Genomic DNA, 144,179 nt, shown 5'->3' on the forward strand with positions numbered 1-144,179 from the left:
TATTTTGGGGCTTAATTAAATATGCACCGATTCAGCGTGCGTCCCCTTTAAATGCTCGCGCTCCCCGCCTCCAAGCTCGCGACTCTGTAATACATTGCATAAACAAAGTTCACACAGCTAATATAACCCTCAAAATGGATCTTTACAAAATGTTTGTCATTCATGCTGCATGCATGTATCAGATCATGTAAGTATGGTATTTATTTGGATGTTTACATTTGATTCTGAATGAGTTTGATGGTGCTCCGTGGCTAACGGCTAATACTACACTGTTGGAGAGATTTATAAAGAATTAAGTTGTGTTTATGAATTATACAGACTGCATGTGTTTAATAATGAAAATAACGTCATGATCTCCGTGAATACAGTAAGAAACGATGGTAACTTTAACCACATTTAACAGTACATTAGCAACATGCTAATGAAACATTTAGAAAGACAATTTACAAATATCACAAAAAATATCATGATATCATGGATCATGTCAGTTATTATTGCTCCATCTGTTATTTTTCGCTATTGTCCTTGCTTGCTTACCTGCATAACGTCTGTGTGCAGCTCCAGACGTTAATACTGGCTTGTCTAATGCCTTGAACATGGGCTGGCATATGCAAAAGTTGGGGGCGTACATATTAATGATCCGACTGTTGCGTCACAGTCGGTGTTATGTTGAGATTCGCCTGTTCTTCGGAGGTCTTTTGCAAAAATAAAATTTACATAAGAAGGAGGAAACAATGGTGTTTGAGACTCACTGTATGTCATTTCCATGTACAGAACTCTAATTATTTAACTATGCCAAGATAAATTAAATTTTCAATTCTAGGGCACCTTTAAACAGTAGTTGGGTTATATAAAATTACCCAGCAGTTTGGGCAAACATTTAACCCAACTGCTGGGTTAAAACAACACAATCGCTGGATTTGTCCATTTTCAACCCAACTTGGGTTGTTTTTAACTCAGCATTTTTCTGGAGTGTAAGATTAAATAATGCTGTAGAAGTTTTGTTCATTGTTAGTTCATGTTGACTTATGTATTTAACTACTGTTAACAAATTAAACCTTATTGTAAAGAAATCTAAAGTCCATATGCTACATAAATAGAAAAATGGACATTCAAGGTCAAAAAACACATAATGTGAGGAAAGTTTTGATCCGTGATGCCCATAGTTAAAGGTTATCAAACCCATCTCCAGCTTTTGCTTTATTCCAACAGAGGCTAAAGTGTCATTTCATACTCCAGAAAGCATGAAGGATACAGTCACGGGCATGGAAGAGACTTTCCAGTCCTCGTCTGTGCCAAATACTTCACAGATGAACGACATCAAACAGTTTGTCTGCCCTTCATGGTTATGCTAAGATGCAAAAAACGATTAGTCAGCACAATCATCATCGCTTTTTTCTTTCACGTGGTGTCATATGTCACAGAGCTCCATGAATATCACGTCGAAATGTAACTTGTGTGGTTCAGTGGAGCGTGATCCTTGAAACGTGACATCTGACATCTCGTTTCACTGGCTGAGTAGACGATAGGATGTACTTGGCAGGAAATGGTCTTTGTGACACACTCAATAGTGTATTGCCTTTTTCCTGTTAAAGCTGAGTTGTGAAGGACAGTGAGACCAAAATGAAGAAATACTTTGGAAGTCCTGCCCTATTGTTCTGTTAATCTCTGAAGATTTAATGGAGTTCTCAGTTATGTTTTATTGGAAAAACTTTACAATAAAATCTCATTTGTTAACATTAGTTAATGCATTAACTAGCACATTAATGTTTAATGCTAGTTAATAAAAGTACATTTGTTCCTGTTAGTTCAGAGTGCATTAATGTTAACATAACTTTTGATTTTAAAAATATATGAGTAAATGTTGAAATGAAAATTAACTAAGATTAACAAACAGCTAACAGGGAATCTCAGAACTTTGGCTAATGTTCTAGCAATGTTCTGTTAAACTGCATTATTTTATTATTTTATAATGTTGCCTGGGATGCACTTATAATGTTAATATTATTTTTACATCAAAAAGTGTCATAATTTAGGAATGAAAGGCATTTTTCCTACCCTGATTTTAGCCCTCTTAACGCTCTGTTTTAAGCGGCGTGTCTGCTGTGAGACTTCAGTCTAAACGCCCACTGCTGTGATTGGCTAACATCCTTGCCTATGAAATAGCTAAGTATTCATGTGGAATATATATATACATGTGGAACTATCGAAAACATTTAGCACATTTTTACTATTACAGTTCTCAAGGTTTATTAATCATGAAAAATATTGATTATATTGAGATCATGGCATGAAACTGAAAGGTTGCAGTGATGAGCATGTAGCCGATCATAGACATGTTGAGTGCATGAATGGAGTGATCTCGGAGTTTCTGCAAACTAACAATTGCTTTCATCATAACTAACAGTGCAAACACAATGTAAATAAGAGATTTGTTGATTCTAATGGGCGTTTTGGAGAGAGTCCAGAACTCAGTCACTGATAACTTCGCACAGTTTGATTGACAGCTCTAGCGATTGTAAAGGGAACGTTCTTTGATTTAAATAACAATGTTAAATAAACAATGTGACAATAAACAATTTTGAGACAAGAACATGTGACTGTACATTAATCATTACATATCAGAAATCACTGGTCACTGGTGAGTTTGATTAGATGTACACATAATCCGTACATGTCAAATGATCTGTAACTTTGTAACTAATTTTTTTTTACTCACATAAGTGTGTTGCTCTGTTCCTGTCGAATCTAATATAGAGGCACAGCATTGTTTTTTTCACCTCAGGCTCTCTGCAAATCCAATGAGCTTCTGTGTTTTTCCATAACCTGGCACTGCACAACATTTTGCACTCTTCAAAGGCAAGTTTATCACTTAGTTGCTCGATCCAGTGTTAGCGTAGCATAGTATTACTTGTCATGCGTGAATCAGTGGGCGGGGCTGCAGTAGTAACGAAGTAAAAGTAGCGTTTTATCTTCTTCTGCAGAGGTGGTTTTTCTCTTATCTATACCATAATAAATAGGCACCTTCCACAACCAGTCGTAACCTGGGCTTGGTTTAAATAAAAGCTGTTTTTGGACTAATAAGGAAGCTTTCAGTTCTGAAACTTACAGTATATTCTTGTAGTATGATGACCTGTTATATGTCAAAAGCTCAAGGAAAATTTGATTTCTCAATTCATGACCCCTTTAAAGTTATGAAAAACATTCTTCCAGTAATGTTAATATAGCATTTATTTAAGGTCATCTGGTCTTTAATAATGTTTTCAAAATGTTTGTACAAAACATTATCTATACATCGTAAAAAAAAAAAAAAACAGAAAAAAATGTAGTTGCACTTTATTTGCAGTTCTAATTGTTTCAGAATATTCAGGAAACATCCAAAAGTAAAGTTTGTATAATGTTTGCGGAATGATAAAATAAAATGTCTCCTTATTGTTTGCATAACAATACAAAAGTTTTTTATTTATTTATTTTTTTAAAAATGGGTGTTTTGAACGTTCAAAGAACATTTAGAAATAATGTTTTCATAACTTAATCAGCAAAACGTACTTAGGACATATTATTGTTAGCTGGGTAGATGCTGTAGAAGTATTGTTCATTGTTAGTTCATGTTAACAAACGAAACCTTATTGTAAAGTGCTATCGTTTTACTTCAGTGTTTAACTTAGTTGTTGGCATGCATTAAGAGCTATAAAATGATCCAAGCTATCCAAAATTTCTTAAGGGTGAGAGTAATCGTTCAGCTGGCAACCAGCAGGACTTTTAAAGGGTGCCTTTTCACCTGTTGTTTTAGTACTGTATGTTTATACAGGTGGTGCCACTCATAAGGTCTAGAGAAAGAGTTTCTCGGCGCCTGGATGAATATGCAATTCATAACATTGTTTTTGTATTAAATTAATAATATAACTAATATAAAATTTCAATTTTTCCCATTAAGTAGACTGTGGAGTTTTTGCTACAGGGTGGATGGTATTTTTCCATTCCATTTTTATTCTCGTTGAGCAAAAAATGTATGATTTCTTTTTCTATAAAAAATTTAAAAAACCTCTAATGCAGAATATTTTTTGGTTGTTTGTCACTGAGTATTTCATTTATGAAGTAAATATTTAACTTGACTGCCAGAAGAATGTAGAAGCTCTCATTAGTGTTATATTTCTGCCTTTTTTCAGTGATATAAATTGAGAGAGAGAAAAAAAAAAGATATTTATGTCAAAATAATGTTATGGGCTTCTGTATGATTTAAAGATTATTCCGTTTGTTACCGCTATGAACATGAAATCACTATATTGTTCTAGGATGCTAATATCTGTGATTATTTACACATCATCATCGTCATATATATCTTTCTTTTTTGGCAATACAAAATTGAAAATCTTGAATACTGTACTGGTTGGTCTTTTCCATGCTATTAAAATGAATTGTTATTGGGGACTGATGCTTTGAAGCTTCAAAATAGACACAAAAGCAGAATAAATCTTGGTTACAATAAATATAATAAAACTGGTTAATATTGAATTCATATTGATAATTTTATGTCAAAAAAGTTTTTTTTTTTTTTTTTTCCCATACAGTGGAAGTCAATGAGCTCCGATGTTGTTTGGTTCCCAATAATCTTCAAAATGTCTTTTTATGTTTTGCATAAGAAAGAAATGCACATAGGTTTGGAACGACATGGCAGAAATGGCAGAACTCCAAACTGAATTTTGTATGGCTAAGAAAGTGACATAAAGATTTCCCTATTTATTTGAAGTACCTTTTTCAATTGCTTCCACATCCTTCCATCTCACTTAAAGAGGATAATAAGAGGGCTTTGCAGAGGATGCGGTCAACTTATCAGACTCACACCTGATTCCTGAGTGACATCTGAGCCTGAGTCTTTCCATTAATCAGCCCCTCTCACTCTCTCTCATACACATACAAAAACACACAGAAGGGTTGTTTGTCCATCGCATGTCATGTCTGGTCATTGAAAGTCGCCATCAACCACTTTATATAAGAGGTGTGGATGGGATACAGGCCTTTGCTTTTAAGCATACACATGCTGATAGTCAGAGATAATTGGCCATTGCGACTCTAGGAGACATACTATCACATCATTCACTCCCTAGCACACAACACCTACACACACTTAACGCTAATGTACTTAGCAATCACACACACACACACACACACACGCAGACAGGCTGTAAAAACTCAGTAAGTGAGAGTTATATGTTATTTTAAAGGTGCCCTCAAATGAAAAATTGAATTTATCTTGGCATAGTTAAATAACAAGAGTTCAGTACATGGAAATGACATACAGTGAGTCTCAAACTCCATTGTTTCCTCCTTCTTATATAAATCTCATTTGTTTAAAAGACCTCCGAAAAACAGGCGAATCTCAACATAACACCGACTGTTACGCAACAGTCGGGGTGTACACCCCCAATATTTGCATATGCCAGCCCATGTTCCCAACATTATGAGAGGCATTAGACAAGGGCAGGCAGTATTAACGTCTGGATGTGCACAACCAAATCATCAGACTAAGCAAGCAAGAACAATAGCGAAAAATGGCAGATGGAGCAATAATAACTGACATGATCCATGATAACATGATATTTTTAGTGATATTTGTAAATTGTCTTTCTAAATGTTTTGTTAGCATGTTGCTAATGTACTGTTAAATGTGGTTAAAGTTACCATCGTTTATTACTGTATTCAAGGAGACAAGAGCTGTCGTTATTTTCATTTTTAAACACTTGCAGTCTGTATAATTCATAAACACAACTTCATTCTTTATAAATCTCTCCAACAGTGTAGCATTAGCCGTTAGCCACCGAGCACAGCCTCAAATTCATTCAGAATCAATGTAAACAATATAACAGTATACAATACTCACATAATCCGCCGCATGCATGCCGCATGCATGAAGAACACTTTGTAAAGATCCATTTGAGGGTTATATTAGCAGTGTAAACTTTGTTTAGGCACTGTTTAAGGCAAGCGCGAGCTCCGTGGGCGGGGAGCGTGAGCATTTAAAGGGGCCGCACAGCATAAATCGGCTCATGCCCCAAAATAGGCAGTTAAAAAAATTAATAAAAAAAAATCTATGGGGTATTTTGAGCTGAAACTTCACAGACACATTCAGGGGACACCTTAGACTTATTTTACATTTTGTAAAAAAACGTTCGATGGCACCTTTAGTTATTTTTGGAGTCCTGAGAATGTATGTCACCTTTTCCCTAGTTCTATTTCATTGAACGAAAATGTTTATAATTTTAGAGTTAGTTAATTAATTGGTAAAAATACTGCTTAATGGACAGCGTTTTTGTTTGAAGTTACCTTTTAAGGACACTGGTTTCAACCAAGGCACCACAAAATGATCTAAAACAAATTCAAGTGCACTTTAGAATAATAAATAAGTATTATGAATAAATATGTAGTGCCTACTATGCTTATTTCCAATTATAAATGGATTCATAAATTGAAAACAATGAACATTTACTTTTTTATTGCTCCAGATGCCATTTTTATTTTTATATTTTTTTTGGGTTGTGGCATGTAATAAAACATGAAGAATACCTTTTAAAAACCAATCAGATTAAGATTCATAGACAGGAGATCAGTTATTGTGTTTTCAGACCCAGCCATTGTAGCTGTTCCAGTCGCTTTTCCTGCATCACATCCCTTTATTCTTCTGAAAACAATTGCAAACAAACAGAATTGCATTCTAGAGACTCCTAGAGATGACATTCTGCACGTGTCACTTTAAAAGTATATCAGCCCTGACTGTGGGAGGTGAAGTTTTAACCCTGTGCAGTGTGGATGTCACTTTAAGAATGTTGAGGAGAGACCTTGACCCGACTAATTAACCCGTCCATCTTCAGTGCCTCGCTCAGAGTCTGAGATAACTGACAAGAGCGCCAACCATACTGTTTACATCCACTAAAAATAAGAGGTCAGACATATACATGCTGACCTCCTGCGTGCCAGTGGAAACAGACACACTGGAAGACACAGGGACACCCGACATGAAGACGGCCAATCAGCAGTCAGTGTGATACTGTCGACACCGTCTTCCAACACAAGGCCTTTGGGGTAATGGAGGATCTTGTGTCTATGTGTTTGCATATTTATAGTGTTCTGTGCCTCATGGAAGTGATCAGGGTGTCTCTGGAGTTGATTTCAGAAGCTTTAGCACTTCCTGGTACATCTTAATTTGAGCTTTATTAATGGTTGTAATGTTATAACTATTCAAAGGCTGGGAAATATACTGTTTTCCCTTCTCTTTTACAGTGAGAACCAAGTTTGGTTTACAGTGTGGTTACCAACACAGTGTAGAATGAATTCTGTTTACATAATATATGAGTGCCATATTGGTTATTGGCCAATATTAAAGTTTTTTTTATTTATTTATTTTTTATTTTTTAAGAACATTAGATGATGGCAAATAGGTAATAAAAAAGAGGTAATGAGCTATTAAATGTATGTGAGAATACACTATACATACATATATATATATATATATATATATATATATATATACACATACATATACATAGACACACACACACACACACACACACACACACACACACACACACACACACACACTATATTGCCAAAAGTTTTGGGACTCCTGCCTTTAAGTGCACATGAACTTTAATGACATCCCATTCTTAATCCGTAGGGTTTAATATGGAGTTGGCCCACCCATTGCAGCTGTAACAGCCTCAACTCTTCTGGGAAGGCTTTCCACAAGGTTTAGGAGTGTGTTTATGGGAAATTTTGACCATTCTTCTAGAAGCTCATTTGTGAGGTCAGGCAATGATGTTGGCGAGAAGGCCTGGCTTGTAGTCTCCGCTCTAATTCATCCCAAAAGTGTTCTATCGGGTTGAGGTCAGGACTCTGTGCAGGCCAGTCAAGTTCCTCCACACCAAACTCGCTCATCCATGTCTTTATGGACCTTGCTTTGTGCACTGTGTGCAGTCATGTTGGAACAGGAAGGGGCCATCCCCAAACTGTTCTCACAAAGTTGGGAGCATGAAATTGTCCAAAATGTCTTGGTATGCTGAAGCATTAAGAGTTCCTTTCACTGGAACTAAGGGGCCAAGCCCAACCCCTGAAAACAACCCCACACCAAATTCCCCCCTCCACCAAACTTTACACTTGGCACAATGTAGTCAGGCAAGTACCGTTCTCCTCGTAACCGCCAAACCCAGACTCGTCCATCGGATTGCCAGACAGAGAAGTGTGATTCATCACTCCAGAGAACACGTCTCCACTGCTCTATAGTCCAGTGGCGGCGTGCTTTACACCACTGCATCCGACGCTTTGCATTGCATTGGGTGATGTAAGGCTTGGATGCAGCTGCTCGGCCATGGAAACCCATTCTATGAAGCTCTCTACGCACTGTTCTTGAGCTAATCTGAAAGCCACATGAAGTTTGGAGGTCTGTAGCTATTGACTCTGCAGAAAGTTGGTGACTTCTGCACACTGTGTGCCTCAGTATGCGCTGACCCTGCTCTGTGATTTTGCGTGGCCTACCACTTCGTGGCTGAGTTTCTTTTGTTCCCAAATGCTTCCACTTTATGATACCACTAACAGTTGACCGTGGAATATTTAGTAGGCTAGTGAGGAAATTTCATAAAAGGACTTATTGCACAGGTGGCAACCTATCATGGTACCACGCTTGAATTCACTGAGCTCCTGAGAGCGACCCATTCTTTCACAAATGTTTGTATAAGCAGTCTGCATGCCTAGGTGCTTGATTTTATACACCAGTGGCCATGGAAGTTATTGGAACACCTGAATTCAATGATTTGGAGGGGTGTCCCAATACTTTTGGCATATAAATATATTTATATATATATAAACACACACACACAATCAATGAATATCTATTTTTCATATTGTATATTATATTGTGATTCCTAAATTCTGTTGTCACATTTAAATGATTGATTAATCTTATTGTTTTATTTTGTATTGATTTAGAGAAAATAGCATTTTTTAGTAATTTATTTATTATTTTGTATTGTTGAGTAGTGGTGTAGTATTACTTTGTAGCATTTAAATTATTTGTTTTTAGTTTTATTGTTCTATTTTTAATTTATTTAGCCAAAATAGTAAATAATTTTAATATTGGCCATCAACTAACCAACCAACCTTAAATTTTGTGGATTGTTAAGCAGTGGTGCACTATTACTGGATAGCAAGCACTGGCAACCACCACTCACATTGTAAATCTAAAAAGGTATTATTAGTTGTTGCTGTTAAGTACATCTGCTGCTAATTTGACCACAGAACTATGTAGGAACTCTGTAACAGCTGTAGTAATAAATTAATGACAGATACGATCAAAGAGTCCTTTATAGTTATTCACGCAAGTGTACGTACTCACAGAACAAAAGCTGAATGAAAGTGCTGATCGGTCATTGGCTCCCTAAAGGAACGCAGTGTGTAGTATCAGTAGATCCATGTGAAACTGAGTCAGGCACGTATGACCGATACATGCTCATATAGTCTTACAGACCACACGGAGAGCAAGCGTCTCGCTAATGCCACACGCGCGTGTCTAACACATTGAGGCACTCTATGAAACTGGGCCAGGGCGAGACCCACAGCTTGTCCTGCACTTGTGTTCGTGCATGTGTTGGTTTTTAGATAGCATATAATGAATAACACACCAACTTGTTTGGACATCCACGATTCATTGGAGAAAAACAAAATCTTGGCAGATCGCTCCCGCTAGATGATAGAGGACGAGGAAAGCAACTAGGGGAAACTCCAGTTGTCTGGTGGCTCGCAGTGAAGGGCAATGAGGATATCCAATCCAAACACACCCCGGTTCGGGTAAACACTCAGAGCTTTTTTTGCTCTTGCCGCCAGAGTTTAACCAGGCCAAAATCAACGCAGCTATCTGAACCGCTCGCCTCTACTTGCACTTCAAACACGAGAATCCAAATCCAAGCCCTTCTGATCAACCACCATTTCTCGAACATCAAAACATGCAGGCATCTTACTTACTCCGCTGTCTAATGACCTGCGTTACGAGTGAAGACATGTCTTATTGCCTTGATGCTATGTGTCATTGGGGGTGAAGTCATTCAGCAGATGCTTTTATTCAAAGCGACTTGGAACACAATTATTATGGGGCCAATCTCTCTGGAAGAACCTTAAGTATCTTGTTCAAGGGTACTTTGGGCCACAGTCACCCCATGTGGGATTTGAACATTTAACCTTGCAATTTCCAGCCCTCATCTTTACTAAATTGCACTATATCACCCCATTCAAAAGAAAACTTTCATTGTTTCCTAAATACAGTTGGTGCAACGGAATAAAGCAATAAATTAAAGCAGAACTAAGTAACTTTTTTTACCTTCATAAATAGTTTTCTAAGTCCTTACGATGGTTAATTGACTTGTAGTGGTGTGTTTGAGTCATGCACTAACACCCTCTGGCACGTCTACGCCAAAAAACAGCACTTGCAAGTTGAGCTGCACCGACCCGAAACAATATCGCCTCATGTTCACGTTCACGCGAGAGTGACAAAATGCTTTACGGTAATTCAAAAACAATGTATAAATTATGACTTCATTAGACAATTTCGAAAATTACCCACCTCCACTTTCTTGTACTGTATTTGCAAAACTACTGCGCTGGTGAGCGTTGTAGTCGTTGTAGTCCAGAGCTGCGCTTGGAGTATTTACGACAGTGTGATTCACAGAAGGAACCTGTAGGGGGAGCTTCGCAAATCTTACTGAGTTCCGCTTTAAATCAATTCTTTTTTCTTTGTCCAAAACAAGCAAGAAGCCATTCATTCATTCATTCATTCAAAAGTGACCTGTCACAACAATAGTAAACAACAACGATCCAATCAATTCCTGATGGACAAAATCAAGTCCTGCCTGACATTTTTTTTTTTTTTTTTTTGTTCGAGAAGCCATTTCACTAGGATATACATAACAATGGAAGAAAGGACTATTACACCTATCGTAACTTTATAGTTTTTTTTACAATCGCTTGGATCCATTTCTCAATACTTGGGTCACTTTTTCAAAACTCTTTACACGGTGAGCACAAAAGAAATCTATTTGGGCTAAACTGTGGATCATTTATCATTGCTTTGGCAAAAAATGCATTCAATCACAACATATTTCAAATTACATTAATTATTTTCTCACTTCAACACAACAAACGCCAAAACTCAGTGACATAAGACAGAAATATGCTGCATTTCAGTAATATTGTAATGAAATATATTCCGAATCTAAAAAATCAAATACTATCAAAGCATTAGATGAAACTGAACATCTACACAAGTGTTAGTCTTTCAATTTCATTATCATCCATTCAAAGTGGAAAACTTCAGAATAATTTTGTACTGTTATGTAAACATGGTTCATGTAACATAAACTGCATGAATTATAAACAACAGAGAGTGTGATTCTTGTTTTGTTAAGAAATTTTACACAAGAAAGCATTGTATAATGCAACCTGATGTTAGTGTTTTTTAGGTCTGTATTTTATTACTGAAAAAGAGTGTTTGCTGGGTGAAAAAACTTTGCTAGTGTTCTGGAAGATTGAGTTGATTTGAGACATGAATGAAGTGTTTTGGTAGATTTAGTGCATTTTAAATGTGAAATTAACTGCTGTGCCAAGATGAAAGTTGGTTAGAAGAACTGTGTGAAGAAGTTTGAAAAAGTGACCCAAGTATTGAGAAATGGGTCCTAGAGATTGTAAAAAAAAATAAAAAAAAAAATAAATAAAATAAAAACAGTAATATCTTCATGCATTATAGTTGTAGTTGCATTCAGTATTTTAGTAGGGCTGAAGATTTTTCTAGTCAATTAGTACACAGCAAAATCTCCAGAGTTAAATCAACTCTGCTCAGAGTACATATGGTCCCTCTCTAAATAGTGTTAAAATAACACTGAAGCAGAGTAAAGTTAATGAGATAATTAAACAATTAATTGATGATTGGGCATTATTGATGAACACCTACTGTTAACAAACAGAATCACTGAAGAAAAGAGAAACGCAAGAACTATAACTGACTTCAGTCACAGCCTTATTAATTGCTTAATTTTCTCATTAACTTTAAATTCTGCTTCAGTGTTACTTTAACACTATTTAGAGAGGGACCATATGTACTCTGAGAAGAGTTGATTTAACTCTGGGGATTTTACTGTGTAGTCATTCATTTAAGAGATTAGTTGACTAATCACACGTGTATTAAGTAAAAAATGATACAGGGCTTGACACTAACACCCGCCAACCCGCCAAATGCGGGTGGATTTCAGCAGTTGCATGTAACACAGTCACTTCTACTAGCCACTTTGACGGGTAAATGTTATATTTATTTATATACAGTATTTATACATTTATAAGAAATTAGTTGCATCCCAAATGACACACTATGCACTTAACCACTATGTACTCAATAGTAGTGAACTTTTTAAGGTTATTTTGTCATTCAGCATCAAAGTCTGATAGCAGTCCCCTCCGAGTGCATGAAGTGTCAAACATTCCACACTTCATGTTTAATTAAGTGCATCATCCGGATATTTAAAGTGCACTTTTAAGTGTGAACACACTACTCACACTATTTATATTACAAAATGGCATAGAATAGTGCTGCAAATTGGGACACACTTATGTATTTATGCTAGCAAGTTTATTCATTTTGAGGATTATATTTTGTTAATTCAAGTGTGGAGGTGACTGTACTTATTTCTTGGATTTGTATTCGTGATGGTGTTGTTTTCTTTTCGTCCTCAAAGGGCTGGATCGGCCTGGCTCATTATTACCTTTAAACATGAACCTTTCTGTAATTTCTCTTGGAAGGCCTTGAGGAATAATAACATGTTTGTGGTTCTGGTATAAAGCTGCGTATTTGTCCTGGGATATGGCGCCGTTTTACTGCCTGGCCTCAGGATCACCAAGACCTGGTTAAAGTAGCTCGGTATCACGGTGGAAACTTGATTGCTTGACAACGTCAGTTCCATATTGGACGGATTCGCGTCTCCTTCACGGTTTGTATTTGGTTTTGTCGATTACTGTAGAGTTTTCCACGGTGGCTTGGTATAGGTTTGGTGTTTAGGTTAAAGGCTTTTGGATGAACTTATTTTGGTGTAGTATGCAAATGTAAACAGCCTGTGGTTTCCATTATGGTATTTTAGGAAAGGTCACGGAGTAATGGAAATGTTTGGCTTTTGGCCGCAGGGTGTGTGTGTGTATGGCCGACTGTTTCGTGATGAGAGATGAAGGTATTGAATAACAGAACTCAGGAGTCTGGCTGGTAATTAATATGGTTTTTAAGCCGACACATCCAGTGTGTCAGCTTGCCAAGAGCCATCTTCAGAAGGGGCATGTACCCATAGAGAGGGGTCAAATATGCCACAGATACCAGCATATATTACCTCAAGCAACAATAATGTGTAATATAAGATCCTGTGGTTATGACAAAGCAACAAAACAAATGCCAGAAAACCAAGAGAAGCAGTGCGCTTTTCATTTATCAAAACATCTCTAATGTTTTATTCACACAGAATTACAATTACAAGGATGTTTAGCGAGTGTTACTTGGCAAAAATCTACCGTTGAGCAAATGATCTTCCAAATGCAGCTTAAAGACCATTTTATGGACCATTTTATTATTATTATTATTTTTTATTACATGTAAGTGTAAAAACAATAATTTATTCTTACATTATATCTAAGTTTATTTTTCTGGCATAGTTTTTTCATTCAATTATTCATTCATTTAAAATGATATTTATTATAATATAATTCACCAAAAATAACTATGGTTAAAGTTAGTGCCTTTCTATATTTTTCTTTTATTCTTGTCTCCTTTTTAACATATTTTTTTCTGAAACCATATAACACAATATACATATAACAATACATATAACTCATGCAATATATAGAGTAATTTATCGTTATAAGTTCATGTCACTGACTATAACAATGGTACATATGTCCATCATTATCAGAGCTTATCTGTGTCAGATGTGGTATTGCTGGCTCTTATTACTAGGCAGACTGGTATTAGCACCAGTAACTTAAACTAGGTTGTATATTCTCACTAGTGTGACAGAGCTATTCCCATCCCACTAACTCTGAAGACGCACTGTCTGTATGCGAACATGAGCCGACTGGCAATAGTCTGCATGCATAATAATATTTGTGACTTTTGATTTCTTTTGATGCCTTCAGTAACTTGGTTGCCGTTTAAAGAGTTTTAAGGCTGTATATAGGTACACTGTAAACCCTAACACTCAAAATAATTCATTGGTTTGAGTAGGACAAACTAAAATGAAACAAATTAGTTCAGTCAAATTAACTTCTATGAGTATTTAGCACTTTTTTTTTCTTTTGAGTTCACAGAACTGACATAATTTAGGTAAACTGAACTTTTCATTGTTTCATTGTTTTGAGTTTTATGAACTCATTTAATTTAATTTAATTTAGGCGAACTTAAGTTTAACTGAAACTGGGCTAGGATTCCATTTCCCAGAATGCTTTGATAGCATGTTAAATGTTTTATATTGCTGTACTCTTTCAGGAAGTGCTATACCATGCTAACAAATTAGCATGTTAACAAATTAGCAAGTTTGCATTTTTGAATTAGCTTATTATAGCTAGTTAAAAACTTCCACTAATAAAAATGTTTACATTGAAATTAGATGATAATTTTAAGTTAAATGTATGAATTAGTTCACACAAATATTTCAATTTAATAACAATTATTAAATGGTTAGTTCTTGTCCTTGATTCTGATTGGTCAATGGCTGTGTTTTATTCAAACCGACGGTCGGCCGTCGAGGCAGTTTTTCTTCGTCAGCTGACTAAGTTTTCTCAGTGTGTTCTGCACCGTCGGCTGAAGTTGGTCCTCGTCGTTTTTTTTCAGGCCAATTCAAAATGTTGAATCGGCGTTGGAGCTCGTCGGTCCGTCGGGCCATCTGATCATTCTGACTGGCTGTTCAGCTACTGCCGCCAGCTGGTTCGGAAAGGCATTTCATCTCACGCAGGCACAGAACTGACGTGCTACTTGGCCGTCGGCTGTTTAGCGTCGGTTTGGTGTGTCAGGGCAACTTTGGACGTTTCAACGCTGCCGACATGAGCCAACCCCACAGTCTGCTTTCGTCGCCACTAGTTCGTCGGCGTTGGCTTGGTGTGTTCTGGCCTTTAGCAACAACTCTTAGCAACGTAAACTGTTTGTTCTCAATTTATATTGTTCATTGAAGCTTACTGTATTATGCAGAAGAGTATTGTGAGAAAGACATCAAGTGAGCGAGTTTATTACCTGCATTCAGATTTAGCATTTTCTTTCAGGTCAGTCATGTGTTCATAATAAAAAATCTGTTTAAATGTCTGATGTATTATCTTGTCCTTTTAACAGTTAAGGGGTTTTCCTATGACTGACAGCGCTAGTCAAAGTATTTATCAGTTGCATCTTGTTCTGTGTTCACAACAATTCAGTCTTTTCAATGTAAAAGTCTTCGCTACTGACTGACACACTCATAAAAACAGTCTTTGGCGCCATCTAATGGCGTAATAATGTAACTTCTGTTGCTGCTCCCGGTCAGGGACTATTTTTTTCCGGCAGAAGGAAGGCTTTCAGTGAAAGTTTACTTTATGAAAGTTGCATTGATACATATTTCTGGCTTTAATATTTGTATTGTGTGGTAACCGTTTCATAAAAGCAATAAGGTACTCGAGACTAGTGCTGTATCGTGAATAAGTCACGGCTGAAGGGGTTGCAGGCACTCCGCTTCATGTTGTACATAACAACGCCCTTCAGCCGTGACTTATTCACGATACAGCACAGCCTCGTTGCTTACTTAAAATGTATGAGTATAAAATACAAATCTGCCAGTTCTGCTTGCTTAAACTGTAATTCTTAACTTAAAAATTTTGATGTAACCGATTGCCTTAATTTATTTGAGTTTTGCCAATTTATTCGGGTTTACAGTGTACATATTTTGACCATTCATATCAGTGCAGCTCCTTGATCTTTTCCCCAGATTGCTTTGATCTGTGAAGTTTCTGGTCCACAGCTGGTTGGCTGCTGTGTTTTAAGATGTTTGCAAGTTGTACATTATCTTGCCTGTAGCTATTACAGCATTTCTATCTTTAGAATGGTGGTCTCCACTTCACTTGATATTTGTATATTTCTATTTACTGCTGTGGTTCTTAGTATGACTTTGGCATTGGTGTTCCTTAGTGTTTTTTTTTAAAAATCAATCATTCTAGATTATTATTAGTAGTATAGTAGTAGTAGTAGTTTTCAAGACTTCAAGTATAGTCAAAATTACCCCAAAATGAAGAATCACCCTATTCTGATCCACCATAGGCTGTTTTCCTTTCTCTTTCTCGAAAGGTTAAGTGCAGTTTTGAATGTTGACGTCTGGCTAAACCCCAGTGAAAAAAAAAAAAAGCGTCTCATGGGGAGGAAGGTGGAGGCTCTCTGTATTTCATCCACACTCAGATTGGGTTTCAGTGGCCGCGCTCAAGATTTCTCCTCAGGAAACTGGGTCTGATGGACAAAAGTGTAGCCTGTCTCCAGGGATCTGTGTTCCAAAAAGGTTTATATTGTGTTTGCAGCTCCCGCAGGACTGCAGATGTTGGTGGCAGGGCCCAGGCGTGACGGATGAAAACACGCATACGTGCAGGATGTGAGGAGAATGGTCAATGTCAGGGAAACGTTCTGTCCGAGCGCTTGTGGTTCAGGAGACAGGCACCATTGTGCTGGAGCTCATTTTGGGCTCCCTTAAATGACTGAAACGTATCCGACTGAGGAATCCAGATGCTGCAGGAGCAATGTTCTGGAATAGACTTTAACCTGTAGTGTTTATTTAACATGCGTCTGGTAGGAATGCAGACTAAGTGAGCAGCGTTACATCAACATTTAATATCAATGACTTCTTCTTGAAGGTTAATGGTCTGTAACATTTAATCATTAAAGAAATAGTTCAGCCAAAACTGACAATTCTGTCTTCATTTTATTGACCCTCATGTTGTTAGAAACCTGTATGCTGTTATTTTTCCATTGTATATGCATTTTTTATTATTATCATTATTAAGTCACAGTTTATAGTGACCAAGGCTGTCAGGCTCCAACAAGGAACACCATAAAGGTTTTTTTTTTTTTTTTTTAAAGGTATTGTTTTTTCTTTTCTTTTCTTTTCTTTTCTTTTCTTTTCTTTTCTTTTCTTTTCTTTTCTTTTCTTTTTTCTTTTCTTTTCTTTTCTTTTCTTTTCTTTTTCTTTTTCTTTTCTTTTCTTAGAAAAAGTTTATTTTATTTTATTATTTTATTTTATTCCACTGAAAGTGGCTCCTAATAAGATTTCTTTACTTTACTTTACTTTACTTTATTTTACTTATTTTACTGCACTTTACTGAAAGTAGTGGCTCCTTATAAAACATCAGAGATTTTATTTTATTTTATTTCATTCTACTGAAAGTGGCTCTTAATAAGATTTCAAAGATTTATTTTACTGTATTTTGTTTTATTGTTTTATTTTATTTTATTATTTTATTTTACTGAAAGCAGTTCCTAATAAGATTTCTTTACTTTACTTTAATTTATTTTACTTATTTTACTTTACTTTATTGTACTGTACTTTACTGAAAGTAGTGGCTCTTAAAACATCAGATATTTTTATTTTATTTTATTTCATTCTACTGAAAGTGGCTCTTAATAATATTTCAAAGATTTATTTTATTTTGTTTTATTTTATAATTTATATTTTGTTTTATTTTATTCTACTGAAAGTGGCTCTTAATAAGATTTCAAATATTTATTTTATTGTTTTATATTTTATTTTATTCTACTGAAAGTGGTTCTTAATAAGATTTCAAAGCTTTATTTTATTTTATTTTATTTATTTATTTTATTATTTTTTTTTATTATTATTATTTCATTCCACTGAAAGCGGCTCCTAATAAGATTTCTTTACTTTTTCTTGTATTCTGTTTATTTGGAGCATGCATGAAAAAATTATTTTATTCTACTGAAAGTGGCTCTTAATAAGATTTCAAATATTTATTTTATTGTTTTATATTTTATTTTATTTTATTTAATTCTACTGAAAGTGGCTCTTAATAAGATTTCAAAGCTTTATTTTATGTTATTCCACTGAAAGTGGCTCCTAATAAGGTTTTTTTTTTTTTTTTTTTTTACTTTTTCTTGTATTCTGTTTATTTGGAGCATGCATGGAAAAATTAGAGAAAAGATTTTTCTAAATTTCATCATGGGGAAAAAAACAGGTTTGGAATGACATGAGGGTGAGTTTGGATGAATTAAAATAATAACTATGATTTGCTAATCAACACCAGTTATTTATTTAGCACTTATTTTAAGTCTATTTTTCTTTCTTTCTTTTACCTACATTTAAACCCACAAACAGCTATAGGTCTCAACCCCAGAATGATGTATGTACATCTGTGTGTATCTGTCTTTTCCAGATGAGACATTCAAATGGAATCTCCATTCACTTTCACCAAAGCCTGACCTGTTCCCACACAGAGATCCATGGGCCACTGGTCAGATTGTCATCTCTGTATCTCACTGGATACGAGTTCAGGTGTCTGTGCTGAGGTTGGTCTTGTGAAACGCTCTCCTGCTGCTTTCCCCACAGAGTGCTAATGACCCGAGAGCTGTTAGAATAACGTTAGTCCTGCTTTACCCCTCTCAAACACACACTGACCTAATAGTTTTACCACTCCTGCCGCTGTGTTTAGTGCCACTGTTTTTTTCTGACGGACAGAGTGACCAGTGTTCCCCTGTCTGCAAATCATCACCACAACACCTGCTTGAAAGTCAATCGCCTACACAGTTGTCCAAACTAGTAGTTTTTTTTTCCTTTTCTCTTGTTACTTGATGATGGCGTACTGCATAACAAGAAACTAAGAACAACTAGACTCTGTCGGTTTGATTTTGAACAATGTTCTTAAGGATTTGCAATCCCCACTATGCATTTCAGTAAAAAGCTCAGATGATTAGAATGGAAATGTTTTAGTTGTTGCAACTCAACAATTTGTGATTCTCGTGTAGACGGAGTGAAAGGTAGAAAGACAAACAGAGAGAGTGTGTAAAAACAGATCAGCTCACTCCTGCTGTTAACTACTGCCACCTGTGAAATATACCACCACTTTCTCAAGAGAGGAAGAGGAAAAAAAGAGTCTTAACCCTCCCTCTTTAAACACCTCACTGATCTAAAAACAATAACAGTTTCTTTTGGTATCCAGGGACTGATTTTCCATCTCCCAATGGCTCATTTCACTAATTCTCCTCTCAGTTATGAGCACTGCATTTCCACTGAACTTTCCCCTTGTTCGTTTGAGACTTCTTTTGTTGTAATATATTGTACATTTAAAGGGTTAGTTCACCCAAAAATGAAAATTCTGTCAAATTACTCACCCTCATGTCGTTCCAAACTCGTAAGACCTTCTTCAGAACGCAAATGAAGATGTTTTTGATGAAATCTGAGAGCTTTCTGTCCTTCCATAGACAGCCTCGCAATTGAAATGTTGGTGCTTCAAAAAGTTAATAAAGAGATCGTAAAACTAATCCATATGAATTTGGATATATGGAATAATCAACTTTCTGAAGAGACTTGATCGCTTTCTATGATGAATAAATTTAATTTAGGCTTTTACTCACATGTAAACTTTGATCAGCGAACAAAAGCAGAAGGTCAACCGAACCTGAATGACGTGCGAGAACAAAGCTCAAATGTGTTGCGCAACCAATGAGGTTCGTTCTCGTGTGTTACGCAGCACGTTTGAGCTTCCGGAAGAGGTTTGTTCTCACGCGCCATTCAGGTTCGATTGAGCTTCTGCTCATGTTCGCTGGTTTTCCTGATTCTCTAGTCCAACTCAATCTTGTAAAAAATATAGTTACGACAGCTGGAAACGTATTATTCTTCAAAAACTATTTTAAACATTTAAGCAGAAACCTTTACATCAAATGTCTTTAAGATCATGAAAAATACAAATTCAGTCACGTGTCTAAACTTTTGAGTAGTACTGAACATGCCAGTGGCACATTTAAATGTATGTTATGTATGTGGTTACATGTTCATGGATGTATCAATGATCATAAAGTTTGGAGGAAGGCAAGGCTGTAATTATGAGAGACTAAACATGTATTTATGTGTTCTCAGAACTCATGATCTTCCATATTGTGAGATCAGAAACAGGGAGATGTTCTGTTGAGAGACACATCCTTCTGTTCTGATGTTCTAATGAGACTCATTTACGTCAAATGTCAAATGTACATACAGGGTTGATGGTTGTTCATGAACTGATCACATCAGACTTGTACACCCCTGCCTTCCTTTCCCGCAAAAGCTTTCATTTTAGTGCTGTCACAGCATCACATGTTCTCCTCCCTCATTTCCTTTTACTCATCACAGGACCTGACTTCCTCTTCCAGTCTGTCATCAAACTTTTTAACAATAAATTGTAATTTCCTTTGTTTTTGTAGTACACACTGTAAAATCACAAATACTAAGCAAATATATAATTACTGAATACATTCAGATGTCCACTCTGTGCTGACAGGAGGAACAAGAAAAGACTGCCCAAGCCATCGTGCTGTTCCGTAGATAAAAGGTCATCGACTGAAGCCTGATGGTCCGGTACAGGAAGTCCTCAGCAGGATACTACAGTAACCCTGGGTGATTCATGCTACTGTTGTCAAGGTAACATTTAGCCTTTTCCTGTGTTAGGATATCCTGTGACAGAGGTGGAGGGATGGGAGAGAACATATGACAGGTATTCTCTGCTGGGTCAGGATTTTTTTCTGTAAAGAGTACCTACTTTCAGTTTCCCATCAATAGAAATTTTTGTTTAAAGGGGTCCTTGGTTATGATTTCGCTTTTTTAAATGTAATGTTGTTGCTAGGGCATAAAAACATCTGCAAAGTTACGATGCTCAAGGTTCATTGCAAACAACGAGCTTCTTCCTGGGTTGGTGACATCATAAACCCTACCCCTGGGAACACGACGGAGGCAAAGATTAATGGGAAAAGATTAACATGACGGCACATGCTAGTTGATGAGTTGAATCAACTCCACAGAAACTACGTAAATGTATCCACTAACCATTCAGAAACGTCTAGATGCTTTCTATAAGCTGTAGCTTCTTCCTGAGTCTCTCCATCAGTGTCCGACTCCAGTTTGAACAATGTAAGGCTGAACATAATACTGACAATCGTCATTTTGGCTGCGTGAGATTCTCCAGTTTTGTTGTTGTTGAGCAACCAAAGCATGAGTTGTTAAAGCTTCGCCCTCTTCTGGAAAGGGGGCTGGGAGCAGCAGCTCATTTGCATTTAAAGTGATACACACAAAAACGGCGTGTTTTTGCTCACACCCAAATAGGGGCAAATTTGAAACACTATAATAAATGATCTGTGGGGTATTTTAGGCTGAAACTTCACAGACACATTCTGGGGACATCAGAGACTTATATTACATCTTGTAAAAGGAGCATAACAGGTCCCCTTTAATTTAGATGTGTAATTCACACAAAAGTGAAAATTCAGTCATTATTTACTCTCATGTTTGTCCGATTGGGCACATCCGTCCTAAGTTCCTACTGATTTTTGTCCATTTTAAAGCTTGATAGTCACTATGTACTTATTCAGGGTGATTGGGACACATTTTTGCCATTGAGATGACTTGGAAAAAACCCAATCAACCTGAATTCACCCCCATCCAACAAATATTCTCTTTTTGTGTTCCACAGAACATGTTACATACAGCTTTTGAACAACATGAAGGTTAGGAAACTAAATTTTCATTTTGGGGAGTTCCAATCAACAGCCAGAGTATATAAGCAGCTGCTTACCTCTCTTCAGTCTCAGCTGTTCCAGCATCCCTCCACCTCCCTAAACTCCACCTTCATCTCAGGTACCTTGCCCTATGTAATCATATTCTATATTTATTCACTGGAGGGGTTTATCAGAGCTTGAGTTGAAGCTGCTTCATTGAGCCCCTCCTCAGTGGACAGCAAGCCAAAATAGCTAACCTAATACCCTAAAGATCATATGGGCAAACGAACTCATTAATTGACATAAAAGTACCTGCCTTCGGATCATGAATAATGGGTCTTTTCAATCATGTGCTCACGGAAAAGTTAAGTTCATCAGATAATACAGTATATAGCCACAAGTACTCCTGGAAGTGCATTCAGTAAACACACATCACAATGACGGTTCTTTATTAGGCCTATATGTACTATGTTATTGGACAGTGCAGCCCTGAAGCAGCTCTTATTTCCCATCATTGATTGCCTGACTTCCTGCAATAATAAACAGAGCAATTGCTCCGGATGGAATATAGGAGGATATCAGGGTTTTTTGTTTTCCTTTTCACATGCTGTTTCTGTGTAATCACATATGGACAGATAAAATATCTAGTGTTCTTATTCCTTGAAAAATTTAAAGGACAACAAACTCTATAAATGATTAAAATGACAGTTCACCTAAATATATCTGTCATCTTTTACTCACCCTCATGTCATTACAAACCTTTATTACTTACCCTCTTCTGTGGAGCACAAAAAATATATTTTGAAAAATAGTTTTTTTTGGTGAACTTTCCCTTTTAAGTTATCAGTTGAGTCATGATAATTGGCATTTTCACCAAGGGCTGCTGGCTCAGTGAATCATGGGAAAAAATGCCATTGCATGCAAAACTTAAGTAAAGTTGAAACTAAATTTAAATTTCCAGGCATGTTGCATGTCTTTCATAAAGGTTAAAAGTTAAGGTGGAGAAGGACAAATATATTTTAGACTGCAGATATGATCCATTAAAAAAGGAAATGCATTTCCTCACAGGCTGACAGCTCTTTAAAGAAATCCAAATCGAATGACCCCGGGTTACGCTGCTTGTGCATAGAAATGCCCTTCAATGTAGAATCAGGACAGCTTTTAGTTGAAGAAAGCTTTTTTTTTTTTTTTTTTTGCCTGTTTGCAAGTCAAGGTTAAAGGGTCTACCACAGGAATGATGGATGTTTTTGGGTAGAAAAAAATTGCATATTCACGTTCATTTAGTGTTGCCGCACTAATTCATATTAATATTGCGAGGGTGGTAAAAAATTCCAAACATTATCAACCAGAAAAATAATTTCCTGCCCGTTTCGTCCTCGTTCATTAGGAGAGCCGCAGGAGAGGTCATGTCCTCGTGTGTGCAGCTTTAAATCGATACAGGAAATGACCCTGAGAGAATTCGGTGTGTGTGTTTGCATGTAGACCAAATGTGTGTTTGATTAAACTATACATAAAACTCTTTCAGTTTTACGTTTATAAATGGCATCAAGCCAGATGTCCTTTTCTTATTTCCAGGAGTAATCTGTTTAATAAAGCTTTAATGATATTCCATAGACCAGCTCTGCAATTTTTGCAATAGACTGCTCCACTGCTCCATAAAAATGGTGGGATAGATGATGATGTGTTTGTTTACTGTGGTTAAATATGGTAACTTCAGTATATTTTTCTCAGTAAACACCTTGAAGGAAATCGTTTCCCCCAGCTGCTGTAATGAAAAATGAACAAACTGTTATATGATTTTTTTTTTGATGCATATAAAAATTTTATAAAGTTCAAATGAGCTTGCATTGATTAAAAGGATCAGGTCCAAGGCTTGGATATTAATCAGCAGCTCAAACTTTTCCCACAAGCCTCTGAGGTGTCAGTAGCCATGCTAATGTAAATAGCTTGAAGTAAAAACTTTCAATCATTTTAAATAATAATAATTAAAAAAAACGAATATAATTGCGAAACCCATGTATGTGTTTTGATATACTGAACTAAAGGTTTTTGTCATTTCCTCATGTTGTTCATAATGCATAAGATATTTTATTCTTCTCTGAAACACAAAATGAGATGATTAACAGAATGTCTGGCTACTTTTAAAAGTTTTTGAGTATAAAGCTCTAAGTGCAAAAAAGTAGTCCATACTACGTGTGCTACCTTGCAATGGACTATAGTGTACAAGTGAAGAGTTCATCTGCAAAAACAGATAACTCCATTTTTATTAATTCTCACAAATCATGTTTTTTTTATTTGTGCATTCCAAGTAATATCAATCAAACTGCAGTTGCGTTGTTTTGATTAAGTAATAATAACTCCAAAAAATACAGGTAACTTACAAAATTAAAGTTCATTGAAAGTATGTTTTTTATATATATTAAAAGTTTGTTTCTTAGCAAAAGCAGCTAACTCCAACAGTCGTTTTTTTGGTAAAAGCAGATAACTCCACATTTCGTGCTTCAGAGTTAAACAAAATCAAGTAGCCTAATTGCATTTAAAACACACTCAAAGGCTGAATCCCAAATGGCACACTAAACCCTCACTAAGATTGAGGGTTTGAGAAAACTTAGTTGAGGGTTTCTCAGTGTGTTGCGCACCGTCGGCTGAAGTTGGTCCTCATCGGCTCTTTTTCGGTCGATTCGAAGGCTGCGTCCGAAAACCTAGGTAGCTGTCTTGCTGCCTCGCTGTCTTATAAGAGAATGACTGGCAGCGTTTGTTAATGAAGATACCTCACGAAATTGATTTCGGACAGACTTCTGAGGCAGCGTAACAGTTTAATGATCTACAGCAATATAGCGCGGGCTTTGGTGAGAACTAAACAAATAATTAATTACCACAGTAGTAATTTCTCGATAGAAATGATATCAAAATTGAAATATGTTGGTCAAAACCGTATATTTATACACAAAATGAGCAGCAAACGCAACTTTCGGATGCCATCTTTATGTTTCTAGCTCAACTGTCACAGAATGGAAAGCACAGGATTGTGGGATATCAAAGGCAGCTAAGGATACATCCATGCTTCCTTCAAAAATCGATCAGATGAAGGTATCTCATGAGACAGGAAGTGAAGCTAACATTGGATTCGGACGTACCTTGATGCCTTACTACCTTGAAATGTGTCCTCAGAAGGCAGCATTTTCCAGTTTTCGGACGCCGAAAACCGAAATGTTGATTCGGCTTCAGTCCGTCGGGCCATTTGATCATTCTGATTGGCTGTTTAACTACTGCCATCTGCTGGTACGGAAAGGCACTTCATCTTACGCAGGCGCAGAACGGACGTGCTACTTGGCCTTCGGCTGTCCAGCGTCGATTTGGTGTGTCAGGGCAACTTTGGACCCAGACGCTGTAGACCTGTGCCAACTCCGCAGTCTGCTTTCGTCGCCACTAGTTCGTCGGCGTCAGCTTGGTGTGTTCCTGCCGATGCGCGGACACGACTGCGCGCGAGACGCGTCCGGGCGCGGAAAGTGAAGTATACCTATGGAAGGCCATGAGGGCCAAATATACGTGAATTTTAACACGTCAACAACACGTTAAATACGTGTATTTCACGCGTATTTAACGCGTATTTCACGCGTATTTAACGCGTATTTCACTCGTTAAATACGCGTGAAAAATCAACGCGTTAAATACGTGTATTTTATGTGTATTTCACACGTAAAATACACGTTAAATACACGTATTTAACGCGTGAAATACGCGTGAAAAATCAACACGTTAAATACGTGTATTTGACGTGTACTTCACGCGTGAAATACACGTTAAATACGCGTTAAAAATCTTTTTGAACGGGTCATTGTCATTGGCTGCTGAGATCTTGGGTCAAACCATTTCTGTGAGCTTAAGGGGGTGTACCATTCATTTACTAAGATGCCACCATTTAACATGCTAGATCAGCTTATTCTGCTCTTTTATTTGGTCATTTTGTATAATGTAATATATTTAAACTGTTGTTTAATGAAAAAATAGATTTAATTTTTCCACTTATGCATTTTTTATTTTATTATTATTTTATTTATTTTACAACGCCCTTACTTTTACTGACAATAAAATGCAGCATTATAAGCTCACTGAATGCAAGTATGCTCTCATATGACCTGCAAAGTTTTTTCTCTTGTGTGTGTTGGGGTGGGACACTGAAGAAGATTGGTATATGACTTTAGTCGATAGACCTGCTGCAAAGTTTTGTTCTAAAGAAATAGTGCAGTTTAGTCATACACAAATATAATTTTAAACTGATAATAATGTAGATGCTCTCTTGTGTTTGTGTCAGAACATGGGTGCGGAGCGCAAGCTCAAACCTTTGTGACATACTGTATCAAAACTATGTGAAATAAATTATTTCTAGTCGACTAGTAGTAGTTCATTTAAGCCATTAGTGACTAATCACATTTAAATTCATATAATTTCTTAAATACTGGAGAGAATAAACCATATCTGTGGAGTCTTGGGTAGCCTACTATATAGATATAACCTTGCATTAAGCATAAACCTTGCATTAAGAACCGGCAAAAGTAATGATTATGAAAGTGGCAAAAAAAAACAAACAAAAAAAACAGCAAGGAGACATTTTAATTGTTTATTAATAAACTAATGTTTTCTGAATCAGTGTCGGCTGCAAAGATGTTGACATTGCTGACTCTCATCATCTCCGCAGAGATGCACATTTCATTCGATTAGGCCTACATAATCAGAGAGTAGCCTATTGAATTATTTCGTTTAAAAGTAGACATTTCACGCTTTCTGTATATTTCTCATGTCTGTGAGGCAAGCAGCCTATATGCTGAGTTTCGGTTCATTTAGCCTATAAGGCACGCTCCAGTTCACCTGCGAGTGATCGCGCCCGCGCCTCCATGTCAGGATTATATTGTCAGACATATTTGCTTCTTATTTATTAAATCCAGGCAATTGGTTGATGAAACATTGATTAAAGTTAAGATACAATTTTTACAAAACGAAATTCACTTAAGTTTTGTTTTGTAGAAAGCCTTTCTTTAAAGTGAATTTCGTTTTGTAAAAATTGTATCTTAATTTTAATCAATGTTTCATCAACCAATTGCCTGGATGTAATAAGTAAGAAGCAAATATAGTAGAAAATATAATCATGACGTGCCAGCGCGATCACTGGCGCGTGAACTGGAACACTTACATAAATGAACCGAAACTCAGCGTATAGGCTGCTTGCCTCACATACATGGGGAATTTCTCTATAGAAAGCATGAAATATCTACTTTAACGAAAACGAAATAATTCAAAACGAAAAGAAATAGGCTTCTCTGTTTATGTAGAATAAACCGAATGGAATGCTCATTCTCTCTCTAAGCGTGTCCATGAGGAGACGAGGAGAGTCAATGTCAACTTCATCTTTGCAGCCGACACCGATTCAGAAAACATTACTTTATTAATAAACAATTAAAATGTCTCCTTGCTGTTTTGGTCACATTCATAAGACCAATATCGATTCCCAGGCTATATGCCTTTTTCAGTTGACACCTCCCACTCAATAAATTGCAAAAGGCTTAAAGCTTTGTGTTGCTTTTGATATGGAACAAAGACTCAGATTTAAAATTCTGTCCATTTCATTAAGAAATTCAAGCAATAAATACCGTTTTGGCGCTCTTTAATGTGGCATAATAGATCGTTGTAGATTCTGGGTACTTGCATGTGCGTTATCAAACACATAGCAAAAGATTCGTGCCAGTTTCATTTTTGTTCTGGATCTTAACCTTAATATATAGGCTATATTTATGTAAATAACTGCAGAAAGGCCGCACTGCAGATAGATATGCATTTCATATGTCGGAAAATCAAATTAAATCGGCTGAATTGCCTGTGCGAGGAAGCTTTAACTAATCTACAGCGCAACATCGATGCACCAAAAAAAATTATTTACTAAAATTCAATAATTTTTTAATCAAATATTAATTTACCGAATTGAATTAGAACAGAATATAGCCTTTTAATATATGTCTTTTTTTAAAAGAAATAATTCAAAGCGAAAAGAAATAGGCTACTCGCGACCATAGTTCGCTTTGGGAAACGCACCCCTGGGTAGCGTTTCCCAAAAGCATCCTAAGCCTAAGTTGATCGTAGCTCCATTGGTTTCAATGGAACTACGATCAACTTAAGCTTACGATGCTTTTGGGAAACGCTGCCCTGCACTATTTCTTTAGAACAAAACTGTGCAGCAGGTCTATCATCTCTAGTCACACACTTCAGTTAGCCTATGTGTCTCACCCCAACACACACCTGAGAAAAAACTTTGCAGGTCATATGAGAGCATACTCATATTTAGTGAGCTTAATGCTGCATTTTATTGTCAGTAAAGGTAAGGGCGTTGTAAAAAGAAAAAAAGGCATAAGTGGGAAAATTAAATTATTTTTTCATTAAACTGCAATTTAAATATATTATTTCTAAAGATTATACAAAAATAACCAAATAAAAAGGCAGAATAAGCTGATCTAGCATGTGAAATGGTGGCATCTTAGTAAATGAATGGTAGACCCCCTTAAGCTCACAGAAATGGTTTGACCCAAGTTCTCAGCAGCCAATGAAAATGACCCGTTCAAACTGATTTTTAAGGCGTATTTCACGCGTGAAATACGCGTTAAATACGCGTGAAATACACGTATTTAACGTGTTGTTGACGTGTTAAAATTCACGTATATTTGGCCCTCATGGCCTTCCATATATACCCGAGGCGGACACGCGCACGCACCAGCCATTGTAAGTCCACAGGACCGAAAGTGCATAGAAGTGTGCCATTTGGGATTCAGCCAAACACAAACATAAACGCAAAAGGACAACAAACTTGGGTTCAGCATTTAACGTGTATGGTGTACAAGGACTTGCAGGAGTCTAAATTATATATCCTCGATCACTTCTAGTCAGCTTTGACGCAACTCTCCTCAGCTAACGCGTCTTTTTTAAGTGAATAAAACCCTTGTCACCTGACCTGAATACTGCACGCTAATTCGCTAAAACATACTTATCGGTTTCTGTACACAAACATCAAGGGCGTTTGTCGGTTTCTGCTGTAAAATGTGAACTGGTGATGCCTTGACAGTGGACAATACCGGCTTTTCTGACAAAACGTATTTAGAGTTCAGAACGTGCTATATGTGGAAAATAACGCACGGCAGTTTTTTCTTTCTTTTTTTTTTTTTTAAGTGCCGTTTATCGGTTTTTGCAAATGAACTTTTCAAGTCTTGAAGCTTTGTGTGACAAACAGGCCAGATTTTATGCAAAATCTTATTTTTCGGTGAACTAAAATGATCTCTTAAGTGCTAAGTGATGCTAAGTGTTCCCAAATAAGACATTTAAATAAATCAAAATTACGATGACTGACGATATTCGTTGCATTGGTTATACTGGAGCTCAGTGCATTTGTTATGGCTGACTGACAAGAAGAAGTGAGTGGTCATTTCATTTATATACTTTTGTTCTTCATCCAATGGCAGTTTTTAAAAAATATAATTTTTATTAAGAATGTATAAAGGTCATGTCATTTAAATATGCTCTCTCTTGTCCTGACCTTGCACAAGCAATAAAACACTTTTGTTTTCTATGTGATAGGAATACTTAACTTGGATGCGCCTCCGCTCAGCTCTTGGAACTGAACGCTTTTCTGTGTAACATTCCAGATGATGGACCCTGCGATCTTTGGAATATATTTATTGCAAATCTTTAAGGAAACAATGAAAATGGATAAAACACACTCAAGTCAACCGGTCCCACTCTGTCTGACTTTCATGCTAATCACTGCACATTTCCTTACGCCCCCCTTCAGCATGCAAACTGGCCTTTCAGACAAGCTCTCACCTGCAGAGTCTGGCTAACATCACCGGAATTGCTCTCTCCCATATGAAGCATCGTTACTGCAAATGAGATATATCACATTATACTGCTGGAACAAATGCACACATTTCTGCAGAGCTCAATTCGCACCTCCCCTTTACTCATGCACAGACACACTGAGGGTTTGATATTATTAATCCCAAGTTCAAGAGCATCTTGACGTCAGCGTGTACTCAGGTGGGGTTACACCATCATCAGCCCTTGAGACCTGCAGCCTTGTGCCCAATTTAGAGCTGTAACTAGGAGGGTCCCCTCATCTATTGTGTGTGATTGTGTGAAAGCGAGAAGGGGTGTGGCATACACAACTACCATTAGACACATAAATTCATGGGCTTTACTCTCATCCAGGTCCGTGTCTCATTCTCACAGGATATTGGATGGTGTATCTTGGGTCTCAAGACTCCTCTGCCAACATCCACTGTGAGTTAAAACCTTTCGATTGCTCCTATTTATAACGATTTTACTGTTTGCTTCAGGCTTGAATTACTTGTAATTCTTTTAGTTTTATTTGTCTTTGTCAGAGATTTATTGCCCTGGTAACAAGACTGTGACGGCTGCAGGTGTTGAATGCACAGAGAACATCAGAGATTTGGTGAATCCAGCTGTTATGAAGGTGGATGACGCAGGGATATCCAGACACAAGCCCTGCAGGCCGACCGAGAGTAGATGTGCACTGAGACTTGCAATAATAGTAAGTTAATGCCCATGTGTAATATCGTAGCTCAGGTGGAAAAGCAATACATTAGTGATAGTATTTATACTAAATAGACACCAGCGAGCAAGAGCGTTTACTATACATTGAGAGAACTTGTGATTTAGTATCCTATGAAAAAGGATAAATTCTGGATTTTACTGAGAAAGTCACATAGATGGCAAAATATGTGAACATAGCACATAAAAGCTGTTTTTTCTCATTCTAACTGAGCAGAATTTAGGGAAAGCTTTCATCAGAGTTGCTGGGAATATTTTTTGTTTCCATAATGCATAACTAAATCAGATAGTGTAACACTTTACAAAAATGTTTAGTGACAATTTAGTTTAGGGTCCAATTCTCACTATTAACTAGTTGCTTATTAGCATGCGTGTAACTGGGATATTGGCTGTTCATAAGTACTTAGAAAGCACATATTAATGCCTTATTATAAAACGAATAGTTCCGGCCCTTGGTTCTGATTGGTTGAGCCGTGTTCGAAGCCGTTGTAAAATTCCCAAAAACATACAGCTGACCGCATTACATAAGTATTGCTGCGCCACTGAATGTGTATATTGCTGCGTCAGTCTTAGCAACCACTCTTAGCAATGTAAACATATGTTTGTTCTCTACTGATTTTGTTCATTGCAGCTGCATTATGTAGAAGAGTATTGTGAGAGAGATATCGAGTGACCGTGTGTATTACCTGCATTCAGATTTAGCATTTTTCTTCAGGTCAGTCCTACGTTCATAATAAAAATCTGTTTGAATGTCCGCTGCGGTCTTGTCCTTTTAACATTTAATGGGTTTTCCTGTTCCCTGCTGACACTGACAGCGCTAGTCAAAGCATTTGCGTCTTGTTCCGTGTTCACAATAAGTTTCAATATAAAAGTCTTTGCGACTGAGTGCCTTGCTCATAAAGACCATCTTTGCTACCATCTAATGGTGTAATAATGTAACTTCTGTTGCTATTCACGGTCAGGGACATTTTTTTTCCAGCGGAAGGAAGCCTTTTAATGATTTTACTTCATGAAAGTTGCATTGATACATAATTTTTATTGTGTATTGTGTGGTAACCATTTTCTAAAAACAATAAGCCCCGTGAAGCCGTGGTTTACAGTGAATTTATAACAGCTAAGGGGGTTTTAGGCTCTCTGCTCCACGCCCTCTTGGGGCTTATTGCTTTATTCTGCATGACCATATTCTACATCCTTAATCCTATCCAACCTAAACTTAACAACTACCTTACTAACTAATAATAAGCAGTAATTAAGAGTTTGAGGCAAAAGTCATAGTTAATAGTGAGAATTGGAACCTAATCAAAAGTGTGACTAAATATTCAGTTTGTTAACATTAGTTAATGTATTTTTTTAAAACAGCATTTGTTAATTTATAAAATACTGTTTATTAATTCAAATTTGCTTATGATACATTAACAAATGTTTCATTTATTTATACAACTGAAGATTGTATAACTCATATACAACTCAAGTGATTTAAACACATTTTGTTTATCTAGAAGGTTAATGTTAATTTATAAAAGTACTATTGTTCATTGTTAATTCATATTAGCTTATGATACATTAAAGTTTTATTTATTTATAGCTACAACTTAAGATGTTTAAAATTATTAGTAGTATGTATTAGTATCTAATGTGAAAATTTGATTTATACTGCAGAATTATTTTTCATTGTTAGTTCAAGATACCTAATGCATTAACTAATATTAAAGGTGCCCTAGAATTAAATATTGAATTTATATTGGCATAGTTGATTAACAAGAGTTCATTACATGGAAAAGACATACACTGAGTTTCAAACTCACAGCTGAATCATCAGACTAGGTAAGCAAGCAAGAACAATAGCGAAAAATGGCAGATGGAGCAATAATAACTGACATGATCCATGATAACATGATATTTTTAGTGATATTTGTGAATTGTCTTTCTAAATGTTTCGTTAGCATGTTGCTAATGTACTGTTAAATGTGGTTAAAGTTACCATCGTTTATTACTGTATTCACGGAGACAAGAGAGCCGTCGCTGTTTTCATTTTTAAACACTTGCAGTCTGTATAATGCATAAACACAACTTCATTCTTTATAAATCTATCAAGCAGTGTAGCATTAGCCGTTAGCCACGGAGCATAGCCTCAAACTCATTCAGAACCAAATGTAATACATCCAAATAAATACAATACTCACATGATCCGATCCATGCAGGCAGCATGCATGACGAACATCTTGTAAAGATCCATTTTGAGGGTTATATTAGCTGTGTGAACTTTGTGTTTGCTGTTTAAGGCAAGTGCGAGCTCCGGGGGCGGGGGAGCACGAGATTTAAAGGGGCCGCAACCTATATATCGGTGCATAGTTAATGATGCCCCAAAATAGGCAGTTAAAAAAATTAATTAAAAAAAAAATCTATGGGGTATTTTGAGCTGAAACTTCACAGACACATTCAGGGGACACCTTAGACTTATATTACATCTTTTAAAAAGAAGTTTAACACCTTTAAAGAGCTGAACCATATTGTAATATCCATATTAAATCATGATTTTTGATAATTTTGTGTACTTTACCTCACAAAGTGTGTGAAAAATTGAAGAAGGTGAAAAATAAAATAAATGAACTGCTCTCCATGCATATTTATGAGACCATCTTTCTTAGATGCTTCTTGTTCAAGATAATTGTGCTATTTATATCAAATCATGTGACTGGAATAGAGTGGGACTTTGTTCAGCCATCACGCATATTGAATCGTAATGTAAATGCCATGGTGATTATCTCATTGAGAGATGGTTTTGCTGACAGACAGTAGGACGGTTCTATGTGATCATCTTATTCCAGAGGGACTAGTTAAGGGTGAGCATGCTCGCTTGTGCCTGCTGGCTAAATTCTGGGCCATTAGGCAGAAATACATATCTACCAGCTGTTCAGATGTTTGAATGTGCGTGTCACTGCAAGGTTTTAATGTTCGCCATTCCCTTTGTGCATTTCTTTTTAATTAAGAGCGAAAGATGGTTGTTAGTAGCGCTGTGGAGATATGTCTGACCTTGCTTTCTGAGGGCTTAATGTTGACAAATGTCCCATTCGCTTCTTTCAACACAGACTGTCTATAAAGCGCTGCTCTGGCAGATAGCTATCAGGGGATTTGACTGTACCGGTTTTCAAAGACTTCACAAAGACTTTATATACTTACTGTTCTTACAGAAGCGAGGCTACACAATGATTACTTTACAGAATAGCACAAATTCATCAAATGTTACGGTACAATTTTACACATTATATTTGTGTGTAAAATTGTTCTATAAAATTATACTAGATTTTGACTTTTTTTTTTGCTAAGGTTCTGCATATAGATTCTAGGGAGATGCTAGAGCATTGTGGGTGGTTGCTAAGGTTCTGGGTGGTTTCTGAGGAGTTATTAGAGGGTTGCTAGGTGGTTACTAATGGGTTCTGGGTGGTTTTTAGGGAGTTCTTAGAAAATGTCAGTGGTTGCTGGGGTTGATATGGTTCCTCTGTTGCTAGAGGGTTGCTAAGGTTTTGAGTGGTTTCTGAGGAGTTATTAGAGGGTTGCTAGGTGGTTACTAATATATTCTGAGTGGTTTCTGGAGAGTTGTTAGAACACTGTGGGTGGTTGCTAGGCAGTTGCTAATGTGTTTGGAGTGATTTCTATGGAGTTGCTAGAGCATTGATGGTAGTTGCTAAGGTTCTACATATTTTCTAGGGAGTTAACATTTTGGGTGGTTGCTAGGGAGTTACCAAGGTTCTGGGCTATTTCTAGGAAGTTACTAGAAAGTTGTGAGTGGTTTCTAGAGTTTTGCTAAGGTTACTTAAGTGTTCTGAATGATTTCTAAGGATTTTTTTTAGGTGGTTTTGTAGTCTCAAGGTTCTAAGAGGTTTCTAGGGAGTTGCTAGAGAATTGTAGATGTTGCTAGGGTGTTGATAAGATGCTCTGAGTGGTTTCTAGGGAGTTACTGAAAAGGTGAGTGTTTGATGGGCTGTTGCAAATGTGTTCTGTGGATGGTTGCTAGGAATATGCATAGTTTCTAGGGTGCAACTAAAGCATCAGGGGTGGTTGCTAGGGGCTTGCTAAGGTTATGTGTGGTTTCTAGGGAGTTGGTGGAACATTGTGGGTGTTTTTGGGATTGACAAGCATTGCTAACTAAATATTACTCAGATGAAACCTTTGAATAAAGAACATTATTAGACATCTGTTGATTTATTGTTTAGCATCAAAGTACAAACATTAACAGTGTACATAATAAGTGTTAAACAGACTTCAGATGGCCACATAATTCAGACTCTGTGCTTGTTTTTTCCATGTGTAGATTTATGATGCAACATTACACCTTTCATTAGCTGGAGCTGACCGCTAACATGTGGCGATGAGTGTCTTGCATTGGATACAGCTCCAAATGACTTCTTGTAAAACTCGATCGCTTTTGAGGAAGGAGGCAATCAAACCATAGTTTTAAAAACATGTTACACGTTGTCTTGTGCTTGGTTTCTGGTGTGGCTGACTGATTTCCACATGGCAATATGGATTCAAAAAATGTCAGATTAACTTCTTGGTAGTTTGTCTCTGTGTATGGGGCAACAGTCTATTTGATGTTACGTCACATAAGTATGAACTCTGAGAGCTAAGGGTGGCATTTGGGATGGGTCCTGAGAATAAGCCATTCAATCAGATTGTGACTGGCAATTTCCAAATGCTTTTGCCATTTTGTGTGTGATATACACCAGACGCTCTGTTGACAGTCTGAGACCACTGTGACGAACAGTTAAATCTGAGTAATCACTTTCTAACTTATTTTTCACTCTTTCTCCCCCCCCCCTTTATATTCCCAATTAACTGTATCAAAACATGGAGCAGGAGAAAGAGGAAGAATATGGCCATGTTGCATATTGTCTCTTCAAGTTGCTTCAGAATAATCTTATCTGTTAACATTGAATCAGATTAATAGTCTATAGGTATGACCGTGAAGAATAAGTTCAAACTGTCTTAAAAAGCATGTTGTATTTTTTTTTCTTTTGCCACTAATATTTTTCCAGAATGTTACCTTAAAAGAGGTAACATTTAGTCCCATGAAAGACATATTCATAGCAGTGAATTACAGCGGAATTCAGGGAGCCATTTACAAATGTGGCCTTTGCGAGGTTTATTAGTATTATTCATGGATGTTGTACGCATGGAGTCACTTAAACTATTCCATGTAATTGCTTCCACTTTTCTTAAATGGCATATGGGTAGTTGCACACATGGGTAATTGATTCGTGACAGGAAAAGACCTCTGGATTGTTGTAGAAAGTATGCTGCCTGTCTCCCTTTGCTGAGACTTCAGCGTTGTGTTACTGAACAGTAAGCTAATGACCACAGTGGTTTCTGTCAGGATGGAGGATTGCTTTGAAATGGTTACTGACAGCTGACCATTGCGTTCCATGTGGATGAAATTCAGTTCCTAATGAGCCTTTGCTTAAGCTACATCATTGTCTCACATGAAATAATTTCATTCTTCTAGTCTTCTTTTCATTTCTAATATTGCCTATTAACATTTCACTTACATTTATTGTTACTGTATTCTTTTTAAAGCATATTTTAAAGTGATTTGTGGTTATGCTATGGTCTCTTGCAATCACTTATAAATGGTTTTTAGACTTAAATGTACATTTATTACAGTTCTTGTAGGGCAGAACTGTATTGGCATTCCTCAAATAGGTTAGGATTTGTTTTACACTCTAAATGTTAAATTCTGCAATTAATTAAGTTTAAATGCTTAATGTGCTCCACCGAAGCTTGTTTTAATAGATAAAAAAGACAGCATTTTTATTTGTGCTATTTTTGTTTGTTTTTTCATTTTAAAGCTGGAGTTCATAAGTTTTGCCTCTTTGTCGCCATCTCTGTTTGAAACCTGCAATTGCAGTTATTTGCGGAATTGTCATCTTTACATGGGTTGTGCATCGGCACGGCTCCTCAGCGGTGATGAATCTAATGTTTGCTGTCAGTCACCGCACTGGTGTGGATTCTGTAGTTCGGAATCACAGATTGTAGTCTTGGAAGTATGACCAAAATAAGAATTTTCACCAGAAAATGTCATCTGACAACAAATTTTCCACTTTTGTTCTGACCAATTGAGAAAAAAAAAGCATTACAATAAATCGCGCTACCAGTGGTGATTAAATCTAATGATAGCTTAGCTCATTTCACATCAAACCGTGCAAATTATTGTTATACTTTGTTCTCAAATTGTTAATGTTAACATCAGCATTGCATGACTGTGTATTTAGTTTGTATTAGCGTTACCTGTTGATTTCAATTACTGTACAGTCTAATCTCTAACATTAATTTGTCATACCATACAATCCGCCATCAAAATAATAAGTTTAATTATTTCAGCTGCTGTGAGAAAAGTCTATAAATGAGCCGCCACTTGCAGCGTCTTCACATGCAATATAGCCTACTAGCTAGGACTCCTTCTTTATGTAAACAGGCGTGACGTAATGATGCAAATCATTCCTGTGGAAACCAACCAGTACCACTCCAATTAGAACACATTATTAGAAGCTTAACATTGTGAATTGGGCTAAGGTAAGGAGATAGTTTTGAGCAATGGCTGGTTATGTACTTGCTTAAAATATATATATATATATATATATATATATATATATATATATATATATATATATATATATATATTTTAATAAAAAAAGATTGACGTTCACCATGAATGTTCATAATGCAAAATAAAACAGTGATGATGATGTTGTCACAATATTTGCATACTTCATTCTAATTGGCCTTTTTTTTCTTCTTGCATCTATATAATATACACTATATAGATAGATAGATAGATATACTTGTTGAATTTGGAAGTTAAGAGTTGTTCCTTATAAAGCACCATTTTAAAACTTCTTTCAGTGTGAACTATTTCAGTGTATTTTTATATATTTCTGTGACAGTTTTGTGAGAGTTTTTCCCAAGCACAATAAAAGTATTTCCTTTGCACACGTGTGCCATTAAAAGCACAAGCTTTGCCATTGTAGAGCTTTTAGGTCTAGCTGTATCTATAAGGTCATCTTAAGAGAATGCTCAGGTTTCCATTCTTCCACATTTCCAGTCTGCCTGAACAAATGACTTCCTTTAAAACACTGCCTACCTGCTCGCCCCACGGCTCCTAAACAATCTACCAAACACAGCCGTACTGCTGGAATGCTTCTGGTGGGCACATATATCATATACATATATCTTACATGTGGAATCCTAATGATTTGAACCATGAAGCACATCAAACATCATAATTTTTTTTAAGGTCTTGTGATGGGATTAGCTACTTTTTAGCATTTTAATAAGGGTAACACTTAAAATACCAGTCCTAAAAGCTTTTAAATTACTATGAGATGACCTAGAAAGATTTTAATAATGGATATAAAGGTTAAGCTGAAATGAAAGGAGTCTCACAGCAGTCTTCTTTTGGCTTAATTGGATAATGCATTTTCATATGTTTCGACAATGTATTTTTACTAAAGTGCCATGTGTAATTACTGTGTGGCCTGTGTACATTGGCACATAACATAACTAGCAACATGGCAGTGACTTTTTCACAAGCAGGCATTCTAGAATGTCTTTCCTGTTGATAAATGTTATCTACAGAAAATGTTAAAAATTACTTGCATTTTAGATTGCGAATGAATGTACTTTAAAATAGTTTGAAATGTAATGAATTTTGTAATGCATATGTTTTCATAAATATTTGATATGCACAATATATCAGTACCATATTGTTATAAGCAGATGTTTTTTTATTGTTTTTTTTTTTTTTTTAGATTTTTTAGATGTTTTTTAGACACGGTGCAAATAGCGATAGATGCTATTTTCACTAAGTGAAATTAGCAATTTATTCTATTTAAACTAAGTGACAATAGCAGCATTTTCTTAGCGATGTGCTTTTTACACTAGGTGAAAATAGCAATAGATTCTATTTACGCCATGTAAAAGTATCAGTTCTTTGCAATAAGAGTAAATAGTAATTAGCTATTATCTATACTTTATATTGGCAGATACTATTTGCACCTCAGTATTTTTGTACAGTAACATGATGCAATAATATCATAGAGTTTAAATGATTATATTTATTAAAATTATTAAATGGATGCTGCCTTATTGGGAGAATAATAACCCTCCCTACACCTTCCCCTAACCCTACCCAATAAACACTTTTAATATTATTAAACACTCGTTCGCAGTTCATTTCCACTTTTAGAACATTATTTAATTTTTATTAAAAATAAATGCGAGCTTAGTAAAAGGCTGATTCGAACCCGCGTCGATCGTGTTAAAAGCCAGGTCTGTCTCTTTTTTAAAACTTGAGTGGCCCAACCAGACATTGGTGGGCGGAGCTAGTGTAAATAGCATTGAAGACGTTAAATTCCATGCGTCTTTTTTAAAACTTGAGTGGCCCAACCAGACACTGGTGGGCGGAGCTAGTGTAAATAGCATTTGCCAACAAAGGACGCTATTTGCACTTAGTGTAAATAGACACTCCGTTTTTTTAATTGATGAACTTTAATAACTCTAATGTAATAATTACCCCTTTTTTACTAAATATTTCATTACTAAAATTATATTTTAGTAATGCTGAAATTGTTGCATAGTGTTTAAAAATATTTTATTTTTATTTTTTGATCATCAATTTATTTAATCAAAATAATATATAATAATATATAATATTGATAATTTATCATATAATGTTAATATCAGTCTATCCCTATACTGAATCCATATATGATTGTATATGAACTGCTAATGTGTATATTGACAGTTAAGTGTATTTGGGGCAAATGTTATAAACTTGGTGTTATTTTCCTCAATTTTACATGTACACTGTTCAAAAGTTTGTAGTCATTAGATTATTATTTTTATTTTTTATTCAGCAAGGATTTAATTGATCAAAAGTGACAGTAAAGACATGTTTAAAGTTACAAAAGATTTCTATTTCAAATAATATTTTTTAACTTTCTATTCATCAAAGAATCCTCCAAAAAAAAAAACCTCTTTCACAGTTTCCTCAAAAATATGAAGCTGAAAATTTAGCTTTGCCATCACATGAATAAATAATATTTTAAAATATATTCACATACAACATTATTTTAAATACAAGTTATTTTAAATTGTAATAAAATTTCACAATATTACTGTTTTTTTCCCCCTGTATTTTTGATTATATAAATGCAGTCTTGGTCAGCATAAATACTTCTTTCAAAAACATGAACAAATCTTACCGACCCCAAACTTTTGAATAGTAGTGTAGATTGTAGTAAAATATAGCACATAGAATACCCCCAAACTCATTCCTTTAGTCATGCGTCTCTCTATCTCTCTATCTCTTCCTCCCCTCGTTTTTCATTCATTCTCCCCCTCTGTGTCTTGAGTGATATAGCACATGCATTGCACGGTTCTCTTGCTGCTATATCACCCTGCAGGTAGCCCCTGTTCCAACCCTGCTTTGTTTGCAAACTGTGTGTGAGTATCAGATTCCTCTTTGACAGGATGCAGTGAGCGTGGAGAGGCCGACTGGTTCCGGCGATGTGCGGCCCACCTTAGTGGGTCCTCGCGTCTGGACAGATAGGGTCAGTCGGGGGTGAATGCTTTCCAAAGCCTGTGTCAAAGCTGTGCCCTTGCTCTGTGTGTCTGCCATCACCCAGAATGACCTCCGGTCTCCTCCTTTTGGTCTCTGCACCTGATCCGGAGATGTTAGTTGAGCTACCACAAAACAGCTTGTCAGCATTTCTTCCTCCAGCTATGGCGGAATCGATCGCTTTTGCATCTGCTTAGCTCTTTTAGAACAAACTTTGCCCCCCCCCCAAAATAGCTCACTTAAAACTATATGTGAATAAATGATGATTGCATTTCATAACAGAATATCAAACCAGTGACATTTTTTTAAAAGACATAAGCATAATTTCAAGCTTTTTCACAATAATAGTTTTTAGGTTTGAAAAAAGAAAACCATCAATACTGAAGACTTTTTAAAAATATATTTATAAATTTTATTTGGGAACTTTCTGGTTGTCAGACATTGTTAAAAATAAAGGTTCCAAAATGGGGTTTTCGTAGTGATGCCATAGAAGAACCATTTTTTTGGTTCCCCAAAGAACCTTTCAGTGTACAGCTCTTAGAGGATTAGTTCACTTTAAAATGAAAATCACCCCAAGCTTTACTTACCCTCAAGCCATCCTAGGTGTATATGACTTTCCTCTTTCTGATGATGCATACGAGCTTTATAATGGCAGTGAGCGGGATCAATGGGTATGAGCTGAAGAAAGTGCTTCCATCCACATCCATCCATCATAAACCTACTCCACACGGCTCCGGGGGGTTAATAATGGCCTTCTGAAGAGAAGCGATGCGTTTGTGTATGAAAAATATCCATATTTAACAAGTTATGAGGTAAAATATCTAGCTTCCGCCAGACCGCCTTCCGTATTCAACTTACGGAAAAAAACGGAACTGGCGTCGTGTCAGTTAAGCTTTTTCTGTAAGTTGAAGGCGTAGGACGTACCGTAAGCTTTTTGAACTGCAAGAGTTTTACTGCCATTATAAAGCTTGGATGCGTCAGGATATTTATTAATATAATTCTGGTTGTGTTCATCAGAAAGAAGAAAGTCATGTATACCTAGGATGGCTTGAGGGTGAGTAAAGCTTGGGCTAATTTTCATTTTTAAAGTGAACTAAACTTTTAAAAGAACCATTTTTAATAATCTAAAAAAACATTTTTTCCACTATAAAGAACCTTTTGCGCAATGGAAAGTTTCTATGGATGTTAAAGGTTCTTCATGGAACCGTAGTTGCCAATAAAGACCTTTTATTTTTAAGAGAGAATATGATGAACTACTACTTTGTGAACTTGAGGGGAAGTGACTTCATACATCCACCCACTATTAAACTATAAAAATAATTGGCTAAAGTGTTTATTAAAACTGTGCAGTGTCCAGTGCAATGAAATCAGACATTTTAAATGTGGTTTAAATATCCCAAAAACTTTTTGGGGCCACCATATGCAGCACCTTTTGAAATTCAAAACACAGTTAACTGGATTCACTTAATTGTAAATTCAGATAAAATGTGGGGTTATCAGCACAGTAAAATTCTCTTAATAGAGTTGTCATTTTGTAGGAAGTGGTTACAGACATGCTCAAAATTTAAAGTTAGCTCAAGGTTTTTGAAAAACAAAAGGAAAGATATCTTAATTAAGCAAACCATGAGTTCATTATGAACACTTCATTACCTAAATGCAGAGTATGTTGGGCAGAGAAATTAAGATAACAGAGATGAATAGCCAATTAAGATAATGTTAATGAATGTAAAATTGAATTTAGATAAGAACAATTGAATCATCAAACACCCTCGTTAGAGTGCTACTGTCATCAAGAACTATTGTATCTTTTCTGTTCGGGTCTGCCACAGCTTCTCTCTCTCTCTCTCCCTCTGTGCTTATTTTATACTGAAGAAATAATTTTATTCCAAAATATTTCTAGTCTTCCCACTTCATTGCATTGCAACACAAAACTATGTGGTTTTCATATGCATTGCTATGTGACAGTCTCAAGTCTATGATGTTTTGGTCTTCATCGATCTAATTTGATGCACTTTTTCTTTCCTTACCTCATTTTTCAGGTGAAAATTGTCTAATTGTGTGGAAAAGTAACATATTAGACCTCAGAAGAGGATGCAGTTTGAGGTATCATAATGGTGCAGGACAAGTTGCTTGCCAAAGTTTAATACTTGGGGTTAGCAGTTTTTCAAAGTATGATTAATAATAATAAAAATATAGGTTCCAGGGTCCTCTCTGGTGCTTTGGACTATAGTTGCACTATAGGTCTCATCGCGTGAGCAGCGTTCCTACGGCTCTTCTTGTAACCAGCTTCAGTTTGAGACCTTGGGACAATAGAACAAGTGGCATGACCCACTTAATGTGAGCTAAAGACACTGTTCTTGGCAAAGTTCATGAGACTGGAGCAAGATGGAGCGCACAGTCTGGGGGCCAGCAGATACACAATCTTTCTGATGCATTATGCAACAGTATGTCAGACTTTATACTGCCAGTGACCATTTCTAAAGCTTTCATGCTTGTTTGTTTAATTGCTCTGAAAAATAGAAAAATTGGCAATCAGGTCAAAAGTGGTACTTTAAAAGATTAAAGCATGTGATCGCAATGTCATGCAAATGAGTCTACTTTAAACAAAAATGCTATTTTTGGTAACTGACTCTATCGTTATGCAACCTAATGAACAGCTTTCATGGTCTAACACTTCTCTCATTCTGTCTTTGTACTTATTTATTTATTGCCAAAAACTCCTCACTCTAGATAGATACATCAAACGACCCTGAGAACAATTTGCCCCTCTATCTGCCTCATTTCATTATTGAGTTGGGTGCATTCAGAGATTCAAGGGGTCAAGGGTGCTTTTGTTTTTGGGGGTGCGGGGATTTGTATGGCTTACCCTCTCTCAGAGACACTTAGAGAGCTCCTTCACTGCGCAAACACTCACACATTTTGGCTTAGAGCAGTGGTTCTCAGCAGTTTTGCTTTAGGACTCAGGTTTTATATTGGACATCAAGTGACAACACAACATGGTGCCAAAATAGTTTATCGCACTAAAGTGAATGTAAATGTTTTCAATGTTTCCAGCACTGTGTCTTTGCAGTGTCAAGTTCCCTTCTGTTCTTTCCCAATTAGCATTTGCCATATTACCAAGTGACATGAATTTGTGCCAAAATGACATCCAAAATTGTCATAAAGTTCATCCATCCATCCATCCATCCATAACTTCTGAGTAATATATTTAGGATCTCTTTAATCATTGTAATTATTATTATTATCCATCTCATTTGCTCTTCCTTTTGGCTTGCTTTTTTATTTTTTGTTACGCTTTTTGCTTTTAATCAAATGTTTTTACATTCAGGATTATGGATCACTATGTATATTATATATTACTATTATTTCATTTATGAGCATTTGGCTTCATATTTTCCCTGCTATCTGAAACCCAATTTTGGGTTACAACCCACCAGCTGAGAATCACTTGTGTAGGGGCCGACTGATCTTGCAACCAGCAATGTATAATATCCCAGCAGACTTCCTGTAAAGAGGGTGTGAGAATGCGGGAGACACGCAGAATGTGATATGTGCATGTGCGTTTGTGCGTATTTGGGGGGAGAGAGGAGGGGGGGTCGTTTGTAATTGCGGTAAACAGGTTACAGAACCAAGGGGCCCCTTCTTTGAATGGTAAATCAGCTTGGCTGTCACGCGATTACAACACAACCGTATGTAGAGTAGATGGGCAAAGAAGATCGAAGCTTCCGCTTTCTTTCTCTTTGCATTTCTTTATCCTTATCTTTCCCTTTCTCCTCACGAATGAGGCCTTTCTCAGGCTGGCACTGGGACACTTGGCTTGCCATTGACTACTAATGTGCTGTGAGTTTCTGGTCGGGCATTAAAGGGATGGCTCAATATGTTCAGGGTCCTGATGACTGGAGGTTGTGGAAACCATCTTTCAACATATTACACACATCAGTTGATCTGCCAGGTGAAAGTGTTTCTGCTTATCAGGGCTGTAATCGGATATCGGAGCTTTGTATGTGTGTGTGTTTATACTCTTTCTCCTCAGGGTAACAGGGTCTTTTGCAGTCAGGTATGGGTCAGAATGTATTGAGCGATGATTCCTTCTTTATTCTATGCATGTTATTGTTTCCTTCCATGCCAAATTCCAAAGCTTATACCTGTGTGTTACAGCGGTTGAGGGTTTGCTGGTAAAAATAACACTGTGCAAGTGGGTTCAGGGATTGGGGCTTACAGGGGTTAAGTGGCTTGGCAGATACGGTTTCCTTGAACGCAAGCTCAAGATTACCTGGAAATGCTCAAATTCCACTTAGATTTTTAGCAGGAGCATACTAAGTAGCTGCACTTTGAAACCAATTCAAGTCAAAATTACATTTAAAGAGATGGCTCTCTGAAAAAAATGAAAAAAACTCTCATCATTTACTCACCCTCATATAATTCCAAAACTGTATGACTTTCAGTAGAACAAAAAATGAAAAATTTTGAAAAATGTTTGAAATTTAATTGTTATTATCTTCGAATCTTTCACTTTTCTTTGTTTTTTACTTTTTTTCTGGTTCACATTTCATATTTTATAAAAGCAGGCAAAGGCATTTAAGCTTTTGAGTAATGTATTTTGGATGTCTTTATGCACTGTATTTATTATTATTATTTTGTCTTCTTTTTGGCTTGCTTTTTGTTTAGTTTAGTTTTTGTTGTTGTTTTTTCTCAGCAAAAAAGTAACATCCCTTTTTCAGGATACTGTAAAATCCAAAGAAGCTTTACAAATCTTTATTGGAAAAGTGTTTAAAGGGTACATAACACACACAGTTTCTGCCAATCTCATGTTAATCTTGAGTACCTATAGAGTAGTATAGCATCCTTCACATCTCCGAAGAGTCTTTAGTTTTATCAGATTTATAAAAGACAGATACGCTGTACCGAGTTTTTCCGAAAACAGCCGAGCTGCCAGAGGCGTGCCGTGGGCGAAGCCAAAGAGTGATGAGCACGCGCAGCTTTTGTGTGGCGATCATCTGCAAGCTATCAATGGTCAGCTAAACAAATGTATTTAAACACACAAAATACACCATCGCATTATCCCTGGATAACTTTTATGAATATAGCATATTGAATGATGAATAATGAATTTATGAATTCACTATGTTCGTGTTGATTACTTTATATGCACTTAAAAAAAATCCCAGTAAAATTTACGGTAAAAAAACCGGCAGCTGTGGTTGCCAGAACTTTACTGTAAAAAATACAGTAGCAACGTAAAAAAAAAATCTGTTAAATTACGGTAAAATAACGTATTTCATTAACTGATATATTGTTTATTTACCAACCTAATGAAGTACTAATATCTGTTTTGTACCTTTATAATACACTGACAGTCACCAAGCACAGTGGTGATAAGAGTCACATGATGAATCAAAGTTCATCACAAGCAGATTTTCCACAAGCTGAGAAGGACAATACTAATATATAGAAGGTGCACACAGTGTCATTCACACACAAACTAAACACCATCATGGTAACATGCATGAATTTTAAAAATGCAATAAACTTTAATTTAACAACATTAGATGTAACATAAAACCCTAATGTACATAACTGATTAGAAAAAAATGAGAAAAACTAAGAAGAAACGGAGTTATTTCAACGAAAATATATCAAATGTGAAGTGTCATGCAGGGAATTGTGGGAATGTCAATTTACGGTTTTTCACTGTAAATTTTACAATGAATTGTTATTTTTCACTTCCAAAAAATTTGAATTTAACGGTATTTTACCGTAAAATTAAATTAAATGCACCATTAGATCTATTACAGTTATTCACCGTATATAGTACAGAAACTACTTTTTTGTTTTTCACCGCAGCATTTTTACAGTCTTTTACTGTTAAAATCACGGTCATTTTTTACAGTGTGCCTATTGCCAGCAAAACAGACATTTGATGCAGTTTTACTCACCACCTGCAGTTCTGACTCATGACCAGGATCATTATCGCTGTGACCGCTCCATCTTTCAGTTTCAAACAATCTTTAAATCCAGCGTTAAACTGGGCCTTGTTTATAAAACCATAAGTGCTGATCCTGAGGGCTCGAGCAGCCACATCATTTTAACCCCAAAAAAATTATTGGAAACATGACTTTGTCCTTATTTTGATAGCTAATTTAAGGTGGTTTCTATTGTTATTTTAATGACAAATATTGAGAGCTCATCAATATAATACGTGAGCACAAATCTCTTTGGGTTCTTTGGGAAGCAAGATTAGCTTTCCCTCACAACCAAAAACACTTCTTTTTGTGACATTGTTGATTTCGTAGTCTAAAAACAAAGTGACACATTTTTCTCGAGCAAGTCCTGTGCAGTGCTGCCGACGCGTTGATGGGCATGCTCTTGCTCTCTCGTTCTGGTCGATGTGTGTGTACGCGCTCTTCCGGGAGAAGTGCCCATACAAGGAATTCCGACCTTTATTACATGATGCTCGAAAAAAACTGTCTGAAATCTGAAGAGTATTTTTGGCACAGAAATACTCTGTCATATGTTCAACTGTTTTTTTGAAACTTTGGCTATGTTTAGCATGAGAATCCAACTCTTAAACATTGTAAATAAGTCAGAATGCATGAAATAGCATTAGACCAAACAGTGTTTTTCATGCTTGTTCAATGAACCATAAACCATTTTTGCACATGCACCTGTGTAACAGTCCTTAAGACACTAACAGTTTACAGGCGAAAGAAAATTGTAACAGTTCCAATAACGTGTGCAAGAATTTGCCAGTGCCTTGGTGGTTGAGTGAAGCAACATTTTACAGCAAGAGCTAGCAAATCTTTCTCAGTCCATGAAGATGACATGCACTGTAGCACTGAAAGCAGCTGGTGGCCACACCACTTACTGACTGCTACTTTTAATACTTTTTTTATCACTTTGAGCTAAATTTTTTGTTTTGAATGTGCTACACAAATAACTTTTATTGTAATATTTTTATTATTCATTTGCATTTTTGCACTTCTGCATGCATAAACAAACTTTGCACATGAAGACGTAATGTGCCAGAGATGCCAAACAACATTGGTTCCCTTTCGAGGGAACTCAATGCTGCATCAGTTGCTGATGCATGTGTAAATTCACGGCAGTCTTATTAGCTAATGACAGTCCGATGACGTCACATGGAGCCCCTGAGCGTACAAAAGGGTGTCTGCATTACACGTCATCAGATTTGGGATGCATTCCCATAGTGCCAGCCAACTGACGCAGTGAACCGGGGTTATACACGTAACCCTAAGATGTTTTGTATGTCTCATATTCAGATATCTCATGACTACTTCTAAGATGGCAAAAATGTAAATTATTATATGACTTTGTTGGCTTTATTTTCCCTGTTACAATCATGGTAGAGAAGCTTGTTAATGGGCTACACTTTATGGTTAGGGTAGGTTTGAGTTGTAAGTTTTTATACAACCCAATTTTTACAATTTCACATCTCAAATATCACTGTATGAATTATCACGACTTCTCATGAGGACAGGTTGCTTGAATTTTGCACCAAGTTTGAATATAAAAATGAGCATAAACTGAATTTTTGAAACAATTTTGGTCTCTTCCTAACACTGTTCCTATCATTTAACTTGGATTATGAGTCTTGTGAGTTTTATGATACAATTTTAAGTAATTTTAGATCCTTTTTATGCCCTTATTATATGGATATATAATATTATATTATTATTTTATTATATTCTGTTTTTCACAGGGGAAAAAAAAACATAATTTGAAGAGACATGAGAGTGATTAAATGATTAACAGATTTTTCATTTTGGGGGGTGAACTGTCCCCTTTAAAGGGAAAAGGCAAAGGAAAAGTTTAAAATGAATATTAATACATTATAAGAAAAAACATAACTCATTATTTTGTTTGGTTTTGTCTGGATACAGAGGGAAAAGTGTTGCAATGCACCTGTTTGTACTGCAATCCTAGAAAGTGGGCATATGCACATCATTACAGCCTGGACTTGAAAGACAAGCTCTCTCTCTCTCTCTCTCTCTCTCTGTTTATATTTCTTTATGGCTGTCTGTCCATCTTTTTCTCTCACTCTCTTTTTCTTCTCCCTCAACACCTGGATAGATGTGGCATATGGGTGTGTTGTGTCAAATATCGGCTGCTGTCGAGCAGTAAATTAAAACGAGGTGCAATTTCCTCCAGTCTAATTAGCAGTAACTTGGCATTGTCTGTTTAGCCAATCTGCCCAAGGGGACAGAGAGAGACTGACATGTCATTACACGAGTGATGGAATACCTGATACTTATCCTAAAATTATATTTTATGTCTTTTCTATTATTGTTTACATCAGTTTATATTTACACTATGTGATCATCATCAATTTAACAAGTTAATTCTAAATTTAATACAATTAACTGGTAAAAAGTCATATAACCGTGTTATTTAACCAATACAAACAATATATTGACCGATTGCTGACGGCTCCAAATTACTGTTACATTCACTGCACGCTATACCAAGATATTCCTTTTCAGTCCTGACAAATGTGTATCATTAGAGGGATTTGGGACTCTAGCTTTGATGTTTGATCACCGTTTATGATAAAAACGTCACAGTGACAGTAATTTCATAATTTAGAAGATTCACTGCTATTTATTTATTCAATAATTCAGCATGTTATGTATTGAATTGCATTTTTACTTGACTGACATCCCTAAACTATAAGATATTAATGTAAGTTAAACATTTATGAAATCCTATTAACAGAGCAGCTAGGTTTTTAAGGGCAGTAATTCTGATCATGCATATGTATTCAGTGCATTTGCTTGTGTGTGTGTGTGGTCCTGGTCAACCATATGTTGTGGCGACCAAATGTTACCTTGTGGGAACATTTTTTTTTTTTTTAAATAAATCATATAGAATTATTTTATTGTTTTATTTTTTTTTTTTTGTTTTGTTTTTGTTTTTTTGAAAATATAAAAATGCAGAATTATTTGGTGATTGGGTAGGGTTAGGGTATAGAATATACAGTTTGTACAGTATAAAAATCATTATGTCTATAGAAAGTCCCCATATAACATGGATACCCAATGTGTGTGTGTGTGTGTGCTCACATGGTAAAACACTATGCGCTTTGGTCAGGTCCATGAATGGAAAGCATCTGTCATTCGTTGAGCTGTAAAAGCTGTGCAATGTTCCTTGACTGTTTTCATTCTTGAAAAGCAAGAATAAAAAGGAGAATGAAAACACAGAACAGCATCATGGAGCAGAACCCTTTTCTCTCTGTCTGTCTTTTTCATTTGGACTGGTGTATGTTGGTGACCATATTATCAGAGGTGAATGATTCCTTTAAAATTTTGTCAATGAAATAATCAGGGTGATTTTTGTGAGTTTCTTGAGATTTTACCAATCCTTCTCTTCATCCTTCTGTCTGCTCTCTCCCACTCTTTCCTGCATTTGAGTAAGTCCAAAGCCATCTATCTTCTGCCATGTCTTTTTTCATTTGTGTGGCCCGGCAGCACAAAACTCAGAGGTGATTATTGGACTGCATTGTTGTCCAGGATCTCCTGAAAAAGGAGAGGTGAATTCAGCATCGCATTCACTGTGACCTCAAGCTCACTCATCACAGTCCGTGTAGAACACTTCGCTGATCAATACACCTCCTTATCAATGTCAGTGAGACCATGTAAAGATGTAATCACACCACTAACCCGACAGAAACCTGAACTGTAGCCCTACCAGCAGCAAAGAAAACTTTTAGAAGGGTGCATCCTCACATTTTACATAGTATTCTGTAAACATTTAATGGTAACACTTTACAATAAGGTTCATTTGTTAACATTAGTTAATGTATTAACTTACCATGAGCAATACATTTGTTACTGTATTTACTTATCTTTGTTAAGGTTAGTTAATAAAAATACAGTTGTTCATTGTTTGTTCATGTTAGTTCACAGTGCATTAACTAACGTTAACAAGATTTTAATGTTGTATTAGTAAATGTTGAAATTAACATTAACAAAGATTAATAACTTCTGTATAAGTGCAGTTCATATTAACTAATGTAGTTAACTAATGATAACTAATGAACCTTATTGTAAAGTGTTACCCATTTCATTAATACCTTCAAATATTTTCTTGTAAACAGTTTAATCAAGTAGTTGTAACCAGAAATTATCAGTTATAAGTCATCTTATGTGAAAGGGAATAGTAATGTTAAAACTTTTTTTTTTTTTTTTAAATAAATGAATATTTTCATTCAGCAAGGACTGTCTTAAATTGATCAAAATTGACAAAGACAGTTATAATATTACAAAAGATTCTATTTTACATAAATGCTGATCTTTTGATCTTTCTAGTCATCAAAAAAATATGTAAAAAAAAAAAAAGTATCATGATTTCCACAAAAATATTAAGCAGCACAACTGTTTTCAACATTGATAATAATAAGAAATGTTTCTTAAGCAGCAAATTAGCATATTAGAATGATTTCTGAAGGATCACATGACACTGAAGATTAAGCTTTGAAAGAATAAATTACATTTTTAAATATATTAAAATTAAATATTTCATAATTTTACAGTTTTTACAAAAAAAAATCTTACCGACCACAAATTTTTCAATAGTAAAATTTTTCAAATTTTTTCAATAGTGTTTTTGGTCATACTGGTTGACCTAGAACAATAATTATCATAACCAGTTTGTGGCAGTAACAGACCTGAAATGGCCATCTAAAACCAGACTATATTGAAATTTAAACTGGTCTGAGCTGGAAAGTATAGTCACTAAAATGCAATCCTCAAACTCTTAAATGGCAGCACTCTTTTCTAGGCATAAGTGGCAATGTCTCAGGGTCATTACTACTTTCCTCCTGTTGGGTGGCTGATAAGATGGCTGATTTTTTTTTACAGCTCAACCTGCTATAAATCTCCAACAGTGAAGATGTTTTTTTCTCCATTGATCTGGCTTCTGAACAATACACATGCACTGGCTTTCATTCATGCAACCTCAACTTTTGAATTTGTCTACAAAGCAATTAAAAGTGTGAAATTCAGTCAGTTTAAGCCACAGGAGAGAAATTATCCCAAATACATTGAGCATTGAGCAGTATTTGACTTTTAGCTTCACCATGGGTCACAAAAAAAGCACATTCAGACATTTTACAACAATATCAATCTCTGTCGCTGTGGCTTTTACTCAAATGACTCATTAGGAAATAATTGCTTTGGAACAATACAGGCCGTATTGACAGCGTGCCATGATTTATGACGCAGAGAGAAAGCGTGCACAGGTGAAATCAATCTACTGTAACGAGAGAGTCCAGCGGAAGCACTCTCACCGGGATGAACCCGCACAACCTTTTCCAGTCACACTTATTCTCTATTAGTGTTTACAGTCCACCGTTCTTCTGGGTTTATGAAGGGGGCATTCACACCTAATGCCGTGTGGCACATGTCTGCAAGCATTGAGCTTCTCACTGCTGATCAAAGATACCTGAAGGGCTTCCCCCCATTCAATCTTAATGAGGTTTTAATGGATCCATCCTACCTTCTGCTGCTGCCCACTTGGAGATGATCTGCTTAAACTCTCATGTAAGGTTCTCTTTGAGTTTTAGATGGTTGGTGTCACCAGTAATTTACCTACTTTTGAGCTCCAGAATCTTACAATATTTTCATGAGGTCATGGAGTTTTTGAGGATTATTGGATGGGGAAGTGTTTGAGCAGTTGACCCAATTTGAGCTCTAAGTTCTCCTTCCCAGACTTAATTAACAATAGAAATAGGAAAATAGAAGAGGTGGCGTGTGGGTGGAAGGTTGCTGGAAGAATTGTTTCAGGAGTGAAGTAGCCAGATGTTTATATTCCTTGGGTTGTGATCAGTAGGATTAGATGGACGTGTTCCTTCTGAACTTTCTTTTTGAACTCATTTTAAGTGTTTTACCACCTTTCTATTGTCTAGTTTGCCTTAGTGGAAAGGCTGGATGCTTACTTAGTAAAATTATCCCTTGTGAACACTGCTAGATATTGCTGGAGAGATTCACCAAACAGCAGTGCATTGATCTGTTAAGTGGAAGCGATTGACGAAATCCTACGTTGATGTTTCAAATCCATTACTAACGAAACGTGTACAATAAGTTTGAAATTTCCATTACTTTGTTTTCTTGTGATTGTCAGAATGTATGACGTTATTTGGCAGGCATTTGTATGCAAAGTATAGTTTTAGCATGCATATATTTTCACATTATGTACATACTGTATTTACAGTATTTAAAATGTAAGCATTTTATGTATTAACAACTTTAGAGGCATACTAATGTTCACAAATCCTTGTAGGTTCATTGAATATTGTGTTAATGGAATTAATAGATTGATTTTAGTGTATTTTATAAATAAGATTCATTAAATATGTTAAATGCCATTACATTCAAATGTATTTACTTAATTTGACATTTTATGGTTAAGTCTCTTATGCTCACTAAAAATAGTTATCTGATTAAAAATACAGTAAAAGCAGTAATATTGTGAACTATTATCACAATATAAAATAGCTGTTTTCTATTTTAATATATTTTAAAATGTACTGTGTTTATTATTCTATTGGTATTCAAGAACATTTCTTATCAATGTTGAAAAATTTTTTGTGGAAAATGTAATACTTTTTTTTTTCAGGATTCTTTGAATATAATGTTCCTGAATACAAGTATAAATTTCTTTTAAAAAATCTTACAGATCCCAAACTTTTGAATAATTTTGTATCTTTATTATATTATATTATATTATATTATATTATATTATATTATATTAACTACAATTATTGTGACTACATTTATCTGCCTATTCGTCTTATATTGTCGATAAGTGATTAGGTTTAAGGTAGATGTGGGTTCAAAATATCTATATCAAAGTGAAATGTAAGTATACAAATATATTTTTGTTAATTTTTACATTTCTAAATCTGTGGACATAAACACTTTTATGTTTTAGATGCTGTCAATCCATCCACATACATTTCAGTGTATATCCAAACATAAAAGAAAATGTATGTGTAAAACTGACAGCAGTAATAGCTGTAATAGTAATAGCTACAAATACTGATGTGATCAAACTAAATAAATGATGGAATATGATGTTTTACAGTGTCTTGTACAGAAGTGTTCAACTGACTTTGTGCTGAACTCTTCAATAAATGACTCTTGGAGGTTTTTGTGACACATGTCAAATGTGTGGGCGCTGTTATAGGGGAAAATGGAAGCCAGAGGTACCGGCTTTATGGATTGGGTGAAGTTTTTTTGTTATGACTACTCTGTGGAGGTGTAACCTTACATGCAGGCCACTCACTTTCTGTCCACCCCCTTTCTCCTCCTTTTCAGACGTTCTCCCTGTATTTTGTTAAATGATCTCAGCTAGCCTTGACAAGCCCTTCTGGAGTCTTTTCCACAGAAAGTCTTAAGACAGTGGTGTCAGGGTAGCCACAATTCGTGATGTCAATTTGCGACTCTGTGGTCTCATGATAACAGTATACCAACATGTTCAGTGGAGCTTGTTTAATATGAGATTAAATTAATTGAATTGTTAATTGTGATTATTGTTATTAATACATTCACTTAACAATTACCATTGGTATCTTTTGTCATAGTCCTCTTGGAATTATGGTAACACTTTACATTAAGGTTCAATTCATTAACATTAGTTAAAGAGATAGTTGACCCAATCATGAAAACCATGTCTTCTTTTACTCACCCTCATGTCAATCCAAACCTGTATAAATTAGTTAAACACAAATTAAGACATTTTAAAAGGGATAGTTCACCCCAAAATTACATTTTTGTCATCACTTACTCACCCCCCAAGTTGTTTCAAACATGTATGAGTTTCTTTCTTCTGTTGAACACAAAAGAAGATATTTTAAATAATGTTGATAGTCAAACAGCTGACGGTATCCATTGACTGACTTCCATAGAAGAAGAAAAAAATACCATAGAAGTCAATGGTTACCGTCAACTGTCTGGTCACCAACATAATTTAAAATATCTTCTTTTCTGTTCAACAGTTACCTAAATCAGTAAATACTTGAAAGTATCATTCATGTTAGATGTTAAAGGATTAGTCCACTTTTAAATACACTTTTCCTGATAAATTTACTCACCCCCATGTCATCCAAGATGTTCATGTCTTTCTTTTTTTAGTCAGTCGAAAAGAAATGAAGGTTTTTGAGGAAAACATTCCAGGATTTTTCTCCTTACAGTTGATTTCAATGGCTACCAACAGGTTGAAGGTCAAAATTACAGTTTCAGTGCAGCTTCAAGGGCTTTAAACGATACCAGATGAGTAATAAGGGTCTTATCTAGCGAATCGATCGGTCATTTTAGAAAAAAATACAACCGTTTATGCTTTATAAACAAAATATCGCCTTGAACGTACTTTCCGCTTCCGCATTCTTCATAACGCTTACGCTGGATGTCCTACGCCTTCCCTATTCAAGTTACGGAAAAAAACGAAACTGGCGCTGCGTTCGTTCCGTAAGTAGATATTCTGTTTATAAAGCATAAACGGTTGTATTTTTTTCGAAAATGACCGATCGATTCGCTAGATAAGACCCTTAAAGGGTCTTGAAGCTGCACTGAAACTGTAATTTTGACCTTCAATCTGTTGGTAGCCATTGAAATCCACTGTAAGGAGAAAAATCCTGGAATGTTTTCCTCAAAAACCTTCATTTCTTTTAGACTGATGAAAGAAAGACATGAACATCTTGGATGACATGGGGGTGAGTAAATTTATCAGGAAAAGTGTATTTAAAAGTGGACTAATCCTTTAACTAATGTTAACAAATAAACCATTATAGTAAAGTGTTACTAGAATTAATTAATTATTTGGTTGGTTTTGTTGTTATTGTTTACAGCTGTAATGGCGTTCACAGATGTGTGCAAAAATGTGCTTGTGAACTAGTTCAAGAACAGCTTCTCTGAAGGGTTGAGTATTCATGACTATTTTGGGTTTTGACATCAAGGTGGCCCTGCATATGTTGACTAGATGATGGATGGTTTTCAGGGGCTGGTGGTTGCATATGGACAGAAAACTCAAAGTGCTTATGTATCCAGTTTATATAAGTACAAACTGGAAATTTGCTGCCATTTCTCCTCCCCATACCAAGACCAAGTGTTGGTGAGGGAAATGGGATGGATGCCAAAGTAGTGTGACTGTTCCAAGATCCTTCGGCAAGAGCTTATATTGTTCATATAACAGTGCAATAATACTGTACTATACTTGTATTTTAGATGTTCATATTGTGTTTGAAGTAGAAAACTAACCATACTCTTGTCTTCACTTCCTAATGTAATCATTAATTTTTTAAATACAGTATACATTACTGTATAAAAAATCTGTCGTATGCTTTTAAAGGAGTCATTTCTGAGTCTGAAATGAGTAAAATAGTGACATCTCTTTCAGCTCTGGTGCTTTTCAGTTGAGCTTTGCATAGTTTAAAACATAGACGCTGCTGTGATCCCTTCATCTCCTCAAACTCTCTCACATCCCCTTTTCCGTCTGCTTGTCGTCGTATTTCCCTCATGTTCTTGAGGTTGGCACGGGCCACCGCATATGTGTGTTAGGAAAATGATTAGCGTCAAGAGTAGTGCTTTAAAAACCTGCTTTTGTCTACAGCTGAAAGATTTGAATGAACTGCTTTAATCCTTCTTAGCAGACCTGAGGCTGCAGGGTAAAATCTTCTTCAAGGCCGTGGCTGCCTTAAGCTACAGGTAGGAGTTTCTCAGTCTCTGGGAATTTGCATCGTAATTGGGTTTAGCTCTCATAAATGAGGTTAATTGCAGCAGTGTGGATTTAGTTTTAGACTCAAACATATTTAGGTTTGAAAGTGACGGTTTATGGGCTCATTGAGATGGAGGCACATACAAACATTGCATTACTACTTTGGTCAGATAAATTCTAGCTCATGTTTGCTCATGACAGTTCTAGGTGGTTCTATTATAATTCTAAGTAGAATGGGTCTGAAAAATGCATTAGTGATAATAAATTTATGTAGGCAGTGGTGCATGTCCCAGAACGCACCTCTTCAGCAGGTTGCTTGAATGTAGAGGGATGTTACATGCTGTAGAGATAATTAATGTCCGTGGAATATATTTATGTATACGATCATTAGAAATCTTTATTTATTTACCGCATAACTTGTCTCCTTAATGTGTTTCTGTGTTTTAATAGCTCAGCTAACCAAATGATTCATAGATATAACTACAGTTACCGTTCAAAAGTTTGGGGTCTGTGCGAATTTTTTTGGAAGGAAATGCATATTTATTTGCATGAATGCATTAATGCATTAGTAACGATGCATTAAATTGATCAAAAGTGCCAGTAAAGACATTTATAATGTTACAAAAGATTTCTATTTCAAATAAATGCTGTTCTTTTGAACTTTCTATTTATTAAAGGATCCTGAAAAAAAAAGTATCATGATTTCCACAAAAAAATGCATAACTGATTCAAACATTGATATTAATAAGAAACGTTTCCTGAGCAGCAAATCAGCATATTAGAATGATTTCTGATCATGTGACACTGAAGACTGGAATAATGATGCTGAAAATTCAGATTTGCCATCATAGGAATAAATTACATTTTAAAATAAAATAGAGAAGACTTCACAAGACTATTTCACAATTTTTACTGTATTTTTGATCAAATAAATGCAACATTGGTAAACATAAGAGACTTTGAAATATATTACAAAATGTTAACGACCCCAAATTTTTGAACAGTAGTGTATATGTATTTAAATTTGGCAAAAATTAAAATGTTTGAGTTCAAAGGTTATTCAGCATGCATACGTACTCACACACCTACCTTTATGTGTAAAACGAAGCAAAATGGCTGAAAGAAATGTTACCTGATTTGAACCACATGTGCGGCTTCTGTGCAACTTAACAGTTGTGTTAAAGGTCAATACCATGAAGTCCCAGTTTTACCATGTGCCCGGTGGCACTTAAGGGAAGGGTGGGTCGACCTCTGCACGGTGGGAAGGCGAACACATTGCGCAAAGTAATTTATTCATGGCTTTGTGGTTTTTCATGTTATTTTGCCATCCATTTTTTATTGAGAGAGAGAAACTGACTCACACGGCATGGTGTTCTTGTCCATTAATACTGCATGCCGGTCTCAGCCAGGATTCTACCATGAAATGTTTATAGAGTAAATAATTGCTCCTGGTTAGGGCATGTTGACGACACCCAGAAGGCGACGGCCTGTGTTTGGATCAAAAGGGTACATTCTGAATTTAGGCCACTCCCCTTTACCCCACTTTCTGATGTCTCTCTCTCTCCCTGCTCCTGTGTATCTGTCCAGCTTTTTGAATTGAAAATATTGTAGATTCTATGATAGTAGATCATTTCAGATTAATGCATTACATTTTTAGAGGCTTTTGTGCATTCTGACAACACCATAGATATATACCATATATATTAAATATATGAAATATAACATATTGAGTATCAAAATGTACCTTGATATTACAATTGTTTAGATGTGGCACATTGGCATTCTCACAAAAAACGCAGTCATCTAACAGCTGGTATTTTGATATATACTACTGTAAATGGCATGGAATTTACATTGCATTCAATGTTTTTTTTAAGGAATATCTTCCATTGTTTAAAAAAAAACAAACAAAAAAACATGGTAGTATTATAATGCATTTTGCTACTTTTTTGTGTGACTACTGTATTCATACACCATAGAATTTAGATCACTTATAAACGTACTGTGGTACTATCATGGTGCTATGGCAACATCATATACTGTATATAGTATGGTAAATTAAATCCAGTACCATATTTAATAGTTTGTCATCACTGGACTGTATCATGGTACTGCAAAGGTGTTTTTGTAAGTGATTATACAAAAAGAAAAAGATTATTTTTCTGACCCCTTTGGCAGGTTTTAAGAAAAAAATTAATTTTGATACTTACGACATTTATTGTACCATGTCTAAAATATCATAGTAATACCATTGTACTTTTTGTAGGCCTAAGTAATATGTAATTTACCATTATATCATGTCTAGAATACCATAGTGTGTGTGGTGGGCGTTCTGGCACAATATGGCTGCCATCGCATCATCCAGGTGGATGCTGCATATTGGTGGTGGTTGAGGAGATGCACCCTTCCATAAAGCACTTTGACCCAGAAAAGCACTATATAAATAAAACAAATTATTATTATTATTATTATTATTATAGTAGTTCCACAGTACTTAAGTGATATGACATTGATTATTGTACTATGTCCAAAATACCTTAGTAATACCATGATATGTAAGTTATATGACTTTTACCATTGTACCATATCTAAAATACCATTGTAGTACCATATTACATTTTGTAAGTGATATGACTTTTATCATTGTACTATGTCCAAAATACCTTACTAATACGATATGTAAGTGATATGACTTTTACCATTGTACCATATCCAAAATGCCACCCTGGTACTTTTTATAAGTGATGTGACATGTCTAAAATACCATAGTAGTACCATAGCACATTTTGTAATTGATATGACCATTATTATTGTACTATGTCCAAAATACCATATTAGTAAATTATGCATAATTACATGCAACTAAATTATGCATAATTACATGCAACTAACCCTCAACCAAACCCTTATCCCACCCTAACCCAATAGTGTTTATGAGGATTTAGAAACACTTAAGCTACCGTTATTAGAGTAGGTAAAGCATAATTCCTCACTACTTCTTTCATCATGACTCACACTGCCTCCCTTTGCATCTTCTCACACCTGTCACAAGGTCCCAGAGTCCCCGGGACAGACTCTGCGTGGGCTTTTGGACAAATGGCTGAGCTAAATAGCCTCATTTACGGGATTACTTTCCCAGAGTCTTTAAACAGATGAGGCTTGAACACTCCACCCAAGTGGTCAGTAGTGGGTGGAGGTCGAGAGGGGGCCAGGAAGGGTGGATGGAGCCTGAAAGGGCATAGAGAGGATCATGGAGGTGTAGTAGAGGTGTGGGCATCAGAGTGGGTGTGGGCATGTCTTTTTGTCTTTGGGTCTGTATGGACGGAGGGGTTTCTGTGTGGGCTGATGGGAGGGTTTGTATTGTATTAATAAGTGCTGAGTATAGGATCTTCATATTCCCTGTGGTTTTACTTTGTGTGTTAATAGATCATTAAAAAATCAAGAAGAATATTTAATTTTGTGTATAACTCCATGAATAAACTCACCCCATCAGTGTTTTTGAACAGTTAGTTTCAAACTTTTTAAAAGTTAACTAAAGAACTGGTCCAAATGTTTAGATCACTTTGTAAATAGTTCATTTAGTCAGTAATCCTTTAGGGCAGGGGTCATCAACTATATTTGTCCAAGGGCCAGAATTTTTCTCTGCAGACACTGTAAGGGCCAGATACTCGTAATATAAAATAAAATTCGAATTGTATCCTAATATGTTATTATTTGATATACTAATTCTGATTCCAAATTTATTTTATTTTTTACATATTACCTGTACTGCAGCAAGCCACCAGGGGGCGATAGCGATATTTTAGGCTTCATATTTGTGAGGCTGTCAAGCTGTCCATCACTGTCAAGCAATTGTGCGCTAATCCCAGGCAAGGAAAATTTTGACATTTGTGAAAAAATGAGCACGTGAAACAATAAAAGATGTTCAATGAGAGAACGCGTTTATCGTCATTCTTGACTGAAGGCAGGCTATGGCACAAGCTACTTTTCAGAAGGGTTTTTTTTTCCGTTAGATTTAAAAATAAACAAATATGGAACGGACCCGAATATTCAAATATTCGTTCGGTGGGTTGGTATTCGATTTGAAAATTTGACATTCGAATATTTTTTTATTTTTATTTTTTGCACACCTGGGATCCCCCGCGAAACGATTCTCATTCCCCCTTGAATAAGGCCGGCGACACACTGGCTGCGTGAGCGTCTCAGCTGCGTGGCGTGTCCGTTTTTATTTCGGCTCCCATATTTAACAGGTTGGAGTTTGCACACTGAGACACGCGTCTCAGGCGCGCTCGAGCCACGCGGAAAACGCGTGCATGCTAGAAATAGAACCGACGCGTGTTCCAGCAACGGGAGTGTTCAGAACAGCGGAGTTTGTATGGACCGAAGTGCATGTCTGAGCTTGTGTTTTGTTGCTTTGACACTGTGGAAAATACAATAATAGAAACAAAATGTATTAGCATTTTTACCCGTTATTATCAATCTAAATTAATCTCGTTTTTAATTTAACTTAATTTCGTTTTTCTTTATTTAAATTTCATTTTTCTTTATTTAAATTTCGTTTTTTCTTTATTTAAATTTCGTTTTTGTTTATATAAATTTCGTTTTTTCTTTATTTAAATTTCGTTTTTTCTTTATTTAAATTTCGTTTTTCTTTATTTAAATCTACCCTTACTGTGCCAATTTGTTAGTCAGAAGAATATTAGACTACCTTAAAAGTATTGCTTAATTTAACAGACCTGTGTGTGTGCGTTTTATATCACTAGTGCAGTGACCGTTCTCGGAGCATAAGCCCTGCCCGCGTGAGGTGCGCCGCTTCCCGCTCGCGCTGTTCTGACTGTAGTTTACTAAAAGTTTATTAATTCTGAATGTGTCGCGTCTCGCGTGTCCATCTATATTGCACCAAATGCGACACTGCACTGCCTTGTGAAGTCGATTGGATGAACGGTTCTCGAAATAATAAAAATGCAAACGGACATACAGACACAGATTCCTGCCTTTATTAGAGAGAAAAATATGTTCAGCCCCTCTCTCCGAAGAGTCGATGTTCATTACTACCGAAGCTTCGAAGCTCAAAAAATGGTATTCGGACCAGCCCTAAACTTTTTTCCTCTTACAAGGCTATTCCTGAATTCAGTATTATTCTGGGGGCCGGATGGAAATCTCTGGCGGGCCGGATTTGGCCCGCGGGCCGCCAGTTGACGTTGCATGCTTTAGGGAATGCTAATGGAATTTCTATCACAATAATTTTGCAGCCGGTCCAAAGAAGATTATACACAAATCTGCTGAGAATCAAATAAGATCCTATTGGATAAACTGAAACTACAATTTCCAGTTTATTTTTTCTGCTTATCTAGTTGGATTGCTTATCTGCTTATCTTGTTTGACCCCTTTAGAATTGCTTCCAAATAATTCAAGTCGTTTTATTAGCGTTTCTTATAACTTGTTGATATGTGTTCAGTGTAAGAGTATTTTATTTTGCTTTTTAGCTTTGGTTTAATGTAAAATGAAGTATTAATGCAAAGCTTGGATATTATTACATTGTTTGAAGTAATATACACCACCGTTCAAAAGTCTGGGGTCGGTGAGAATTTTTAATGTTTTTGAAAAAAGTCTCTTATGTTCACCAAGGCTGCATTTATTTGATAAAAAATTGCAGAAAAAAAGTAATATTGCAAAATATTATTACAATTTTAAAGAACAAGTTTTCTATTTTAATATATTTTAAAATGCAGTTAATTCCTGTGATGGCAAAGCTGAATTTTCAACAGCCTTTACTCCAGTCACATTTCTTATTATCAATTTTGAAAACAAGTGTGCTACTTAATATTTTTGTGGAAAAAATCTTTTAGGATTTTTTAATGAATAGAAAGTTCAAAAGAACATAATTTATTTGAAATCCATTTAATGCATCCTTGCTGAATAAAATGATTAATTTCTTTAAAAAAAAGTTAGAATAAATGGCTTCATGAATTGGTCCTTAGTCCATGATGTGGCCCTTAGTTAGCTCGACACGTGGATTGGGAGGGTTTATAGAATCAGACTGGGTTACTTTGCAAAGACAATAAGCAATAACCAAACGCTCTTCCAGATGAAGGTTTTTCTTCCAGCCTGAATATACAAACTCTCAGGAGCTTCAGTTTTCATATCATTGAGTGTGTTTGAAAGAGAATTAGTTCTGAATCTTTTATGCTTCTCCAAAGGACTTTATTTATTTTATGCCTATAGCAATAAGACACAAACTTTCCTATTCGGTCTGTCATGCCAATCATTTTTCTTGGGCCTATGCAGTTTATAGGGTCTAGTAATATAGAATTAACATTATAAACTTTGCATCTAATGCAAAATCAGGTTTGAGAACCATTGAGATTAATTATGACTTTTATTATTTGTTCTGTATACTGCTGACTTTTGCTTCTTGGTGAGATCTTTCACAACTTTAAATACTTTCTTGCTGTTGTTGTTGCTGATGCAACCTTTGGTCTCTTTGCATTGATCTTCAATTCACTTTTCTTTGGCTTCTTTCATGCTCTTCTTGATGTTCCTGTTGTCCTCTTTGTATTTATTTGAGCCATCAATCCCATTTCTTTCTTTCTTGAGCTGACGCCTTGTGTCACAATGCTGAAGTATCTTATCAGTGACCCAGAGCAATATTTTGCCAGTGTTGCAGTTGCTTCCCACCAATGAAGGCTTGGAAACTCTGTGCGACTTCTAGATCATTAAGTCATTCAAGGTCAAACTTATTTCAGGGATTTTGCTGCCTCTTGGTTTTCTTGAGACATGCGCAGAAGTTCATCGTGACTAAGTCATGGTTGCTTCCAATGTCTGCCCCTGAAAAGGTGTGGGTGCTTTCTTGCTTTATTCTGCTCTTGAAACATTGTGGGATCATGATGTAACCAATCTGATTGTGGTAGATTACATTAGGTGCATGCCATGTCCTTTTACATGAGTTCTTTCGGTTTCCCAGTGTGTTTGCCAGTATAAGGTTGTCATAGGTGGCAAACTCCAATAGCTTTTCTCCCCTGGGGTTGCAAGCTGGTGCCTTTTCAGTCTGACTGTGCATCAATGCCCACCTTGGTACCCCAGTCATCTTGAATGATTATAATTTCTTTCTCTGGAGTCTTGTCGATGGTATTTTGCACCTGGTTGTAGAACTCTTCTATGTCTTCCTCGCTGTAATCCGAGATGGGTCTATAGGCTTAGATGATCGTAATGTTGAAAGGTGTTGCACTGAGATGGATGGTAATAAGCCTTCCTGAGATTGGTTGACAGCCTACAGTTTTCTTGCTGTCCTTATGTACAAGGAAACCAACATGGTTCATGTGTCTGTCAGATTCTCCACTGGTGGCCTTCATCTGTTGGCATTTCTCTGAAGTCTTTCCATCTAGTTTCGCAGAGAACTAAGATATGCCAGAAGTACTGTTCTATCTCATGAATAAGTTCTGCATAAGTTCTCTTGCAACGTAAGGACATTTCATGTGGCTATGGTGAAGATGTTTCTACCATAAAGACTTGTACTTTGGTCACCAGTAGGAGCAATAGCATGGTCCTTGTTTTCCTGGGGCAATGACCGATCCGATATGGCATTTGGAGAGCTGTTTATCATCATTTGTGTGTCTTGGGCTAAGAGTAAAACCTGGCATTGCCTATCCTTCTACAGACCCTGTGGATGGCTGTGACTCCTTAGGAGCCTTACCACGCCCTTCACTTACCACAAGTGTTGCAACATTGGCTTCATGACCATTGGGTTCATATTGACCTCTTGCACTCCCTATGCTGATGTTGTCTTCACGTGCTGGGATAGGCTAATCCCAAACTCACAGAGGGTTTTCAACCCGTTGGCTACCCTCACAAGGTATAGCCTGTCTACTGAGATGGTTAACCAGCCACTACACATGCTATAGCTTCTTGGAGCCACAAGGATTCGGCAAGCCCCCCCACCACAGGTACTATCTCAACTTTGACATCCCATACACCCCAAACTTGATTTTTTGCATTAAACACCAAGTTTCACATTTTAATATTTTATATGTGACACAGTTAATACTTATTTGTCCAAATTATGCCTATTTACTGGTGCTGCATTTGTCGGACATGAAAGGCAGAAATATTCAATGAAAGTCCCTTTTTCTTGAAAAAGAATTACACTGTTTGCCTTCCGTAGACATTCACCCTTCCCATCTGATATTAAGACTATGTACCTCAGGCCCTTGGTCATCTGATTCCAATGTGAGATTTGCTAGAAAAGACCACGAACACTGTATGACGCGACACTAGCCTTGTGTGAGTAAGTGGCATTGAATTACGTTATGTAATAGTTGGACCCTGGAGTCATGCAGGAATATGGTTCAGAAGATGAACAGTTGAACTTCACACCTAAATTTACACATCTGATTCTACTACTGAACTAAATAGGCTTAAGTTGTTGTAATATATATCATATATACTGTATATATATATATATATATACAGGGAGTGCAGAATTATTAGGCAAGTTGATTTTCTGATCATATTTTTTTTCCAAGCACATTTTACCAATTCCAATCCACATCAATCTTAATAACTACTATTAATATTGTTTTTAATCATTTATAAGTGATATATAATTGTTCATGAAGGCTGGAAATGAAAAATGCCTTATATTCAGGTGTGCAGAATTATTAGGCAGGTTTTCTTTTACAGGCAAAATGAGCCAAAAAAGAGATTTAACTCTGACTGAAAAGTCAAAAATTATTAAATATTCATGAGAAGGACGCAATACTAATGCAATACTAGAAATTGCAAAGTTAAAGCATGACCAAGGGAAAGCAAAATGCTCATTGGGTCAGCGGGGTCATACAAAAACAAGTGGAGAAGAAAAGACACATGTTAACTGCAAAATAATTAAGAATTAAGTGTGAAACCATCAGGAACCCTTTAGTCTCCAGCGCCACCATTTTCACCAACTGCAGCCTACCTGGAGTCTCCAGAAGTGCAAGGTGTCAGGATCTCAGAGACTTGGGTTAGGTAAAGAAACCTAATAAATGACCCGCTCTTAATAAGAATCACAAGCTGAAGTGTTATAAAATACATGAAGACTGAGTTTTTATAGGCCTTATAGACAGACGGCTTGAGAATGACTCCTGAAGGACCAGCACCACATCCTCTTGTACCACTGTTTGAAGAATTTATCTTCCAGAATCTGGCAGTAAGTTTTGGAAGATCATTTTTAGTCCATCTCTGCAAGACAGACATTTCAGGAAATAGATAGACTAAAAGTGAACTCCCACATCTTACTGCCAGATTTTGGAAGATAAATTCTTCAAACAGTGGTACAAGAGGATGTGGTGCTGGTCCTTCAGGAGTCATTCTCAAGCAGTCTGTCTATAAGGCCTATAAAAACTTAGTCTTCATGTATTTTATAACACCAGCTTGTGATTCTTATTAAGAGCGGGTCATTTTTAGGTTTCTTTACCTAACACAAGTCTCTGAGATCCTGACACCTTGCACTTCTGGAGACTCCAGGTAGGTTGCAGTTCTGGAAAATGGTGGCGCTGGAGACTAAAGGGTTCCTGATGGTTTCACACTTAATTCTTCACCTTAATTCTTAATTATTTTGCAGTTAACACGTCTTTTCTTTTCCACTTGTTTTTGTATGACCCCGCTGACCCAATGAGCATTTTGCTGTCCCTTGGTCATGCTTTAACTTTGCAATTTCTAGTATTGCATTAGTATTGCGTCCTTCTCATAAGCATTTAATAATTTTTGACTTTTCAGTCTTGAGTTAAATCTTTATTTTTGGCTCATTTTGCCTGTAAAAGAAAACCTGCCTAATAATTCTGCACACCTGAATATGAGGCATTTTTCATTTCCATCCTTCATGAACAATTATATATCACTTATAAATGATTAAAAACAATATTAATAGTAGTTATTAAGATTGATGTGGATTGGAATTGGTAAAATGTGCTTGGAAAAAAAATATGATCAGAAAATCAACTTGCCTAATAATTCTGCACTCCCTGTATATATATATATATATATAACAACAATTTAGTTCAGTAGTAGAATCTGATGTGTACATTTAGGTGTGAAGTTCAATTGCTTGAGTTTGCGTCTCTCACTGGAAGCAGACATCAATTAGATAGGGAGCCAGTGGGGAGCTCACTGTAGTAGGAGGCAACTTTAATGAAAATTGAACACCACTTGAACTAACTTGGCAGACTGCCGCTCTCGCTCTGCATGCCGGCCTCATTATTTACCCATTAGCAAACTCTCTGTCCAAACCTTTATATAGCAGGCAAACACTTGCTACTTTATCATGACTCCACATCAATTTGAATAAACAGAGTTTAGTCTTCTCAGCCTATCTTTACAGCTGGCATTTCTCATTATGACAAAATGACATTTAAATTCACGCAGGAAGCAAAACATTGTGTTGTCAATTAACAAAAAGTTAGGACTAAAAGCCCATTCACATTAAAGACCCATTCACACCAAGGACGATAACTATAATGATAATGATAAAGACATAGTTCTAAAAATCATTTTACATAGCCTTGGTAAGTATGAGACTTTCAAAAACAATATAAAATGTATATAAATAATGTTTTATGGTCCTGACTTTTTGACTGTCGCTTATCTATATTATGTAATTTACAGAGAAGTAATTGTATCATGTCATGCGAGATATTCCCAGTGTCTTTTTTTTTTGTTTTTGCTATCATATGGCATCAGTTGCTGAAAGTCCTGACAATCGCAAGCTCGTTTGTCAAAACCTATTAAATCCCAATTACTGAAGTATTCATGCCCTGTGTGGTTTGTGCCAAACAGAAATATGAAGAGAAGTCTGGTGGCCTGTAGTTCAACATTATCGTGTTACAATAGGCAGCATCATGGCTATGGGATATTAAAAAGAGATCAGGCTGAAAGGACTGCTCCATTGTCTTCTAGAAGAGGTATGTTTTGTGGGGGAGGAATCACAGATAATGAGGTCAATGGTTTTGGGTTGGAGTGGGTGGAGTCACAGCAACTGGTGCCAATCAAACATGCACATCATTTACTCGCCCACATGTCATCCTATCCCTGTTATTTTCTTCTCTTTTTTTTGAGATTTGAAAAGAGAAGGAATGTCCAAGGCACTTGTTTCAAATAAAACACAAGTAAAAATGTGATTTTTTTTAAATTTTTATATATTCAAAAATTTGGGGTTGGTAAGATTTTATGTATTTGAAGTTTTTTTTCTCTCTCTCTCACTCTCTCTCTCTTCTTAAACATTTATAACTATTTTCAGTTTTGAAAACAGTTGTGCTGCTTAACATTTTTTGTGGAAACCGTGTTACTTTTTTCCAGGATTCTTTGATGAATAGAACATTTTTTGCAACATTATAAATGTCACTTTTGATCAATTTAATACGTCCTTGTTGAATAAAAGTATTTGTTCTGCAAACGTTTATATCTACATTTATATTTATATTGTGTGGGATGATTAAATGCATTTAAAAAAATAAATAAATAAAAAAAGTGTGATTAGTCAGCCCCATCAAAGGAGAAGATTATCAGTGAATAATGTCTTAAAATTCAGTTTGTTCTTCACACAAAGTGCATTCTTAAAAATATTGCACACAAGTTATATGGTTTGACTTTGTATGATACGATACTTTTATGCAGTTCTTTTGGAGTTCAACAATATAAATGACCGATATGAAATATGAAAGTGAGTAAATGATGAACTATCCCTTTAACTCCACAAGTTCCCCCAGCCTCTCTTTAAACATGGAATATCATCCTTTCTGCCACACGCCTATACCTCACAAGGGGAGACATGCTAAAAATAAACGTCTGGTGTGAGGGTGGAGTTCAGCGAGTGTTTTTTGACTCCTGGGCGGCAGAGAACATTGTGAGACATGGACAGGAAGAGACAACTTCCTAATGTTTCAAGTAGGACGTAAAGTTTGTTCTTGCATTAGATGTAGAGGGAAAAAACAGTGTGAAACTGTGACAGTGAGGTTAGGAAATATCTACCACACCACACATGCCCTCCAATGTCAGAATGATTCATGTAGAGCGAGTACAACATTGACTCTGTGTGTCTGTGGTTTATGAGGACACACATTTGTGTAATGACATGGGTATTACACTGTTATTACAATGTAAAAGTGGTTTATGATGACATTTCCTGAGTCTTCGTAATTAAAATGGCTTTAAAACATACTAAACAATGTTTTATTAAAAATATAAAAATGCAGAATGTTTTCTGCCATGGAATACAAAAATAAAAAAGTAATTGTGACTTTATCTCACACTTGCGAGTTTATATCTCGCCACTCTGACTTTGGAATTGTGAGTTATAAACTTGCAATACTGAAATTAAATCTTACAATTTTTACTTTGTTTCTTGGAATTCTGAGTTTACATCTCACAATTTTGTTTTATTGTTTCTGTCATAGAATAAAAAAAGTTTAAATCTCAGTGATGATAGGACATTTCTACCCCACCACATGCCCTTTAATGTCAGAATGATTCTTGCAGAGTGAGTGCAAGAAAGTATGTGTTTGTGTATGAAATTCTAACTTTTTTTTCTCAAAATTGTGAGTTTATTCCTTCTTTTTTATTCCCCCCCCTGGGGGAAATACGCTTCTATAATGTGTGGGATGTGGAAGTAGGAAAAAAAAAAAACATCTACCTAGAGGATCCTCTGCTGGAAGCACAGCCCTCCCCTTCTCTCTCTCTTTCTCTCTCTCTCTCTCTCTCTCTCACAGTCTTTCTCAGCTGGCTCTGCTCTCTCTCAGTCTTGCGCTGTGACTGTGTGCGCTGAGCTTTACAGAGAGACACAGAGAGAGAGAGAGAGAGAGCAACAGAAGTGTGCCTAGGGCTTCACCAAGCTTTAGTTGAGTTTAGTCTCAGCCAAGTTTCTATTTAAAAGTCAGAGAGGAAGAGCGCACAACATCTAGGAGATAAACAACCACAGGAACAGAACAAGCACACTTTGAAAGTGAAACAGTGAGTGGAGTGGACACTCATGGTCATCACCTAACGCTGTGGCTGCTTCACCAGGAGAGATGTGATCTTTGTGTGGTTCACATGCGCTGACTTATTCAACACACAGACACACCTGCTCCATCCTCAGGTGACGTTCCGAAGGACTGGATTGCTGAAACAACACAGTGTTTACCAGAGGCCACTGGACTGCACACAGCCAGGGAAGAACATGGACTACCTGTGGGGGATTGTACTGCTGCTGTGGGCTCTCGGGGTGCCGGAGAGAGGAACCGACGCACAGAGGAGCAAGAACAACATACCCCGGCTCAAACTCTCGTATAAAGGTCAGTCACCTCCAGCTGTTGGGATTCTGGAAAGGAGAGATATCAAAAATCAGTCAGAATGATTAAGTAGAGCAGATCTTATAGGCTTGTTAAAGTTTGATAGGTTCAGTCTGTGTTGTAGATGCTTTCTTGTCTAGAGTTGGCATACGGTTCTGGATGCTTCTGGTGGATATTTCATTGATATGATTCACATGGTTTAATTATGCATGGTGGGTAATTTAGAAAGATGAAAACGAGCTGGATTTCAAACTGACAGTATACATATGGATTTTTATGGTTAAGTTTTGCATTCATATTTAATAGCTAAAATATTAGATTTGTGGTATTGAAAGTAATATGGTGTTTTGTGTTTGGCTGGTGCTAAAGGGATGAAATTATAGATTGAATTAGCGCAACCAGATGATTCATTATGATACTTTTTTTTTTTTTTTAATGATTAAAGTGGTAAAAAAGTAGTATTTAAGAAACATTGGCATTTGCTTTTCTTTTCTTTTTTTTATTTTGTAACATTTAACCTTAAGTGCATCTGCACAATAGTTATTTAAGGTAATACATCTACCTGGTCTGACCCTTAAATATTATTTTTGTTGGTATAACCTAAATCAGTAATATTAAAAAATATATTTGACTTGATCAAATCCAGTTATCTTAGCTGTTCCTACATAAATTACATTTTCTAGGTTACCGGAAAAACCTTTTTTAATCTATAGATTATATTATATATATATCCATATATAGCAGTATGTTAGAAGGAAGGGTTTAACTATAGTATGTAAGCATTTAGGATTAATTCTGCAAGACGCATATTATGTATGGCACGATATTCTGCTATTAATTTGAGTTTCATGCACAGATTAAATCAGGGCTTGTGTAGTTGAGTGTGTGTGTTTGCAGAGCCTGTGGGCTGAATGCGTTTGTCTGGATGCACAGGTGGGAATGTTTAAACTGCTGGCATTCATTGTTTCTCTGAAACACCTACAATTCATATGCCAAAAATACAAGAGCCCAAACTCTTTTTAAAATTTATATCCGGCACATTTTGAATCTAACTTATTAATATTAGTCAATCGTAAATGATCTATCACAGTGGCTTTGCTTCAGTACCCAACACAATACCATAATTGTAATTCATAATTTATTATTTGAACCTTGCTTAGTTTTGTTCACAGTTCATTTGTTCATTCAGACTATCTATGCTGGCATCTAATGTGATTAGCTTCAAGTGATACCAAATTTGTACCATAATATCGTAGAAATTAATTGGATATGCAGTTTTTAATGTCAACAACAGATATAGGAAATGTATCTCCTCTTTTAGAAGCCTATTTATTTTGCTATGAGAACTATTTATGATGTTGCATTTTATTATTTCAATGCAGTTTTGTTTGACAGTGTGTCCCTATCAGAACAGACTTGCCCATTTTTGGGTCGTGACCCACTGCTTGAGAACCACTGATCATTCATATTCTTCTCTACGTGTAAATGTACTGTACTTTCCTTCACTTTTTGTTGCTCAGTTAGAGTAAATTGTTTATAAGATTCTCAGTGTTTTGAGGGAGTGTGTTATTATAATTGCAGACATAATACGCAAGGTGTTTTTAACGGTGCGGTTTTGTTAAAACATTACAACTCTTCCCGTCCGATTGGTGTTCATGATGAAGTGAGCTGTCATGAGTGAATTCACAGTAAGAGTGTTTAAATGAAAGAGCTCGTTCCACCCTCCCTCTGTAATTAGAAAGAGACACAGAGAGAGAGAGAGGTTTAACAGTCAGGGCAGATGGCTGTATGAAAGTGAGCCATTTCTCTCTCTGCCAGCTTTCTAATTGCACTGACAGCTCCTCATTAGCTGGCTGGTGGAAGCTGAGCTCTATATGAACCTCGGTGTGTGACTGTCAGGCGACAGATCGAGCACGCACACAGGCACAAACACACAGGGGGGCTTCTTAAGTACCCAGAGCTCTCATCTGCCCGAACACAGATGCACACACACGTCTGGAACTGTTCGCCGTATCAAACACTGACACCTACAGGCATGCACACACTGTTTGTGTGGAAAACGATGAAGAAAGAGACAAAGAGAGATGGAGAGAGGGAATGTGTATGTGTTTGTGCTTTTGCACTCAGTGTGCGCGTGCGTTTGCGATGTATGCAGGCTGATCTGAGCAAACACGACTTGGTGAAATGCCAAGATTGATTCTGATATCCACCAGCACCGGAGCAAGCTTGCACACCTGTGAACATTTGTCAGCACAGTCTGGCTGATTCATCTTTTGCTGATTTCTCATCAATTAAAATGCATGTGGGTTTGTGGAAGTAATTGCCTTTACTTAATTTAGAGACTGCACATTCTGCAGTTTTTTGTATTTTTTTTTGAATTAGTTATTAAAACAAAACAAGAATGTATTGTTTTTGTATTTTTTAAAGATGAGTTGTGTAATTTCACAATTGGCACTATTGTCACCAAGTGGAATTGTAAAAATATTATTTTATTTTATTTATTTTATTTGTGACCCTGTCATGAGTCGCACGGGTATATTTGTAGCAATAGCCAGCAATACAATGTATGGGTCAAAATTATCGGATTTTTCTTTTATGCCAAAAATCATTAGGATATAAAGTAAAGATCATGTTCCATGAAGATATTTTGTAAATTTCCTACCATAAAAATATCAAAAATGTATTTTTGTGAGTGGATATGCAGTGCTAAGGACTTCATTTGGACAACTTTAAAGGAGATTTTCTCAATATTTAGATTTTTTTGCACCCTCAGATACCAGATTTTCCAAATATTGTTCTATCCTAACAAACCATACATCAATGGAAAGCTTATTTATTCATCTTTCAGATGATGTATAAATCACAATTTCAAAAAATTGACCCTTATGACTGGTTTTGTGGTCCAGGGCCACATTTTATTTTTTTATTTTTTTTTTATTTTATTTTATTTTTTTTATTTTTTTTTATTTTATTTTATTTTATTTTATTTTATTTTATTTTATTTTATTTTATTTTATTTTATTTTATTTTATTTTATTTTATTTTATTTTATTTTATTTTATTTTATTTTATTTTATTTTATTTTATTTTATTTTATTTTATTTTATTTTATTTTGCTTTATTTGTATAAAGACATACTGGTTTTCATACTATGATTTACTATACTCTAACCTTCACAGAAAGTTGTTTACATTATCAGATTATGCTAAACATGATTACATGATTTACTGAATTAAATGCATTTTAGATATTGATATTTTTTTATGCGTTTTAATATATTTGTGAGAATATTTTCAAAAAGTAACCATCACACATAAGTACAATCAAACCTGTACACAAACGTGTGTGTGTGTGTGTGTGTGTGTGTGTGTGTGTGTGGGGTGGGGGGTGGGGGGTGGGGGGGAAGCCACCAATGAGGAAGTCCTGACTGAGCTCTGGTGTTCCTCACAAGGGTGGTATCAGCGTCCCTTCTGAGCCGAAAGTTCCCAGAGCAGGTTAACAATAACACCTTCACATAAAAGTGAAGTGGTGTGGAAAGACATAAAGAACACGAGAATATATGTGGCTGCATGTTGTCTCGAATAAGTGGTGCAGCTTGTACAAAAACAAGAGATTGGCTACTTTAGTTTGAGCATGTGTGTATGTGCAAATTTGTGTGATGGAATAATGTTTTTGGTGTAAAGCTATCCCATTCCAAAGTGAATTTTTTAAGACGGCTATAATCTCATGAAGGAATGAGAGAAGTTTTATTTCACTTTAATTAAGCTTTTAATTCACAAACACGTCCAAGAATCTGGTGTTGGGTTGCGTTTGCAGCATGTGAACTCTGTATCCTCTTCAGAAATAAAGCCACAGCATTAGAGCGCACACACCTAAAACAATACTCCGCCAAATTCCTGTGAAATGGAAAACATTTATGCCGTAATACAGTTTTTCCCCTTGGAAAGCAAAAAGACATGATGCAAATTGGATTAGATTTGATTTTAGGCATTTGATTGCTTCGAAATGATCTTTGGACCCTGTGGAAAGGGTTCAAATGATCACATACACAAATAATCAGAACTCCAGATTTGATTAGAAGGACATGCATGCTGTGATGAATGGAAAAAGGTGAGTGTGGATAGCACTCATGTTTCATTTGCCCACATACAAACACACACACACACACACACATATGTGCCCTGCAGAGCAGAGAGTGCAGGCAGTATGTAGGGTAGGGAAGTTTATTTTTATCAGCCTCAGATGGGACCGTTCCTCTGCCTCCACCTGCCCTCCCCTCATTGCTCGTGCTCTCAGATGTTTTTCCACAACAATAGATGGAGGGAAAGAGACAGAGAGATGGTCTCAGTGATTTGATAGAGGATGAGACTAGCACTTCTCCTGTTTGTGTGCTGTTTAAACTGGTGAGGTTCAGATTAGCAGCATGTCTAAAGCCACTTCCTCCTGTGTGACTGCGTGCTGGTGCTGTAGATTACCCACAATGCCAGGCAGGGGCACCGTATGTTCTGGAATCTCAAACACAAAACATGGCCTGTTTTTGTCCTGACTCAGCTAAGTTATGATAAACTACCATTGAAAAATTTGCAGTTGGTAAGATTTTTAAAATGTTTTTTGAAAGAAAACTCACATGCTCACCAAGGCTACATTTATTTGATAAATGTGTAAATTAATAGTGTTAAAAAACAGTAACATTATGACATATTATTACAATTTTAAATAGCTGTTTTCTATTTGAATATATTTTAAAATGTAATTTATTCCTGTGATGACAAAGCTGAATTTTCAGCATCATTACTCCAGTCTTCAGTGTCACATGATCCTTCAGAAATCATTCTAAACACAGTTGTGCTGGTTAGTATTGTTGTTGAATATTTTTGTGGTATTTTTTCAGGATTATTTTGATTAATAGAAAGTTCAAAAGAACCGCATTTTTTAAATCTTATGCAACATTATAATGTCTTTAATGTCACCTTTTAACCTTTTAATCAAGGTTATTGATTATCAATATATATTGATACACAAATTACTCAATACTATATCTGCAGAGTCCTTATAGACTTTACCATTTATTAGTTCATGAACAAACCTACACTTTATTTTCTGAAATGTTTCCATAGCATCAATAGTCTAGTGATTCCAGTGATTTGATTCCTAAAGTTTTACATTTGATCCCCACAATCTTGAATATTTGGTTACATCCTTGTAGACTGAAACTGTTTGAATTTCCTTGTCTTTGTCTCTGTCAGCTCAAAGCCTTGATTCTGAGAACCTGTTCCTCAGGGTGTTCTCAGGTAATCTTTAATAGATAAATAACTCTGGGCTAAATGATGATTACAGCTCATGCGGTATTAATTCACACAGCAACTGTCACTGTAGCTGAATCTGAGCAAAAACCTGCTAAAAATAAAAAACTCAGGCTCATTGCCTCTACCTACCAACTTTTAATCCTTTTCACACAAATTATGTTTGCAGGGACAGATTATCGATTAATAAAGATTTATTTTTGTGCTATATTATGACCACAAACATTTTACCATAGTGCATGATTTGTAAACTAAAACATTTTGACATTTGCATTGTCATGTTCATGTTCTATTTCTGTTGGGTATTTTCCCGTTTGCCTGCATGTTTGAGTTCTCATTATTCTCCTTGGTTACTGATTGATTGGTTATTCTGTTCAGCTGTGCCTGATTAGCTCCCTTTGTTTTCCTCTCTTGTATTTATTCCCTGAGTTTCAGTCTGTTTCTTTGACTGTTCTCATTTATACAAATGGCTGTATATACAGATTCTCCAGAGTTTTCCTTTAGCCGCGTTTCCACCACAGGAACTAGGAACTAGGAACTTTGGGGTGGTACTTGGTGTGTTTCAACCACAGGAACCAGGGTCTAAATGAAGTTCCGGGTAAAAAATTCCCTCTCAGAAAGTCCCTGCTCACGAGGTAGTACTTTTTCAAAGTTCCAGAATTTTCAGGGGTGGGACTTGGGCACTGAACATGCTGATTTGTTGAGTTCACGCAGCATTTTGATTGGTTGACTCCATGCAGCATTTTTTTTTCAACCATCGCTTTTAAAAGTCTGTTGCGGTGTGTGCTGTAAGAGTTGTTTGCTATTCGAATCAACAATGGAGTTGGACTGACGATGAGGTTCAGGCTTTATTAAGCTTATATGCGGAGGACGAAATCCAGCGAGAACTGGAAATTCACGCGCAGTCCTATGTCACCAGACTATCTTCACAGTACTTTAGACCCGTATGGAAATGCAGCTAGCAATAGGTCTGGGGGAAAAAAGTTCCAAGGACAAATTGTTCTAGGTAATTTCGGCGGAAACGCGGCTTTTGTGTTATATTAAAATACTGTTGTCATCGCATTCCTGTCGTTGTGCGATCGAAAGCACAATGGGCACGCGAGCATTGGAACTGACCTTGGAGCAGTGTAAGAAGGTCACTGTAACACAGATCGTAAGTATGGGAAGGAGGAGGCGGGAACCGGCGAACGTTCAACAAAACTTTAATTCAAAATAAATACAAAATGAAAGTAATGCCGGCAGACCCTCGCGGACGTCTGCCGGCCACACAAACATAATAAAACATAAAATAAAGTCCAGGCCTGGTCCTTTCTCGTCCTTCACTGTCGTCGCTCCTCCTTTTATGCTCCTGGAGCTCCTCCGTGAGAGACTCAAGGCCGGCTCTCGCCCGCCCTGCTCGCCACAGTCACTTGGTCTGATGAGTCCCATTTTCATTTACATAACGTTGATGGCGTGGATGGATACCTGTGCGCCGTTCACCAGAGGAAGTTATGCCGCCAGGATGGGCAATGTTCTGCTGGGAAACCCTGGGTCTGGCCATTCATGCTGAATGTAAATTTGACACGTGCCACCTACCTAAACATTGTTCCAGACCAGGTACACCCCCTTCATGACAATGGTGTTTCCTGGTGGAAGTGGCCTCTTTCAGTCGTATAATACACCCTGCCACACTACACACATTGTTCTGGAATGGTTTGAGGAACATGATGAGTTCATGGTGTTCACAAATTCCCCAGATTCCCAAGGTAATGAACCTCCAAATTCCCCAGATCTAAATCCAATCCATCTGTGGGATGTTCTGGACCAACAAGTTCGGTCCACGGTGACTCTACCTCACGACCTAAAGGACTTGAAGGATATGCTGCTACGTCTTGGTGCCAGATATCACAGGACACCTCAGGGGTCTTGTTGAATCCATGCCTCGGTCAGCGCTGTTTTGGCAGCACGTGGAGGACAAACAACATATTAGGCAGACGGTCATAATGTTTTAGCTCTTCTTCTTCTTTCGTAGTTAACTTGCTCACACAAAGCACTCTGGTGCGAGTCACGATAAAGGAGCTCAAAGACTTGTAGAAGCGAGTTAAAATGGCATGGTTGCTTCAGAAAATGAAGCAAGTTTATCTCAAGTTTGCTTTTGTAACACTATTGGTTAGTGTATGGTTTAGCATAGGTGCTATGTTATTTTCAAACAGGATAGAGCAGTAACCTTTTTAGCACCACTTGCCAAACATTTCATTTCAACATTTCAAGTCTTTGCCATCTCTCTCTCTCTCACTCGCTCTCTCTGTATGTGCGTGTAATGTACATTACTGATTAAAAAAAGACTTTTTCACGTTTTTACTAGGCAGTTAGATAATAAATCTCATGTTCACATTTTGCGCAAGATCAGGTTTTATTACTTGGTTGGAAACTTCATGTTCTCAGATGGCATTTGATTACCAAGCCCAAGTAAATGCACTTCTCACACCTTGACCTGATCACACGCTCACAAAGACATGCACACTGAGCAGAATGATGTACTAATTACATGATGTTCTACCTTTGGAATCTGATTTATGTGTTTGTTAATGCCCTGGCAACTGTCTGGATCATAGCAAAGGTGCCAATAAATAAACATTACATCATGCTTTGTTTTCCCCTGTTTGCCTGATTAAAAACTTGTGTGAAGATGATTGATTTATTGTTTCGATAATGACACGGAAAGAACACAAAGCCATGCTGTTTCAAAACGATCACACAAACACAGTTTTGTACACACACACTTTTTGTTCAAATGTAATGCTTTTCAAAAGCTTCCCATTTACAATAATCAAGTGCACAGTTAATTTCCTCTTCAAAAGTGAATGTTTGCGATTGTTGATGTAGCCATTTTGAGTTTTTAGAGAATATTTGTGTGTTCTTGCTGAATGTGTATGTGTGTCTGTTTTAATTAGACCTCTTCCCTGCATAAGTGCATTACGCAAGAAGACACTTGACAATCCGATGAGACTGCCAGTGCCAGTTGATGTTCCACACTCATGTGAAACAACCAAATGCACACAGTCACTCGTTTACACCTGCGGAAGAAGTGATCGTAAAACACAATAGAAGAGGAAGGAGAGAGTATGACGGCAACATAATTCAACAGGTGTTTCATACAGCTCAAAGGAAATGCTCATTGAACTTTATGCTCTTTATTTCCTCACAGTAAGAGAAATAAAAGGGTCCTAATTTGGTTGCAAAATGCATTGCTTTGAACTGTAGAGGCTTATCTTCAATTATATGGAAATAAAATAATAAATATATATATATATAAAATATTGACTTATAATAAGCCGATATATTGTAATGTTACAATCTATTGATTTCATTTTTTTTTTTTTTTTTTTTTAAAGAGCAAAACCATGCGTTTCACTTTGTTTATTGGTTTTGCCAATTTGCTAATGCTTTCACCTATGAATTATAGTGCTCTGTTTAACACATTTTACCATGTTTAAAGGAATAGTTCACCCCAAAATGAAAATTCTGTCATCAGTTGCTCACCCTCATGTTGTTCCAAATCCGTAAGTCTTTCATTCATCAAGTGAAGATATTTTTAATGGAATCTGAGAGATTTCTGTCCTTCCATTGAAAGTTTATTCACCCAAAACATCTTTATTTGTATTCTGAAGATGTCCGAAAGTCTTGTGGGTTTGGAACGACATGAGCGTGAGTAACTGATGAAAGAGTTTTCATTTTTTTTGGATGAATTAACCCTGAACACAGAGACAGTGAAAAAAGTGTCAGATTTTATGTCAGAGTTTTCGGTTAATGGAAGCATTATAGCTTTATGAACAATTTGTATTTTAAGAGATGCTGTTTTGTCTTAGAAAAAGCCTGTGTATGTGCATGAATGCACATTGAAGTGATGGTGAGATGAATTCCTGGTGTTTCAAGTGTGTCTGAGTGTGTAAAAGGCATTCTGAGTGTTTTTTAGTCATGGTGCCAAATGGAAACACCACAGGCCCTCCAAAATGAGTTCTCCAAACCCAAGTGAGAGTTTCACTGTCATTCTCTCTTTCTCCTCTTGTCTTGCTGACCTCTTTTAAGTCATCTCAATCCTAATTTTAACCTCTCATCAACCTGTTCTTCTCTTCTCCTCTGTGGCACTCCACAGGTCTTGTCTTTCCATTCTCACACTCTCCTCTTTCACTCTTTCCTCTCTCCTGTTACTCCTGTTTTTCCCCTTTGGCCCTTTGAAAAACTCTCTGTCACACTGAATTCTGAAAAACGTTTTTCGCTTTCCTTAATTATTTCATTCACTCGTTTATTGAGCGCATAACGGTTAAATAGTGTGTGTGTGTGTGTGTGTGTGTGTGTGTGTCTCTGGCAAACCCTACATTTTAGATAAACCCAAAAAATGTTCTTTTTTTGGTCCCCATGAGGAAAACGGCTTATATCTCTAGCCCCTTACCCTAACCCTTCCCATCAAAACTACAGTAAGTGCTTAACCTGAACCCTTACCCTAAACCTACCCTTTACCCAATTATAACCTTATCTCTAAAACCAAGTCTTGACCCTCAAACAGGCCTTTAAAGGGAAAAATGTCCTCACTTTACTCTCTTGGTCCTCACTCCGATGCTGTCACTCCGACACTGCCATATTTCTCAGCTGCTATTAATGTCTCTCCGGAGAGCAATTTAAATGTGACGGCAGGGAAAATCTTACTTCCCTTAAGGACAAATACTATAATTATAGCTTGCTGTTCATTAAAGAAACAGTTCTCCCACCAATAGAAATTCTGCCATCATTTACTCACCCTCATGTCATGGTATGACTTTCTTCTGTGGAATATATAAGGCGATGTTAGGCAGCGTGTTCACAGTGGGTTTTTTTTTTTCGTACAGTGCACATATAGCATGACAAAAGTGCTCTCAAGTCCTCCATAAAGGATGTAAAAATACCATAAAAGTGTTCCATACAACTCATGCACTAAATTATCATGTTAATTCTGTTCTGTATAGTCTTACACTTTTACTGCTTGATTGTTCATGGTGTTTATTAAATATTATTTGATCATCTTTCTGCACCACATATCTTTGTTGGACTCTTCACAGCTACCCGTGACAATGTTCCCAGATTTCTGAGGCAATATGATAGATTTGTTTGAGGAACAGGCCAAAATTGTCAGTCATTATTCACTGAACTCACAGTACCCCACTGTACCCCACAGTTATCATCTCTGCATGCACATTTTCAAATGAATGAATGTAAAGATAACAATTTTTATTCTGTCTCTCACACAAAGCTCTATTGCATGTCTTCAGAAGACTTGATACTTTAGTGTGGTATTTTTATTGTGCTTTCTTTTGGCTTGACAGCCAATGAGTGAAGTTTGGAACACAATGGTGAGTAAATGAAGACAAAATTGTCATTTTTGGATGAACTATTCCTATAATAAAGAAAGAAATGAAATAAGAAATCCCTATCAAATGTGTCCCATCAATATTTTGAAGCTACTTGAAACTAATTTTTACAGATTGCTCATGTTTTTTATGGCTTGGCTTCATTCAGTTACTTGCTCTGTAGAGAAAAATCTACATGAAGAACAAAAGCAAAATCTACAAGCAAATATCTATGTGTATCCATGAGCACCGCCAGCTTTCCCAGCTGTATTTTAGCCAAAACCACAAGTCACACGTCTCACACACACTAGAGCAGAGCTGCCATCCCTGCTGAGCTGTTCGCTGTCAGTGCCAATGTCCGTCTTTTAGTCTTCCCATCAGCCTTATAACTCTCAAATGAAGATTACAAACATCAGGTTTTTGCATATTATTGACCATATTTTAAAGCTCCGCATATGTGTGGTCATTTTTCTTTCAGCGTTTGCTTTTGAAGTTTGTTGGAGACCATTTCTCATATGTACAGTAAATCTTATTTACTATGTTCACTTTTTCCCTACAGAAATGTTGGAATCCAACAACCTGCTTACTTTCAATGGACTGGCCAACAGCTCTGCCTATCACACCTTTTTATTGGATGAGGAGAGAGGTCGGCTTTTTGTGGGGGCAAAAGACCATGTGCTGTCCTTCAACTTGGTGGACATCAATATGGACCAGCAACTGGTAAGAAGATGGGAATTGCTATTAAACCAATTTTGGTGATCAGCATTGCACATGGGACATCGTTCAAATTAAACTAATGTAGATTTGCTAGTTGTAGGGATGTGCAAAGCATACTTCAAACTTGACTGCCTGGTAAGTTGTCTAAACTAATTTGTTACTTGGTCTTAGGGAAGCCATGCATAATTAGTCTGGTTTAGGGTCACATCCATAAGGGACTAGTCAAACAGAGACTGAAAACCAAAACATTGCTCACACAAAGTTTTGAAGTCTGAGAGTTATTGTCTTGTGGGTTATTATTAGAGATGGTGAATTTGTTACAGAAACTGTGTTTTGACAGAATTTAGAGTTTACGCAATTTTGCTGTAAGTTGCTGATTGTGTAACGGTTAGTATGTTAAAGCTGTCAGCACTCTAAACCCTCTCAAGGATGTTGTATCTCTCAAAATCCATCTGTTTTAAACCACCACTGCTAATAAATTAAAGCTAAAATACTTCATATAAAGTTCAAGTTTTATGTAAAATAGCTGTACTAGTCTCTCTGTCTCTCTGTCTTCCTCTTGTTCTCTCTCTCTCTGCCTTATACATACAAATGAACACATCAGCACACAGGGGGATCTGTTTCTAGTGAAAAGAGTATGAATATTTCAGAGTAAAGCTGTCATACTGATCACATAGAGTCTGGCTGAGAGCTGCTATCCATTCACCTGGATAAATAATAAACATAGCGAAGTACAGACGAACGGTGCCAGGGCAAAACCGCAGCCCACTTTAGCTTATATGTAACTTTATAAACATAACCTTCACAGAATAAAGGTAATATAAATGTTGCCATATGAGGAAATACAGGATATGTAAGTTGTCCTGAAAAAAATTACTTTAGTTAGATGGCTTAGTTATATTGTAAGGAACAGTTCACACAAGACATGTTGTTGCATTAAAGGATTAGTTCACTTCAGAATTAAAATTTCCTGATAATTTACTCACCCCCATGTCATTCAAGATGTTCATGTCTTTCTTTCTTAAAACATTCCAGGATTTTTCTCCATATAGTGGATTTCAGTGGGGTACAATGGTTTGAAGGTCCAAATTGCAGTTTCAGTGCAGCTTCAAAGGGCTCTACACCATCCCAGCTGAGGAATAAGGGTCTTGTCTAGCAAAATGCCCTGTCATTTTCTAAAAGAATAAAAATGTATATACTTTTTAACCACAAATGCTTGTCTTAGATGCGCTGCTCTGCGATCCACCACACATAATGTAATCATGTTGGAAAGGTCACATGTGATGTAGGCGAAAGTGCAAAGTGAATGTACAAAGATTAAGTCAAACTCCCTTTACAAAAAAAAAAAAAGGTAAAACAAAGATGTTGGATGATTTTGAAGTTGGAGGAAAAAATTAGATGGAGTTTTTCACCCTATTGCCATACGTGTGACCTTTCCAACATAATTACGTAATGCGTGGCGCATCGCAGAGCAGTGCAAGATGGGAATTTGTGGTTAAAAATTATTTATTTACATTCTGAGTTATTTACACTGTTAAAGAGTTGGATTTTCATGCTAAACATGGCCAAAGTTTCAAAACACGAGTTGGACGTATGACCATCTGTGCCAAAAATACTCTTCCGATTCCTCACAAACTTTGCTCGAGAAAGATTTGTCACTTTGTTTTTAGACCACGAAATCAACAATGTCACCAAAGAAGTGTGTTTTTGGTTGTGAGGGAAAGATAACCTTGCTTCCCAAAGAACCCAGCGTTAAGTGGAGCTGAGAGATTTGTGCTCATGCATTAAATTGATGCTATAACTATCAAAATAAGGATACTATAACTATCAAAATAAGGATAAAGTCATGTCTGATAGTTGCAATCACTTTTTTATTGGTGAAGATGAATGGAGAATATCTCGTGTTTTTCTGTGGCTGCTCGAGCTCACAGGATCGGCGCTTATGCCCAGTTCAACACTGGATTTACAGATCGTTTGAAACTGAAAGATGGAACTGTGTGAACCCCCCCTAATTTCTTTTTTACTGAAGAAAGACATAAACATCTTGGGAAATTATTGGGAAATTTTACTTCTGAAGTCAACTAAGTAATACCAGAAATCTTTGACCTTGTGGGAACTATTTTTTTTCTTTATATAAGGATAACAGCTTATAAATCAAGTAAATTATGTTTTTTGAAAAATGTGTGAGAAAAATGTTTTGTGTGAGGGCTGTGTTTAGGGGTTGGGGTAGGATAGGTATAAGGGAAAGAATATACAGTGTGTACAGTATAAAAATCCTTATGTCCATGGAAAATCCCCATAAAACATGTAAACACAACGTGTGTGTGTGTGCGTGCTTGTTTATGTGATTTATGAGGACATAAATTTGTATAATGACATGGGTATAAGACTTGTATTACAACGTAAACATGGTTCATGCGGACACTTCCTGAGTCATTAAAATGGCTTAAAAACATACTAAACAGTGTTTTATTGTAAAAATGTAAAATGCAGAAAATGTTTTGTTACTGGCAGGTTTTGTGGTTGGGCTAGTGTAGGGCGATAGAATATATAGTTTGTACAGCATAAAAATCGTTATGTCTATGGAATGTCCTCATAATTATAGGTGCACCAATATGAGTGTGTGTGTAAATTGAATATCAGACTGTATGATGGAGAAAAATTTCCATGACCACTGAAAGAGGATCTGAATGTGGTTACCATAATAGAGATGTTCCCATTTGGTTATTTGTCCCACTCTAAAACAAAAAAGTGGGTCGAAAAATTCAGTTATTGTCAGGAACAGTGACATCGGGGTCTAATGAGGGCAACATGTACCGCTACCAAAGAAAACTTTCTTCCTCCAGACAAACTTCCAAATCGTGAATATTCAGTATTGTACAGTACTCTCTCTCTCTTTGTCTCCCTTAGAAACACAGACACACAATTTCACTCAGAGCTTATCTGATCAGGATGCAGTTTCACACGTTCACAGCCATCAGACAGGAGCTATATTACAGCACACTCAACTCTCTCCCACAGGGAGAATGTACAGTAACGCGCTGTGACAGCAGTCCCAAAGAAACCTTGTTTTTCCCACTCATGCTATTCCATTACTCTTTTCACTGAAGGCCTCTCACACCATTCCTTGGATTTACACATCTGGATTTTTTTTTTTTTTTTGAATTTTATTCATAAGGATGCATTAAATTGATCAAAAGTGACAGTAAATACTTACGTCTGTTATGAATACATTCTATTTCAAATAAATGCTGTTCTTTTGAACTTTCTGTTCATCAAAGAGTCCTGAAAAAAAATCACATTTTTTATTGAGCAGCACAACTGTTTTCAACATTGATAATAATAATGTATCTTCAGCACCAAATCAGCTTATTAGGGTACGTTTACACAACAACGATATGCTTAAAACTGAGAAGTTTTTCCTTTGAGTTTTCTGCGTACAGACGACACCATTGTCAAAACAATCCCCATTCACACGGATCTGCGAAAATGACTAAAATGTTGTATTCTTCTGCCAGGACAGATGGTGATGAAGCACTACAGATACAGATGCATATGTAATGCGCATGTGCATGACATCATCGTTTCAACGGATTCGCGTTTTTGTTGTTTACACAGAGACCGTTTTCAAAAACTTGCACTTTGAAACCCGTTTTCAAAAGCTTGCGTTTTCAGGCACCCAAAACACCGTTGTAGTGTTAATGAACAGACAAACGCATAAAAGTTTTATGTTTTAAGTTTAAAACGGTGTCGTGTAAAAACGGCATATTAGAATGATTTCTGTAGGATCATGTGACACTGAAGACTGGAGTAATGATGCTGAAAATTCAGCTTTGCCATCACAGGAATAAATTATATTTTAAAATATTTTCACATAGAAATCAATTATTTCAATTTCTATTAATTTTCCACAATATTACTATTTTTACTGTATTTTTTGATCAAATAAATGCAGCCTTGATAAGCATAAGAGATTTAAAAAAAAAAACTAAATAAAAAATTACCAAACCCAAACTTTTGATAATACGGAAGAGGATTAGGGCCAAGCAATAATAAAAAAAAATAATCTCGAGATTAAAGTTGTTAAATTTCGAGAAAAAAGTCGAAATAAAATGTTGAGAATAAACTTGTTAAATTACGAGAAAAAGGTCGAGATAAAATGTTGAGAATAAACTCGTTAAATTACGAGAAAAAACTCATTAATTTCAAGAAAAAAGTCGAGATAAAATGTTGAGAATAAACTCGTTAAATTACGAGAAAAATAGTTGTTAAATTTCGAGAAAAAAGTCAAGATAAAATGTTAAGAATAAACTCATTAAATTACGAGAAAAAATTTGTTAAATTACGAATTTGTTCTCATAATTTAGCGACTTTTTCACGTAATTTAATGACTTTATTCTCAACATTTTATCTCGACTTTTTTCTCGAAATTTAACGAGTTTTTTTCTCATAATTTAACGAATTTGTTCTCATAATCTAACGACTTTTTTCTCGTAATTTAATGACTTTATTCTCAACATTTTATCTCGACTTTTTTCTCGAAATTTAACGAGTTTTTTCTCGTAATTTAATGAGTTTATTTTCAACATTTTATCTCGACTTTTTCTTGAAATTTAACGAGTTTTTTCTCATAATTTAATGAGTTTATTCTCAACATTTTATTTCGAAATTTAACGAGTTTTTTCTCGAAATTTAACAACTTTAATCTCGAGATGGTTTTATTTTTTTATTATTGCTTGGCCCTAATCCTCTTCCGTATGATAGTGTATGTTCATCTGAAGGCATTTCTCTTCATCAGCCCTGTAATATTCCTGGCCCTCCAGTAAAGTAGGTGAAACTGCATATTTAGAGGCCTACAGTGTAATTGCTTTGATATAAAAGTATTCTCAGTAAAGGTTGAATCTCATTGCCATCTTCTGAGATGCTCTGAAGTTTCCTGTGTTGAAAATCATGTGGAATATTTTTGTATGATCTACTGAATAATAGCCTCTCATATATGAGTAACAATAATAATTGTTGACCACTGTTGCATTTAATAATATATTTTTTGTAATGTCCCCTTTTTTAATTACGATACATGTTGAGAAATAAAGTGTGAAATAAATTATGTTATATAATTATATAAACATATATAATTGCATTTCAAATACTTTGTGAAGATTGCTAAATTTGATCCAAAATGGTGGCATCAGTAAACAGTGACTTTGATGTGAAGTGTATGACTTTGGCATGCTGGAGGATTCAAATTGTAAATATTTTCCTGCTAAACTTGTTGCTATGCTACATTTCAGTGAGTGAACTGCTGCTGTATGTAATTTTAACCCATTTTTAGTGGATGTAGTATTTATTAGCTTTAAACGAGTAGGTTGCTACTGTAGGTCTCTGAGGTTTAATAGACAACCAGAGCATAGAAAAAGAAGAAAAAAGAGATAGAATATGAGTATACAACCAGTATTTCCTAAATAAATCAAAATAAAATATTCTTTCCCCTTTAACTTTCTGTCTCTTTCTCTCTCTGTCTGACTGGTAGATATCTTGGCCTTCTTCACCTTCTCGACGAGATGAATGCAAGTGGGCTGGGAAGGACGTCCAGGTAAGTGCTTTTCGCTTTATTTTTTTTTCCCATCCTCTTTCTTCTGTCCTCTCTGCAACTCTGAGATCTGTCGGATAGACTTCACCAATGCACTGAATTGCTTGTTTGTCTGTACCATTCCACTTCTCTCTGGTTCATCTCTCATATATCTCACTTTGTAGTAAATTTTTTACTGTATGTGTGATATATAAACTCAACAAGATGAGACTAAATGATTACATAAAACTCTAGTTTTGAATAAAACTATTATCTGTCATAATGTTTTAAAAGGGCCGTATTATGTACAAGAATTTTTCACTTTAATCTTTGTCAATGCTTCTTTTACCAAAAACAGTAGTAATGATAATTTCCCACCCTCCCTCTGACCTTTAGAATGAAATAGCCTGTTTTTGCTTATGTCCTTTTTTCTGTCATGTTTGTAAATTACCGCTTTTATCATTAGGGCCATCTGAATAATAGACGATATGTAAATGTGGGCAGTCATATTTTAATTTATATTTAATTCAATTTATGAACAACTCGCTTTCAATGGAGCGTTGTATTGTGAACATTATAGTACATTTACTATTTAAAAGTTTGGGATCAGTAAGACCCCCAGCAAGTACTTTTTTAAAGAAATTAATACTTTTATTCAGCAAGAATGCATTAAATTGATCAAAAGTGACAGTAAAGATTTATATTTCAAATAAATGCTGTTCATTTGAACTTTCTATTCATCAAGGAATCCTAAATATATATATATATATATATATATATATATATATATATATATATATATATATATATATATATATATATATATATATATATATATATCAGTGTTTCCACAAAAATAATAAGCAGCACAACTGTTTTCAAAATTCATAATAATATGAAATGTTTCTTGAGCACCAAATCAACATACTGCGTTAGAATGATTTCTGAAGGATCATGTGACACTGAAGACTGGAGTAATGATGCAGAAAATTCAGCTTTGCTATCACAGGAATAAATTACATTTTTTTTTTTACTGTATTTTTAGTGAAATAAATACAACCTTGGTGAGAATAAGAGACTTACCAACCCCATCCCTATTATACATTATGTCTACATATTGTACATCACATTTCAAAAGAGTAAAATAACATTTTCCATTATGTTTTTTATTGAAAGTAAATGAAATTGAGATAGATCCAAAAACAAGACATGATAGGTTTGCTTTTGACAGGAACTGCTTGTTCTGAAAAGGTAAAGCTGAGCTTGTCTGTCATCCGTCTTTTTCCTTCACAAACACAGTTAAAAGTTTCTCCCACAAGATCAGCTCAGCAGATGTCAATGAAATAATGAATAAAAAAAACAAATCACTGAATTGTGGGACAACGGTGTGTAAACACTTTCCAGGCATAGCTGCCATTTGCTCTCATAAATTCCAATACAGATCCTGCCCGAGGCTCTTTCCTTTAACATATAGAGCCATAGAAAGCGTCCCTCGGCCCGGTTAGCATCATAAAGAAACCATAAGGTTGGTTGGTTCTCAATGGCTCTTATTTGAATTGCAATAACATGCATTGTGTGAGATTTTGATGTAAACATGGTCTTGATGAATAGCGGGGTACTCACTGAAAGATGGCTTTTATGTGAAGAGAGGGGTGCCGGTGAAAAGAGACAGATTGACTGAGACTTGGTCTTCTCAAAGAGAGGTTGACTCAAGCTTGTTTGAAGTGAAGTGGGACAATGTCAATTTAGGGTCCTTTTGAGGGACGATGAAGGCAGAAAACTGCTGGTTATGTTGAAGGATCTCAAACGCAATTTGTAAGAAACAAAAAAAAGAGTGAGATCAATGCCCATGAGACACAGTCTTCACAAAAACACCCATTTATGCTGACAGCGGTGCTGCATGTTAGGTTAAATTGTTAGTTTTAAATGCATCTGTGGACTCTGAAATAAATAATTTATTTATTTTATTTCCATTACTTTAGATTACAGATAGGGTTTGGTCGAAACCATGTTCATGGACAAAGCAACCTTTTAAAGTCTTTTTTTTTTTTTTCAGTAGCAAGATCACAAACTGATTTCCCATTGGTTATTGTGCAATTTCACTATCAAACAGGGTGCATGGAAATAACAAACCACTATAAAAAAGGTAAACCAGCAACATTTTGATAGAAGAACTTAAATTTGAATTAAAACCATGTGTTTTTGTCCTGATGAAGGCCTGTGTGCTGAAACATGTCAGTTTAAAAAAGTTTTTAATTAAGTTTTTTTTTTTTTTTTCGGAAATTAGCCTACAAATGAGCAGTGTTGGGGGGTAACACATTACAGGTAATGTGAGTTACGTAAATAGATTACTTTTAAGTAACTAGTAAAGTAACTTACAAAATATCTGAGTTACTTTTTCAAATAAGTAATTCAAGTTACTTTGTTTTTCCCATTTATTGACTGACACCTCTCCTGTCCCCATGTTGAGGGAAATCGTAAGTGCCGAGGCGTTGTGTGCGCTCTGTGAATATGGTTATTGTAGTTCTTGTGAACATATATTTACTCATTTTCTTCTTCTCCTGCGTCCTATTCTTCTGTATTCCAGAATGGCTTGTTAATAGCCTTGTTTGAGCTGCGCCCTCTACTGTACAGTCATGAAATTGTATTTCCTTCAGCCTGAGGCTTATTCATTTCACTTTTGGTGTGAAAGGGTCTTTACATTTGCCAAAAATAGAACTTTTTGGTTGTTATAAAAACAAACAACCCAGCCCAGATGAGAAAAAGTAACGCAAAAGTAATGTAATTCTTTACTTTCCATAAAAAGTAACTAAAGCAATTAGTTACTTTTTTAGGCAGTAACGCAATATTATAATGCTTTTTTAATTTCCCCAACACTGCAAATGAGTTTGGTTAGGAGATTGTAGAATTACTTTTTTGTTTGTTTCATTTATATACAGATTTAGTTTCAGCTATTACAAAAGCCAGATCTTTGAGTCAAGTATTATATGTTGTCATACATTTCTGTAAACCTTTTCCACATCAGATGAGTCACTTCAGTCCGTTCCAGATGAGGCTTGCTCAGACACGTGGCTTTAACACAACTGAGGAGCTTCTGAACACACGCACACACATTTCCATAGGCAAAATCCCAGCTCAGATGCTACAGTGAATCTGACAAACACAAACACATACGTACACACACACTATCCCTGAGAGTATAGGCCACTGGGGAGCTCTGGACGCCCATAACAGGATTTCCCTGCAAATGCACTAAACACCCTGCTGAAAAACAACTCCAGCTGTTGTAATATTTTCCTTTTAATAAAGCGCTTTGTGGGAGTGTGATGGTCAGCTGTGCCGCTGTGTGTGGAATTCTGCTGCATGTGTGAGAGAGCAGGATTTTGACGCATACAGAAATGACATTTGACACAATCAATAGAGGAATTATGCAGTATTATAGAACTACAAATTATTGGGTCATTCCACAGATGACAGTGTAATAAACTCATATGGTCATGCAACATAAACTTATGCGTGGGCCATATAAAAAAGGTGATAATTTGAAGGTAATTATTAGTGGATGTAAGTCAGTTCCCCTCAAGTTCACACAGGTGTCATAGCAGAATAATGACAGGTTTAGGTCACCTCATTAACTATGTTCCACTAACTATGTTGAAAACCAGAAAGTACACAAATACTCTATCCATTTTCATTACTGTTAAAAAGTTTTTTTTATATATATGTTTTGAAGTCTTAATTTCACAAAGGTTGTTGATTAAAAAAAAATACTGCAAAAAAAGGTAATATTATGAATTTATGAAATATAACTGCTGCTTAGTAAAAAAAAAAAAAAAAACGAAAAAAAAACTTGATATTTCAGGATTTTTCAAAAGAATTTATTTGAAAAATATGTATTTTTTGTAAAAATATGAGTGTCACTTTTGATTAATTTAACAAATAAAAGTATTGATTTGTTTTGTTGTTGTTGATATTGTTTTTTTAATTACTGACCCCAATCTTTTGAATGTAGTCAAACTTATTTGCTATTTTGCACTTTGTTCAGACGTTAAGTGTACCCTTAAGTGTCCAAATACTTTCTAGTGTGTGTGGGGGTGTGTGTGTGTGTGTGTGTGTGTGTTGGGCAGTTGTGTGGTCCTGGTAATCCCTATATTATGGGGACCAAATGTCCCCACAAGTAATACCAGTAAATTTTTGGTCCCCACAAGCTTATAAATCATACAGAATTATCTTTTTTTGAAAATCTAAAATAGCAGACAGTTTTCTGTGATGGGGTAGTAGGGTTAGTTTAGGGCGGAGGTCGGCAACCCGCGGCTCTTTAGCGCCCCCCTAGTGGCTCCCTGGAGCTTTTTCAAAAATGTATTAAAATGGAAAAAATATATATTTTTTGTTTTCATATGGTTTATGTAGGAGGACAAACATGACACAAACATTCTTAACGTTTTTCAATGCTGTAAAAATGTGTATAATAAATATTAAATTTCAACATTTCTGTCAACGAAGATTTGCGTCATAGCCATCGACGTCACTTTCCCGCCGAAAGCGCGCTCCCTCAGCTGGACCGATTGGCAAAAGAACCTGCTGCGTGACTGGATTTAATAGAGGAAACTGCGAAAACGCGAGTAAAAACAAACGAATTACACTAAAGGTTGGACTCGAAAGTGTTTCTTACAACTTGTCAAATAAACCTAATCCATGGATATTGACATGTAGCCAGGAGTCGTGTTTCCTGACATTTATATGTGCCTGATTTGACGCCGAGGAAATACATAAAGCAAATCTGCCTGTGAATATTTTATATAACTACAATATAGGTAACTTAGGTTTAAATCCGCGTAATTACTTAACGTTATATCAATGTTATATATATCGTCATATTGTCCATCCCTAAAACATATAGTTTTATAGTATAGTTTTTGTCAGTGTTTATTTTAAAACGCACAATTATGCAGAATATAAGATGGAAAATATTTAATAGATGATTTGTCAACATAATATATAACAATACAATATATATGGAATGATTTTACCTCAAAATCCAACAATTTGACACAAAATGATAACTGCAAATCCATGTTTCTCTGCTGGAGTCCAGCTCTTTCTGTGAATTGCACCGATCCATTTGCTTCTTTTTTCTGTAGCTTTCAGCAGTTTTTAAATATATACCTCGGGAATACCTCATTATGTATTTGTAGCCTACTTAGTCATTTTGATAGTAGGCTAATATAGCTAATATACACTTACAGCCTGTGTTGCCTTCATATAAGGCTTATATAAGGCTTTTAATTTTTTGCGGCTCCAGACAGATTTGTTTTTTGTTTTTTTGGTCCAATATGGCTCTTTGAACATTTTGGGTTGCCGACCCCTGGTTTAGGGGGATAGAATATACAGTTTGTACAATATAAAAACCATTATGTCTATGGAAAGTTCCCATAAAACATGGAAACCCAACGTGTGTGTGTCCGTGTGTGTGTAGGTGATAAGCTGTCTGTGTCTGTTGCCATTTGTTGACACAGATGGGATGCGTTTATTTATCTGAGAACGCAGTGACGACTGTGAATCAAGACATGCCGATACACCATGGGTTTAGTTTGCTTTTCTCTCTGTCAAGTTCAAGGTGTTGTTTTGGAAGTTCCTGTTGGTCAAACATTGGCTTGTTTTCTGATCATAAATTCAGTAAATGTTGACTCGTTCTCTCTCTCTGCAGAAGGAGTGCTCTAACTTCATAAAGGTTCTGCAGCCGTTTAATCAGACGCACTTGTATGTGTGTGGAACAGGAGCCTTCCATCCCGTCTGTGCTTATGTGGAAGTGGGCAAACGCCCGGAGGTGAACACATCACATCAGTTATTCTTTCAGTTTTTTGGCTATTCTATTCTGTCACATTATTATCTCATTTTTGATTATTTAGAGGTCACAGATCATAAAATGAATCATAAAGTTTCTCCTCCCTGTTACCGAGTCACCGAGTAGCCTTCTTCAAGAAGTGTTTAAGGGTGAAATGTAAGGGACATTTGATGAATGTTTCATTGTGGATTTGCATGAGATTGATTATGTGCTTGTTTCTACCCAGGACAACATCTTTCGGCTAGGGTCATCAAACTTTGAAAATGGCCGTGGAAAGAGTCCCTATGACCCCAAACTGCTGACTGCTTCCATGCTGATCGGTGAGTGTGTGAGGAAATGTGATGCTGAAGTGACAGATGCTGAAAATGAACAATTGATAATATAAATTTAGTGTAATTCAGCCGGTCACATCTGTGACCAAAATTTAATATGAAAGGTCTTAAAAGGGTTGTTGATGTATTTTATTTAAACTATAAATTGGAATCATACGTTTTCTTGACTTTTAACATGGGTGGTGTACTAAATAGTCACATGACTAGGTCCATTGCCCCTCTGAAAGATGTTTGTGTCAGATATCCATAAAATGAAGCAAGTAATAGGTTATTACATAAATATATCAATGGTCAAATTTAAGACCAGTGGAAAAACACTGAAACACTGATGTTGGTATCTGACTCATTCAATAATATAATTATTTATTTTACTATATTTCTTCACTCTGAACTTATTTCATCATTTTGTGTTCATTTGTATTATTTCTAAAAAATAATAATACATATTTTTATAAATTCCTCTAAATTATATATAAAGTCAATATCACTATATATTATTAGAATATTATAACAATATATTAAAAAAAATATTTTTATATAAATTATTATTTTATTTTAGCGGGGTCCATGTATTAAACCACACTGGAAAATCTGGGATTCAAAATCTAATTTAAATCTGGAAATAGTTTCATGACTGAAAAAAAAGTAAATAATAATACCTATAATAACTGAAATTCATATATCATTTTCATCTCAACCTGTCACTCAAATTATGTTGATAATATAATTATTTGGAGAGAAAGAGAGAACATGTTTTTCTTCTCAATAGCAGTTTTGTTATGCTTCAATGAGCTGGTTTATTTAGCACTCTGAGAAATTAATTAAACTATAAACAGAACATAAAGAAGATTTGGTTAGTTAGTGAAAATGATTATAGGTCTCTTTCTGTCTCTTTCTCTCTCTCTGTGTGTGTGCGTATTTGGTGTGTGGCAGTGCATAATCCAGCGCATGTTTTGCTCTGGTTCATGTGTTCTGGATGGAAACTCAACACCCTTGATTAATGGTCTCTCTTCAAGATGACCGGTGCAGACTGTTCCTCTGGTTTTGTGCTCTACCTGCAGAGCGTTTTACTGTTAAATCTCTCGTCTCAGATTAAAGGTCACTTATGATACAGACACACACAAACAGTCCCATTCTCTCATGCCATCCCTGTGCGTGAAATTGCCTGCGAGTGTTGACTGTCACACCTCTTTGAATCCTCACCTGAGCCGTTATTAAAGTTTACAAAAACTGAGATTGAACTAGATCCTCTCTTCCCCTGATATATATTTTTTCCATCCTCGTTGAACTCACATTAACCATCCTGAATATGAGTTTTAATTTGCGTGTTTGATCATCAGATGGGGAACTGTATGCTGGGACATCAGCGGACTTCATGGGCCGGGACTTTGCCATTTTCCGAACTTTAGGCAAGCACCATCCAATCAGAACAGAGCAGCACGACTCCAGATGGCTCAACGGTGAGACATTTAAAAAACAACAATACATTAACACACAGTACTCATGGCTTTTTTTATATATTTAAAATTAATGCAAGTAAATCAGTATACTTGATACTCATGCACTACTGTTCAAAATTTTTTAAAATATTTTTGAAATGTTTCCTATGCTCACCAAGGTTACATTTATTTGAAAAATACAGAAAAAATAGCAATATTACAATTTAAACTGTTTTCTCTTTTAATATATTTTCAAATGTCATTTACTCCTGTGATATCAAAGCTGAATCAGCATCATTACTCCAGACTTCAGTATCATATGATACTTCGGAAATCATTCTAATATGCTGATTTGCTGCTCAAGAAGCATTTTTTGTTATTATCAATGTTGAAAACAGTTGTGCTGCTTAATATTTTTGTGGAAACCATAAAGCAATTTTTTTCAGGATTCTTTGATTAATAGAAAGTTCAAAAGAACAGCATCTGTTTGAAATAGAAATCTTTTGTAACATTATACATGTCTATACTGTCACTTTTGATCAATTTAATGCATCTTTGCTGAATAAAAGCATTAATTTATTTCAGTTAAAAAAAATCGTACTATTTTGAACAGCATTTTTATATGTATAATGTAATTGTACATTAGACATATAAAACCTGTATTATATATATATATATATATATATATATATATATATATATATATGCTATACATATAAAAATATATATAAATATACAGTGTGTATATATATATATATATATATATATATATATATATATATATATGTATACACACACAGTGTTATATTTTGTATATATATGTCTGTGTGTGTGTGTGTTTGTTTTGACCTTAATTGAAAGCAAAAAAGTGTGAAAGTCTTAAAGTAAAAAAAAAAAAAATAATAAAAATAAAAAATAAAATAAGGCAGTAAAGAGGTAATTGTGTTTGTATGTATGTATGTCTCATAATTGTGACTTTATATCTCATCTCCAGCTTCCATGAAATTGAATTACATAAAAACATAAACATACAAACTTTAAAGGCATAAACATAAAAACTTTAAAGGAATGGTTACTAGGAAATATAAACTTTATACAGGACATATAATTTTGTTGCAACATCTTGATAAAAATAATATTTTATGGTCATGTTTTGCATGAACTACCCACACAAATGTGCAGTTATATGTGTGAGAGAGAAAGAGAGAATTCTTTAACCAAAAAATCTGGATTTTTAATCTGAAAAAACAAAAACAAAGTTATCAATGTCATCACCTCACAGCTTGTGTGCTAACATGTATGTGTGAATTAGGATTATATACTAAATAGCCTAATTTCCTCATACTTCTTTTTGTCAACTACTGAATTAAAGAGTAAACAAATGCCTTTGCCTCCAGTGAACATGTTTTGCATCATACTGTGTGGCATATGTGTGGCAGAACCTGATTTCACCAAGTGCAGCATGTTCCAGGATCAACATCTGTGTTGATCCTGGAACAACATTCCAATCAACCAGTCAGATTTGAGTGACAAGTTTACATTTTATGTCAAGTTTAGGCTTACAACAAGGGTTAGGTGCTTCTCTTCCTTATTGGTCCACGCTAGTTTTGGGTAAATTATTTGTTTGTTGTCCATCCAGATCCTAGGTTTGTCAGCGTGCATCTCATCCCAGAGAGTGACAACCCTGAAGATGACAAGATCTATCTGTTCTTTAGAGAGAACGCCATTGATGGGGAGCAAATCAGCAAAGCCACACATGCCAGAATCGGACAGCTATGCAAGGTACAAAGACTCCTCGCACACCCCATATACATGACTCCACTGGCTGATCCGCACACATCTAAACTCATTTTATAGCTCAGAAGACTGGAATTATCAGTTATGTTTCAACTTTATCCCAGATGCAACCTAGGCTCATTGGAAAATCGTGCCTCTTCCTAAATTTTTTTTTGCAAAACTCCAAAAAGATTCCTTTACATACAAGTGACAATTGAAATATTAACAAGATTTCATATCATGAGATTTCTCTTTGCTAAGCTGCATACACACAAACCTTTGCTCCATTCCTCTCCTTCTCATGGTGGCGAGACAGGTAGGAGAATGGCCAGAGCCAGTGTTTTTGCATTAGGCTTCACCTCTGCTGTTTTGCGGCCTTGCTCTCACCCCCCACCGTGAAACTTAAGAGATGCCTAAAATGTCACAGGAGCCATCAGGCAAGAGAACAAAGACTCCTCTGTGGAGAAAATGTGAGACTTTGGCAGACTCGTTCAGCTCAAGTGCGAGTCTACAGCTTGAAGCGGTAGAAAGGTGTTCTCAATTACAGCTTGCTCGGTATTCCGGTATGACTGGAATCCTCCCTTCACTGGTGCAGACAATTGTCTCATTATGCAGAGTGTATGTTTAGTTTATGCAATGCATTTTCCAGCCCTGCTAATTAGAGCTGATCAATCCAGACTGTTTATATTGCTCATGCGTTTCACATGCCGACTGCCAGGTTTTGGTGTAAAATGTGTGAGTAAATACACATGCTCACACCTCTTTCAAATGATCAGTATCAATAATAATCTGTGCAATGGATGATTTTTTTGAGAGTTATGTTGAATTGCATCTACTTTAAATCGGTCATAGATTAAGAAATCTAATTTTTCTTGATATTATGACATATAAGATGTCATGGCACAATAAAAACACTGCAAGTTTCTGAGCTCAAAATTTCCTTGTCGGTTTAATAGCAGCTTTTTTTTTTTCAACAAAGTTGCCAAAATGACTCTATTATGTAATAGAAATTAATACATCAGCACAAGGCTGGCTGTTTTTTTTAATTATCTGAATGTCTCAGTAGAATGCTGTAATCAACACTTTCCACAATTAGTTGATCTCGGCAGCTGTAATAGTAAAATGTTGTAAAAAGTGTTGAAAAGTGTTGAAAAGTATCTTAAATGAGACACTAAATTTCTAAATGATGACAGTTTTTGATGTAAAAATCTTGCATTATAAGTGCATTATAAGTGCACCTCAAGAAACATGATAAAATATGAAATAAATGATAGGTTACATTTTATTTCGACAGTCCACTTTAGACATTCTACTATATAACTATAGTAACTTTTCAAAAACATGTCAACTAGGTCTCATTAATTTGCTACTACATGTCCTCTAACTCTCTTTTAGTATTAGTAGACTGGTGGAGCATAAATACACTAAAGACTGGTAGTTGACATGTAGTTGCAAAGTTACTAATAGTTAGTAGAATGTCAAAGTGGACTATCAAAAAAGGTGTTACCAAATGATACCTCACATTGAATTATCTCTAAACACAAGTAGTAAGTTTCAACTTCAGTTGAAATTTGAATTAAATTGGCATTGCCCCACAAGAATTTACAGAATTTTAGTTCAAAGAAATTTAACAGGTAATGGTATTCTAAGAAATCTACACTAGTTTATAAATCTTTAAAGGTGCCCTCGAATGAAAAATTGAATTTATCTTGGCATAGTTAAATAACAAGAGTTCAGTACACGGAAATGACATACAGTGAGTCTCAAACTCCATTGTTTCCTCCTTCTTATATAAATCTCATTTGTTTAAAAGACCTCCGAAGAACAGGCGAATCTCAACATAACACCGACTGTTACGTAACAGTCGGGGTGTACGCCCCCAATATTTGCATATGCCAGCCCACGTTTCCAATATTATAAAAGGCATTACACAAGGGCAGCCAGTATTAACGTCTGGATGTGCACAACCAAATCATCAGACTAGGTAAGCAAGCAAGAACAATAGCGAAAAATGGCAGATGGAGCAATAATAACTGACATGATCCATGATAACATGATATTTTTAGTGATATTTGTAAACTGTCTTTCTAAATGTTTCATTAGCATGTTGCTAATGTACTGTTAAATGTGGTTAAAGTTACCATCGGTTATTACTGTATTCACGGAGACAAGAGGGCCGTCGCTATTTTCATTTTTAAACACTTGCAGTCTGTATAATGCATAAACACAAATTCATTCTTTATAAATCTCTCCAACAGAGTAGCATTAGCTGTTAGCCACGGAGCACTATCAAACTCATTCAAAATCAGAAGTAAACAATATAACAGTATACAATACTCACATAATCCGACGCATGCATGCCGCATGCATGACGAACACTTTGTAAGATCCATTTTGAGGGTTATATTAGCTGTGTAAACTTTGTTAAGCTCTGTGGGTGGAGAGCACGGGATTTAAAGGGGCCGCAGCATAAAATCGGCGCGTTTATAATGATGCCCCAAAATAGGCAGTTAAAAAAATTAATTAAAAAAAAATCTATGGGGTATTTTGAGCTGAAACTTCACAGACACATTCATGGGACACCTTAGACTTATATTACATCTTTTAAAAACATAATCTAGGGCACCTTTAAGGCTTAAATGTTCAAATGCAGTTGTCAAGTTATAATTCAGAGTTTGTATTAACAAACTTTATTTTTTATTGGTAAAACTTACACTTATTGGGATTATAGGAATTTCTTTGAATTTTCTTTAAATTTGAATTTCAGAACTAGTTCAGTTTTGCATGGACAAGCAACACTCAACATATAACTCTGAAAATGTAAAAAAAAAAAAAAAAAAAAAAGTAGTGTTAAAGGATTAGTTCACTTTCAAATGAAAATTAGCCCAAACTTTACTCACACTCAAGCCATCCTAGGTGTATTTGACTTTCTTCTTTCTAATGAACACTCTCTGAGATATTTTAATAAATATCCTGTTGCATCCTTCCATCCATCATAAACATATACTCCACACTGCCCCGGAGGGTTAATAAAGGCCTTCTGAAGGGATGCGTTTGTGTAAAAAAAAAAAAAAACATATTTAACTAGTTATGAAGTCAAATATCTAACTTCCACCAGACCGCCTTCTGTATTCATCGTATGAAGAAAGTGTAAAACTTTTGCAGTTCACTTTTTGCAGCCTTCCCTATTCAACTTATGGAAAATTGTAACTGACATGACGCCAGTTTATACTTTCTTCGTAATTTGAATACAGAAGGCGGTCTGGCGGAAGCTAGATATTTTATTTCATAATTTGTTAAATATGGATTTTTTTTTTACACAAATGCATCGCTTTGCTTCAGAAGGCCTTTTTTTAACCCCCTGGAGCCATGTGGAGTACAGTTATGATGGATGGAAGCACTTTCTTCAGTGCATACTCATTGGTCCTGTTCATTGCCATTATAAATCTCGGATGCATCAGAATATTTATTAAAATATCTCAGAGAGTGTTTATCAGAAAGAAGAAAGTCATATACACCTAGGATGACTTGAGGGTGAGTAAAGCTTGGGCTAATTATCTTTTGAATGTGAACTAAACCTTTAATGATATTCTTTCACACATTGGCTTCTCTGAAGTAAATGTGAAGTAAGATGATACAAGTAGGTTTTAATTTGTTTTTGACAGAACGACTTTGGAGGCCACAGGAGTTTGGTGAACAAATGGACCACCTTCCTAAAGGCTCGTTTAATCTGTTCCGTTCCTGGCCTGAACGGCATCGACACACACTTTGATGAACTACGTAAGTGACCCTATTACAGTACCTTCAAATTTTGCTCTTGTGCTCTACTTTGAAGTATTTAGTTGGCCACTCACAGTTGCCTGTGACTGAAATTGTATTTGATTGTTTCCAGAGGATGTTTTTCTCATGAGCTCCAAGGATCCTAAAAACCCTATTATCTATGCTGTATTTACAACATCCAGGTATTAATACATCCAATTTACACCAAATTCCCAGTCAAAAGCCTGCCTGCCTATTGTCTTTTTGCATTCAAAGCATGATAATTGTGTCTTAAGTCCCTAAAGGTGAACCTGTGAAAACTTTTTTCTTTACTTTTTTTTCTCTGGTTTACAGTAATATCTTTAAGGGCTCAGCGGTATGCATGTACAGTATGGCAGATATCAGGAGGGTGTTTCTGGGCCCGTATGCCCACCGAGATGGACCCAACTACCAATGGGTACCATTTTTGGGTAGAGTTCCATACCCAAGACCTGGCACGGTAAGACGGCCAATCAGTGCCGATACCAATGTACAATTTACTTTTCAAATGAAAGTGAATTGCCTGCTTTGATTTTAACACACGTTCTCCTGAATGCTTACAGTGCCCCAGCAAAACGTTTGATGGTTTTGAATCAACAAAGGACTTTCCTGACGACGTTATCACATTTGCCAGAAGCCATCCGGCCATGTACAACCCAGTGTTCCCCATCAACAACCGTCCAATCATAATCAAAACTGATGTTGACTACCAGTTCACTCAGATAGTGGTGGACAGGGTAGAGGCAGAGGACGGCCAGTATGATGTCATGTTTATTGGCACTGGTGTGTAGAATAATAATCAGTAGAATTAAATCATGTGATTTATATGATTTTTTTAGCATGTTTTTTTATGCAAAACACAAGTTAATCATGTTATTTTTCTACCATAGACATGGGCACAGTTCTAAAGGTGGTTTCAATCCCTAGAGGAACATGGCATGACCTTGAGGAAGTCCTGTTGGAAGAGATGACTGTGTTCAGAGTGCGTTTATAGAGTCTTTTATACTGATTTATTCCTAATAGCTTTATTAGTAGTATTTTTTTCCCATTAGAAAACAATTTACTGTACATTCTGCGATGTAGCGTTTTTCCACAAAAACACTCCAAAGGCACTATTTATAGACTTTTATCAATTTCACCCTTTTTCATACTGAGATATATTTTGTAATATTTTGGTGATAAACAATATGTAAGTATATATATCTTTTTACAGGAACCAACAGCCATTACTGCCATGGAGCTCTCCACAAAGCAGGTATGTATTATTAGAGCTGCAAACAACTGATCCCTTAATGCAATAAAGGTGGTGAAAGCAGCTCTTTATATGTGGCGGCATTGAACATGATTCCATTAGGCAAGACTGAGCAACATAATTGGTTTGATAGGTGAAGTGCAGGGAACAGAGTGAATCTAAAATAGCGAAACAGGCCTAATACTTTACAGAACACAGGTGCATATGTACATACATTTGTTCTTACCCTTGTTCTAACACTGATGAATCAAGTATTCCAAAGTTTGGGGTCGGTAAGATTTTGTGATGTTTTTGAAAGAAGTCTTTTATGCTACCCAAAGCTGCATTTATTTGATCATAAATGCAGTTAAACAGTAATATTGTGAAATATCATTACAATTTAAAATAACTAGTTTCTATTTCAATGTATTATTATTATTATTGTGTGAAGGCAAAGCTGAATTTTCAGCATCATTACTCCAGTCTTCAGTGTCACATGATCCTTCAGAAATCATTCTAATATGCTGATTTACTGCTCAAATACCATTTTTATCTTATTATTTTATTATTTACACAGTTGAGAATGGTTTTGCTGCTTAATATTTTTGAGGAAATTGTGGTCTATTTATTTGAAATAGCAATGTTTTGTAGCAAAGTATTAAAAGAATGGATGGATGGATGGGGATGGATGGATGGATGGTTGGTTTGGTTGGTTGGTTGGTTGGTTGGTTGGTTGATTGGTTGGTTGATTTTTAAGGCCAGGAATCTGTGATTTTTGCATACTTGTGGTTTTAAGTTGGTTAAATGTACAAAATGTACAAACTGCTTGATAGATCATGATTTGTGCATGGATACCATTCACTCACAATAAGACCAAATAAGTCAGGTGACCACCCAAGGGCAGAACTAGCCTAGCATGTGAGACTTTTGAAAAAGAGTCAACTGATCAGCTAAGATAGTTTTGTAGGGAACTTTCCATGCCACACTGCATTTTGTTGACAGAGGTGATATTGACCAGCCAGATTTATCATGTACCAAAAACCCCAACACACGCACACACGTTGCTTGACCTCAGTCTACATTACGCAGAGCAGGGGCTGCTGTCACAGTCACTCACACAACACGGCAACACAAGGTACTGCCATTAGAGGCCACACATACACACACAGTGTCACACACACCAGCTGGTTTTACACTCAGGACTGCAGCGTGAGCTCTCCTTTAGACGGTGTGAATAATCAAACAGACACTGAGAGGTTATCTGAAGCGATATATAATTAAACAGCTGCGTACAAGCCCCGAGAAAGTTCCCGTATCCTCAGTGAAACAGTCATTAACTCAGCTATCACACCACAACAGACCATAAAAAGTTTGCTTTCATTGTTTCAAGGAAGTCTCAATCTCTCTGCTCTATCTTTACAGCAACAACTCTATCTTGGATCCACCATTGGGGTTTCTCAGATGCCACTGCATCGCTGTGACGTGTACGGAAAGGCCTGCGCTGAGTGCTGTCTGGCACGTGATCCTTACTGTGCCTGGGATGGCTCACAATGTTCCCGATACTTCCCAACTGCTAAGAGGTACAGTGAGGAATGCTGTTTCATGTTGACCTAAAATGAAAAAGATGGTTCTTTCCACTGAATTTTGTGTTTTTCCCACAATGAGCTTATGAATTCCTTTCTGATGGCTAATATGTATCAAAAGCTACTGCTACATATTTCATATTTGACTTCTTGAACTTTTTTGAAGTGTCCATCAAAACCTCATTGGACTTCCCAGCTGTCCATTGTAGAAACTCATCTCCTTTGGGCTGTCAAAAGCAAGCACACCCCTACTTAATACTTCATCTTCAATTTCCCAAACAAGAACAAAACGGGTCTCTCATTCACAGTCCATGTCATGTTGCGGTAGCAAGTAATAATATGTTTGTGGACGAGGTTCTCAGAAGGTTCTTTGTGCACTACTGTTGCTGAAAATGCCTCACATATTGCCAGCATTACCGAGTTGCCTCAAAGGTACATTCAGGACAAGACGTCTCAGGACATATACTGCATGATATGTCTTTTCATAAAAGTTAGAGACTAAACAGCCCAGAGCTAAAACAGGTTCCATTTCAGACACACTTATATGCTCATGAAGAGCTGTATTTGATTTACTTCGAGCATAACAAAGTGAGAGCTTTTCTGCGAGACAGATGTGTGTAGGAGTGGATATGTGAGTTTCAGTGTGCTCACACTCACCTGCCCTCTCTAATTCTCTGCTGTGTGATGTACGCTTGCAGGAGAACGAGGCGTCAGGATATCAGGAACGGAGACCCTCTGACACAATGTTCAGATCTGCAACATCACGGTAAACACCAGCGAATCTCAGATCATGTTTATAATATGTCCCACAACACAGTGTTACTGTAGGTTAACAATCACAAATCTAAACCTTTATAATCTAGAGCTTTCTTCTAAGTTTTTATTTGATAATTAGATTAACATACAGTATCGTTTAAAAGTTTGGGACCAGTAAGATGAATGAAAATAATACTTTTAAAGTGATAGTTCACCCAAAAATGAAAATTTGATGTTTATCTGCTTACCCCCAGGGCATCCAAGATGTTGATGTACTTTGTTTCTTCAGTAGAACACAAATGATGATTTTTAACTCCAACCGTTGCCGTCTGTCAGTCATATAATGCATGGCAATGGGAACTCCATCTATAAGGGAAAAAAAAAAAAAAACATGCACAGACACATCCAAATTAAACCCTGCGGCTCGTGACGACACATTGATGTCCTAAGACACAAAACGATCGGTTTGTGTGAGAAACCAAACAATATTTATATAATTTTTTACCTCTAATACACCACTATGTCCAACTGCCTTGAGCATCCAGTGTGTGAGGTCTGAATGCACTCTGATGCCGGAAGTGATCGCTCGAACTCATTGAAGTATACGTGCGAGAGATCACTTCTGTCATCAGAGCGCGTTTTCAGACCTCACACACCGGATGCTCAAGGCAGCTGGACATAGTGGTATATTAGAGGTAAAAAATGATATAAATACTGTTCGGTTTCTCGCATAAACCGATCGTTTCGTGTCTTAGGACATCAATGTGTCGTCACAAGCCGCATGGTTTAATTTGGATTTGTCTGTGCATGTTTTTTTTTTTTGACTCTTATACAGTAGATGGAATTCCCATTGACATGCATTATACGACTGACAGACCGCAACAGTTGGAGTTAAAAATCATCATTTGTGTTCTGCTGAAGAAACAAAGTCACCTACATCTTGGATGCCCTGGGGGTAAGCAGATAAACATCAACTTTTGATTTTTGGGTGAACTATCCCTTTAAGATGCTACAAAACATTTCTATTTTAAATAAATAGATCTTATGAACTTTCTGTTCATCTAAGAATAAAAAAGTACCATGATTTACACCAAAATATTAAGGAGCATAACTGTTTTCAACATTGATGATAATAATAATAAAAATAAATCTTTCTTGAACATCAAATCATATTAGCATATTAGAATGATTTCTGAAGGATCATGTGACACTGAAGACTGGAGTAATGATGCTGAAAGCTGAAAATTCAGCTTTTCCATGACGAATAAATTACATTTTAAATATATTCAAATAGAAAACACAGAACAGGTTTTTATTTTAAATAATGCTAGGCGCGGGCAGTGGAATGGAAAAAAAAAGGTCTCGAGACTTGAGTGGCTCGTTTTTAGAGCCCTGCATCATGAGCGAGACGCTGCAAAGGACACGAGACGCGAGCGCAATGGTCATACACATCTATCTAGCACGTTTACATTGAAAAAGCATTGGAATGGAAAAACGAGTTCTGTGTGAACAGCCTTTTACTACTTAACTTTACGTTAAAGGTGCTAAAGAGGATGTTTTTTTTATACATTTTTGCAATATTACTTGAAACTGTCTTTACTAACTGATAAAAGACTATTTATTAGGTGCACTGAAAGGAATAATATTAATATACATCATCTGTGCACGAGGTAGGGCCTTAAAAACATCAGCCAATCGTTTACGCGATCATCGCGTAAACGATTGGCCCTCTGGTTTGTCAATCACTGCCGTGACGTTCCTTGTGAGAGACGTGCGCGGATTGGCCCTCTGGCTTGTCAATCACCGCCATGACGTTCCTTGTGAAAGACGAGCGCGGCTGCGCGCTCCAGTAACTTTCCACACTCTACAGGCGCCGCATGCAATGTTTTTGTCAGGAGACAGGAATAACACCTGCAGATCATGAGTTACCTGCGGTGAGTACGACATAATGAATCCAAAAAACACGACACAGCGAATGCCGATGGTAAACACTCGTGTTCCAATACTCGTGGACGCGTTTTGGGAGGCGTTCCTTTGAAATGAGCAGTGAAGGAGGGTGGCTGTTCTTATGCATGCGCTCATTTCAAAAACTCAGTAACAGTCTTTGGATTCTCAGTCGACGAAAAAATCCTCTCTATCACCTTTAAAGTCCCAGAGAACTGGAAGTTGCAACTGACTTTACTTCAGTGTTGTGACGGATTTCCAAGTGAAACGGAATATTGAATAGAGGGAACGGTTTTGTTTCGCACCTCCTCTCCATCCCTCGCTCATAGCAGACTGATGGTTGGAGAGGAGTGGTTAAGCGATATTCAACCCAAGCCGTCAAACTGATGTCATTAGAGAAGGATTGCCATTCCAAAGTTTCAGATTTTGATTAAATATTACTACGACAAACAATTTTTTTATGCATATTAGATTAATTGTTCACCACAAGACTAGTAACAAAGTAAATAGGGTCAATTTTGATTTCACGATGTCTTTAAACATGAAAACAAGCGAGCTAGAAGGCTTTAAAATAAAATTCCGTATGTACAGACTAATGAACATTTTGAGGCAGAGGAGATACTTGAAACTGTGCATAACAGTGTTTTAATAAAAGCTCTGCATACATGCCGAACATGCCAGGTTAGCGTTTAATTAAAGCTTTTAAAATGAAACAAGGCCTAAAAAGTCCATTCCACTATGTTAATGACATGTCTAACAGCTGAGAAACGTTTCACAGCTGTTGCAAAAATACAGGTTCTAGAACATGCACTTATACACATCCTCATAGATATACACTACCGTTCAAAAGTTTGGGGTCTGTACGATTTGCTGCATTTATTTGATCAAAAATAGAATAAAATACCTAATATTCTGAAATATTATTCCAATGTAAAATACCTGTTTTTTATTTTAATATGTAATAAAATGTAATTTATTCCTGTGATGGCAAAGCTGAATTTTCATAATCTATGGGAGTCGTCAGTGTCACATGATCCTTCAGAAATCATTCTAATCTTTTTATTTTATTATCAATGTTGAAAACAGTTATGCTGCTTAAAATTTTTAATGCATTTTATTAGTAAATAGAAAGTTCAAAAGAATAGCATTTATTTTGAAATACAATTTTGTGTAACATTATACTGTATACTTAGAAAAGGGCACTGGGCACTGGAATAATGGAGACCACACACAGATTTCCTGTGTCGGAGTTCTGGTCTAACACACCTCATTATAGCGGGACCACTAACCCACAGCACTGCGCTCTGACGTTTCATAGTTCAGACTTAAAAGAATGGCAGAAGAAAATGAAAGACAGAGGAATAGATGCCACTTTACACAAGTTATTTTCTCTCTCTCTCTCTCTGCCTTGGATCCCTAGACACTCTTGAGATATATACAGCTGTGATATAGACATGCTGGGTGTGACTTTGTTAGTGTGATAGCATATGGTCAGAACTATCAGTTTGTATTCTCACTGCTGGATGTCCTGTCTCAGAATCAAGATTTCTAACTTCTTTTTCTGTTTCTGTGTTGTTTTCTCATCTATCTGAGCAGATGAGGCAGATGGCGAGAGAGGTTTGCTGGATAAGATGGTATATGGGGTTGAGAACAGCAGCTCTTTTCTGGAGTGCAGTCCTAAATCCCAACGTGCCCTTATTTACTGGCAGTTTCAGAGACATGGAGAGGACCGCAAACATGAGGTATATGTTCTGTTGTGTAAATGTCCACAAGTGAAAACTAAAGTCTGAGACCACAAGTAAATCCTCTTCTATGTTTTATTATACATTATCAGCACAACATTTTGAAGTACAAAGTTAAACTGAAAAATTGAACTGATTTGTATTTGGTTTTCCCCTCTTTTACTTAAATGATAGCAGCACTAGAGCCACATGAACCTCAAACCTGATGATCTCCAGCATGATTTGATAATAATCCAAAGAGCATCATGTGCTTTATTGGAAGAAAGAACGCCTGACCTTGTACAAGAGTTCACATGATCATTGTTACAGATGTGCTGGTTGGATTAGTGACCTAAAAATAGAATCTTAAATATTTCTTACTCATGGTTATTTATTTATTTATATTTATTTATTTATTTATAACAAAACATATGACCAGTGACTATATAAACAGAGAAATCTGACATTGAATCTGACATTTTCAATTTCCAGTGTGCTAATAAATCAGTCATAAATTAGATTCATGCAAGCTTTCCATCAATCTTACTCAAAATTCCTCAAAATTGTGTTTGATTTACCCTGATATCATAAAATAATTAATGAGCTGCATTGTATATATTAATAATTGTATATAAAGTTTCACACAGAAAGGTGTAAAAATAAATGTGTATATATACACACACACATATATATATATATATATATGTGTGTGTGTGTGTGTGTATATATATGTAATCAAAAATATAATCACTTTGGTTTATGGGGTGAATGCAGCCAAAAATGCCGAAACTGTTGTTGTCAATAATGTTTACAGTACTCAGAGCATGTGATTTCATCCATATGTCCATGTGTGTGTGTGTTTTAGATAAAGTCCGATGAGCGGGTGTTGGGCACAGAACAGGGTCTGTTGATCCGAACCCTCCATCAGAAGGACTCTGGTGTGTATTACTGCCACGCTGTCGAGCACGGCTTTATCCAGACCCTCCTCCGCCTCACCCTCAACGTCATTCCTGCAGAACACCTGGACGATCTCCTGCACCGAGACACGCCCGACAGCAACGATCCGGCCAGTGGCAAGATGTGGTACCGCGACTTCTTGTCCCTCATCAACCCGCCGAGCCCGAACAGCGTCGACCAGCTCTGCGAACAGGTTTGGAAGAGAGAACGGAAACAGCGCAGGCAGAAAGCCAATCTGCTGCACTCCAGCCAATCACACGCCAGCCAGCTCCTTCACTCCAGCCAATCACATGCCAGTAAGTGGAAGCTGCTACAGGAAAACAAGAAAGGACGCAACCGCAGGACCCACGAGATGCAGCGAGCACCGCGCAGCGTGTGACCTGGACACCAAATAAAATCTGTTCCACAGACATAACGCTGAGACTGAAAACAGGAAGGGCGGAATTCCACTTCCTGTAGTGTGAGTGTGAGAGAGATTTACTTGTGAACCAGAGCACATCTTCATTCACACCTACAGTACGTATTGAGACTCGAACCCTGAGAGGACGTAATGTGATGCTAACAGATACTGAAATACCTGTAAATATGACATAAATACAAAAATATACTGTGAGACAGGTTTCGGTCTGTATAAAAACCCTGTTTCATTTTATGAGGGACAAAACATGGATACTGAAAGACCACTGTTTAACCTCCATTTAGCCGAAGCACAACCCCAGCGCATTCTGGGTAATGAACTTGTCAGTAATATTATGTGTATAGTGTGTTGACCTTAACATATACTGTATATCTTTGTATCAGAACTGTAGGCCCTTCTGTTTATGTACGTATCCATTAATTAAGGTATTGCTTCGTTATGGTTTATTCTTCTTTTCCCCCCTCTTTCCGTCTTCCTCCTTGTGTTTTCTATTTTGATCTGCTGCGAAAGCAATGCCTCAGCAAATCCATTAATGGAACTGTGTTGTTCCTCTGAATAAGCTCTTCCTGACAAGAAAAAACAACAAAAAAATCTTTTCTGCTATTTTTTTAGATTAATATTTAATTTTGTACTGTGCCAGAGTATATCTAAAATATTACATAATAGTTTTATTTTATTATTTGTTGTCCTCATTGTAAACCACTGCATTGTGAGGGTACACAAGTCCTCTTCACTATGACTTTTCTCCTCAGTTAAGTTATTTGTTGACACGATTTAATCTATGTTCACATTCACGTTTATAAACCATTGTGGTTCAGTATGTGAAATATGGTGGCATTTATTAAGGAGTACTGCCATTATGATCCTTTTTGATAAGTTTGTTGCACATATTTGGGAAATATTGGTTTTCACTACATTTACAAAAGACAAATACAAATAATTTATGAAAGACCAATCCACACTACCACTATGGAGACGCAGGGTACGTTTACACGACAACGATATGCTTAAAACAGAGAAGTTTTACCTTGTACAAGACGACACCATTGTCAAAACGATCCCCATTCATACGAATCCGTGAAAATGAATAAAACGCTGTATTCTGCTGGCAGGCCATTAGATGGCGATGAAACACTATAGACTGAACATGTAATGCGCATGTGCACGACGTCATCATTTTCACAGATTCGCGTTTTTGTTGTTTACACGGAGACCGTTTTCAGAAACTTTTACTTTGAAACCCGTTTTCAAAAGTTTGCGTTTTCAGGCCACCAAAACACCACTGGCGTGTAAATGAACGGCCAAAACGCATTTTTTCGTTTTTAGTTGAAAACGGTGTCAAGTAAATAGTATGGTCAGCTGAAGAATAATTCTGTTTAATAGCATAACTTCATTATCCTTTTTTATTGATGACCTTTGTAACTGCTAAAGAAGAAATACAGGTTCTAGTGTTTATATTTTATTATTTTTTTTATTTTTTAAATCCGTCCTTTTTATGTGACACTCAAGCTCATAGTTGAAGTCAACATAAAGTCACTATGTCCCTTTTTGTTACTATAATGTGACAATTTTGATTAAAACAGAATTTTTTTATTTATTTTTTTTTATAAATTTTATTCCTAGGGAATTAATTGAATTATGAAAAGTAGGCATTCTCTACTATACATTATATGGACTACAGAATATTTATATATAAATATTCTGTAGTCCATAAGATATTTCGAAGGAAATAAACATTTGTTTTGGTAAACTCTCATCAAAACTTGCTCTATCTTTGAGACGTTCATCCATGTGATAAAAGCGGAGTAAGACTGAACTAGTGGGTGGCACCATTGTTTCAATCCGTCTCACTTTAGGATGTTGCTAATAAACTATACGTATGAATTACATTTTGTGTATGTATGTATGCATGTACATGTATATAAATATTCTTTAAAATGTAATTAATAGGGACTTTATTTGAGACATCTCTAAGGCATACATATATATAGCCTATATGCCTTAGAGATAGAGCAAGTTATTACATTTTGATGAAAGATTACGAAAACAAACTTTTTATTTTTTGGGGAATAATTTATGGTCTGATTAAGATTAATTAAATCTGAAGTAAATAGGGTTGATTTTGATTTTATGTTGACTTTAAATATGAAGGGCAAGGGAGGACAAATTTACAACTGTTATATAATATACAGCGCCTGTCCCTCGGCTGAGGAAAGGACAGCTGCGTGACTAAAACTGCTAGGATCAGAGACAGAACACAGCATGGGACAAGGCTCTTTGACTCCTTGAGAAGTCCTACTTTCACCCCTCCCACTGAATTAGTTTTAGCTAGACGATTTTGCCCCATTATTGTTGCCATGCACACACTCACACCTACAGCACACGTATATCTGAATGTAGCTGTGAACATACAGACTATTAATGAAAACATGGTCCAAAATATATGCCACTGTGTACAAACTGCATGTGAATTTACAGCACCACTCACTTCTATACTCGTTTACAGTAGCTGTTCTTGTTAATGAGTGATTTGTCTGGCGTTGGATTCCAGGTGGTGCTTAAAATATTCTGTTATTCATGACAGATGGTGTTATCAGCGGGCATAACTTCTGCCTGATAAACTCTCTCCCATTGTAGCTAAATATATAACCAACAGGAAACCGCTGTAAACTAAAGGATTTCAAATGCAACAATTAAAAGTATGAACTCGAATGGTCTGCTCTGTTTGGATGGACCTTGGGCAGAAAAGGACACCTGCCTTGCTTTAGACTTTCGCAGGGACTTTCCTGAACTGGAAATGGGGGACAAAGACATGAAAATGCTGCTGTAAATTATTCATTTCTGGCATGCATTCTGCTGTTCAAATAAATGTCTCTTCTAAAGAACCTGTTTTAGAGGGGTGGACCGCTGGATGAGTTTGTGTTTCTGATTGCCTTGGCAGTGTCGTTGTGTTCTAGGTCCTTTGACCGCTGCACCTGGGCCCAGGGAAAATTGCTCCTTGTCTAATGTTATTTGTCTTTTCTCTCATGCTGGAGTTCATTGGGTTCTCAATCTCAACCATGGAACTTATGATACTGCTGAGAAAAGCAAAAGTGTAATGTTCAGGGTGAAATTACTGACACACAGACACACGATAACAATGTGATTTAAAAGGACAATGTGATTTAAAGGGATAGTTCATCCAAAAATAAAAATTATCCCATGATTTACTCACCCTCTAGCCATCCTACTGTAAGGTGTATATGACCATTTTCTTTCAGACAAACACAGTTGGAGTTATACATATATTATAAAATATCCCAGCTCTTCCAAGCTTTATAATGGTAGTGAATGGCACTCCTGATTTTGAAGTCCAAAAAAAGTGCATCCATCCACCATAAAAGTAATCTACACATCTCCAGGGAATTAATGAAGCCCTTCTGAAGTGAAATGATATCAACAATATCCATATTTAAATATTTATCAACTAAAATAAATAGCTTCCGGCAGACGGCAAATCAATTTACGCCAAAAGAGTAACCTCTGACCTGACACATGATGCAATGATGAACACGGAAGAGCAGAGGATAGAGCAAAACAAAACACTGGTCATGAATTAGAAGTCTAAAATGAAATATCAGAGGCTATCGATATAAGAGAAGATGAGCTTGAGTTTGTTCCCCAGCCCTATTGTTTGAACAAGAGGCATCTAACCTTAAAGGGTTAGTTCACCCAAAAATGAAAATAATGTCATTTATTACTCACCCTGTGATTTATTACTCACCATGTAGTTCTACACCCGTAAGGCCTTCGTTCATCTTCGGAACACAAATTAAGATATTTTTGATGAAATTCGATGGCTCAGTGAGGCCTGCATTGACAGCAATGCCACTGAACTTCTCAAGATCCAGTCAGTGATTTGGAGCACCAAAGTCACGTGATTTCAGCTGTCAAGATCCATAAAGCTACTAAAAACATTTAAAATAGTTCATGTGAGTACAGTGGTTCAATCTTAATATTATAAAGAAACGAGAAAACTTTTTGTGCACCAAAAAAAAAACTTTTCAACGATATCTAGTGATGGCCGATTTCAAATCCCTGCTTCAAAATGCCAAACAGCTGAAATCACGTGACTTCGGCACTCCAAATCACTGACTGGATCTTGAGAAGTTCAGTGCCATTGCTGTCTATGGAGGCCTCAATGAGCCATCGGATTTCATCAAAAATAACTTAATTTGTGGAACGACATGAGGGCGAGTGACATTATTTTCATTTTTGGGTGAACTAACCCTTTAAGCTACTCCTACATCCTACATCGCTTCAGAAATTACTCTTTTGGCGCAAGTCGATTTGCGTAGCCTGTCTGCCGGAATAGTTACTTTAGTTTATAAAGTTTTAAATATGGGTATTTTTCTGACAAATCCCATCGCTACATTTCAGATGGCATGAAAAGTAAATCTCATTACCTTTATGACGGATGCACTTTTTTGGACTTCAAAATCAGGAGCGCCATTCACTACCATTATAAAGTTTGGAAGAGCATGGGTATTTTTAAAGGTGCTAAAGAGGATGTTTTGTTTTATACATTTTTGCAATATTACTTAAAACTGTCTTTACTAACTGATAAAAGACTATTTATTAGGTGCACTGAAAGGAATAATATTAATATACATCATCTGTGCACGAGGCCTTAAAAACATCAGCCAATCGTTTACGCGATCATCGTAACCCGTCACCCTGCATGAACTGCATGTGGAAAGATTGTTGCTAAAATATCGATGCTAAGATATAGATGCTTGGATGATAACAAGAGAAAGATTGAATGACAGGGTCTTTGTCATAACGAAGGAACGAAGGAGTGGAGAATGGTGGTTATCTACACACAGATAAGTAGAAGTTAGATGGAATGGGGCCCTCCATTCGCTTCTGAATGTTTGTGTTTGTTATTAAAATGCCACTACTACGCTTGATTTATTTTGTTCATTTGCTGTGTTGGGTTTTTGATTGGAAATATTATAACGCGTCATTAATCAAAACTCTCTCATCTGTTTGTGGAAGCGTATTAGCAAAAAAATTACAATTAAACCAGTGTGAAAATTATTTAATGATTTTCTGGAAGGTCACAGTTAGGCTTAGCCTGACGTGGTCATACTCAATTCTAGTTCGAATATGAGTCTGATACTGCTCCATTGGGCTTTGATTATGGGGGCGTATTTCAACCGATCCAGGAAAGACCTCAATTGGATAGACCTACAACCAATCAGAGCTACAGAGTAAGTGACGTATGTTGAGCGACGCATAGTTGTCAACAGAACTCTTCTTAGCGACCATCGGGGCCAGCTGATAAATCAAACTTTTGCCGAATCCCGTAGGAAGGACATCTTTCCCATCGACAAATGCCTTGATCGCGGTCCTCTGTCCCTTTTTTAAAATTAATGCGCTGTCGATATCTTCTATAACGGACGCGATGGCGGAATCTACACATCTCAGTTCTTCAACAGCCATCATTGTTGTAAACTAATTGACCTTTCGCAAAGACTCGCCCCCCTTAGTTACTGTTGCTTTGTCCGACAAGCCGTGGCGCTGTCACGCCACACAGAGTGGAAAATACATCGCGGAGCAAAGAGGAAACTGACAACACATCGACAGACGAGACAGAGCAGGTTACTTATGATATTAAACAAAGTCCCAGCTTTCAAACTGTGTAGTTATTAAAAAAATTCAAACAATAAAAACCGTTTTGTGGCTCTTTAATGGGTTGTGACCATGATCGTGACAGATTGCTGTAGCGCCTCAGCTCAAGAGGCTCATGAACAGGCCCGGTTCTAGGATTGCGTGACTGGGGGGGCATTTTGAAAAATTGGTGGGGCAGCATAATATGATATATGAATCATAGGTTTATAATCTCCCTAATCCCCTCGCCCCCCACACCCCCTTTTAACTACTAAACAGTTTCCTCCGTTTTTCAGGTTTTTTTCAGATTTAATATTGATCACAAAAGTACTTTCTGTGATTTTTTTTTTTTTTGTGATTCTGTGAGACTTTTGGTCTAACATATACGAATAGCTTAAAATTACAATTCATTTTCTAAAAATGACATAACTTTTGGCATAATGATGGAAGATGTACACATTCAATTTCTACTGAACAATATTTTCATTTTGGGAAAATGTTATATTCATGTTATATTCATTTACTGTAAGTTACTTAAAACAAAGCCATTGTTTTCTGTTTTTCAGAAAGAATTTTGGATTTACTCTAAATCTTTAAGAATGGTAAAATTTAAAAGTGGAAGAAGACAACTTGGTTCATTGAAGAAATTTAAACCATTAGAAGACCTGGTTACATGATTCTTTCCTTTTTCGTGTTTTTTCCCCCTTATATTTTTGGTTAATTTCTATAGAGTTGTGCTCAGTTATTTTGGCTATATAAAAATAAAAACAAGACATAATAATTGAATTTACACAAAAGATCCAGTTCAAAAGTTTATATGCTTGATTCTTCATAGTGTGTGTTGTTACCTGGATGATCAAAAGCTGCAAACATTCACCCAAGACAACACAACACAATAACCTATGAACAGGATGACTGGAAATTCTGACTGGAAATTGTTATTTTACTGGAAGTTATTATTTTATTTAAAGATCTACTTTTTTTTTAGTTTTGTGCTACAAAAGCTTTATAAAACACTTTTCAGAAGACAAAATAAAAACAATTTACCCCCCAACCATCCTGTGCAAATGTTTACACCCCCTGAATTTTAATGCATTGTTTCCTTCTGGAGTATCAGTAAATGTTTTCACCATTTGTAACAGTTGGGTATGAGAAGAGTCCCAAACATGGGCCTAATCATAAAGAAAATTATAAAAACAGTCTTAAATTAATGACACACAGTACTGAGAATAAATTAAGTGTATGTAAACTTTTGAACTGCTTAATTTGTGTAAAGGCAGATATTATATAGTGTGGACTATATGTAAACATCTCATAATAATACATTTTTGTTGCAGTGCTAAATAAAAAATAAAAAATTTGATCTCATTTATTTTTTTAATTATTGATATTTTGCAGATTCTGAAAGGAGCATGTAACTTTTGACATCAAATAATAGGCTACTATTCAACAAATAGCGCAATATGCTGATAGAATATTTCAGAGCTGAACATAAGTGAGCAAAACTATTTTATATTACTAGAATAGTTACATCTATTTTTTTATTTTATTTTTTTTTTTAATGATTCATTTTCGAGATTTTTCATGACTTGGAAATCACAATTTTAAAATTCCAAGCTAAAGTTCCAAGTGTTCCATGATCGTGTAGCAATGTATTAACGGTGTGTGCGTGTTTAAATAGAGACTAGAGCGCATTTATGAAGGAGCTGTTTGTCATCTGCTCATGTGATTGTCAATGGCCGTCTTGAGAAGTGATCCGATAAGGTGTGCAAAAGTATTGGAAAACTGCTTAGAAAAAGGATGTGGATGAGGACATGAATGCTTTTTACAAGTTGAAATCTTGTAATTCTGGCAATTCTGACATGGTGTGAGCACCTGAAGTGCTGAGCATGCCTGTGAGGGAGAACTGTAAAAGGATGCGCGCCGTGAGGCGCGCCAGAAAAATACAACAGCACAATGTTTCTAGTAATTTGCATGTGTAACTAATTTAGTGTTGATATATTTTTTACATTTTGTGTGCTATCACAAAAAAAAAGAGTATCCTGGGGATGTTGGAGGGGCACAAGAGAAATCTGGGGGGGCATTGCATTAGTTTTAACATTCAATGTTGATGCAGCCACATCCCATCCATTACCACAAACTCATAGGTTTGCCTAAGATCCGCTTTGACACTGGTTCTGTTTGAAATCAAGTGTGAATACAACAAACTGTGTTTCTAAAGGTACAACCTTACTCATCTATCTGAAATTCTCACTGAACAAAGGATGATTATGTCAGACTGTGTTGTAGCTAATGTTAGCATTTAATAGATGGGAATGTGAAAGATCCACTTTAATGCTGATACCGATTCAGTTTGAAATGAAGTGTAAATACAGCAAACAGGATTGGATGTAGTGAGACTGTGTGGCAGGTTGCATTTTTCTTAACTTGACGGTAGATGGAAACCTTTCGCAAGCCCTTGCATTTTTCCTTTCCTTTCTTGCTTCTCCTTATAGCAAAAAATGTAGTGTTTATAAGGTCTAAAACATATTCTTGAACAAAGGCACTTCTAACTATGCTTTCTCAATTGAATCAATGCATCATGAAATGTGTCGCAGTGCAATTAATAACGCTAAGGGTTGCTATAGCAGGCATTTCTTCTATTATGGTCAGTTTTTTCATTCACATCAACTAAATTCGGGGATATCACAGAGTCCATTTGGGAAGACTCTTTGCCAGTAAGCAAATACCTATAAACCAGATAAGAATACCTTGGCAACCTCAAAGAAATGCCCTGGCAACAACCTAGCTCTGTATCTGGTTATTTGCCCAGGTACTGGGCAAGCACAACTCACATTTTCCCCAGAAAAATGCAAAGATCTCATTTTTGGTTACTCTAAATACATAAACAAAAGACATGTCTGCCATCTAGTGGTAGAGGTTGTTACTGCATTTACAGGTTTAAAAATCCAGAGCTTTCCAGGGAGTTGATTTACGACAAGGCCATCACCTCTAAATGAATCTATAAACACATTTATAGCATTCTGTAAATCTAGCTCAGTTGTAACAAATGTGAGGAACAGATTTATATTTGTAGGTGAGTTACAAAAGTGAAGGGGTTATCAAAAGTGACAGTCTAGTTTTCAAAGACATTGGGTCAATTGTTTTTGCTTATGGACTTTTGAACTCCCTCACACTCAAAGGTAATGGCCGGTCATGTATAGTGTCTAGAGGTCAGAGGTCAGCCTGATTGCCCCACAGACTGCTCTGTGGACACAGATGTGTGTCGTAAATGTCCATATCTATGAACGAGTGCATTAGTGGTTGTGTGATGAATGAACTGGGCAGGATTCCATGGTGCAGACCATTGACACTGGGAATAAATGCCCAGAGTTCAGTTATTTGAAGTTTTCACCTTTGGGAGTGCTTTAAACCAAATGAGCCTGTGTGTTCCATGATGTGTTGAGCCATGTGTTTTGCATGCACTGCAAAATGTCTGTGTGACACTTAATCCAGAAGGCCATACAGAGCTTTCGATAATACTATAGAATATATAACAGAAGGCCCTAGTGGGTTTATGTTGTAGTGAACTATTTGTAGAGTCATTTGTGGTCTACACACTACAACTATAAGCAAAACACACTATTAAAGTGCAATCTTAACAATTTGTTTAGCTTTATTAAGGTTAGAAAAACAGGATGCCAACATTTTTACCAGCTGGGTGCCCTCTGTGCCATCGTCTTGTAAAAGATATTTGCCTGAAGAATGTTTCTTAGTGTCAGGATTGTTTACACTGCTTTATCAAAGAGCGTGAAAGCCTTCATGTGAGACAGCACTGTGCTTATTATGGTTCAGAGACAGCAGCATGCTTTAATGGAAAATTCCTCCAATGCCTTCTAACACATGCTGGCTATATGTCTACACTGTATTACCTATTTAGATAGATGAATAATTATAGATATGTTTAGTTAATTATATATATGTATATGTATATGTATATGTGTATGTGTAAACATATTTAGAATTTATGGCATTTGCACTTCCAAATACAACACAATGTTTTGTAAGTTGTCACATTATTTGTGTTAGATGTTACTTAAAGGAAATATTAGCTTGTTACCATCTTATTACAGTGAGCCATATTAGTGAATCTCCACTTTGTTAATTCTGATGCAGTATTGCATTATTACTTCATGATTCTCTGCTGCCCTCTGGAGGGATTCTTGGAGCTATGATTACACTTAAAGGGTTAGTTCACTTAAAAATGAAAATAATGTCATTTATTACTCACCCTCATGTCGTTCTACACCTGTAAGACCTTCGTTCATCTTCGGAAAACAAATTAAGATATTGTTGATGAAAACCGATGGCTTAGTGAAGCCTGCATCGACAGCAATGCCATTCAAACTTTCAATTTTGTTTCGAATTAGTGATTCGGATCTCCTATCAAACAGCTAAACTGCTGAAATCACGTGTCTTTGGCGCTTCGAACCACTGATTCGATTCGTAAAGCTCTGAAGCAGTGTTTTGAAATCGGCCCATATATATTGATGAAAAGTCTTTATTTAATTTTTTTTTTTTTTTTTTTTGGCGCACAAAAAGTATTCTTGTCGCTTTATAATATTAAGATAGAGCCACTGAACTCACATGAACCGTTTCAAATATGTTTTTAGTACCTTAATGGACCTTGAGAGTTTGAATGGCATTGCTGTCTATGCAGGCTTCACTGAGCCGTCGGATTTAATCAACAATATTTTAATTTGTGTTCTGAAGATGAACGAAGGTCTTACGGGTGTAGAACGACATGAGGGTGAGTAATAAATGACATTATTTTAATTTTTGGGTAAACTAACCCTTTAAATGTAGTCAAATTGTACAAACAATTTGATCATTTTAAAAGCATTAGCTGACTGTATTTGAGGTAATATTTAGAGTGGCTACTATTTTCATTAATTAATGCAATTAGTATAAAATTAGTGCAATTTTTAAAGAATGCACAATATTTTGGTACCATATCAGTTATCAGTTGATATGAGAGATTTTATTTAATTTAAATTTACATATAGTTGTTTTTTTTTTTTTTGTTTTTTTTTCTCATGTTGGTAAACTGGGCAGTCTCAGCGAGGATGATGATTATGAGTGGACTGTATTATGATGGTGATGGATGTTTATTGAAACACTTTGAAATAAAATTTCCCCATGGGGACAACAATAAAGACCAAGAAGAGGATATATTTAGTTGTATATTTAATTGTGCATGCTCTGCTGTTTTTACAATTAGATAGATTACCTTTGCTGTCATGTTCAATTAAAGTTCATTATTAATAATATGTTGAATTTTGTTAAATCTTTAAAAATTTCAAAATGAATGGTTGAATATTTATGCATGCATGCAAAATAGTATAGAATTTTAATTTTGGGTCAAAATATTGATACATTTATTCAATTGTTTTTGCTGGTGTTTTATAAAAGGCAATGCAACATACATTAGTAAATTAAGGGGATATTAGAAACTCTGCTTCTTTTTTTCTTTTTTTGATTAACAACATTCTGTGAATATAGTAAAATCATGACAAGGGTTTGCTTTATTAAAAGGAGGTAATGTGCTGGATTTAGATACTTTATAGATGCTTTGTAGTTTATTTTTGTGTGTTTATTAGCCAGTAGGCTCAGAATTGAGTCTAAAACATGCACACACACACACACACACACACACACACACACACATATATATACAGTGATTTATTTCTTCAGAATTAGATCACAAGCCAGAGATCAAGCCCTCTTGCTCTTGTCTTATCACACATGTGGAGATGTTCACTGAGGCAGATAGACAGGCGTTGATCATAGCCAGCAGAGGGGAACCAGGACCACGGTAAAACACCAGACACTGTTTGAGTGCATGTCTGTTTAACGACTACATGAACAAGAGTGATTGCTTTAGTGTCATGGGTGACAGGAACTAGACACCTGCAAAAACTAAAAGGAAAAAAAAACACATTCTTGTTTGAATACTCTTTAAAGTATTATTGTCCTTATTAGTTCTTATTGTCCTTAATTCTAGTATTAATACGAATACAAAAAATATTAAGCAGCACAAGTTTAGCTTTGCCGTCACAGGAATAAATTACATTTCAAAAAGAAAACAGTTATTTTCAATTGTAAGATTACTGTTTTTACTGTATTTATGATCAAATAAATGCAGCCTTGGTGAACACAAGACTTCTTTCAAAAACATTTAAAAATCTTTGAACGATTGTGTATTTATTCTTAAATCACTTTATTTAACTTTTACTGAAAATGACAAAGCGTTACAGACCCCACAACAAAATCAAACAAATCCAACTATCCTGTCTGCCGATGTCTAGCGGATCAAGTAACATTCCCTTCGGTTGTTGTAAGCATTTGTAAGTGTGTAATGACGTTATTCTAGCATAATGTTTCATTTTACATTACACTCAGATCTTTCCATTTGTCCTTGTTTAAACTGGCATGTATCTATGGAGACGGTGAAACACACCCAGGTGAGACTCAGATATTTGTTTTGAATTTGTATTGGCGTATCTCCTGTTTAGCACAGTGTGTATGAGCATTATTCTGTCACGGTTTCTGGGTTTGGCTGAGGGCGAGTTGCCAAAACCTCAGCGCTGCAACAAAGCAGACGTGTGTATTTGTACAGCATCAATTACACTCACCTTCAATATTTCAGTCCACATAACACTATACATGCAGTCCAGAGATTTTTCCTGCTGTGGTGGTTGGCTCGGTGTTCTGTGTGACAAATTCATGGCCATAATCTTCAACATAAAATGGTGTTAGCATGATGGAGGAGGTTTTAGACTGTTTAGTGTGTGTGCTCATGAGAGAGGGGGAAGATGTTTGCTTTGGCATTAGGACTTATTAAGTGTTTGTTTATTCAGTGAGTCAGTTTACCAACGCGTCTCTCTGCAGCTCTGGAGGCAGAACGGCCTGCAGTGTGTTTGTTTAGCAGCGCACTGCCATCACCATGTCACATCAGGTTTTGCTAACTCTCATTTCACCACCACCCGTTGAGTTAAGTTTTTTTTCTCTATCTCTCTCTCTGTCTCACTCTTAAAGGGTTAGTTCACCCAAAAATGAAAATAATGTCATTTATTACTCACCCTCATGCTGTTCCACACCTGTAAGTCCTTCGTTAATCTTCGAAACACAAATTAAGATATTTTTGTTGAAATCCGATGGCTCAGTGAGGCCTCCATAGCCAGCAATGACATTTCCTCTCTCTCAAGATCCATTAATGTACTAAAAACATATTTAAATCAGTTCATGTGAGTACAGTGGTTCAATATTAATATTATAAAGCAACAAGAATATTTTTGGTGCGCCAAAAAACAAAATAACGACTTGTATAGTGATGGCCGATTTCAAAACGCTGCTTCATGAAGCTTCGGAGCGTTATGAATCTTTTGTGTCGAATCATGATTCGGATCGCGTGTCAAACCGCCAAACTGTTGAAATCACGTGACTTTGGCTCTTCGAACCACTGATTCATAATGCTCCGAAGCTTCCTGAAGCAGTGTTTTGAAATCGACCATCACCATTGAAAGTCGTTATTTAGTTTTTTTGGCGCACCAAAAATATTCTCGTCACTTTATAATATTAATATTGAACCACTGCACTCACATGAACTGATTTATATATGTTTTTAGTACATTAATGAATCTTGAGAGCGAGGAAATGTCATTCCTGGCTATGCAGGCCTCACGGAGCCATCGGATTTCAACAAAAATATTTTAATTTGCGTTTTGAAGATGAACGAAGGTCTTGAAGGTCGGGTGTGGAACAACATGAGGGTGAGTAATAAATGACATTATTTTCATTTTTGGGTTAACTAACCCTTTAAAGTAGTAGCTCACCAAAAATTTCTTTCATTGTTTACTCACCCACCCACTCACTCTCCCTTTTGCTCCCCAAAAGACAAAGAGATACTGAAGAACCATAATAGTAATCTATATGACGTGCGCCTTCAAAATTAAAATTAGCAGTTTTATTATTTTTTTTACGTTTAGATGACCTTTACAATCAACTAATGTTCATTTAAAGTTAATCTTTAAAAAACACTAATAATTTCATAACGTTGTTAAAACTAAGCTTTAGCAAATTTTAAAATGAATATACATTTTTTGCACCATATATTATGTTGTGATGCCTAAAATTTACTTAAAATGATTGTTTTTAGTAATTTATTTTAATACAGTTTAACAGAATTTTAAATTGGAATGCCTGGGACATTACATCGATTCTCGATTCGCGATACAATGAATATGGATCGATCCTGATATTTTCTCTCTCAAATCGATTCTGAGCTTAGTTCTAACAGCAGATGGCGCTCTAGGCTAGTTTTTAACCGCAGACTCAAACGCTCATGAAGAAGAGTACTGAACAGCGATTGTGCGCTCGGCCAAATGTAAGTGGTTAAATATACTTTGCACCTCGGCTCAGAATGCTATTATGACGTGAGATTAATGTAAACACAGCCCACTGTGAACACCCTTGTAATTCGCTTCAACCTTTTCAAACTTTAAGAATAATTATTTTAGGTTTAAGTGGTGTGTGTAAAGGAACTAGTATCAGGCAGAGTACGGGTGTTTCTAAAGAACGCAGTGCTGTCTGCTGTTAAAAACTAAGCTCGGAATCGATTCGAGAGAGAAATGAAATACATCTGAAAATATCAGAATCGCTTCAGATTCTTTTAGCTTATTATGAATCAATGTACTGTCCCAGCCCTAGCCATTTATCATTTTGTTTTGCCGTAAAATGTAAAATGGGCCAAATAAGGTTGATAAGGTTGTAGCATCATATTTCTGTAACTTTTTACAGCCAATCACAATAACTGATCTTGTATTGTTGCTTCAACACTTGTTGACTTGTAAGAATAGTTTTGACTGGTCTGAGTTTTTTAAGGGGGCAGGGAAGAGTGTAACATGAAGCTTGTCAGAGAAATTGTAAGGAAAGTGAGCCTGACATAGTAAATTTCATTCATCACTAATAAGGGTACTAAAGCAATTATAAGTAAGCTTACCAACAAAGTAAATGTTTATGAACAATGTTTTGGCATGCTCTTTCAAATAAAAAAATTTATTTAAAAAAGAAACTTCAATTTTTGTGAAAAAGGTCATTTTAGTTAGAAATGGCTGGTTAAGCTAAATGGGCCACAATTTTCAACTAAAATGGGCTGCACACACACACTTTTACACAGAAATTGAGGGTGAAGATAGGTTTATAGGCCTAGATGTATCCATACAAAATCTTAAGTCTTTTAAAAAAATGCATTGCAGACAGTATGGCAGGAGAACAAGCAAAGAAAGGAAAGAGATAAGAGAAAGGGAAAGAAAGGAAGATGTCAGTACAGTACAATGTTAAGACCTAAATTCAATTCAATTCAATTCACAAGGGTTTACATATCATTTCAAAGCAGCTTTACAGAGAATGCATGTCAACATTACAATTTAAAGAATGCAGTTAGCAAATAATGTAATAATTTAGGCAATTAATTTAAAATCACTGTTAGCAGTTTAACTGAAGGTAAAAGCAATGTTAAAGTGATTTTTTTTTTTTGTCAAAGATGTTCTTATCTTTTAACAAAACGTTTGACAGATATTTGACAAGCGTACACACATACATGCACACAAAAGACACAAATGCACAAAAACGCACACCTGTACAACATGATCAGTTCATTTTTAATTGCATTTTTTAATGAAATATTCGTTCAACTTTCTATTGAATGAAATCAATTTATAGTGTTGTTGCTATGGCACACTAAAGACAATAGTGTCAATTTACTGTTAAAAATAAAATGATTTCAGCCAAAATAACCTGTAGATCTCATATATATATATATATATATATATATATATATATATATATATATATATATATATATAAAATATAATATAGGCCCATTTTACCTGAATGTTGTGCCGTGGCTCAAGAAGGGACCTGCTGATACTCTAACTCTGATAATTTTAAAACAATTATACTTTTTCACATTTAAAGACTCATGCTAATTTGTAAAAATATCATTAGATCTCATGCATAGCTTATTTTATTATTAAATAGTGCATTTTACAGTACAATAGTATTTATAATTTATATAAAATTATTTAATTATTATTATTATTGTATAATCATACTGAATGGGGGAAAAATTGTTTTCCTTCTTAAGCCGGGTTCACACTGCATGATTTTGGCCACAATTTCACCATCTAAGACAAATTTTGTGAATCATAAAATCCTCTGATCCTAGGCCAGAATCTGATATCTGTTTATCTGTTTGATATATTTGCCGACAGCCGATTAATGACCGTTATGATCAAATTTTACCTCAAACGAAATTCCGGCAGTGTCAGTTTTGAGGCACAGTCCTGCAGTGTGACTTTTTCCTACAACAACCATCAAGTCAAAAACCAATAGTGAGACAAAAACTAACACCACTTGCTGCACACATCATGTTTGTTTTTTTCCCCCAGTTTTCTTTTCAAGAAAAGCCAAGATCAAAATTAATGCTAGAGGTTGTTTTTGTTTGCTAGCTACCATTTCTATCCTGCATGTAATTGCAGCTCACAGTCATTGTATTTGTCATGGATTGATGGAAAACTCAAGGCGAGTTTACTTGTGTGCATCCTATTTTAACTTAATATCGAACCTAACTAAACAAATATTCCCCCAAAATATTCATCATTTTGTGGTAATGGTATTTGAACATAGTCTACCTGTTTCAATGTTCTTTCACCTCCTTATACAGTACATCACCACTTCTTGCCATGTGGTGATGTATAAGGAGGAACCTCATGATAGAACCTCATAATTTACAAATGAAGGAGGCTGTGTAGAAGCAATGGGGCAACGGGACAGGCTTTAGGTGTGTAGCTTGGCATGAGCAAGATATTGGAGGAGGCGTCTATAATAGCTTCCAGAAGTTCAAGACAGTAACTCTGTGTTTCTTCTACTCAGACGGACCAGGGCTTTAATACCAACAAAGATTGAGGGATTGTTTCACTAGAAAGAGGTAAACGAGAGGAGTGTCCTGTTTCATGGCATTGTGCCCTGTCTAGTAATGTGGCACTAATTATTGAAGCTTTATCCCCATTGGCTACAACCTGAAGAGTTTACTGTGGCTATCAGAAATCAGGCCAATGAGATGTGAAAGATACAGCACTAAGTGGAATTCAAGGGTGATTCAATTAAGTTAAAAAGTTTTAGATTAGCCTAGTAAAATGATATACCTAGGAGATTGCTTTTGTAAACATATCGCTACATTTTTCTTTGCGGGAAAACTCCATGGTTATCAGTTGCATAATAAGACTGTCAAACCTAAGCTGCTCTGTCAGAGAAGAATATAAGCTTTCTTGAAGTGCTGACAGAGGTGTGTCACACGCTAGTGAAATGGTGTTCGCAGTTGCAGCGCTATTGTTACATATGACTCAAATTTGGTGGCACTCAAGGTCATTCAAACATAACATGACAGAACTTTTATCTGACCTTTTGACACCAGCTAATCCTTATGTCAGCACACTTTCTTCTGACTTTCTAGAGCCCTGGAGCAATAACAGGTCAGAGAGTGACGTTGACCGCTGAGTGCAGACTTAATCCACTCTTGAGCACCCTTCTCTCTGAGGTAACACAGACTATGTTTGGAATGGAATAGAAGTGCTTACTACATACTAATATATTTTTTTTTATAATATTGAAACAGTAAGCAATAAGTATCTTAAAGGATTAGTTCACTTTAAAATGAAAATTACCCCAAGATTTACTCACCCTCAAGCCATCCTAGGTGTATATGACTTTCTTCTTTCTGATGAACACAATCGGAGTTATATTAATAAATATCCTGACGCATCCAAGCTTTATAATGGCAGTGAATGGGGGGCCAAAATGTTTGAAGCTCAAGAAAGCGCATATACCCATCATAAACGTACTCCACATGGCTCCGAGGGGTTAATAAAGGCCTTCTGAAGTGAAGCGATGCATTTGTGTAAGAAAATTATCCATATTTAACAAGTTATAAAGTAAAATATCTAGCTTCTGCCAGACTGCCTTCCGTATTCATCTTACGAAGAAAGTATAACGCCTCTCGCAGTTCAAAACGCTTGCGCTACATCCTATGCCTTTAGTATTCAACTTACAAAAAAAGCTTAACTGACGCAACGTTTTTTCGTAAGTTGAATACGGAAGGTGTTCTGCCGGAAGCTAAATATTTTAAATGATTAAAACAGTGTGATTCATTGTTCCCAACTTTTTGTTTAATTCAAAAGTAGCAATGAGTTATCATTTGGGAGATTAATGTTTTTAAGTTAATGTTTTTTTAGGGTTTTAATGCAATTTTGTACAAATTCAATAAAATTCTCTTGTCATATAGGCCTACTCACCCTCACGCCATACAATATGTATATGACTTTCTTTCTCACAAACAATGATTTTTAATAAATAATAATCCATCTCAGTGAGACCATTTTTTTTTATTATAAGCGTTTGACGCTTGATAAACCACACACTTCTATCGTGGTGGTAATTCATATGACCTAAGGGGATAAATCAATGTCTTTTAAAGTGAAACGATTGGTTTTTGCACGTTCAACTTGTAAACACTGACTCGGTACTTCCGCCTACGTCAAGCGTGACCTTTTCAACGTAATTGCGTATTACGTGACGTCACGAACGCGCATCGCAGAACAGAGCAAGGTGAGCATTTGTGCATATAAAACTTTTTTTTTTTTTAAATGGCCGATCGGTTCGCTAGATAAGACTCTTATTCATCGTCTGGTATTGTCTGGTATCGTTTAAAGCCCTTTGAAGCTGCACTGAAACTGTCATTTGGACCTTGAACCATTTGGTGCCCATTGAAGTCCATTATATGGAGAATAATCCTGGAATGTTTTCATCAAAAACCTTAATTTCTTTTCGACTGAAGAAAGAAAGACATGGACATCTTGGATGACATGGGGGTGAGTAAATTATCAGCAAAAGTTTATTCAAAAGTGAACTAATCCTTTAAGTGCGTTGTGAAGCTCGAGCGGGAAGTGGCGGCCTTCTGTTCTACTGCATTACTTCTTGCGCAAACTTCACACTTATGTCATGTATCAGAATGTCCCCCTCATAATCTGCTATCAAAAGTGCTATAATAAAATTAAAGTATTACTTCAGTGGTGTGCAGTGTTCACACTTATGCAGTTAGTTTTTCTAAATGGTTTATTTTATTATTTATTTTTTTCTCTGAAATGTCACTTTGGTTCTGATGGTTTATCTTTGTTTAATTTTGTACATCACAAAAAAAAAAGTTTTAACAGGGCTGTGTAGACTTTTTTTATATATCGACTGTATGTGTCTAGCATAATTCTGGACTTTTAGCTAAGCTTAATCATAAATTGTCATCATTGCCCTGTGCATGGGAGAAGACTATGCATGTCCACCCCTGATTGATATTGATACCACCAAATTTAACATGTTAATGAACATTACTTTTTGTTAACTGTTAATCATATGTGTTAGAAGTAATAATTTTTTTTTAAAAAGCACCATTTTAACTGTATTTTGTTCAAAATACTGTGAGGGCACCATATTTGTAAAATCAGTGTTATATATCGAACTGAATCATGACATGAGTGTATTGTTGTAGTTCTTGTAGTATGGTATGGCATTTCAAACATAATCAGGGCCTGAGGAACACCCAACTAAATATTTGAGACTAAGAAGGTTTATGCCATGGCCTACCAAATAAAATAAAATAAAATAAATAAAAAGAAATCGGAGTAAACAAATGAATATGCAGTTTTAGAATCTGGGGAGTGTAGTTTAGCATTTCATGTCTTTATTAGTAATAGTCACATCTGAGGCTGTTCAGTACCATCTTGACATTTATTGTCCATTATACTTGTACCAGGCACTGAAGGGCACTAAAGGTTATCATCACTGTGTCTCTTGTTAAACACAAAATCCTCTTTACTGAACAGGAGAGGGCTGGGAATGTTCTTACTCTAAAATCCACACCAAAGTTCATATATATATATAGTTGGAAAAGTGCTTAGCGCCACGTCAGGGTCTAAGCTGACGTACACACTTTTCCTTGTGGCAGAGAAAGAGAATTTGGAAATCTAAACAATTCTTGGCACTAGCCATTCTCGAGTAAAGGATTTGGATGTTGACTGATGCTCTTTTATATGTTAATTACATTCATTAGGTGGCGTTAACTAGGCGGAAACCTGAAATCAGTCAGCTGCGCACAATTTCAAGATCATTTGCGATTTATAAATTTCACATCTGGAAGAGAGTTCGTTCTCTGAATCACACATATGCATGTATTTGAGAAATGATTGTAAGATCAAATGTAGGACCATTTCTATGCAACATTTTATAAATGAGGCCCATAATCTTCCTGAACAGTGGCCTATCTCACCCAAAAAAAATATGCTTTCATCATACTCACCCTCACATCGTAGTTCATTTGGAGCTTGTCAGCTTCAACATTTCTGGATATTCTGGATAGTATCTTCAAATATTGTTTGTGTTCCATGGAAGTATGAAAGCCATATGGATTTGTAACTCGGGGTGTGAGTAAATTATGACATATTGTACGTTTCTGGGGAATTAATCCTTTAATTTAAGAACACTGTGTTTCAGTATGACTCAATCAGATCACTTTGTAAGAGCAATATTCTATAAATACTTCAAAAGCTCAAAAAATCAAAAGCAAGACATTATTGTACAGCTTCTGTACTTGAGCCAAATTTTATGTTGAGACAAGTGAAAATAAGCAGTATCGCTATTAAGTACTTTCTCTTGAATACACACAGGATGAAAAGTCATTTTGCAGACTTTGCGATTACAGTTAAAAAGCCCAGTCTATAGTGACATTTAACAGAAGCTACATTAGTATTTGAACATTTATTTTGTGGTAAGCATTTCAAAACGCAGAGGGTAAAATCATGGGCTCTGAACATTTGCCCAAGTGTTTCTGTGATGCAGGGTGGTCTCATTGGATTATGGAATAAGAGCAATTCAGTTTTCAGGCTTAAATAGCACCAGTCATTCCAGTACAAAGGAAACCCTCCAAGAGGGTTCTTCTTTAATTCTTCAGTTTCCTCAAGCCAGCTGAGAAAGATCAAGTTACATTTTTTTTTTCTCTCTCTCTCTCTTTCCCATGCTCTTTCTCACTCTCTCTTTCTTTCTGCAAATTTGTATGAAGTCCATTAATTTTATCTTGTTGCACTGTGCTGTCTCCCTGAGCTTCACTAAGGTTCACATATACTGTAGATCCAGATGCCTAGACCATGTTCTCTAATTTTGTACTTCCTCATAATTAATCGTCATTATCTAAGATGTTTCTCTTTAGTGTGTGCCAGTAGAAAATATACATTTAGCAATTTAAAAGGGTCATAAACTGCATTTGTTTTTTTTGTTTTTTTTAGATTTTAAAATGTTCTTTTGAGGTCCAATTATAATTTAAAGGGGTAGTTCATCCAAAAATGAAATTTCTGTCATTAAAGGTGCTCTAAGTGATGTCACGCATTGTTAGGCCAAAACATTTTTTGTCACATACAGCAAACATCTCCTCACTATCCGCTAGCTGCCTGTCCCCTGAACACACTGTAAAAAAACGCGGTCTCTGTAGTCGCCACAAGCTCCAAAAACGGCAGTAAAAACAAACTGGTGCAGCCTGGACCACTTAACATAATAAACATGCTCCAGCCAATAACCGACAAGAATGATTTTAAATGCGCGTTCATGACTGTTTCAGGAAGCATGGAGGGGAGGGGGAGGAGCAGGAGGAGGGAGGGTCTAGCTAGCCTCTGTTTTGTTTGACAACACTTCGAACGTCAACAGGAAGTTACTCCACCCAGGATCACTTAGAGAACCTTTAAGTACTCACCCTCATGTTGTAAGACCTTCGTTCAACTTCGGAACACAAATTAAGATATTTTTTATGAAATCCATGTTATGATGTCTGGAGAATACTTTTTGTGTGCAAAAACAAAACAAATATAGCAACTTTATTTAACAAATTCAACTCTCCCCTGTCATTATCCCATGCAATTTTAGTTGCTGCGCTTCCAGGTTCTTTGTCAGAAAGCCGACTCAGTATTATTCACGTGAGCAGCACAATGTATGTGTGTGATGCTGACGCAGCAGCCGGCCAGTACTGAATCGGCGCTTGGATGTAAAGACAGAAGCGCTGCAATGAAAATAGCGTAGTAGAATGACAGGGGAGAGACGAATTTGTTGAATAAAGTCATTATTTATGTTTTGTTTTTGCACACAAAAAGTATTCTCCATGCTTCATAACATTAAGGTTGAACCACTGTAGTCACGTTGACTACTTTAGCGATGTTTTTACTACTTTTCTGGACCTTGAATGTGGTAATTTCATTGCTTTCTATTGAGGATTAAAAAACCTCATGGATTTCATCAAAAATATCTTAATTTGTGTTCCGAAGATGAACGGAGGTCTTATGGGTTTGGAACGATATGAGGGTGAGTACTTATTAATGACAGAAATTTAATTTTTGGGTGAACTAACCTTTTAACTACATTACTGTTGGATCCAACATAGCTGGCGCTGCATCATCTTTTATTTCTCTCTGAAAAGCCTGCAACTGTCTTGTCTAAAAACGAATCCACAGCCAAATGAAGCGAACAAACAAACAAACAAACAAACCGTGTCTTACTGACTTGATCTGACTAGAACTTTGTTAAAAATTAAGTTCATCCATGCTTTCTTAATGTTAGGATCACAAGGATGGCAATGCTACAACATGACATGCGTGAATCGGTGGGCGGGGCTAAAGAGGCAATGATGTAGAAGTAGGCGCTGGTCTTCTTCTGCAGAGGCAGTCTTTCGTCGCACTATGACATAATAATTTGACAAAATCTGAAACAAGTCATTTTCTGAGCTTGGTTTCAATAAAAGCCATTTTTGGACTAACAAGGAAACTTACAGGATATTTATTTTTGTTCAATGACCTCTTATATGTCAAAAGATCAAGGAAAATTTGATTTCTCAATTCATGACCCTTTTAAGAATTCCAAGCATTTCTTTTGCTAATATTGTAATAATCCAAATAGAATTTTTCAAAAATATAAATACTGTATTTATAAATAAATATAAATAAAAAAATAACCATCTTAAAACTGTTTTTGTGGTGAATCTGACTTTTGCACAGTATAAAATCTCTTGCAAAAAATAGAGGTTTTACAGTCATTGCACTTTATAGCTAGAAATTTTTGTACATGTACTTTTCTGTCATTTTGAATTTATAGAAATTGTACAGTGCCCTTTTCTGAAACACTGCTGCCCTGCCCTTGGTTTGGATTTATACAGTGAAAATTAGCTGAAATCTCCAGGCTTTGATTTTCCTGACGTGCATACACAAGCACATGTCTTGTTAAACATCGAGACATCATTGATGGCCGACAGTTTCCATTCTCTGGCAAGTCTGCGGCTTTTCACTTTTGATTTGTCGAGAAGGTTTGGAGCAAACCACTGTACATTTTTGTTTACTGGAACAATGGGCTGCTTGTAAGTCCTCATGAAAGAGCTTTTACTGCATTATGACATACTGTACAAAGCGTGACACGCAAATATATCATGCATTGGAAATTAAGTAGGCTATGTTTTAAAACAGGTGAGAAAAGAACTAGGACCTTAATAATGGAGTTATCGAAAAAACACTGAGGAAATACTCAAGGGACAGGGTTCAAAATCGTTCAAAGTTAGTCTTAAAACAAAAACAGGACGCAAACTTGACAACCAGGTAGAATGAGAGGTCATTACAGCATAATCACGCTGCTAATGAGTCTTTCAGAGACCCCATTCAAGTCAAGCAGGAGAATTTCCAGATTCAAACAACAAAATGGAAGTTTTATTAAAGATGTCTTTGTGTTTTGTGATACCAAACTTCTTTCAGTTCAATATGGCAGCCTGGATAAGTAACTGTATATTACTTTGGGGACTAAGTGTTTTTCAACGGTCTACATAACTTCCATGCAGATAACAAGTTCTAGACTCTTGAGATATTACGGTCAGATACACACATCACAGGAGACATGTAAGTCTCTCTAAAACGCCCGACCATCTGCAGGGCCTCATCTGTTCTCATCATCATGTTTCTCATATATATTTTACACACAAATGCATTCAGACACACCCACAGACTTGAATCCATGCCAAAGCACTGGACATTTCCTCTCCGGATGAAGTAATATCAAAGCCTGCTCATTTCCGAACCAACCTGTATGGAAGATAAGCATGGGTTAAGACACCGTTTCACATATTTCAGAAACGTAAATTCTTAATGTATATGAACTGTCACACATTTATTATGTCAGCATTGCATTTGTGGTAGATAAATTGACTTGTTTAATACCCTATGAAACCCAAATTGTTGTTTTGTAACTTTTAGTCAGTGTGTGCATTAGCTTTGAGGCTAGCTATATGTTTGTGTACTAAGTTAACTTTTTAGCAGATATATATAAACAGTGCACAACATACATGAGTACACCCCCTCTGAAACTTCTGAAAGTCAGCAATTACTCAATTACTTAGAAGACATGTTCAGGTTCTTTAGAGATATAATGTTCCAGCAAGTCTGCTTAATCAGTTAGCAAAGAAGCATGTCAAAATTATTCAGGAAAATAAGATTTTCTTATCAAGGTGATAGAATGTTGTGTAGCAAAACTGAGTACACCCTTCCAAAAGTTACTAATTAAAACAAAATAAAAAAAATTCTGGTGTAAGTTTAAGGCAATGTTTGATCAACAGGTAAGTATGTTGAACCAAAACATTTAAAGAGAAGTAATTTCTTGATTATATAGCCCACTGAATAATTCTCGGACTTAATGCTGACAATAATGGAACCACTTGGGAGAGAACTGTCAGGAGACTTATTTCTTAGCACAAAAGAAGACAGTGGTACAAGAGGATTACCAAATCATTGTTTTAAGTGTGAAAATACAGCAAAAGTGACACAGAAATTCAAAAACAATGGACTTGTGACAAGGCCCCCTGAAATAATCAGGCCTTCATTTTAAGCTTTCATTTAGTGATGAGGGATTTTTTGCTAGACAAAGAGCAGGAGAAATACCAAGCGCGTGTCTCAGAGCCAGCAAAAGCTATGAAAACAGTGACTGTTTATCTCACAGAGTAAGATGCAGCCTGCAGAAATGACATGCATGGTTGTTGTTCTGGAACTACCTACTGTAGCCAAAGCACAATAAAGTCAGTTAGCCATTTCCAAAGCCCATATTTACAGAACATAGATTCTGGGAATCAATACTCTGGTCTCATGAGACCAAATCAATCACTTTGGATCTAACAGCATCCAAAATGTTATGGTGTTGCTAGAGTAGGAGTACAGTGAAAAGTGTCTGGTTCCCACAGTGAAGTTCAGTGGTAGTAAAGCTCTTATATAGGGATGTATGAGTGCTGAACGTGTGAGGGAGTTGTGCTTTATCAATGCTGTCATGAATTCCCACACCACTGTGTAATTTAATACACAAACTTGAAACAGAAGATGTTATTTGATGTTATCCTTTCCTCATTCCCTGCATTGTTGGACATTTTTTCAACATGACAATGAGGATATGCATTCTCCCAAGGTGAAAAACCTTCTGTGGACATGTATTGCACTCAATCTTAACACTCTTGAGCGCCTGTGGGGGATTCTGTAGAGATGAGTTGAGCAACATTCCCCATTAAAGATCAGGGCATTTAAGGAGCTCATCATCCAGGAGTTAAACAGGACAGATGTGACAATTTGTCATGAACAATTTGAACATGTACAAAATTATGGAGGAATATTATACATTTGTTGAATTTAATCTAGGGTGTACTCATTTCTGCAATGCTTAATTTAAACACAGTTGGCTAATTTACTAATTTATGGCTATTAATGACATATTTCTAAGTTTTTATTATGTATATGTTTAATACATTTTAGTTTTGCCATCTTTCCATGAATTGTATTAGTGATCATAAAGAAAATACCTCTTTTGTATTTGTTCAGAGGGGGTGTACTCATTTATGCTGTGCACTGTATAAATTTATAATAAGAAATATATAGTGTTTCTTTGCCGGGAAAACCAAAATGATTGATATTTTGTACTTATGTGTTATACACGATTTGGTCTTAAATGCTGTCTATAAAAGAGAAAGTTTGCAGTTAGCATAAGCCGAGTTTCCACTGCAGGAACTAGGAACTTTGGTGTGGTACTTGTCATGTTTCAACTGCAGAAACCAGGGTTTAAATGAAGTTCCGGGTAAAAAAAAATTCCCTCTGAAAGTACCTGCCTGCTAGGTAGTACTTTTTCAAAGTTCCGAAACTTTTGGGGGGAGGCACTTGTTGGGAACATGCTGATTGGTTGAGTTCACACAGCATATTATTTCAACCAATTTTTTTTAAAAGACTGTTGCGATGCTTGCAGTAAGCATTATTTGCTATTAAAATCAACAATGGAGTTTAAAAATAAAACCGATGGACTGACGATGAGGTTCAGGCTTTGTTAAGCGTATATGTGGAGGACGAAATCCAGCTGGAATTAGAAAGTCACACACAGTCCTACATCTTCACAGTACTTAAGTCCTAAGTACTTCACAGTACTTTAGACCCCTATGGAAACATAGCTAGCAATAGGTCTGGGGGGAAAAAAGTTTCTGGGATAAATTGTTCCAGGTAATTTCGGTGGAAACGCGGCTATAGTTTATTAGGGGCCAAGCAAAGAAGGTGCGTAGGCATGCACGTCCTGATATTGCTGAGTTAGATGTGTTCCTGGGTTAACATATTTTGTTGATCCTGGAACAACATTCTAGTCTGAAAATTTAGTCTTAACCCTATTCCTACCCCTAAACCTAACCCTACCCACAACATATCCCTACAATCAGAGGGAAATGATAGATGAATAACACTGATGTAGAAGCACCAATTCATGATTTTAAGCCTAAACTTGACATAATCTGTAAACTTGTCCCTCAAATCTGATTGGTTGATCTGAATGTTGTTCCAGGATCAACAAAAATGTTGACCCAGTAACATCTTGAACTCAGAAATATCAGGTTATGTGCGTAGGCACCTATAAGACTTGTTTTCAGAGAATATGACTGAAATCAAGTTTATTTAGTAAATAGATTTTTCTTCTTTTAAAGGGTTAGTTCCCAAAAATGAAAATTCTGTCAATTTACTCACCCTCAAGTTGTTCCAAACCTGTATGTATTTCTGTATGAATGTCAATGGAGTCTCATCAACTGTTTGGTTACCCACATTCTTCAAAATATTTTCTTTTGCGTTCAGTAGAAGAAAGAAATTCATACAGGTTTGGAACAACTTGAGGGTGAGTAATTGATGACTGAATTTTCATTTTTGGGTGAACTATCCTTTTAAGCATGAGTTAACACAATTTTTTCTTCTCCAGTAAATTTATCTCATTTTAAAAATGTTTAGATATTTCTACTGGAAACTGGAGAAACTTACTGATTAAAAAAATAATTTTTTGTGGCATAGACAAAGTCCAGAAATCTTCTCTAACATTAAGATACAGTAAATTGAGAGGGGTCATCGGCAGTGCAGTTTGTCCAGAACAATAATGTACAAATTAAAATTCCCATCTAATTACCTCAAGCACTAGCATTCTTACCCACTTCCACTCACTCATATGAGTCATCTTTTTGTAGCAAGACCACATAAGACCTCCAGTCCAAACAGTTTTTTAGCTCTTGTTTATGTGGGAAAGAGGGTAGTATCCCTGGAAGTGGTCGCTGGTTTCATTCAGTGATTTCAACCGCAGAGACTGTAACTGTAATTTAATTTTAGTCTCCACTGAATTGTCACAATGACCACTTTTCTGTAGCATTTTTAGCAAGTATCCTTGTAAGCAGTCTTAAATGTCTTAAACTGTGTTCTGAAGATGAATGAAGGTCTTATGGGTGTGGAACGACATGAGGGTGAGTAATTGTGTGAGCTAACTCTTTAAGATGTCACATTATGTATGCTGTTGCAAGTTGAACCGTACTTTCATAACACACTGCTAAGGAATGGTATGATAGATGCCCTTCTTTTCTCTCCAGATGCTCTCTGACATGCATTGGACGGGTCAGGTGGTTCTTTTATACAACCTTGTCTTTCTGTGTATGTATTTGTATGTTGGACATTCTTGTAGCCCCTCAGGGTCCAGGGAAACTCCCCTTGGTCATGGAGCCTGATGTTTGTGTGTGCAGTGATGCGTGAGGCAGTGAAAACACACCTGGATTCACCGTCAGTAGCTCTCAGAACACTGGCATTCAAGTCATTCTGTGTTTTTAGTCACTAACTCATCAATTAAGGAATGTAGACAAATAAATCTGAAAGTATCTTGTAACTTCGTTTTGAATTACTTAACCCTTACCCCATCCATAGCACTCAATGTTTATGTCTAATTTTTGTATGTGTTCACACAGACAGAAATGGACATGTGGTTTCACTTAAGCTATCAGCAGATATGGTCATATCTCCATCTTCTGAACTTTTAAGGTAACATTTATTTTTGGTTTCAGTGGGTGGTAGCAAAATATTATTGATATCAGACTTTTTAGATTAGATTTTTATCTCTGTTTTGAGTTTAAGTGGTGTCAGGAAAAGAGATGCCTCGCAACACTTTATGAAGCTAAAAGCTTACTCAGACAGACATTATGTCTGCCAAATTAGTGATACGTTAAGACAGTTAAGAATAATCACAGCTGAAACCGTGTGCTAATACAGCTATATACTCTGCCTGGCATGCAATGTCCCAAAACCTTTTTTTCCTGATAAATGTATGGCAGGAAATAACGTAAATCTTGTCTTCTCACAACATTCCTTGCTCAGTAACTCTTTTTGTTTTGAATCTGTAGCTTCTGAGGAAATAGTCCACCCAAAAATTTAACTTAAGAGAAAGAGCTGTGGTGGAGGGAAAGATTTTCTTTGTAATAACAGCTTAAATTCTGATCTGTTCCTCACATATAGCTATAATATGGCTAGTAAGAATATGGTATGCACATCATAAAAGGTACTTTTAATGTTATTTTAATGTTGTTTGTTGGTCCATTAGGAGCTCGACAGCCATGTTCGCTTGTAATGGTGTCACTTTATGGATAAAACTGTTTTTAATTGAAATCTACAGTATGTAACTATGTTTCTTGATTCCCCAGCCCGGAGGTTCAAAATTTAGCGTGTTCCATGTCAACATTTCTCGCTTGTTGCAACAATTAACCTACGCCACTCCTACACCATACATTTGTCAAAGTAGCCTTTTCTCTATTTACGGATATGACGAGACACACACAGGCGAGTGACGTACGCAGTTTCCTGTGAAAGCCATCCCGCTATAGGTCTAATATATAAACACTTGTTTTAAAACGCATACGTTTTGCTATGGTTAAGCCTGTCATTTACACTACGCCAGCGTTTTGGAACCTCGAAAACAGAGACTTCGAAAACGCTGCAGAGCCCGTTTTAGTTTGAAAACGCCGGGATTGCGTTTCAGTATAAACAGATCAAAACGGACACTTTTGAAAACGATGGCGTATCCTTAACGATCGTGTAAACAATAACATTGAGACTGAACTGCAATCTTTGCTGGCTTTGTTGTCATTTTAAGCAGCCATTGTGCAGTTAAACTTAGTTAAACTCATTTTTTTTAATAATGCAGCTACCTACATGTGCAAGAGGCATGAACGGTCACGCATTTTTGGTCGTGTAGTATAAATGGAGATCATTTCTGAAATGCTGCGGAAATGCCAGTGCAGACGAGGATCGTTTTCAATTTAAAACGCCGTTTTAAAACGAAAATGCACTAGTGTAAACAGGGCCTTATAGGCTTACCATAGCGAATTAGGGTAAGATAAAAATATGTTTTGGAAGAAGGATTGATGATATATTCACTCATTTAAATGTTGGTAATTTTGTAGAAAAAAAAGTTACATGGTGTACCTTTAATTAATAACTGTGTATTTATGTAATTACAGTAATAAAAATCATAATTTAAAATGATGGAAATTGTAAAAGGAAAACATCAACATGTATTATGGTAATGAGAATTAGGGGGTAGAATATGTCTAATTGTGCTGGAAAAAAATATCACAATGAATTGCCTTAAATGTAGACTTGTATTCCTTTACACAAACTATAATTTAATTTTTTTCTTATGATTTTGGGTGAAATATGTTCCAGATTTCTTGACAGGCTTTGTACTTGAATATTCTTAAGTTCTCCTTTTGTGTTTTGCAGAAAAAAAATAATGGCATATGGGTTTGGAACAACATGGGGAGTAAATACTGACAAAATATGTGTGAATTACTCCTTTAAGAGTGTGGCCTAGCCAATATTGTTCATCAAATAAGTTATTGTATATTTGATGAAAATGGGTAAATAGCATAGTGCTAGTAAAACAAATATTTACTCTGTGTATTTAGCCTTATCATACAGCAGCTAGGATTGACTTACAGAGCAGTTAACTTTGTTAACTTCAAAATTGTGTTATCGGACTCCTGCATTCACCTTAATACAACTTTAATCCTGTCTTATTGCATTAGTTTAGAGAGGCAGAGAGGCAGAGATCCAGCATCGTAGACTTTGTTGGCAAGATCTCAGTTCTTTTTAAGAGAGGTCTGTGTCTTCTGATGGTCATCTTATCTCTTTCATGAAGCTGTGGGCAGATATTAAAACAACAACAACATCTCCTTAATGAAAAAGTGATGAGGGTTCTATTAAAAACAGTGATACCTGATCAACTGCTTGAATCATCCAGGCATCTGTGTTGGAAACAACTAACAGACTTTCTATTGAATATGGACCAACAGCTGCTGACATTTGAGAAATCACCTCAGCTGAATTGGGTTTTATGGAGAATGTTTTTGCCGGTAATCCTCTGCTCTGTCGCGGTCTTACAGAGTGAGGCTTTGTTGTGGTACTGGCTGGAAAGTTGCACTTCATTCTGTGTTAAGTGTAGCGGAGAGGCCTTTCTCTTGAGGGTCTTAAATCGCTCTGCCTGCTCGACCATGGCATTGTGATGGATACACGCTCAAAACTTTAAAGGGAATTGCCTGCTTGGTCATGGCCGATCCATTTCTCTAGGGCTCTCCATGTGTGAATTTCCATACTTCTCTCAAACAAGTGATTATTGCCATTGAGGACCTTTGAAAGGGCTGGAATCAAAGCTTTGCATTGAGGGATTGTCTTTGATCAGCATTTTCTTTATGTAGACTGCCATTTTGATAAAGTGAGAAATAAATGATGGTAGATGCTTAATGCCGTAGCTGCATATCATGGTGTGCATCACATTTTCAAAAATTCAACGGTCCATTGAGTCAATTATAGGGCAATTCTCACTAAACTTGTCAAGAAAATGTTTAGGTCACATTTCACTAAAAAAAAAAAAAAAAAAATCAAAGAAAATGAAGCCTATTTTTAGAACCGTTAGGTTCCCTTTCGAAGGGAACTCCACTCTGCGTTGAACAGAACGCATTGGGGAACCGTCACGTGACCCAGGTGTCGAAAGCACTATCCAACAACTCCAATTGCTATTGGCCGGCGACAGCCTATGACGTCATACGGCGCGACCCGGATGTATAAAGGGAGCACCTGGAGAGACAGTCACTATCTTTTTCGTCTTTCGGTCCTGTTCTGTCTGATTGCATCTATAACCAACTCCGGTAGGGTTTTTAATATATGCCTTACAAACGTTCATGAAATGTGTTTATCTGTGTCCCAGGGAAAAATTTGACACTTGATATACATATTTTTCTGGGCGTTTTCTGTCTGGAGAGGAGCACGCATACACAGTGCTTGAGGGCACTGCTGTATGTTTGTCTGTTGTTTACGCTGTTCTCGTTTGTCACTCTTCCCGAGGGAAGAGCTGTCTGCATCATTGCCTGTTGGTTCTGGCCCCTGTTTGTGCTGAGGCTTAACGGTGGCTGCAATCATAGGGCTCGCAGATGAGCTCGTTGGGAAGTTTGAGAAAGTTTTTATTCTCTCTAACTTCCCCGGGGCGGGCGAGAACGAGTGGATGACGATGACGTTCGTGTTTGACGTCATCGCGTCCGGCGGCGAGCACTCCTCTGGCGTGTGTATCCGAGCTGCTGTGTGTTTGGGACGCGCTTCTCGGCGCGCTGCAGCTGCCGGGAGAGCGCGTTAGAAAAGGAGCCGCGCGCGGACGGCTCGATGAGCGGTTCCTTTCTGTCTATTAATACGGCAGCTTCCATACTTTACATTCCTTCGTTTGATCTCCGTGTTTGAGATCGGGAAGGCATGGAAAAACCCCTAGCCATTCAGTTTTGTATATATCATGCTCAGATGCTTCTTATGGTCAGACTGATGGCTGGCCCATAGTCATTATTTCTATCAGCCCGCTGTTTCTGTTTGATAGTAAGAGGATCTTTTAGGCTTAAAAGAACCTTAGATTCCATCCTTTCATGAAAAAAAAGGAGCATTAGGAGTTTTTGGTTTTTGAGCCGCAGGAGGGTCTATATTTTATTCATTTAAAATAAGACCTTATTTTCCTGTATAGGTTTCTGAGCATGTAGTCAAGAAAATTAGGGGATGGGCAGACTGAAGTTGATAGCACTTGTCACTTCAGTTAATATGTAAATGTTTAGGTCGGTCTTAATCGGCCGCCTGACATTGTTTGCTTGTGAGCTTCACTTTCTTTCTCTTATCCATGAGATTTAGAGGTGAAGCCCGGGCTTCACTAGGCTTGTGGCCCTGTAAGAAGGCCCGTAGCTTAGCGGCTAGGCTAGAGCTAGGTTAGGTGTGTTATTTACATAACCTTATGTATACTATCCCTTATTAGGTTGTATAGTTCCTAGTTCTGGCCTCCTCCCGAGGGAGTTGTTAGGCCATATGCCCATTATCCCCTATCTAAAATCTGTGCACGTTCAGGATAACACCTTTGAACAGTCAGGCCAGTGGCCGGCCCATGATGAAGCTTTTTCTGTAGGCCCGCCTTCTGGCTTGATAGTGAAAAGGTTCGTGAGGCTTTTGGAACCGGGGATATCATTCTTCTCCTTTGAAAGAACGAGGAAGGAATCTCTGGTCTTCGAGCCGCGGGAAGGTAAGACAAGGTCTGATTTAATCGCTTAAATGTTCGACCTTGTTTTTATTCCTGTGTTATTTCCTGGGTGTGTAACAGTAATAATGATAATGGGTTTTTTGGGCAAAAACTGGAGTGTTGAGACTGACTGAGCGAGCCACAGAATGGCTGCTGTTCAGTTTTCTCTCTGTATATTTTGCCGTTCGACTATTTTTCAGTGTAGTTCGAACTGGCACTCATCACTTCAGTTTATGTGTTTGTGGCGGTCCTTTCCGGCCGCCCAGCGTGATAGCTGTGATCTTTGCTGTATTTCTTATTTGAAATTTCGAGGTAGAGATCAGGCTTATTATAGCGCCTGTTATTTTGAATAGGCCTGTATGTTTTTGGCCAGGCTAGAACTAAGTGTATGTATGGTGTATGTATAAATAATTCCCATATGTATTTTAGTTTTTGGCCTTCTCCTGAGGGAGTGGCTGAATTTTTTGCCCAGATTATCCCATTGCTTATGTAGGTGCAACGATGAGTGTAACAGCTAGGTTTTTAGACTGCGTTGTTAGAGACCTGATGCTGTTTCTCAGGTGGTAGGCCTTTATCTTTGCGTAGATAAGTTTATGCTATTAATGTTGCTAGGCCCCACTCTCTAGAACATTCATGCTGAGAGGAAAAAATATTTTCTTCCGAGCCACTTGATATTTTCAAGTTTGAGTTGACTATGCCAGCATTTTAGCTCTGTCCTCTAAGGCTTGGAACAGATTTGAGAATCTGTAGCAATGATTTTATTTTTTCTCTCTGTCAAATGGCATGTATTTCGAAGTTTCCTTTGAGTTCTAGACGTTTGCCCTACATTTGGTATGTGAGCTTGATATGCTGCCACAGGTTGGCACCCGCTTATGATAGTAGGCTTTCTTAAAAGCAGCCTCTATGTAAGTGTTTGGTGAATCCTTTCCCCAGTGTTACTGAGTGCATCACCTGTTGGATTGCATACTCAGGGTAGCTAGATCACTTTTTGAGAAAAGTTAGTATCTGTCAGCTCCCTTTTCAGTTATCTGTTTATCAGCTATATTGCATATAACGGTGATTGTAGGCTAGACTGTTCAGCCTCCTTCTAGTTAGCAATAGTTTTATACTGCTGTGTAATAGATTTCAGTCTGCTCACATACTGTTTTTGGTCTTTACACTGCTTCAGGCCCTGCAGCATGTTGTTTGAGGTAGCAGGCTCAACTAGCCTCCCTTAAGCCATGTTGGTTGTGTTTGGTTCCCTTTAGTCACAAAACTTAGGGTACTTTGCCTGTTTGGAAAGTGTAGCCTAGCACAGGTAGCAGTTAGCTTCCCATAGTTTATTGGGTTAGAGCTGGTTCCCTGTAGCTTGGTTCCCTGGAAATTCACGAACTGAAGCCACATGTCATTGAATCGGCAGGCCCCTTCAGGCCTCCTTTTTAGTTTACGTGTTGGCACAGATTGTGTTTTTCTGTGCGGCTCTGGATGAGATGTCAGTAGTGAAACCTTACTGAGGTTTGGTTTAACCTATTGTTGCCTCTGAGTCGATGATTCTAGTTGAGCTAAGAGCCACCTAGCGCTTAGGTTGGATCTTTGTGCTCCTGGAAACGGCCACGAGACTTACGCCGTGTGTCCTGAAGGATGCTAAGCCTGCGGGCCGCCTTTATTGGACATACTGGTGTTTGTTTTGGGTGTATTTCTCCCTGAGAACTAGTCATATACACTTTCGCTGGCCAGGGGCCCAAGTGGTAGATTCAACCCCCTCTTTTGCGGGTTGTTTACCTGGCTTGGGACCTAAAAACTACCACGAGCTGATGCCACGTGTTTGTTGAGGTTATAGGCCTTCCAGGCCTTCCTTAATACGTGTTGGCGTACGCTGTACTCCTCTTGTTTAAAGAGAAAAAAGTGTTTTTTACTGAGTACACTGCTTGACGGATTGTGTTGGGTGGATTATTAAAGGAGCACTGTGCAGCTTTCCCACGGCTGCCATGTAAGTTATCTGTCTCTGTATGTTAGACAGGTGTTCAGAAAGGCGTTTTACTAAAACGGGTCGTTTCTGGAGTGTACTTCTGTTGTCATGTTGTAAGTCCCTCCCGGGCCTCCATGATTATGTGCTCTTGGCATAGTCTACCTGTTAGGTGAGCTCTGCGCTTCCCCCTTGGGGTTGGGTTTGGTAATAGTGCTTAGCTCCCTAAGCTGGTTATGATGGTTAGGCCTTCATCAGGCCCCATCTTAAGAATCAGCCCTAGGCTGGTTTGTGCTCCCCTTTCAGGGTTTTCAGCGCACAGCCTCCTCAGTGCGTTAATTAAGCACTGGGTAGATCCTAGGTGAGCGGATTATCTCCCCTCGATATGAGGGCTCATAGCACTCAGCTGAGTTCTGCTCTCCAGGATGCCCGTCTCTACGCGTGGGTCTGAGCTGGTTTCTGCCTTTCTGCAGTCACTCTTACCTACTATCTTCCTGAAGAATGCGTTTTAGAGGCTCTGTATTCAGACAGGGTTGGCCTGAACTGAGTCTGTTCCCTGAGAAGACCAGGTCGGCCTCCCTGGTGGCAATGAGTGTGACCTTGCTCCCCTCATGAGTGACTGGCCGAGGTTCCCTTTGGTTCCTTGGCCACATTCCCTTAAAGGAACCACTTTTCTCACAAGAAAATTGGGTTCTAGACGCCTTAGCGTTTCTCTAGGCTCTATTTGTTAAAAGAGAAAGGTAGAAGCCTGTGGGAAGGTCAGCTTGGGCTGTTGGCCAAAGGGAATGCTGTCACTGACAGCCTGGTGTGACCCGAGGGGGAGTTGCTGGGCAGTTTGAGAACTGCCTTGAGGTCTTTGCCTCAGCCATATTTTTTGGCAGGCACTCCCCTCCAGCATGGCGGCGTGGGTATATCGTTCCCCAATGCGTTCTGTTCAACGCAGAGTGGAGTTCCCTTCGAAAGGGAACGTCTCAGGTTACGTATGTAACCATAGTTCCCTGAGAACAGGGAACGAGACTCTGCGTTCCTTTGCCATGCTTCAGGTTGCCTGCCTTCAGAACAGTCCCTCAAGACGATAAGATAGTGACTGTCTCTCCAGGTGCTCCCTTTATACATCCGGGTCGCGCCGTATGACGTCATAGGCTGTCGCCGGCCAATAGCAATTGGAGTTGTTGGATAGTGCTTTCGACACCTGGGTCACGTGACGGTTCCCCAATGCGTTCTGTTCAACGCAGAGTCTCGTTCCCTGTTCTCAGGGAACTATGGTTACATACGTAACCTGAGACGATTTTTGTCAACAAATCCCCATTACTTTAAATGGTTAGTTCACCCAAAAATGAAAATTCTGTCATTAATTACTCACCCTCATGTTGTTCCACACCTGTAAGACCTTCGTACATCTTCGGAACACAAATTAAGATATTTTTGATAAAATCATAGGGCTCAGTGAGGCCTCCATTGCAGCAAGATAATTACTTGCTAAAGATTAAAACTTTGAAGCTTTACGAATCTTTTGTTTCGAATCAGTGATTCGGAGCGTGTATCAAACTGCCAAAGTCACGCCCTCCAGTGGTGAACCATTGAAATTTCGAAAAACTTTTGACGTAACTAAGCCTCGTTTACTGAAATCATGTGACTTTGGCAGTTTGATACATGCTCCGAATCACTGATTCGAAACAAAAGATTCATAAAACTTTGAAGCTTCATGAAGCAGTGTTTTGAAATCGCCCATCACTAGA

General features: G+C 36.5%; 1 protein-coding gene across 4 annotated transcripts; it reads left to right on the plus strand.

Moving 5' to 3' along the window:
• Nucleotides 1-28,668: 28,668 nt before the first annotated feature.
• sema3ab (sema domain, immunoglobulin domain (Ig), short basic domain, secreted, (semaphorin) 3Ab) lies at nt 28,669-110,686 on the plus strand. 4 transcript variants are annotated; one of them, XM_048168205.1, is made up of 20 exons: nt 28,669-29,223; nt 29,387-30,088; nt 30,171-30,359; nt 68,830-69,025; nt 80,248-80,408; nt 85,936-85,998; nt 91,682-91,801; nt 92,046-92,139; nt 93,492-93,611; nt 95,230-95,372; nt 99,032-99,146; nt 99,259-99,328; nt 99,480-99,624; nt 99,728-99,947; nt 100,055-100,146; nt 100,378-100,419; nt 101,818-101,975; nt 102,677-102,744; nt 106,275-106,420; nt 107,265-110,686. In XM_048168205.1, exons 2-20 carry the CDS (start codon nt 29,996-29,998, stop codon nt 107,733-107,735), a joined length of 2,706 nt encoding a protein of 901 aa, XP_048024162.1. In that variant the 5' UTR covers nt 28,669-29,223; nt 29,387-29,995; the 3' UTR covers nt 107,736-110,686. The 4 variants fall into 4 exon arrangements, with proteins under 4 accessions (XP_048024162.1, XP_048024163.1, XP_048024164.1 ...); XM_048168206.1 differs by having other exon boundaries at nt 28,672-29,223; nt 30,229-30,359; XM_048168207.1 differs by having other exon boundaries at nt 28,784-29,223; nt 30,190-30,359.
• Nucleotides 110,687-144,179: the final 33,493 nt, after the last annotated feature.

This window comes from Megalobrama amblycephala, linkage group LG19, assembly GCF_018812025.1.
Source record: "Megalobrama amblycephala isolate DHTTF-2021 linkage group LG19, ASM1881202v1, whole genome shotgun sequence".
Lineage (NCBI taxonomy): Eukaryota > Metazoa > Chordata > Actinopteri > Cypriniformes > Xenocyprididae > Megalobrama > Megalobrama amblycephala.

Coding starts and splice junctions, on each gene's coding strand:
- sema3ab (XM_048168205.1), top strand. CDS start 29,996: ATGGGCTTTACTCTCATCCAGGTCCGTGTCTCATTCTCACAGGATATT. Junction 30,089..30,170: donor CTCCTCTGCCAACATCCACT/GTGAGTTAAAAC, acceptor TAATTCTTTTAG/TTTTATTTGTCTTTGTCAGA. Junction 69,026..80,247: donor GCTCAAACTCTCGTATAAAG/GTCAGTCACCTC, acceptor TTTTCCCTACAG/AAATGTTGGAATCCAACAAC.